The 144,179-nt window shown below is 36.3% G+C and overlaps 6 protein-coding genes and 1 pseudogene across 9 annotated transcripts in view; 2 read left to right on the top strand and 5 right to left on the bottom strand.

Moving 5' to 3' along the window:
* LOC129271409 (monocarboxylate transporter 3-like) overlaps positions 1-4,539 on the bottom strand; it is a 9,181-nt gene extending 4,642 nt beyond the window's left edge. The window contains exons 1-4 of the mRNA XM_064106564.1: positions 4,527-4,539; positions 1,784-2,023; positions 1,278-1,418; positions 1-289 (exon numbers count right to left, since the gene is read on the bottom strand). The exon at positions 1-289 is cut by the window's left edge and continues 704 nt beyond it. Of these exons, the coding sequence (XP_063962634.1) occupies positions 1-289; positions 1,278-1,418; positions 1,784-2,023; positions 4,527-4,539 (683 nt within the window). The remainder of the gene's footprint in view (positions 290-1,277; positions 1,419-1,783; positions 2,024-4,526) is intronic.
* A 33,499-nt stretch (positions 4,540-38,038) lies between these two features.
* On the bottom strand, positions 38,039-42,751 carry LOC135155936 (uncharacterized). The gene has a single exon (XM_064106476.1). It carries the CDS (start codon positions 41,672-41,674, stop codon positions 39,266-39,268), a length of 2,409 nt encoding a protein of 802 aa, XP_063962546.1. The 5' UTR covers positions 41,675-42,751; the 3' UTR covers positions 38,039-39,265.
* A 740-nt stretch (positions 42,752-43,491) lies between these two features.
* LOC129270739 (small glutamine-rich tetratricopeptide repeat-containing protein alpha-like) lies at positions 43,492-72,074 on the bottom strand. 2 transcript variants are annotated; one of them, XM_064106478.1, is made up of 12 exons: positions 72,014-72,074; positions 61,957-62,080; positions 60,204-60,363; positions 58,121-58,242; positions 57,812-57,920; positions 56,011-56,215; positions 54,809-54,947; positions 53,861-53,953; positions 53,015-53,052; positions 52,152-52,268; positions 50,784-51,002; positions 43,492-48,819 (listed from the first exon to the last, which is right to left on the bottom strand). In XM_064106478.1, the coding sequence occupies exons 3-11, from the start codon at positions 60,301-60,303 to the stop codon at positions 50,837-50,839; spliced, it is 1,089 nt and encodes a 362-aa protein (XP_063962548.1). In that variant the 5' UTR covers positions 60,304-60,363; positions 61,957-62,080; positions 72,014-72,074; the 3' UTR covers positions 43,492-48,819; positions 50,784-50,836. The 2 variants fall into 2 exon arrangements, with proteins under 2 accessions (XP_063962548.1, XP_063962549.1); XM_064106479.1 differs by having other exon boundaries at positions 46,822-48,819; positions 61,957-62,021; positions 72,014-72,041.
* Positions 72,075-74,560: 2,486 nt separating this feature from the next.
* LOC129270737 (ATP-dependent Clp protease proteolytic subunit, mitochondrial-like) lies at positions 74,561-83,790 on the top strand. Its single transcript, XM_064106474.1, has 7 exons — positions 74,561-74,680; positions 75,051-75,155; positions 76,272-76,343; positions 77,534-77,630; positions 80,083-80,270; positions 81,510-81,615; positions 82,675-83,790. The coding sequence occupies exons 1-7, from the start codon at positions 74,663-74,665 to the stop codon at positions 82,806-82,808; spliced, it is 720 nt and encodes a 239-aa protein (XP_063962544.1). The 5' UTR covers positions 74,561-74,662; the 3' UTR covers positions 82,809-83,790.
* Positions 83,791-85,486: 1,696 nt separating this feature from the next.
* Positions 85,487-102,367, bottom strand: LOC129271330 (leucine-rich repeat-containing protein 40-like). Its single transcript, XM_064106473.1, has 13 exons — positions 101,829-102,367; positions 99,030-99,211; positions 97,973-98,046; positions 97,260-97,389; positions 96,798-96,921; positions 95,827-95,969; positions 95,176-95,348; positions 94,321-94,411; positions 93,287-93,429; positions 92,887-92,994; positions 90,295-90,405; positions 89,086-89,349; positions 85,487-87,699 (listed from the first exon to the last, which is right to left on the bottom strand). Exons 1-13 carry the CDS (start codon positions 101,986-101,988, stop codon positions 87,594-87,596), a joined length of 1,809 nt encoding a protein of 602 aa, XP_063962543.1. The 5' UTR covers positions 101,989-102,367; the 3' UTR covers positions 85,487-87,593.
* A 12,794-nt stretch (positions 102,368-115,161) lies between these two features.
* On the top strand, positions 115,162-115,813 carry LOC135155954 (uncharacterized; annotated as a pseudogene).
* Positions 115,814-120,015: 4,202 nt separating this feature from the next.
* LOC129271407 (trafficking protein particle complex subunit 13-like) lies at positions 120,016-143,872 on the bottom strand. Of its 3 annotated transcripts, XM_064106470.1 has the most exons (13): positions 143,749-143,872; positions 139,009-139,114; positions 137,963-138,032; positions 135,431-135,576; positions 134,659-134,731; positions 133,890-133,934; positions 133,056-133,091; positions 131,546-131,617; positions 126,767-126,903; positions 124,970-125,171; positions 123,249-123,349; positions 121,602-121,749; positions 120,016-121,256 (listed from the first exon to the last, which is right to left on the bottom strand). In XM_064106470.1, exons 1-13 carry the CDS (start codon positions 143,870-143,872, stop codon positions 121,143-121,145), a joined length of 1,374 nt encoding a protein of 457 aa, XP_063962540.1. In that variant the 3' UTR covers positions 120,016-121,142. The 3 variants fall into 3 exon arrangements, with proteins under 3 accessions (XP_063962540.1, XP_063962541.1, XP_063962542.1); XM_064106471.1 differs by lacking the exon at positions 131,546-131,617; XM_064106472.1 differs by lacking the exons at positions 131,546-131,617; positions 133,056-133,091 and having other exon boundaries at positions 143,749-143,827.
* Between the last annotated feature and the right edge of the window lie 307 nt (positions 143,873-144,179).

Below are 144,179 nucleotides of genomic sequence, written 5' to 3'. Positions count from 1 at the left end.
GTTAGAATCACGTCTTCACCTTCACTAACATCCTTGCCATCACCTCCCTTGCTCCGTAATGGTTCCAAAAGGGCACCAATGGCCACTAGATGGCAGTTCAACCCAGCTAAGATCAAGAGAGAACCCCTCCAGCCGTACCCTTGGAGGAGGTTCGCAAATAGCCAGGGCACCGCGATGATCCCAGCGCTTCCTCCTGAGAGAATCGTTCCTGTAGCTATCGGCAGACGATCGGGAAAATAATCCTTGGGGCATGTGCTTGATGGAAGAATGACGAAGATTGTCCCTATACCTGTTGAAACAATTGAATGTAATGCATGGGTACTTGCAGGGGCCGCGGAACCGGGGGGGGGGGGGCTTCAGCCCCCCACTTTTTTCCAAAACCGTGTACAAAAACGTAAAAATGACCATATGATTGTGATTTTTAGCACGGTCAGCCCCCCCACTTTGAAAATCGTTCCGCGGCCCCTGACTAGTAATGAATAATTACAAGGCCAATCGATTGTCATTGAACACATGTTGCACCGGAAATAACCCTTTACAAGCCTGAAACAATTATGATCGAACATCTTGACTCAAATTTAATGACCAATTACAAGCCCAAACAATTCTGATCGAACATCTTGATTCAAATGTAATGACCCATTACAAGCCTAAAACAATTATGATCGAACACTTGCTTCATATAATGACCCATTAAAGCCCAAACAATTCTGATCGAACATTTGCCTCATATGTAATGACCTATTACAAGCCCAAATAATTCTGATCGAACATTCGCCTCAAATGTACTGACCTATTACAAGCCTAAAACAATTATGATCGAACACTTGCTTCATATAATGACCCATTAAAAGCCCAAACATTTCTGATCGAACATTTGCCTCATATGTAATGACCTATTACAAGCCCAAATAATTCTGATCGAACATTTGCCTCATATGTGCTGACCTATTACAGGCCTAAACAATCATGATCGAACACTGAGGCCTACTGTCGAAAATCAGAAATGTTTTGTATGCATATTTTCTGCGGTCATGGCACTCGTCATGACTAGGAAACATGATTTGAAGAATGTATGTCTGTTTAGTGTTATTTGGTTAAAATATGTTATGTGTTTTATCAGGTAACAAAATATGTTGCCGACGTCGAGTTTGTTGCCAACCAGATAAGCCCAACTCTATATGAAATAAGGGGGTGGGCTCTATTACGTAAAAAGAAGTCGTTTGCTATTAATAAAGTAGAATTCCACAGATCCTAGATCTGGTAATTATACTTACCATGCGTTACATAAGCAGCCGAAAACTGGAAACTTGTTTGAGCAAGGGATGAAATTAGAAGCCCCATGCTCGAAATCGTTCCACCAAACATAACCAGCTGTCGAACCGAGAATCGCCGAAGCAAAAGGATATTGAAAAATCCTGCATGGATACACACAACAAATTTAAATTATCATGATTTATTAATTTATTTCAAAATTAACAAAGGGATCAATATGCTGCAACCCTGAGTAGCTATAATTTTTTTTAAATTGAGCTTTGCCCGCTTGTGATGTTCAATGAAAAAAAAAACAGTTTCAACAAGCACTGTGAAAATTAACTATTTAAGCCTAATGATGTTTAAGGCGTCTCAAATCTAATTGGTAACTAACTTCTGTCACATATGTCTAATTCTATCAAAGGATCACTAAATATCAATAAAAAAACGGTGAGTGTTTATCAATTTGCCCCCCCCCCAATGAGAAAGTTGAGGTTGTTTGAAAAAGAAAAAGATATATTTTGGTTACCACAGAAATATGCAAGACTGAAGGATAGTCCTAGATAGGATCCTATGTAGGCAGCACTGACATCAAATTCTCTTGTGAGATCACTGATAATTAGTGAGATCGCCCTCACTAGACCGTTTTCTAAGAAGGAGACAAAAAATACAGCAAACAGGATGACCCATCGCTTTGAACCTTTGGTGATGTCTTTACTGCGCTTGCGCTTCTGGTGTCCATGTCCAGGAATGTCAGGATTCTCAGGAGCTGGTTGATCGAGAGAGAAAAAGACAAATACGACAACTTGTTGCTTTCGTACTAATCATATACATACACTTCAAAAACGCCGGTGTTATTTCAACACCAGCCTGGCACACAAGAGTGGCGTTGAAACAACACTAGTTAAGAATCAAACAGAAACCGCTTTAACACTAATTGGTGTTGCTTAAATGCCATATTGGTGTTAGCCTAACACCAGACTGGTGTTGTTTCACCACCTCTCTGGTGTGGACCGATATAGATACCAGGCTGGTGTTTAAATTAACATCGGCGTTTTTGCAGTGTATGATAAAACCTTGATGAAAACGTACAATGCATGAAAACGTTCATTAATTATATGAAGACATAAGAGGGGAAGAAGAAAAAAATTATTTGAATTGGAATAAACAACCTCTTATTCTCCATATACTCAGGATTTCGCATCGAAGAACAATAACTGCTTAAAGAGACAAACTTGTATTAAAAATTCAATTCAGGTGTATTGCAAAAAATATGATTGGCAGTCACAGACTGAATTATACATGTTTACACAATGCCAATAGATAAACAATTATTAAGATTAACAATAAATATACACTTAAATTCATATACGTGCAGTTAAAAATGGAGTTAAAATTGATAAAAATAAAATTATAAATAATACAATATTGCACTTCATTACACAAATTGCAATCTTTACCATGGTACTTGTTTTTGTAAAATTGCTTAATTTCTAACTTTAAAGCGAAATCTGTGGTAAGTTTTACTCTTCGACTTTCAAGTGGTGTCAAATTTAAGGTATTTAGAGCCATGTTATACGATAGATTCTTGGTTCCCAATATTATCTTGCATGCTCTTTTCTGGACAGTTTCAATAACTCTTATCTGTTTCAAAGTAGGAGAAGCAGCGAATAGAGGTATACAATACTCTAGGACTGGTCTTACATACCGTATATACACTGTTAACAAATCGCATTCTGGTAAATTGTTAGCTTTCAATCTTCTTACCATTGCTTCTTTTTATTGCTCTTTCTCATCATTCGGTTACATGATTGTAATTCCTAGGATTTTCACTGTGGTTACACATTGTAATGGGGTGTTATTTATATAGATCACTTGCGGTTGAAGAGGTTGTTTTGAAAATGAAATTGACGTTGTAGAACACTTTGATGCATTGAGTTCCATATCATTTCGAGAAGTCCATGATTTGAATAATTCAATTTCAGTCTGTATTTGTGAAGTTTGATTATTCATTCTATACACTATACCATAGTTAAGTCATCTACATATTTAAAGTATGACAAAGTACTATCACCACAGGCACCATTTATCATTATCAAAAATAAAATGGGACCAAGTTTGGTACCCTGGGGTACACCCGTAACACTGCATTTTGATTTCGATAACTGGCTCCTATACTTCAGTTTGTTGCGATTACTTAAGAAATCTACTACTAATGATATAACACAAGGTTAGACATGCATTTCACATAATTTAGCAATAAGAATATTGTGATTTATATTGTGATTTATCCGATCGAAAGCTATCGAAAAATCCGTCTGTATGACTGTTGATATTGACCTAGGTTTATCAGAATTCCTAAATATAAAAAAAACTTGAAACAACCCAAAGAAGATGCCCTGTATGGGATATCCTTTTCTTTTTAAAGTCATATTGTATGGAACGCTACTTGGACGGTGTTGTGTGAACAACTACTTTGACTACTTTTACTCTGGGTTGATTTAAAAAAATTTACTTCCAATATCACATGGATCTGAATTATATTCCGGATTTTAACAGCTCATGAACTTTGCCTTGGTATTCTCCTGGCCCCTAGACTTCGGGGACTCACAACGTACTCGCACGTACAGCTACTTATAGAACTATGGGTGCGAACAAACAGGAATCGTCGTTCTAAAAAAAGCTGGGCTATCTAACGGCGGATATTGTCGCTATCAAAACCAAAGTAAGTGACATAGGAGGAGCTGTTGAGGTCAATTTGGGAAAAGTTATGGAGATCGAGAAGGATATTATGCCGAAAGTTACGGCCAACCTGGAGTCTCGAATTGCTGACCTACACAAACAGCTCACTTCATTGGAGATTTATAACCGCCGTTCCAATCTACTCTTCTACGGGCTACATGAGAATCCTGACGAGGATATCTTCCAAGTTAATCAGAATTGCATCGTTGCCCTATGCATTGACGCAAACGAAGCAACCAAGATGGCATTTGTTAGCGTTCATCGCCTAGCTACACCGACGCGCAACTCCAGACGCAAGATCTACTCAACCTACAGCGCCCAACCCGATAATCGTCAAATTTGTGTACATGACCGACCGAAATAAAGTTCTATCTGCTTTTGATAATAGAGATCGACGACGAGTCAACGCGCATCTCGTATACCTGGTAGGCATTGCTGGTGACTTCAACGCAGACACTGTCAATCCAAAGTCGAGGAAGCGCACGTACAGTGGCACTCCTCAAGAAGTTCATCTTAGATGAGAACCTTACCTGAAAAGTACATCCTTTATAAAACATTTTAGTCTTTATACCCTCGCAAATTCGACCCTAAACACGTAGCTCCTTCGCGAAAATAGATACCCTTTTTCATTATTTTAGTGTTTTTGACATCCTTATTACGTTACGTCCGTATAACGTGCCCTATCTTGAAAAATACATCTTTTTTACATGTTTTGGGGTCGCACATGGTATCCACTTATTCATGGTAATGCCCCCCCCCCCGGCACTCCCCTTTCGCCCATTTGTGTTGTTCCTATCAACCACATTTTGATTTCAACCTAAACATTTTTCTAATCGTACATGTATGTTAACGTAGTTTTCAAGACGGGTTAACAACTTGGATACACGACCCTTGTCGCCGTACCAGTTTTATAATGAGGTCTCTTATCTTCAGAATATCCAAAAGTTGTTAGCAATCTCCAGGCTCTTACATTCCACAATACTCTTGTTCAAATGTTTTTTTGATGTTACGATCCAATGCTTTTATTGAATCAAATTAGGCTAAATTTAATTTACATGCTCAGTATGCTTTTGAGGATTTCCTTTATATGCCCACTATGATTTCAGCTTTTTGTTAGTCAAAGCCGATGCGCATAGACCAATGATTTCAATTACTGTAATTATCTGTACCCAATGTACATGAATAACAAATCCCAGGTGACCCCCTTTTTTGTAACAAAAAAATGAGCCCAAAGCATAGAGTGTCTGATCGTCACACATGTACGCGCACGCCATCAGACACACCCACACATTATGAACGTACACTCGCACCTGCACGCACCTTTCACCCGAATTTCACAATACCGTATCATAAACCTGGATGACATTTTGAATAACGCAGCGTGTTACATCCACATGCAGATATTACACTGCCCACGAATTTAACACAGTGTTTAATATAACCCAACATAGTAAACTTGTGGACTTTAGCTTAATGCACATTAACACCAGAAGCTTTCAAAAGAATTTTGACACGTTCAGTGAGTTTTACTCTGTACTCAATACATTTTCCCTTTTATGTCATCGCCATGCCAGAAACATTGTTACACTCAACTTCGCCTAGCATTTTCAATATTGATAATGATACATTGACACATAGTGATCGCAAACGTGGAATGGGAGGGGTGTAGCTTTTTAAATTCACAACAAGGATCTACATTTCAAAATAAGACATTCATCTTCAAGGTATAGAATCTCTTTTCATAGAAATTATCCATAATAATAAAAATGATATAGTAGATTTGTAGATGTCATTTTTAAAATACATATCAAAGTGGCATGCAGTATGTTTTAACGAAATCCTATACAGCAAATAAAAAAAAGATATCCAGGAGGCCCCATGCAGGGGCCCGCCCCGCCTATAGGCGGAGCAGAAAGAAAAAGAAAAAGAGGGGGAAGAAAAAAGGAGGAAGACGGGTGAATAAAAAAAAAGATGAGGGGAAGACTTTGAGTTTTTTTAATGTCACTATTTAAAATTTTCACTCGCGCTTCGCGCTCACATAGAATGTTCGATGAGATACATATCTTGCTCAATAAACTGATATGGAGCTTAACATATCAAGTCTTGAAGTCAATATACAAAAAATATTTCAGCTCGGACATCGAGCGTTCATTATTTTGTTTGAATTACAAATTGATTTTACAAATGTGTTCTGTAAATATTATGTCTGAGTCAGGTATGAGTAGGCCTATGAACAGTTTCGGCTCGCATTATTTGATTTGTCAAGTACCTATTCTTATCATGTATTCCATAAAGTTATCAAAATATCCCTTTTCATGTTTGATTGTTAAAACGTAACTGCTAGCGCGGCGCGCGCGCATTTTGATTGGCGATATATATATATCTAACCCCCCTCCAAAAAAAAACTACTACTTAAAATCCCTTTTCATAACAGTTGATCAAAAATTGCGCTCGTATTGTTAAAAAGATATTAATCGCTTCTATTCATTCGAACAAATGTGCTTAAAATTTCCAGTTTTCAGGCCTTAATCAACAAATTTCGCGCTCTCATTCGGCTCATTAGATTAGTAAAGAAGATGATAACATTTTAATAAATTGCTAATATTTAAAAATTCTGAATGGAATCTAGTCGAGTTTCATCATTCGCTTAGGAAGAGGAATAGGAAGATAGTCACTATTTTCATATGGTGATAAAATGTCCTTAAAATGTCTCGGTCCTAGGTCAAAATGATCATAATAAAAAAGTATCAGCTTGCACTTCGCGCTCGCATCATTTATTAGGTTCGATCCACCTCAACTTCAAAATTTTCTTACACAGGCTTTTTAAAATATTGTTTAAATTTACCCTTTTTTTCAGATTGGAATATCAAATATTTTCAGTTCGCGGTTCGCGCTCGAATTTTTTATTTTCATGATAAAAAGAATGTATTTAGGATGATCTAGATTCTAGGATTATTAAATGCAAAACACGCGCACGCATGTTTGAGATACGCAGCTTATTCTTTATTCAAAACATGCTTAAATCATTCAGTTTCATATCAGAATGTATATTTTTGCTCTCGCTTCGCGCTCGCATCATTAATGTAGGAAGACCCAATTACCCATCCTTTTCATGATTTACAAAACATTAATATAGAGTGTCCCGTTTGTAGGTCTAACTCTCTTTTTTCTTCCGTTCGCGCTTCGCCCTCGCATATACAAATTCTGTTCATGATTATAATAAGTGCTTAGAATGTCCATTATTTTAGGTCGGATCTGTCAAACTTTTCAGCTCGCGCTTCACGCTCGCATTATTTGATTGTTGAAATATGTATCGTCTTTATGGCTAACAGCAAACAGTCCTTAACAGATCCCGTTTCGATCAGGCTACAGAACGTATATTAAAAATTTCTGCTCGCGCTTCGCGCTCGTAGTAATTATTTAGTTACATACACATCATGTTAAGGATCACAAACATTGTCAAGAATGTTCAATTTTCAGGAAAAATTTTAGCTCGCTCTTCGCGCTCGCACTATTTAAATATGGCTTTAGAGTTTATTACATATTAATATTGTTTTATAAGAATAAAGCTAACAATTGACACTTAGGACTCCCTTTCCAAAAAATAAATAAAACAATAAAAGTTGTATACAGGTATTTGGAATCTAATTGTCAAACCTGCATCGATAGCGGGAAGATGTAGGTCCTACGATAAAATCATTGTTACGATACTGCAACAAATAACAATGAAAATTTAGTTTTAAATTTGATTTCCCTTTCTTTTATTACAGGAAATTGATCAATCATACACTAATTAAACAAAAGTAATAATGATCTTAATGGAATAAAAATGAAGGTCCTGCGTCGGTTGTGGTAGTATAAAGCAAAATTCAAGGTGAATAAAACAACCGTAGAGAGAAAAGTTGATCAAATTTTCGCCCATAGGGCTTCATCAGGAAATAATGATCTTACATCTTTTGAAGTGTCAGATATGCAATCCAAAGTTATGATAGTCCTGTATTAAATTCAGATAAAATCCAAGTTGGTTGGCGAAGATTCCTTAAATTAAAGTTCACGGTGATGCCAATGATGAAATTGATGTTGAAGCACGATGAATAATGAATAACAAAAGTCATTGTAACGAGTTGAAATGTCTATGAAGACGATGTCGATGATGATCAACAGTCAATATCAGCAATCCATGGGTTGAAAAGCGTTCATTAAAACAGGTTGATGATCTCGATGAGAACTGAAAATTCCTCTCTCACAAAGTAACAGCAAATAGTTCATTGATGGCGTGCAAATAATTCCACAGAAGATAAATGTTGTATTCCAGTTGGAAATAAACTATGCTATGACATAAAGTCTGGCGTAAAACTCTGAGTTCTGATCTGATATGATGATGTCCTTGAAGAAACTGCCAGCTTACATATATTAATTTCCACTATTCTGGAAGCTTCTAGTATTGTCTTAAAAAAGAACATTATCCTTCTTTCTACAATAGTCCACTTCTATAGACTCTTGAAATACCTCAGTAAAATTAACAATGTAAACAACATAACGAATCCTATTGTCCTTTTCACTGCCACTATAGGAGTCTATTGTCTGTCTTTTTGTACATTCCAGAATAAAAAAGATTACTCTGTCTCATTTAATAGGTGCAGGCATGCCTAACAAAGCTTTACTGAGACATTTTGAAATATTCTTAATCATTAATATGCAATGAATATCCTTAAAGAGAAAATAGATAAATGAATGTAATTGCTCTTACAATTCATCGGATTGGAATTATCCATGTTACAGGGACCATCCAAAATTTTACGGATCGATTTCTAAATTGAAGTAAAATTTTGAACCTAAAATTCTAGGATTTTTCGTGTGATATGCACAATAGATATTGATCCATTTCCTTCAATTTAGAAGACTGTAAGTAAAGGAGTGTGTAAACAATTGAGGTTTAGAAAGCAACGTTTTTTTTTTTCAACCTTGATCTTGACTAATAACTGCCCATAAAGAAAAAAAACCGCACAGAGCCTTTGAAGATATCTTTGACTGAAAAATATTTTATTCCAATAATTATATTAATTACCTTAATCTTCATCACAGGAGCCTTACTGTAACACATTGTAGTACATGGAATAACATTGGGATTGCTGTTCTTATATCTATATTTCTATTTTTTGTAGCATATTATGATGATCATATTATCTCTGTAGTATGTAGAAGTGCTTTTTACAATTTATTTAATATAAGAGATATTCGTGAATATCTCTCACGCGAAAGCACTGAAAGAATGATTAATGTATCTGTCTGAAATAGATTGGATTACTCTACTATCGTCTGTTTCTTGGCCTCCCCGATAGTCAGTTTAACTCCAGAGGGTGCAGAATGCATGTGCGGTTAGTTTGCAATACTAGTTTCTCTCATTGTTGTCCATTATTGCTTGAGCTGCAAAGGTTGCCTGTGAAGCGGAGAATCTTCTTGAAGACATTGCCGGTTTGCTGGTTGTGTACAAAGCTCACCAGGCTACATTCAGGATCTCTTACAATTTATTGAAGCCATCAGCTCATGCGTCTTTACAGCCTCGATCCGTAGTTCAAAAGATACACACCCTTGAAAAATCCTTCTGGCAGATCAAAATCTACCCTCGGTGATAGAACATTTGCATATGCAGCTTTCAAGTTATGGAGCATATTCCCATGCTCATAAGGGAATCACCCACAGTTAGTCTGTTTAAAATGCCTCTTTAGATTTATCTTTTCAGTATACTCTTTAATTTGTATCATTCATTTTTGTTATGCGCGGCAGAATATTTTATTATACTAATTGCGCAATATAAGTGCTCTTTTATTTTTATTATTATTATCATTATTATTATAATTATATGGAGTGCAATTATCAGGGCTTCACAGATTTGGTCGACAAATGGAACCTAATATAGGCGTACAGCTCTTATTTTAGAAAGTCAAATCAATGTTATTCAGTGCCTTTTATAATATGTTGATGGTATGAATACATCAGACAGTTCTCTTACCCATATTTGATCCAACAAAATTTAACTTGGTGATATATTGATGCTACTGGAGTTCAGCCGAATACACCAAATTTGGAAAGGAGATCGACACAAACGAGGGATTTGTACGTCAATGTGACCAGGGAATGTGACACTATGTTCTTGAAAGCGATATGCCTATGACATTTAAAACGGTACAGACCAGTGGCTTTGAGAGATTTCATAAGTCTGATTTCTTTAGAATGGCAAATGCATAATAAACACCTATTGTTCAGGTTAGTTACCGATCGAGTAAACACTACAAGTTTTGTGATAGGCAATTGACTTTAGAAGGGTATTGAATCTGGCTTTATCTGGCGTGAGAATTATTTTCCCTTTTTCAAATTGCTTACAATCAAAATCTGGTATATTCAGAATTTGAATTACGGGACGTGTGCTTTACATGCATTCTACACCACTCTGAACTTGTTTACACCATGTGGCTCTAATGAGGTCGACAAACAAAAACAGGCGAAACAAAGGCTTCTATAGGATTTCAGGGTGTTTGTTCTTATTGATCAGATATCAGTAAATCCATTCAATATCTGTTTCATTACATTTCAATGAATCCGTATACATAATCCAATCCCATTAATCCGAGAGCTTTTATGATTTCAACAAATTCGATATTGATTAATTTTGATTAATCCGCGAAAATCGTGGAGTCAATGATAAAGAAAAAGAATCATAAATACCATAACATCAGAGCAACATCAATCTTTTGGAATACCTGAATAGCCTTGTCTCAAGTAGATTCTATATCTACTATACATATAGGTTTACTCATTATATGTTTGCTCGTTTCAAACTAAAGATCACAAACAGAATCAGGATTAGCTTTCATTACAATCATACTCATAAGCACTCATTCATTGAACAAGGTTATGATATAACCTTGTTCTCTGTTACATCTCCATGTTTGGCAAAATAAGGTTGGCAATGTTTGACTTATTTTCTCTTTTTCTTTGGGACAAATGCTTGATTTTTTACACTATCAGTTTTCATTACAGCTATTCATCATATAACTTGGCTCTTAAGTAAATTTGATTCTCTATATTGTTTTTTTTTTATTAAAAATAGAAATTGAAAAATGAAAATTTTCTTGCCATATCACTTTCCAACAATAGAGGGCGTACATAAAAATATGTCAAAAATTCAAGTTTTTGTGCGTTCTGGTGAATACAAAGATTATTCCCAAGTTACTAATTAAAATGCATTGCAACTGTACAAAAATAGTATTTTGGGGCACAAAAGTGATATCTTAATGTTTTTTTTAAGTGTGTGCTGCGTGCTGCATTGGCATACCATAGTCCTTCCTGTGAATTCCCCACAGGCAGGATGGTTGCAGTGAGCAAGCTCTTATAAATAAGAGACAAGAAATCATTCTTATAAGAATAAATGTAGTTTATAAAAAGGCTTTCAATAACAACTATCAGTCACCTGTTATAGCATGTACACTATGCATGTCATACATTATACATACTACATACACATCATTTGTCATTATCCAAGAAAAAGATCTCTAAAATTTCACTTTATGCTTAGACCATAATTAAAAATACATATAGATAAAACACAAACCAACCTCTTTGCTTGCTTTATTGTATACAGTGCGTATCAAAAAAAAGTTTACACTTTGAAAAAGCCCTGGGAATTAAAAAATATACAAGATGTGGGTAATTTTTTCACATATTATGTTGGGTGTGGGCCTCATCTATCCAATAAAAGTAAAAGTTTTGACAGAATGTTCCACTTGAGTGAGCACCGTCCATTTTTGTAAAACTCGCAGAAATCTGTTTGCGCAGAAATGCTCGTTTTCATGCTGTGTCATATTCGCATAACTATTTCAAAGTTCTGCGCAAATCATTTTTCATGAACTTTTCAAAGGTAAGTGGTGCTCACTCAAGCAGAAATATTTTTCGACAGTTATATCGTCATTTGCTTTATTGGATCTTTACCAATGTTAAATTGTGGAAAAATCTTCAGGATATTACAAATGTATAATTTTACAGGATTTTTTCTAAGTGCAAACTTTTTTTTTATACGCACTGTATAATAGAAAATGCCTTCTGAGCCAGGATGTTTCTGATTTTGAAGGGCAAAATCCTGGTCTCTCACACACAACCCATGCAATGTAATGCACTGTCATGGTGCTATGTAGGTGAACTCATTGACTAAGGGAGTGCTAGATAAAGAGTGATAATCATGTAGAACAATAGTGGAAGTATATACAAAAAGTGCTAAGTCACTTTCGCGCTAATGTTGGGGCCCGTTGCATAAAACTTTTTACTTGAGAAAACTCAGGTTGTTTTATCGAAGTTTCTGCCCTGTGTTAAAGTCAATGGCAGACTAACCTTAGTTTTCAGTTTTTACCAGAGTTTTCTCAGGTAAAAAGTTTTATAATAATATAGTTGGATTTATAAAGCGCTTTTTGCCAGAGGATACAAAGCGCTGCTATTATTACCCCGGCTTTAGCTCGAGCTACCATCACCGGCGCTCAGTGCATGCAAGGAAATACTCCTGCCGGGTACCCATTCACCTCACCTGGGTCGAGTGCAGCACAGTGTGGATAAATTTCTTGCTGAAGGAAAATACGCCATGGCTACGATTCGAACACACGACCCTCTGTTTCAAAGGCGAGAGTCAGAACCACTAGACCACGACGCACCGGACCCACAGGCCCCTGATGTGTTAATTTATAAATTTAGATGCACCTTCATCACACATACGACTCGGTTCGAGTGTTGAATCCCCACACAGGGTCTAACGCTGCGAAGAGGACAACCGTGATCGCGTTTACACTGCAACAAAAAAAGAGAGTTCGACACGACCCGCGGATCACGAACAAAAGTAGAATAGACGTCACAAATATGCCTGTTTGACTAGGCAGGCGCGTATCCAGGAATTCGTAGGGAGGGCGGGAAGGGGGGGGGGGCTAAATTTGATTTGGCGCCCCTGTGTACTTTTCGTAAAATGGCGCTCCTCCCTCCACGCCAGGCAAATACAAGTACCTTAAAAGCATGTTGAACTATCTTATTACATAATCACATGTAAAAAGAGGGCAATTGAAGACCACTTTTTTAATGTGTTCATGAAGAAAAAAATCCATGAATATATGTAAGATTACTTTTTTTTAAATATCAAATGCGAGCGCGATTTTCTGTTTTCTGTTTTTAGCATTTGGGGGTTCAATTCAGTCTAACTTCTCACCAGAGCAGGCCCTACTAGAATATTGTGTGAACGGGAGTTGTAATTTCTTTGAGTTATTTTAGAATAGCCTTCAATAATAACCTCTTGGGAATACTGCAATCTCGAAGGCAATCGACCCAATCTTCTAATTAGTGGCGTAGCTGGGCTTTATTCAGCAGGGGCGTATAGGGGGGAGGGGGCTTGCACTTTTGTAGAGGGCAACAAGATAAAAAATATAGAGGTTACAGTCCGAAATTTAAGAAAATCTGAGATTTTATTATTCTAACAAACACATTGAGGTATAAGACCTAAATAAATAATGCGAACGCGAGGAGCAATCTGATTTTTGTTATTAAGAAGTTGTTTTGATGAACACGATGCATATCTGATTTTTAAAAAATGAATACGAGCGCAAAGCGCGAGCTGAAAATTTTTATAATGATGAAATGAAAAGGACATTTTCAGTTTTTGGGTTAGAATATCTAAAAATTTTCAACTCGCCCTTCTCATTCGCATAAAAACTGTCAGAACTGGATGCGTATAAACTTCCCCCTTATTATCTTTTATCCTATTTGCAGACGATACTATCATTTTCATTCTTACCCAGAACTAGAATTGTAATACCTAATAAATGATGAATTATTTTAAGTATTTACTTGGTTCAAATGCAACAAATTGTCATTAAATATAAACAAAACACATTTTATGTACATTAAACATTACAATACACATGCAGTTAACGATGTACTAACGATAAAATAATATTGACAACGTAACCTTACAACAAAAACAACATTCAAAGTATTTAGGAGTAACTATTGATGAAAATTTATCCTGGAATAATCATTTACGTCAAATAACCACTTCCGTATCCAGAGGGGTTGGGATAATTTCCAAATTAAAATACTTATTACCCCCCAAAAAACAATATTTCTTCTTTATAATGTTTTGGTACTCCCTCACATATCATATTGCAATATACAGTGCGTATCAAAAAAAAGTTGACACTTTGAAAAAGCCCTGGGAATTAAAAAATATACAACATGTGGGTAAATTTTTCACGTATAATCTTAGGTTTGGGTCTCATCTATCCAATGAAAGAAAAAGTTTTGACAGAATGTTACACTTGAGTGAGCACTGTCCATTTTTGTAAAGCTCGCAGAAATCTATTTGCGCAGAAATGCTCGTTTACACGCTGTGTCAAGGGAAAAGGGCGATATCAAATTTACCCTGCGAAACATTTCTCATACATTTCCCTTGCACTTTTAGTCAATTGAAATAAAACAGATACATTCAAGCCTTTTGTAACAATTTTGCCACCCAAATTGAAATTTCAACGCTTAGTAAGCACAACCTTTACCCTTTTTGTGCCAGCTGGATCTGAGGACATAACTAAATCTGAACAAAAGTTTATATCAGACATCTCCAGCATTTTTTCACGAAGTTTTTATCATTTAAAGTGGGTTTACATTTCATTTTTGATTTATTACTTGTTTCTTCACACTTTTCCAAGCTTGACAATGATTAACAAAATGAAAATCAAGCCTAAGCCATTTCATGTACATCACAGCTCAGTGTAAAGCAAATATCGTCACGATGGCCTCGGTGTGTGGGGGAGTGGGGTGGGGCGCAATGCACTCTTCGAAGTGTTTTGGGCAAGGAAACAAGTTAAAAAGGTAAAAGATATTTTCAAATCAATTTTACTAGCTAAATTCAACGTGTTCTTTATGATTAGGGTCTACTTTTATTCGCATAACTATTTCAAAGTTCTGCGCAAATCAATTTTCACTAACTTTTCAAAAGTAAGAGGTGCTCACTCAAGCGGAATTTTTTTTCGACAGTTATATCGTCATTTGCTTAAATGGATCTGTACCAATGTTAAAATGTGGAAAATCTTCAAGATATATTACAAATGTATAATTTTACAGGATTTTTTTCTAAGTGTTAAGACTCTGGCAGCGCCGATTTATAACCAGATGGCGCTGATTATTCTTGTCCGCGGCCCCGATTTAGATTTAGGTGGCGCTGATTATCCTTGATCGGCGCCGGTTAAGAACTCAGGCAGCGTCGATTTTTCTGTACCGGCGCCGATTTATAACCAGATGTATAATTTTACAGGATTTTTTTCTAAGTGTAAACTTTTTTTTGGATACGCACTGTAGTTTGTGGGTAATTGCGGTAATACAAAACTTAATTCTATTTTCTTGTTACAGAAAATAGATGTTCGTATTTGCACAGGATCCCAATATCTTACTAGATCGAGTCCTTTATTTTTAAAATAAAGAAGATTTAAAATGTCAGATATAAATACATTTCAAGCTGCAATCTTTATGTTCAAATACAAAACGGGATACTTCCCCATTCCTTTCAAAATATGTTCACACTCGACGACACCATCCACTCTTATCCAACACGAAACTCTGCAAAATTTCATTTAACAAATCCAAAACTAATCATAGCACATAAATCAATTCGGTGCAGATTTATGGAGTAATTCATCACCTGGCATGAAGTTATGCTCCACACTTAATTCATTCAAAGCTGTTCTGAAGAGAAATACACTGTTCAAGTATAATACCTAAAATCTCTGTGTGTTTCCTACCAACCGATAATACAACCCCCACCCCCGCACGTGCACTCTCAAACACTTGCACTTTCACTTTTATCAACATTATGATTACAATTTTCTCATTTGAATTTTTCTTTGCCTATCTACCTTTTTGGTGACGTTCCTGTTATTTTGTGCAATAAAAAATAAATTTGATTTGGCGCCCCTGTGTACTTTTCGTAAAATGGCGCTCCTCCCTCCACGCCAGGCAAATACAAGTACCTTAAAAGCATGTTGAACTATCTTATTACATAATCACATGTAAAAAGAGGGCAATTGAAGACCACTTTTTTAATGTGTTCATGAAGAAAAAAATCCATGAATATATGTAAGATTACTTTTTTTAAAATATCAAATGCGAGCGCGATTTTCTGTTTTCTGTTTTTAGCATTTGGGGGTTCAATTCAGTCTAACTTCTCACCAGAGCAGGCCCTACTAGAATATTGTGTGAACGGGAGTTGTAATTTCTTTGAGTTATTTTAGAATAGCCTTCAATAATAACCTCTTGGGAATACTGCAATCTCGAAGGCAATCGACCCAATCTTCTAATTAGTGGCGTAGCTGGGATTTATTCAGCAGGGGCGTATAGGGGGGAGGGGGCTTGCACTTTTGTAGAGGGCAACAAGATAAAAAATATAGAGGTTACAGTCCGAAATTTAAGAAAATCTGAGATTTTATTATTCTAACAAACACATTGAGGTATAAGACCTAAATAAATAATGCGAACGCGAGGAGCAATCTGATTTTTGTTATTAAGAAGTTGTTTTGATGAACACGATGCATATCTGATTTTTAAAAAATGAATACGAGCGCAAAGCGCGAGCTGAAAATTTTTATAATGATGAAATGAAAAGGACATTTTCAGTTTTTGGGTTAGAATATCTAAAAATTTTCAACTCGCCCTTCTCATTCGCATAAAAACTGTCAGAACTGGATGCGTATAAACTTCCCCCTTATTATCTTTTATCCTATTTGCAGACGATACTATCATTTTCATTCTTACCCAGAACTAGAATTGTAATACCTAATAAATGATGAATTATTTTAAGTATTTACTTGGTTCAAATGCAACAAATTGTCATTAAATATAAACAAAACACATTTTATGTACATTAAACATTACAATACACATGCAGTTAACGATGTACTAACGATAAAATAATATTGACAACGTAACCTTACAACAAAAACAACATTCAAAGTATTTAGGAGTAACTATTGATGAAAATTTATCCTGGAATAATCATTTACGTCAAATAACCACTTCCGTATCCAGAGGGGTTGGGATAATTTCCAAATTAAAATACTTATTACCCCCCAAAAAACAATATTTCTTCTTTATAATGTTTTGGTACTCCCTCACATATCCTATTGCAATATACAGTGCGTATCAAAAAAAAGTTGACACTTTGAAAAAGCCCTGGGAATTAAAAAATATACAACATGTGGGTAAATTTTTCACGTATAATCTTAGGTTTGGGTCTCATCTATCCAATGAAAGAAAAAGTTTTGACAGAATGTTACACTTGAGTGAGCACTGTCCATTTTTGTAAAGCTCGCAGAAATCTATTTGCGCAGAAATGCTCGTTTACACGCTGTGTCAAGGGAAAAGGGCGATATCAAATTTACCCTGCGAAACATTTCTCATACATTTCCCTTGCACTTTTAGTCAATTGAAATAAAACAGATACATTCAAGCCTTTTGTAACAATTTTGCCACCCAAATTGAAATTTCAACGCTTAGTAAGCACAACCTTTACCCTTTTTGTGCCAGCTGGATCTGAGGACATAACTAAATCTGAACAAAAGTTTATATCAGACATCTCCAGCATTTTTTCACGAAGTTTTTATCATTTAAAGTGGGTTTACATTTCATTTTTGATTTATTACTTGTTTCTTCACACTTTTCCAAGCTTGACAATGATTAACAAAATGAAAATCAAGCCTAAGCCATTTCATGTACATCACAGCTCAGTGTAAAGCAAATATCGTCACGATGGCCTCGGTGTGTGGGGGAGTGGGGTGGGGCGCAATGCACTCTTCGAAGTGTTTTGGGCAAGGAAACAAGTTAAAAAGGTAAAAGATATTTTCAAATCAATTTTACTAGCTAAATTCAACGTGTTCTTTATGATTAGGGTCTACTTTTATTCGCATAACTATTTCAAAGTTCTGCGCAAATCAATTTTCACTAACTTTTCAAAAGTAAGAGGTGCTCACTCAAGCGGAATTTTTTTTCGACAGTTATATCGTCATTTGCTTAAATGGATCTGTACCAATGTTAAAATGTGGAAAATCTTCAAGATATATTACAAATGTATAATTTTACAGGATTTTTTTCTAAGTGTTAAGACTCTGGCAGCGCCGATTTATAACCAGATGGCGCTGATTATTCTTGTCCGCGGCCCCGATTTAGATTTAGGTGGCGCTGATTATCCTTGATCGGCGCCGGTTAAGAACTCAGGCAGCGTCGATTTTTCTGTACCGGCGCCGATTTATAACCAGATGTATAATTTTACAGGATTTTTTTCTAAGTGTAAACTTTTTTTTGGATACGCACTGTAGTTTGTGGGTAATTGCGGTAATACAAAACTTAATTCTATTTTCTTGTTACAGAAAATAGATGTTCGTATTTGCACAGGATCCCAATATCTTACTAGATCGAGTCCTTTATTTTTAAAATAAAGAAGATTTAAAATGTCAGATATAAATACATTTCAAGCTGCAATCTTTATGTTCAAATACAAAACGGGATACTTCCCCATTCCTTTCAAAATATGTTCACACTCGACGACACCATCCACTCTTATCCAACACGAAACTCTGCAAAATTTCATTTAACAAATCCAAAACTAATCATAGCACATAAATCAATTCGGTGCAGATTTATGGAGTAATTCATCACCTGGCATGAAGTTATGCTCCACACTTAATTCATTCAAAGCTGTTCTGAAGAGAAATACACTGTTCAAGTATAATACCTAAAATCTCTGTGTGTTTCCTACCAACCGATAATACAACCCCCACCCCCGCACGTGCACTCTCAAACACTTGCACTTTCACTTTTATCAACATTATGATTACAATTTTCTCATTTGAATTTTTCTTTGCCTATCTACCTTTTTGGTGACGTTCCTGTTATTTTGTGCAATAAAAAATAAATTTGATTTGGCGCCCCTGTGTACTTTTCGTAAAATGGCGCTCCTCCCTCCACGCCAGGCAAATACAAGTACCTTAAAAGCATGTTGAACTATCTTATTACATAATCACATGTAAAAAGAGGGCAATTGAAGACCACTTTTTTAATGTGTTCATGAAGAAAAAAATCCATGAATATATGTAAGATTACTTTTTTTTAAATATCAAATGCGAGCGCGATTTTCTGTTTTCTGTTTTTAGCATTTGGGGGTTCAATTCAGTCTAACTTCTCACCAGAGCAGGCCCTACTAGAATATTGTGTGAACGGGAGTTGTTTTAGAATAGCCTTCAATAATAACCTCTTGGGAATACTGCAATCTCGAAGGCAATCGACCCAATCTTCTAATTAGTGGCGTAGCTGGGATTTATTCAGCAGGGGCGTATAGGGGGGAGGGGGCTTGCACTTTTGTAGAGGGCAACAAGATAAAAAATATAGAGGTTACAGTCCGAAATTTAAGAAAATCTGAGATTTTATTATTCTAACAAACACATTGAGGTATAAGACCTAAATAAATAATGCGAACGCGAGGAGCAATCTGATTTTTGTTATTAAGAAGTTGTTTTGATGAACACGATGCATATCTGATTTTTAAAAAATGAATACGAGCGCAAAGCGCGAGCTGAAAATTTTTATAATGATGAAATGAAAAGGACATTTTCAGTTTTTGGGTTAGAATATCTAAAAATTTTCAACTCGCCCTTCTCATTCGCATAAAAACTGTCAGAACTGGATGCGTATAAACTTCCCCCTTATTATCTTTTATCCTATTTGCAGACGATACTATCATTTTCATTCTTACCCAGAACTAGAATTGTAATACCTAATAAATGATGAATTATTTTAAGTATTTACTTGGTTCAAATGCAACAAATTGTCATTAAATATAAACAAAACACATTTTATGTACATTAAACATTACAATACACATGCAGTTAACGATGTACTAACGATAAAATAATATTGACAACGTAACCTTACAACAAAAACAACATTCAAAGTATTTAGGAGTAACTATTGATGAAAATTTATCCTGGAATAATCATTTACGTCAAATAACCACTTCCGTATCCAGAGGGGTTGGGATAATTTCCAAATTAAAATACTTATTACCCCCCAAAAAACAATATTTCTTCTTTATAATGTTTTGGTACTCCCTCACATATCCTATTGCAATATACAGTGCGTATCAAAAAAAAGTTGACACTTTGAAAAAGCCCTGGGAATTAAAAAATATACAACATGTGGGTAAATTTTTCACGTATAATCTTAGGTTTGGGTCTCATCTATCCAATGAAAGAAAAAGTTTTGACAGAATGTTACACTTGAGTGAGCACTGTCCATTTTTGTAAAGCTCGCAGAAATCTATTTGCGCAGAAATGCTCGTTTACACGCTGTGTCAAGGGAAAAGGGCGATATCAAATTTACCCTGCGAAACATTTCTCATACATTTCCCTTGCACTTTTAGTCAATTGAAATAAAACAGATACATTCAAGCCTTTTGTAACAATTTTGCCACCCAAATTGAAATTTCAACGCTTAGTAAGCACAACCTTTACCCTTTTTGTGCCAGCTGGATCTGAGGACATAACTAAATCTGAACAAAAGTTTATATCAGACATCTCCAGCATTTTTTCACGAAGTTTTTATCATTTAAAGTGGGTTTACATTTCATTTTTGATTTATTACTTGTTTCTTCACACTTTTCCAAGCTTGACAATGATTAACAAAATGAAAATCAAGCCTAAGCCATTTCATGTACATCACAGCTCAGTGTAAAGCAAATATCGTCACGATGGCCTCGGTGTGTGGGGGAGTGGGGTGGGGCGCAATGCACTCTTCGAAGTGTTTTGGGCAAGGAAACAAGTTAAAAAGGTAAAAGATATTTTCAAATCAATTTTACTAGCTAAATTCAACGTGTTCTTTATGATTAGGGTCTACTTTTATTCGCATAACTATTTCAAAGTTCTGCGCAAATCAATTTTCACTAACTTTTCAAAAGTAAGAGGTGCTCACTCAAGCGGAATTTTTTTTCGACAGTTATATCGTCATTTGCTTAAATGGATCTGTACCAATGTTAAAATGTGGAAAATCTTCAAGATATATTACAAATGTATAATTTTACAGGATTTTTTTCTAAGTGTTAAGACTCTGGCAGCGCCGATTTATAACCAGATGGCGCTGATTATTCTTGTCCGCGGCCCCGATTTAGATTTAGGTGGCGCTGATTATCCTTGATCGGCGCCGGTTAAGAACTCAGGCAGCGTCGATTTTTCTGTACCGGCGCCGATTTATAACCAGATGTATAATTTTACAGGATTTTTTTCTAAGTGTAAACTTTTTTTTGGATACGCACTGTAGTTTGTGGGTAATTGCGGTAATACAAAACTTAATTCTATTTTCTTGTTACAGAAAATAGATGTTCGTATTTGCACAGGATCCCAATATCTTACTAGATCGAGTCCTTTATTTTTAAAATAAAGAAGATTTAAAATGTCAGATATAAATACATTTCAAGCTGCAATCTTTATGTTCAAATACAAAACGGGATACTTCCCCATTCCTTTCAAAATATGTTCACACTCGACGACACCATCCACTCTTATCCAACACGAAACTCTGCAAAATTTCATTTAACAAATCCAAAACTAATCATAGCACATAAATCAATTCGGTGCAGATTTATGGAGTAATTCATCACCTGGCATGAAGTTATGCTCCACACTTAATTCATTCAAAGCTGTTCTGAAGAGAAATACACTGTTCAAGTATAATACCTAAAATCTCTGTGTGTTTCCTACCAACCGATAATACAACCCCCACCCCCGCACGTGCACTCTCAAACACTTGCACTTTCACTTTTATCAACATTATGATTACAATTTTCTCATTTGAATTTTTCTTTGCCTATCTACCTTTTTGGTGACGTTCCTGTTATTTTGTGCAATAAAAAATAAATTTGATTTGGCGCCCCTGTGTACTTTTCGTAAAATGGCGCTCCTCCCTCCACGCCAGGCAAATACAAGTACCTTAAAAGCATGTTGAACTATCTTATTACATAATCACATGTAAAAAGAGGGCAATTGAAGACCACTTTTTTAATGTGTTCATGAAGAAAAAAATCCATGAATATATGTAAGATTACTTTTTTTAAAATATCAAATGCGAGCGCGATTTTCTGTTTTCTGTTTTTAGCATTTGGGGGTTCAATTCAGTCTAACTTCTCACCAGAGCAGGCCCTACTAGAATATTGTGTGAACGGGAGTTGTAATTTCTTTGAGTTATTTTAGAATAGCCTTCAATAATAACCTCTTGGGAATACTGCAATCTCGAAGGCAATCGACCCAATCTTCTAATTAGTGGCGTAGCTGGGATTTATTCAGCAGGGGCGTATAGGGGGGAGGGGGCTTGCACTTTTGTAGAGGGCAACAAGATAAAAAATATAGAGGTTACAGTCCGAAATTTAAGAAAATCTGAGATTTTATTATTCTAACAAACACATTGAGGTATAAGACCTAAATAAATAATGCGAACGCGAGGAGCAATCTGATTTTTGTTATTAAGAAGTTGTTTTGATGAACACGATGCATATCTGATTTTTAAAAAATGAATACGAGCGCAAAGCGCGAGCTGAAAATTTTTATAATGATGAAATGAAAAGGACATTTTCAGTTTTTGGGTTAGAATATCTAAAAATTTTCAACTCGCCCTTCTCATTCGCATAAAAACTGTCAGAACTGGATGCGTATAAACTTCCCCCTTATTATCTTTTATCCTATTTGCAGACGATACTATCATTTTCATTCTTACCCAGAACTAGAATTGTAATACCTAATAAATGATGAATTATTTTAAGTATTTACTTGGTTCAAATGCAACAAATTGTCATTAAATATAAACAAAACACATTTTATGTACATTAAACATTACAATACACATGCAGTTAACGATGTACTAACGATAAAATAATATTGACAACGTAACCTTACAACAAAAACAACATTCAAAGTATTTAGGAGTAACTATTGATGAAAATTTATCCTGGAATAATCATTTACGTCAAATAACCACTTCCGTATCCAGAGGGGTTGGGATAATTTCCAAATTAAAATACTTATTACCCCCCAAAAAACAATATTTCTTCTTTATAATGTTTTGGTACTCCCTCACATATCATATTGCAATATACAGTGCGTATCAAAAAAAAGTTGACACTTTGAAAAAGCCCTGGGAATTAAAAAATATACAACATGTGGGTAAATTTTTCACGTATAATCTTAGGTTTGGGTCTCATCTATCCAATGAAAGAAAAAGTTTTGACAGAATGTTACACTTGAGTGAGCACTGTCCATTTTTGTAAAGCTCGCAGAAATCTATTTGCGCAGAAATGCTCGTTTACACGCTGTGTCAAGGGAAAAGGGCGATATCAAATTTACCCTGCGAAACATTTCTCATACATTTCCCTTGCACTTTTAGTCAATTGAAATAAAACAGATACATTCAAGCCTTTTGTAACAATTTTGCCACCCAAATTGAAATTTCAACGCTTAGTAAGCACAACCTTTACCCTTTTTGTGCCAGCTGGATCTGAGGACATAACTAAATCTGAACAAAAGTTTATATCAGACATCTCCAGCATTTTTTCACGAAGTTTTTATCATTTAAAGTGGGTTTACATTTCATTTTTGATTTATTACTTGTTTCTTCACACTTTTCCAAGCTTGACAATGATTAACAAAATGAAAATCAAGCCTAAGCCATTTCATGTACATCACAGCTCAGTGTAAAGCAAATATCGTCACGATGGCCTCGGTGTGTGGGGGAGTGGGGTGGGGCGCAATGCACTCTTCGAAGTGTTTTGGGCAAGGAAACAAGTTAAAAAGGTAAAAGATATTTTCAAATCAATTTTACTAGCTAAATTCAACGTGTTCTTTATGATTAGGGTCTACTTTTATTCGCATAACTATTTCAAAGTTCTGCGCAAATCAATTTTCACTAACTTTTCAAAAGTAAGAGGTGCTCACTCAAGCGGAATTTTTTTTCGACAGTTATATCGTCATTTGCTTAAATGGATCTGTACCAATGTTAAAATGTGGAAAATCTTCAAGATATATTACAAATGTATAATTTTACAGGATTTTTTTCTAAGTGTTAAGACTCTGGCAGCGCCGATTTATAACCAGATGGCGCTGATTATTCTTGTCCGCGGCCCCGATTTAGATTTAGGTGGCGCTGATTATCCTTGATCGGCGCCGGTTAAGAACTCAGGCAGCGTCGATTTTTCTGTACCGGCGCCGATTTATAACCAGATGTATAATTTTACAGGATTTTTTTCTAAGTGTAAACTTTTTTTTGGATACGCACTGTAGTTTGTGGGTAATTGCGGTAATACAAAACTTAATTCTATTTTCTTGTTACAGAAAATAGATGTTCGTATTTGCACAGGATCCCAATATCTTACTAGATCGAGTCCTTTATTTTTAAAATAAAGAAGATTTAAAATGTCAGATATAAATACATTTCAAGCTGCAATCTTTATGTTCAAATACAAAACGGGATACTTCCCCATTCCTTTCAAAATATGTTCACACTCGACGACACCATCCACTCTTATCCAACACGAAACTCTGCAAAATTTCATTTAACAAATCCAAAACTAATCATAGCACATAAATCAATTCGGTGCAGATTTATGGAGTAATTCATCACCTGGCATAAAGTTATGCTCCACACTTAATTCATTCAAAGCTGTTCTGAAGAGAAATACACTGTTCAAGTATAATACCTAAAATCTCTGTGTGTTTCCTACCAACCGATAATACAACCCCCACCCCCGCACGTGCACTCTCAAACACTTGCACTTTCACTTTTATCAACATTATGATTACAATTTTCTCATTTGAATTTTTCTTTGCCTATCTACCTTTTTGGTGACGTTCCTGTTATTTTGTGCAATAAAAAATAAATTTGATTTGGCGCCCCTGTGTACTTTTCGTAAAATGGCGCTCCTCCCTCCACGCCAGGCAAATACAAGTACCTTAAAAGCATGTTGAACTATCTTATTACATAATCACATGTAAAAAGAGGGCAATTGAAGACCACTTTTTTAATGTGTTCATGAAGAAAAAAATCCATGAATATATGTAAGATTACTTTTTTTAAAATATCAAATGCGAGCGCGATTTTCTGTTTTCTGTTTTTAGCATTTGGGGGTTCAATTCAGTCTAACTTCTCACCAGAGCAGGCCCTACTAGAATATTGTGTGAACGGGAGTTGTAATTTCTTTGAGTTATTTTAGAATAGCCTTCAATAATAACCTCTTGGGAATACTGCAATCTCGAAGGCAATCGACCCAATCTTCTAATTAGTGGCGTAGCTGGGATTTATTCAGCAGGGGCGTATAGGGGGGAGGGGGCTTGCACTTTTGTAGAGGGCAACAAGATAAAAAATATAGAGGTTACAGTCCGAAATTTAAGAAAATCTGAGATTTTATTATTCTAACAAACACATTGAGGTATAAGACCTAAATAAATAATGCGAACGCGAGGAGCAATCTGATTTTTGTTATTAAGAAGTTGTTTTGATGAACACGATGCATATCTGATTTTTAAAAAATGAATACGAGCGCAAAGCGCGAGCTGAAAATTTTTATAATGATGAAATGAAAAGGACATTTTCAGTTTTTGGGTTAGAATATCTAAAAATTTTCAACTCGCCCTTCTCATTCGCATAAAAACTGTCAGAACTGGATGCGTATAAACTTCCCCCTTATTATCTTTTATCCTATTTGCAGACGATACTATCATTTTCATTCTTACCCAGAACTAGAATTGTAATACCTAATAAATGATGAATTATTTTAAGTATTTACTTGGTTCAAATGCAACAAATTGTCATTAAATATAAACAAAACACATTTTATGTACATTAAACATTACAATACACATGCAGTTAACGATGTACTAACGATAAAATAATATTGACAACGTAACCTTACAACAAAAACAACATTCAAAGTATTTAGGAGTAACTATTGATGAAAATTTATCCTGGAATAATCATTTACGTCAAATAACCACTTCCGTATCCAGAGGGGTTGGGATAATTTCCAAATTAAAATACTTATTACCCCCCAAAAAACAATATTTCTTCTTTATAATGTTTTGGTACTCCCTCACATATCATATTGCAATATACAGTGCGTATCAAAAAAAAGTTGACACTTTGAAAAAGCCCTGGGAATTAAAAAATATACAACATGTGGGTAAATTTTTCACGTATAATCTTAGGTTTGGGTCTCATCTATCCAATGAAAGAAAAAGTTTTGACAGAATGTTACACTTGAGTGAGCACTGTCCATTTTTGTAAAGCTCGCAGAAATCTATTTGCGCAGAAATGCTCGTTTACACGCTGTGTCAAGGGAAAAGGGCGATATCAAATTTACCCTGCGAAACATTTCTCATACATTTCCCTTGCACTTTTAGTCAATTGAAATAAAACAGATACATTCAAGCCTTTTGTAACAATTTTGCCACCCAAATTGAAATTTCAACGCTTAGTAAGCACAACCTTTACCCTTTTTGTGCCAGCTGGATCTGAGGACATAACTAAATCTGAACAAAAGTTTATATCAGACATCTCCAGCATTTTTTCACGAAGTTTTTATCATTTAAAGTGGGTTTACATTTCATTTTTGATTTATTACTTGTTTCTTCACACTTTTCCAAGCTTGACAATGATTAACAAAATGAAAATCAAGCCTAAGCCATTTCATGTACATCACAGCTCAGTGTAAAGCAAATATCGTCACGATGGCCTCGGTGTGTGGGGGAGTGGGGTGGGGCGCAATGCACTCTTCGAAGTGTTTTGGGCAAGGAAACAAGTTAAAAAGGTAAAAGATATTTTCAAATCAATTTTACTAGCTAAATTCAACGTGTTCTTTATGATTAGGGTCTACTTTTATTCGCATAACTATTTCAAAGTTCTGCGCAAATCAATTTTCACTAACTTTTCAAAAGTAAGAGGTGCTCACTCAAGCGGAATTTTTTTTCGACAGTTATATCGTCATTTGCTTAAATGGATCTGTACCAATGTTAAAATGTGGAAAATCTTCAAGATATATTACAAATGTATAATTTTACAGGATTTTTTTCTAAGTGTTAAGACTCTGGCAGCGCCGATTTATAACCAGATGGCGCTGATTATTCTTGTCCGCGGCCCCGATTTAGATTTAGGTGGCGCTGATTATCCTTGATCGGCGCCGGTTAAGAACTCAGGCAGCGTCGATTTTTCTGTACCGGCGCCGATTTATAACCAGATGTATAATTTTACAGGATTTTTTTCTAAGTGTAAACTTTTTTTTGGATACGCACTGTAGTTTGTGGGTAATTGCGGTAATACAAAACTTAATTCTATTTTCTTGTTACAGAAAATAGATGTTCGTATTTGCACAGGATCCCAATATCTTACTAGATCGAGTCCTTTATTTTTAAAATAAAGAAGATTTAAAATGTCAGATATAAATACATTTCAAGCTGCAATCTTTATGTTCAAATACAAAACGGGATACTTCCCCATTCCTTTCAAAATATGTTCACACTCGACGACACCATCCACTCTTATCCAACACGAAACTCTGCAAAATTTCATTTAACAAATCCAAAACTAATCATAGCACATAAATCAATTCGGTGCAGATTTATGGAGTAATTCATCACCTGGCATGAAGTTATGCTCCACACTTAATTCATTCAAAGCTGTTCTGAAGAGAAATACACTGTTCAAGTATAATACCTAAAATCTCTGTGTGTTTCCTACCAACCGATAATACAACCCCCACCCCCGCACGTGCACTCTCAAACACTTGCACTTTCACTTTTATCAACATTATGATTACAATTTTCTCATTTGAATTTTTCTTTGCCTATCTACCTTTTTGGTGACGTTCCTGTTATTTTGTGCAATAAAAAATAAATTTGATTTGGCGCCCCTGTGTACTTTTCGTAAAATGGCGCTCCTCCCTCCACGCCAGGCAAATACAAGTACCTTAAAAGCATGTTGAACTATCTTATTACATAATCACATGTAAAAAGAGGGCAATTGAAGACCACTTTTTTAATGTGTTCATGAAGAAAAAAATCCATGAATATATGTAAGATTACTTTTTTTTAAATATCAAATGCGAGCGCGATTTTCTGTTTTCTGTTTTTAGCATTTGGGGGTTCAATTCAGTCTAACTTCTCACCAGAGCAGGCCCTACTAGAATATTGTGTGAACGGGAGTTGTAATTTCTTTGAGTTATTTTAGAATAGCCTTCAATAATAACCTCTTGGGAATACTGCAATCTCGAAGGCAATCGACCCAATCTTCTAATTAGTGGCGTAGCTGGGATTTATTCAGCAGGGGCGTATAGGGGGGAGGGGGCTTGCACTTTTGTAGAGGGCAACAAGATAAAAAATATAGAGGTTACAGTCCGAAATTTAAGAAAATCTGAGATTTTATTATTCTAACAAACACATTGAGGTATAAGACCTAAATAAATAATGCGAACGCGAGGAGCAATCTGATTTTTGTTATTAAGAAGTTGTTTTGATGAACACGATGCATATCTGATTTTTAAAAAATGAATACGAGCGCAAAGCGCGAGCTGAAAATTTTTATAATGATGAAATGAAAAGGACATTTTCAGTTTTTGGGTTAGAATATCTAAAAATTTTCAACTCGCCCTTCTCATTCGCATAAAAACTGTCAGAACTGGATGCGTATAAACTTCCCCCTTATTATCTTTTATCCTATTTGCAGACGATACTATAATTTTCATTCTTACCCAGAACTAGAATTGTAATACCTAATAAATGATGAATTATTTTAAGTATTTACTTGGTTCAAATGCAACAAATTGTCATTAAATATAAACAAAACACATTTTATGTACATTAAACATTACAATACACATGCAGTTAACGATGTACTAACGATAAAATAATATTGACAACGTAACCTTACAACAAAAACAACATTCAAAGTATTTAGGAGTAACTATTGATGAAAATTTATCCTGGAATAATCATTTACGTCAAATAACCACTTCCGTATCCAGAGGGGTTGGGATAATTTCCAAATTAAAATACTTATTACCCCCCAAAAAACAATATTTCTTCTTTATAATGTTTTGGTACTCCCTCACATATCATATTGCAATATACAGTGCGTATCAAAAAAAAGTTGACACTTTGAAAAAGCCCTGGGAATTAAAAAATATACAACATGTGGGTAAATTTTTCACGTATAATCTTAGGTTTGGGTCTCATCTATCCAATGAAAGAAAAAGTTTTGACAGAATGTTACACTTGAGTGAGCACTGTCCATTTTTGTAAAGCTCGCAGAAATCTATTTGCGCAGAAATGCTCGTTTACACGCTGTGTCAAGGGAAAAGGGCGATATCAAATTTACCCTGCGAAACATTTCTCATACATTTCCCTTGCACTTTTAGTCAATTGAAATAAAACAGATACATTCAAGCCTTTTGTAACAATTTTGCCACCCAAATTGAAATTTCAACGCTTAGTAAGCACAACCTTTACCCTTTTTGTGCCAGCTGGATCTGAGGACATAACTAAATCTGAACAAAAGTTTATATCAGACATCTCCAGCATTTTTTCACGAAGTTTTTATCATTTAAAGTGGGTTTACATTTCATTTTTGATTTATTACTTGTTTCTTCACACTTTTCCAAGCTTGACAATGATTAACAAAATGAAAATCAAGCCTAAGCCATTTCATGTACATCACAGCTCAGTGTAAAGCAAATATCGTCACGATGGCCTCGGTGTGTGGGGGAGTGGGGTGGGGCGCAATGCACTCTTCGAAGTGTTTTGGGCAAGGAAACAAGTTAAAAAGGTAAAAGATATTTTCAAATCAATTTTACTAGCTAAATTCAACGTGTTCTTTATGATTAGGGTCTACTTTTATTCGCATAACTATTTCAAAGTTCTGCGCAAATCAATTTTCACTAACTTTTCAAAAGTAAGAGGTGCTCACTCAAGCGGAATTTTTTTTCGACAGTTATATCGTCATTTGCTTAAATGGATCTGTACCAATGTTAAAATGTGGAAAATCTTCAAGATATATTACAAATGTATAATTTTACAGGATTTTTTTCTAAGTGTTAAGACTCTGGCAGCGCCGATTTATAACCAGATGGCGCTGATTATTCTTGTCCGCGGCCCCGATTTAGATTTAGGTGGCGCTGATTATCCTTGATCGGCGCCGGTTAAGAACTCAGGCAGCGTCGATTTTTCTGTACCGGCGCCGATTTATAACCAGATGTATAATTTTACAGGATTTTTTTCTAAGTGTAAACTTTTTTTTGGATACGCACTGTAGTTTGTGGGTAATTGCGGTAATACAAAACTTAATTCTATTTTCTTGTTACAGAAAATAGATGTTCGTATTTGCACAGGATCCCAATATCTTACTAGATCGAGTCCTTTATTTTTAAAATAAAGAAGATTTAAAATGTCAGATATAAATACATTTCAAGCTGCAATCTTTATGTTCAAATACAAAACGGGATACTTCCCCATTCCTTTCAAAATATGTTCACACTCGACGACACCATCCACTCTTATCCAACACGAAACTCTGCAAAATTTCATTTAACAAATCCAAAACTAATCATAGCACATAAATCAATTCGGTGCAGATTTATGGAGTAATTCATCACCTGGCATGAAGTTATGCTCCACACTTAATTCATTCAAAGCTGTTCTGAAGAGAAATACACTGTTCAAGTATAATACCTAAAATCTCTGTGTGTTTCCTACCAACCGATAATACAACCCCCACCCCCGCACGTGCACTCTCAAACACTTGCACTTTCACTTTTATCAACATTATGATTACAATTTTCTCATTTGAATTTTTCTTTGCCTATCTACCTTTTTGGTGACGTTCCTGTTATTTTGTGCAATAAAAAATAAATTTGATTTGGCGCCCCTGTGTACTTTTCGTAAAATGGCGCTCCTCCCTCCACGCCAGGCAAATACAAGTACCTTAAAAGCATGTTGAACTATCTTATTACATAATCACATGTAAAAAGAGGGCAATTGAAGACCACTTTTTTAATGTGTTCATGAAGAAAAAAATCCATGAATATATGTAAGATTACTTTTTTTAAAATATCAAATGCGAGCGCGATTTTCTGTTTTCTGTTTTTAGCATTTGGGGGTTCAATTCAGTCTAACTTCTCACCAGAGCAGGCCCTACTAGAATATTGTGTGAACGGGAGTTGTAATTTCTTTGAGTTATTTTAGAATAGCCTTCAATAATAACCTCTTGGGAATACTGCAATCTCGAAGGCAATCGACCCAATCTTCTAATTAGTGGCGTAGCTGGGATTTATTCAGCAGGGGCGTATAGGGGGGAGGGGGCTTGCACTTTTGTAGAGGGCAACAAGATAAAAAATATAGAGGTTACAGTCCGAAATTTAAGAAAATCTGAGATTTTATTATTCTAACAAACACATTGAGGTATAAGACCTAAATAAATAATGCGAACGCGAGGAGCAATCTGATTTTTGTTATTAAGAAGTTGTTTTGATGAACACGATGCATATCTGATTTTTAAAAAATGAATACGAGCGCAAAGCGCGAGCTGAAAATTTTTATAATGATGAAATGAAAAGGACATTTTCAGTTTTTGGGTTAGAATATCTAAAAATTTTCAACTCGCCCTTCTCATTCGCATAAAAACTGTCAGAACTGGATGCGTATAAACTTCCCCCTTATTATCTTTTATCCTATTTGCAGACGATACTATCATTTTCATTCTTACCCAGAACTAGAATTGTAATACCTAATAAATGATGAATTATTTTAAGTATTTACTTGGTTCAAATGCAACAAATTGTCATTAAATATAAACAAAACACATTTTATGTACATTAAACATTACAATACACATGCAGTTAACGATGTACTAACGATAAAATAATATTGACAACGTAACCTTACAACAAAAACAACATTCAAAGTATTTAGGAGTAACTATTGATGAAAATTTATCCTGGAATAATCATTTACGTCAAATAACCACTTCCGTATCCAGAGGGGTTGGGATAATTTCCAAATTAAAATACTTATTACCCCCCAAAAAACAATATTTCTTCTTTATAATGTTTTGGTACTCCCTCACATATCATATTGCAATATACAGTGCGTATCAAAAAAAAGTTGACACTTTGAAAAAGCCCTGGGAATTAAAAAATATACAACATGTGGGTAAATTTTTCACGTATAATCTTAGGTTTGGGTCTCATCTATCCAATGAAAGAAAAAGTTTTGACAGAATGTTACACTTGAGTGAGCACTGTCCATTTTTGTAAAGCTCGCAGAAATCTATTTGCGCAGAAATGCTCGTTTACACGCTGTGTCAAGGGAAAAGGGCGATATCAAATTTACCCTGCGAAACATTTCTCATACATTTCCCTTGCACTTTTAGTCAATTGAAATAAAACAGATACATTCAAGCCTTTTGTAACAATTTTGCCACCCAAATTGAAATTTCAACGCTTAGTAAGCACAACCTTTACCCTTTTTGTGCCAGCTGGATCTGAGGACATAACTAAATCTGAACAAAAGTTTATATCAGACATCTCCAGCATTTTTTCACGAAGTTTTTATCATTTAAAGTGGGTTTACATTTCATTTTTGATTTATTACTTGTTTCTTCACACTTTTCCAAGCTTGACAATGATTAACAAAATGAAAATCAAGCCTAAGCCATTTCATGTACATCACAGCTCAGTGTAAAGCAAATATCGTCACGATGGCCTCGGTGTGTGGGGGAGTGGGGTGGGGCGCAATGCACTCTTCGAAGTGTTTTGGGCAAGGAAACAAGTTAAAAAGGTAAAAGATATTTTCAAATCAATTTTACTAGCTAAAGTCAACGTGTTCTTTATGATTAGGGTCTACTTTTATTCGCATAACTATTTCAAAGTTCTGCGCAAATCAATTTTCACTAACTTTTCAAAAGTAAGAGGTGCTCACTCAAGCGGAATTTTTTTTCGACAGTTATATCGTCATTTGCTTAAATGGATCTGTACCAATGTTAAAATGTGGAAAATCTTCAAGATATATTACAAATGTATAATTTTACAGGATTTTTTTCTAAGTGTTAAGACTCTGGCAGCGCCGATTTATAACCAGATGGCGCTGATTATTCTTGTCCGCGGCCCCGATTTAGATTTAGGTGGCGCTGATTATCCTTGATCGGCGCCGGTTAAGAACTCAGGCAGCGTCGATTTTTCTGTACCGGCGCCGATTTATAACCAGATGTATAATTTTACAGGATTTCTTTCTAAGTGTAAACTTTTTTTTGGATACGCACTGTAGTTTGTGGGTAATTGCGGTAATACAAAACTTAATTCTATTTTCTTGTTACAGAAAATAGATGTTCGTATTTGCACAGGATCCCAATATCTTACTAGATCGAGTCCTTTATTTTTAAAATAAAGAAGATTTAAAATGTCAGATATAAATACATTTCAAGCTGCAATCTTTATGTTCAAATACAAAACGGGATACTTCCCCATTCCTTTCAAAATATGTTCACACTCGACGACACCATCCACTCTTATCCAACACGAAACTCTGCAAAATTTCATTTAACAAATCCAAAACTAATCATAGCACATAAATCAATTCGGTGCAGATTTATGGAGTAATTCATCACCTGGCATGAAGTTATGCTCCACACTTAATTCATTCAAAGCTGTTCTGAAGAGAAATACACTGTTCAAGTATAATACCTAAAATCTCTGTGTGTTTCCTACCAACCGATAATACAACCCCCACCCCCGCACGTGCACTCTCAAACACTTGCACTTTCACTTTTATCAACATTATGATTACAATTTTCTCATTTGAATTTTTCTTTGCCTATCTACCTTTTTGGTGACGTTCCTGTTATTTTGTGCAATAAAAGATAAGTCTCTTTTATTGCACTGTTCGTCTGGTTTTCTTTCCCCTTAAAAACCTTTCGAGGCCTCGATCAATTTCAAGCTCTAAGCTTAAGATGGAAGTCTTCCACATTTCGAAATGTATTATATCGATACAATTGTTTATGCTCTATGTTTCAATAATTAAAAAAGAAAGAAATTTATCAGGTATGATATTCCAATTAGAATGTTAAAAATGCATGTATGCATATTCATTATGTCATTTGCTTATTGTACGTTATGCTGAGAAAAAAATGATAACACTTGTTTACTTTTGATATCGGACTGTGGAAAAGTGACTGGTGGAAATGAACGCATACATTCGTAATTCCGAAGCTTCGTTTTTCCGAAGGTTCGGATATTCCGAAGGTTCGTTATTCCGAAGGTTCGTATTTCCGAAGGTTCGTAATTCCGAAGGTTCGTTAGTCCGAAGGTTCGTTATTCCGAAGGTTCGTATTTCCGAAGGTTCGTAATTCCGAAGGTTCGTTAGTCCGAAAACGAAATGAGGTTCGTAATTCCGAAGGTTCGTTAATCCGAAAACGAAATGAGGTTCGTATTTCCGAAGGTTCGTTAGTCCGAAAACGAAATGATTAACGAACCTGATTTCGTTTTCGGACTAACGAACCTTCGGAATAACGCCACAAATGTTCGGATTAACGAACCCTTTTACGTTTTCGGATTAACGATCATCGAGGTATAGGCAATTTACGTGTTTCGGAATTACGAATCTTCGGAATAAAGAACCTTCGGAATTACGAAGTGTAACCGGAAATGAATAAATCAAATCAAATCAGAATGGTCACTTGACATTTGATCCGGGGACAATTGCTCCGGGCTTTATTTCGTCTAAGATACAGGGTTAGGGTTGCAATAGGGTTTTATTTTAGGGTTTAGGATTAAGTTTAGAAAATCCACTGGGATGAAGTTGGTCATTCCATTAATGCGAGTAATTTACAGCGGAGCAATTGCCGCCGGAGCGAATGTCATGGAACCCATACAATATATTTACATACTCCCATCACCGCTTTGGCTTATTGGACTACACGCAGTTTGTCAACTATACTTATGTAGTCTAATACAGCATGGACCAATCTCATTTCATCTACTATTAATTTGTTCCAATTTCCGTTTGGTCTACACCTCACTGGCGTAAATCCTGGGGGGATGGGGGGGATATATATTCCCCTCACTTTTCGAGGAGGGGGGGGGGGGGGGATGGCCTGTACAACCATCCCCCCCACTTTTTACGAAAGAAATGAAAAAAAAATCACAAGAGATAATTGTTTTATTGGTGAAAATTCTTCCTGAAATACAATATTATTGAATCATAAAATGCAAATAAAGAGCCAGTTCACCATTTCCAAACGAAATACTTATGTCCTTATTATAACATTGAAGAGAAACTCCCGTTTCTTCCAATTCATCAATGTTGGGGTCTTTGGGAAGGGATTAAGATGGAATGTCAATTCTTTTTTAATGTAATCTCTAATAAAACCATTAAACCATGGTAATAGCTCTATGATTAAACCATCATGGGGTAAAAAAGATAATAATATTGGAGGGGTATTTGCCATATGGACATACAGTGGCGTAACTACGGGGGGGGGGGGGGGCATCGGCTGACCAAAAAAAAAGGGGGAAAAGGGGAAAAGGAGAAAAGAGGGAGAAAGGAAGAGAAGCGTATAGTGGGAAAGAAGAAAATATTATTCATTATAATGTTATATTATAATTATGTTATGTTACATTACATAAGAAACATTTTTATCATAACTTCATGAAACATAATTTGCCCAGGGCCTACGTCTTCATTGTTCCTGGTGCTTGCATTGTCTGTTAATGAGATATATAATCCTGTTGTACTGAAACATCCCGTTTTCAAGTCAATATAAACCAAATATATTTCCTAGCACTTGAGTTATCATTTTTTTATGTAGTGACATATGCTTCTTTTTCATGACTCAAAAAGTGATTGCCCCATGTTAAGGTCGTCGTATATATGAAACATTTCTTGTCCGTGATTACGTTCGCATTAGTGGATTGGTGAGATATGTCTGCTCTTCATGAATTCCTAAAATCAGTCCTTAAAATGTCCCTTCTGATCTGAATATCAAAAATTTTCAGCTCGCGCTTCGCGCTCGCATCATTTGGATATTGAAATACGTATGGTCCTAGTTAATTCCTACAAAGAAACCTTAGAATGCCCCACTTCCGGTCTAAATTATCTAAATTTTCAGCTCGCGCTTTGCGCTCGCATTATTTGATTAGTGAGATGCGTATGATAATCATGATTGCAATGACTACAAAAAGTGTTTCATGTGTTCAGATGTAATTCTTATAAACCAGCAAGCGCTTGGCACTCGCATTAGATGACTATGGTGAGATATGCATACTCTTAATGGATTCCTAAAATATATTCCTCAAAATCTCGCTTTTTGGGGTCAAAATATACGAAAACTTCAGCTCGCGCTTCGCGCTCGTATTGTTTAGCGAGACAGGTACCTATCATGATTACACAAACTTGATTATAATGTCTCTTTTTAGATGTGAATATAAAAAAAATTCAGCTCGCGCTTCGCGCTCGCATTATTTGATCAGTGAGATGCATATCCGTTTAATGACATTGTCCAGAAAATGTCTCTATTAGGTCAGTATAACTGGCAACTGAGCGCGCTCACTCAGTGATTCAAACATTTTGCTGGTGCCCCCCTCCCCAATGCCGTGACCCACGGTACGCCACTGTGGACATATCAATGACAATTCCTTGCATATCTAAAAACATGATTGCAAAAAAAAAGCCAAAATATTTCAGTCATCCCCCCCCACCCATCAACACGGATTTACGCCAGTGCTACACCTCATTAGATTTAATACCGTCTTATTATATTCTAGATTTAGATTTAGATTGAGATTTTATTTCCGTTCAACAAAATAAAGTATAATCGAAGTTAGAGTACATATTCAAAATAATACAGACAGTTCAATGACATTTCGTAACAAATATTGAAAATAAATTAACTGACTTGCCAAGAAAAGCAAAGCTTGTATAAAAGGCAAGTCCCTAAACTTAGTTTAAATACTGATTAACAAAACTATATACAATAATGGAGACGGACGGAGACGAGTTTAAAATAAGTACATAAATATGAAAATAAAGCGAATAAGCGTCGACAAACGTTAGAGAAAGTAATTCAAATAATGACAATGATAACAGCAATAAAAATAATAATGATATATTAAATGATATATTCGACACAGTAAGAAACGCTTTTTAACTTTTTATAAAACATTGTTTACTACATGAACCTTACAGGAGTTGTTACCGTGCTTGATTTATGAGAATCAAATATTAAAAATTCAACTTTGTTTTTTTTAAGATTTTAAACAGTTATTTAAACCATTAAAAACTTCTGTAAGGTTCATGAAAAATGAACAGCGTTTTTAATGAGTAATGATAAGCATATTAAGTAGTGTTAGACAAAGTGGTATGTTAGACGGAATGGGTATATCCTAACTAGAAATTATGAATGGGCTAAATGATAATTAGACCAAATTGTTAGTGGACGAACGGGTTGAAGACGAAGTGAGTGTAGACCAGTTATCAATTCACCACCGCTTTTTATGCTCTATTTGGATACGAAGCGCTATACCATCCACACATTTGGAGACCAGAATTGCATTTTTTATCTTCTCTCTTTTTTTTTTTTAACAATAATTTATGCATGTCTTTCTAGTGTTGTTCCAAAGTCACTCCTCACTTTGACGGACACGGTATTAAGGCTGCGATTTTGATACAGAGAAATTCATCCTAAGATTGTGATTTTCAACTCAACTTTTTAAATGCCCGGCTCAGACCATAGTCAAACTCAGTGCTAAAATTATGGACACTGAAGACGTCAAAATTTCGTTTACTTTGTACATTTCTGATTTCTCAGTGCTGTATTCTTTCTTTGTGTTTTAGCAGTGGAGAATGAATTGGGCATTATTATTATTATTATTATTATTATTTTTTTTTTTTTTGGGGGGGGGGCTATCCATAGTTCAATCACAACTATAGACCAGATTACAATGAAACACCAGTTCTGAATCCGGACGAAGGTTCAAGATGCTATATATATATATATATATGTTCTTTTCCGAGTCAATAGATCATTTCAATCCATCAAATCATTTTTATTCATTTTATGATTTACAATCATTAATATCAAGATAATAAGAAAAATATTTGGGGAAAGTATTTAATAATAAGTATCAACGTTAATAAATTATTTTTGACAAGTTTGCAATTTGAGATATCAACTTTTTAATTTCAACACATCCTCGTCCAAGCGATCTCATCAACCGACAAAGACTCACACGTCACACCTCCCCCACTCTCTCCATTTTCTTCTTTCTCTCTTCCCTCTATTCCCCTCTCTCTCTTTCTTCTCCTTCTCCCTTTACTGCATGGAAGAAGGTGAAAAAAGGATTTTATAATGTCTAACCAATAATGTACCATGCATTGATCTATATCTATAATTATATCATAGAGGTATTGGAATTATCAGGGCATACTACATACTACCGGTGCTTTACAATGCCAAACGTCAACATCATTATACACCAAAGTAGCTTTATGTGCTGCCAATAGTGGACCAATAATCCGATATCATTTATTTTTTCTTAAATTTTCGCCTTTCCTCCATCCTTAAAAAAAAAAAAAATATATATATATAGGCCTAAAGGGCAAACGGCAGTTTTCACCCGCCCCTTCCCTTGTAGTCGTAGATCCGCCCCTCTTGGATCGCTCTTTGAGCCGTCTTCGAGGGAATGTAGCAGGCTGATGAAATTATATCGCCATGGCAACTCAAAAGTTACTGCTAAATCACGAGTGAAAGTCCATTACTCTTTTCAAATGGGCTTGGGGTTACTATAAACCCTCCCCCGGAAAAAGCTCCACAACCAATAAAAAAAAGATGAAGAAAAGGAAGAAAGAAGGGTGAATCATCATTTCATTCCATGAATATTAATGGCAAGATTGGATTTTCGTTTAAAAAAAGTAAATAATTTCTAATTCGATGTCTAAAAAATTATTCAAAATATTTGTCACTGAACCCTGATCTCCGTCTGCCATGTTGACTGCTTCTGAGGTTATTGTAAGAAATAGCCTAATAAGCCAATCATTCGATGAGAAACATGTTAATGCACTTAATATGCAATTCTTTACATCGGTTAAACTGTTTGTACATTGAAAACTAATACATTTTGTAATAACTAGTGCTGACAATCTTTCTTGAAGATATAAATAGCGCTGGTAGTGCAGAGAGCGAGTGTGACAGGTGACATCACACTGAGGCCTACCAGATTCCCCGATGCCACATGAAGCACAAAGGAGTCTCTGGGTGAACCGTCGCATAGGTTGAAGCTCCGAAGGCACACGGATAAACCATCGAGTTCTTGCTGTGAACTTGCGACATAAAGAATATCACTTTCTTTGTCTACTGCCACTCGGCGTTCTTGATGGTCATCCGTCTCCAGTTTCCAGATGATTGAACCGTCGTGTAATGACAAGACAACAACTTTGGTCTCAGATCGGACAACACAGCATTGACATCCGATGTGGATATCAAATGGGGACAGTCCTGTGTTGAAGGTACGGAGTGGACGTCCTCCATAGAAAGGGTAGGCACTGATGTTGCCTGACCTTGTAAGGATGTAGATGTTGTTTTCATCGGTATCAAGACACCATGGGGTACCGATAGTCAAAAACCTGACATCAGTGATAATTCCGTCAGGGTTGTACACTACTATACGACTATCCCTGTACAGCATCACGGTGCCGATGTTCTGCAGAAAAGAAATACACGCTGACCTGGCACTGTACCTTGGTAGAAAGTCTGTATGCCCTTGATCACCTAGAAACATTTCCGTTGCTGGATCGTCCCAGTATCCAACAACTACAGATTCTGGTGATCGAGTTGCCAAACAGGTTGGAGCCGAGTAGGGGCACTTGATAAGCTTGATCATTGTCCAATGTCTCTTAAGCCAAAACGGCGGGGGTTTAGTAATTTTGGTAACTGGAATGTCATTCATAAAACTAACCAGGGTGTTGCATGCATCAGCGCAATGATCATTGTCGTTCGACACGTGCAGAGGGTTACTTTCTCTGTGATTATCTTTTTCATCACCATCGTCCAGTAAAGCTAAAGAAACTAACTTGTTGATCTGCAATGGCTGTTCGGCTTCAGCTGCACTTGTTTGTAAGTGGCCGAAAACAATTCGATTATTCACCCTGGTAAACTTGACAGCATTTGCATTGCGCTGCAGCCTGTCCAGAGTCCCCTCGGTTCGGTTTGTTTCACAGTTCACATTTAGTTTGGTCTTTATTTCCTCACAAAGACAAATGTGTGCTTGCAATGCATCGGCTTCCAGGCATCCATGTCTTCCCTGTTCTAATATTTTGCAGGACCTGGATAGATTTACTATTCTACATCTCACATTGTCCCTCATATCATTTATTTCGTCATCACATTCATGCTCCACTCGACGTACACCCTCCACTAGCATTGTCTTTCGTTCTTCCAGACATCGCACAACAGCTTCATAAGCCTCTGTTATTTCTTCCAATACCTTACTGAGTACCTGCTTAATGACTCGCCTCTTTCCTTCAATGTTCTTGATGTATCTCTGCATGTCTGCTCTCTTTTTGTTTACTTGCACCGTAAGAGCATCAATGTTTTGTCTTCTTTCTAACCTGATATCATCTCCTTTGAGGATATTGCGAATATCATGCTCAGCAACGACACACTTCTGACAGACAAACACATCACACTTTCCGCAATAGAAATTTATCGTCTCCATCTTGTGTACATTACATCTCTCAGCTCCAATCGGAGAACTGCCACTTCGTGCATCCTGAACTGACACAAGTGTATGTCCCATGAAAAGTTTGCTCATTCTCTTGTGGCCCGACAGGCACAAATCACACATATATTCTTCGCAGTCTCTGCAATAGGAGACGGCCATGGCACAGGACTCTCCGGACGCATCCCCTGCATCATCTGCATCAGGACACATGGTGCAAACTGGTATGGAGTATTCAAACAGTCTTTCCAATCCATAATCACTGGCATTGTCTTTGTCGAGGTCATGATGATCTTCGATGGCGGTAGTTAGTTGGGTAATGCACAAACTGTCATGTACAGCTGGTAAACCCTCCACCTGTCCTTCTTCTAAGTCGGTGTCCCGACGGCACAAAGGACAGGTTACATTGCCTTCGGGGCAGTTGGACTTCTGGTGATCTTCCAGACAGGTTCGACAGAAGCAATGGTCGCACGCTAGACGTCTGCCATCCTTAAGTTTGTCAAGGCATATTCTACATTGCGGCTGTTGTGATGCTTCTACCGTCTCTCTGGATTCAAACAGGGATATCCCCTCTAGGTCTTCGCGATTCATACAGTAGGATCCATCTGTAGCACACGACTGTCCAGAATCATCCCCCGACATGTCAGAAAATGTGGTACACACTGGTATGGAGAATTCAAACAATCTTTTTAGTCCATAATCACTGATATCATCATCATCATGCAGGTCGTGGTTATCCGCAATTGCAGTACTTAGTCGGGGAACGCAATCACTTTCACCTTGTGGTGTTTGTGGTGATGCTCCATTTGTTTCTGCCATCTTTATGGATTCAAATAGAATTTTCTCGTCTAGTGGTCAAGGTCTCTTTTTCGAATTAACCAGTAACCTATTTTCCATTCTGTAAGACTGCAGCGTATGAAATCTTGGTGGATGCGTGACTATTTAGAAGAGGCATTTCATTCAGATGAGATGGGTGAATGGAAGGCAGTTGCCATTTTATGGCACGTTTCCAACATTGAATTTTCGAAACAACTCGTGACATCAGTCAATATCACCAATATGACAGGAAGGTGAATAGGCGATGTGCTTTCCATTTTTAGAGTTCCAGTTTTGGATTCCAAGTAAAAAAAACATTGGGATAGCAGCCAACAGTATCATTAATGTTATGGGATGGAATCTTCAAATATTAGATACACTGGCATTGACAGATACTTTATAAAATCACGGTCGACAGAAGCTTACAACCACTCGCGTGTGCTAACTCAAATTGCTCCTTTAGCTTCGATTTGGGTTTTATCCGGTCAGGATCCTGTTGCTGCCTTTTTACTTCTTGACCGTCGATATATTTTAAGATGGTCCTCAATCAATCAGCGGATATTGGCTTTCATCTAAATCTCTCAATAAAAAAATCTAGGAATCTTGGGGGAAAAAAAAAACCAAAATAGAAATTATGAGATCCAAACTAATTGCATGAGAAATGCCATTCTCTTTCAAAACTGAATGCTTTGGGAATTCCACGATCTGGACTTTGGACTTCCTGTCATTTATGTCCTCGTTTCCTGGATAGTGCAATGATCTTCTCTTACATCCATACAGCGAGTGTCCATTATATACCATCTTTAGAAACCTCATTTTTCCGTAATTAGCATTAAAGGGATGCTCCGAGCTGAAGATATTTATATCTCAATAAAAATAGTAAAATTTACAAAGAAAAATGCAGAAAATTTCATGAAAATCGGATGATAAATTACGAAGTTATTGAATTTAAAGGTTTGCATTATTCCGGTGAAACAGTTTTAGGCATGTCTTCATGAATATTCATTAGGTGGGCTGATGATGTCATATCCCCACTTGTTCCTTTGTATTTTATTATATGAAATTAGGTATTAAACATTTTTTACCAGAACTAAAAAAATTGGATCGACAACTGATTTAGTGCATTAGTTATTTATTGCTGCAACTTATTTCATCATAATGGAGACACATCGTTTTCACAATTATGATTTCATGTAATAACATAAGAAACAGGAAAGTGGGGATGTGACTTCATGTCTTCATCGGCCCACCTAATGAATATTCATGAAGACATGCCTAGAACTGTTTCACCAGAATAAACAAATCTTTAAATTCAATAACTTCGTTATTTGTTATCAGATTTTTATGAAATTTTCAGCATTTTGCTTTGTGAATATTACTCTATTTGTTTAGATATGAATAACTTCAGCCTGGAGTATCCCTTTAAAAATTTGACGTCTAGACTCTCCATTGCTTATATGCTTCATGCACAGGTGCTATTGAGTTCCAGAAGAAAACAAGTCAAATAATGAATGACAGTTTACACATTTCAAAGGTCAAGCCCACTTTACACTCAATATATCATCCGACACATAATTTGACACATCATTTTATACACATTTCTATTTCAAACATATTTTTAGTCACCACAATTAAAAATGAAAAAAAAAAAAAACCTTACTTCTCTCATTCATTGCTGATTTTTTATCAAACCTTTACCAATATTTTTTCTCATTTTTACTCATTTTGCTTTTATCCAAACTTTTATCTCAACATATCCATTTCTGAAGCACATAGAATATTTCAATCAAATGATAGACGGTCAAAACAATTACTTTTTTCTTGAGGAAATACATACTTTATTTCATAGCAGACTGTTTAGGAGCTTTCAGGTGCCCCTTCCCCTCCATAAACTACTTTTTTATGAGAGAGAACTGCAACATTAAAGCAGTCGCATATTCCTTGAAGTGGCAACCATGACTATATATACAAGGTATGACATATTTTCAATTTATAAGTCTACCACCAGGGGTTCTTCATTGTCGGTGCATGCACCACTTGTGGCGCATCAGACGCCACACAGTGGCGCATGCAAGCTGTGATGAAAATAATTTTTTTCATAATCTATGTGGTGAATTTGTATTTATGTTGTATACAATTGAAAGGCCTCATATTAGGCGCGGTGGGGGGGGGGGGGGGGGGCAGAGACCCGCCGGAGATCCTTAAGCCTGCCCATTGGTACCCCACATCGTGACGCTTTACTCGCTATGTGTTTTGGGGAGTACCACAGTACAAGCGTCCCATAACAAATGTGGGACTCCAAGAAAAAACTTATTGAGAACTACCGAGCTACATGCTGGCTAGTCAAGAATTAAAATCAAATTAAACTTCAGTGGTTTAACATAGAGAACAACGTTTAAATGTACATTTAATTGTAATTTTTGTACATGGTCTGTCATAGACTTACAAATATGCTTGATTAAAAGAAGGATTTTTTCTATAAGGGGGTGTTCCAAGAAAATATTTGCAATTAATTTCAAATTTCAGATGCAAATTTACAAGTGATAGATCAATTTAAACTAAAGCAAATCAATTCATATGCGATATTGCAATGAAATATGCGTGACATTCAATTTATTTAGGGTCCTAAAGTTGTCTTGCGATCAATTGGAGGTTTCTTGCAACACTTCAAACTTTTATTGCTAGCAATGGACCAAAATCTATTATAAATTTGCAATCGATTGCAACACTTATAATTGGGGGAATCAGAGAATTGAGATAATAAGTTGCAATCGATTGCAACACTTATAATTGGGAGATACAGAGAATTGAGATAAGTTGCAATCGATTTCAATACTTATAATTGGGGGATTCAGAGAATTGAGATAATAAGTTGCAATCGATTGCAACACTTATAATTGGGGGAATCAGAGAATTGAGATAATAAGTTGCAATCGATTGCAACATTTATAATTGGGAGATACAGAGAATTGAGATAAGTTACAATCGATTACAACACTTATAATTGGGAGATACAGAGAATTGAGATAAGTTGCAATCGATTTCAATACTTATAATTGGGGGATTCAGAGAATTGAGATAATAAGTTGCAATCGATTGCAACACTTATAATTGGGGGAATCAGAGAATTGAGATAATAAGTTGCAATCGATTGCAACATTTATAATTGGGGGAATCAGAGAATTGAGATAATAAGTTGCAATCGATTGCAACACTTATAATTGGGGGATTCAGAGAATTGAGATAATAAGTTGCAATCGATTGCAACACTTATAATTGGGGGAATCAGAGAATTGAGATAATAAGTTGCAATCGATTGCAACATTTATAATTGGGGGATTCGGAGAATTGAGATAAGTTACAATCGATTACAACACTTATAATTGGGGGATTCAGAGAATTGAGATAATAAGTTGCGATCGATTGCAACATTTATAACTGGGGGATTCAGAGAATTGAGATAATAAGTTGCAATCGATTGCAACACTTATAATTGGGGGAATCAGAGAATTGAGATAATAAGTTGCAATCGATTGCAACATTTATAATTGGGGGATTCGGAGAATTGAGATAAGTTACAATCGATTACAACACTTATAATTGGGAGATACAGAGAATTGAGATAAGTTGCAATCGATTTCAATACTTATAATTGGGGGATTCAGAGAATTGAGATAATAAGTTGCAATCGATTGCAACACTTATAATTGGGGGATTCAGAGAATTGAGATAATAAGTTGCAATCGATTGCAACACTTATAATTGGGGGATTCAGAGAATTGAGATAATAAGTTGCAATCGATTGCAACACTTATAACTGGGGGATTCAGAGAATTGAGATAATAAGTTGCAATCGATTGCAACACTTATAATTGGGGGATGCAGAGAATTGAGATAATAAGTTGTAATCGATTGCAACACTTATAATTGGGGGATTCAGAGAATTGAGATAATAAGTTGCAATCGATTGCAACACTTATAATTGGGGGATTCAGAGAATTGAGATAATAAGTTGCAATCGATTGCAACACTTATAATTGGGGGATTCAGAGAATTGAGATAATAAGTAGCAATCGATTGCAACACTTATAATTGGGGGATTCAGAGACTTGAGATAATAAGTTGCAATCAATTGCAACACTTATAATTGGGAGATTCAGAGAATTGAGATAAATAAGTGATTGCACAAATTATAATTGGTTTTGAGAAGAGCATACGAGGGGGGTGTTTCACAAGTATTTGATATTAATATGCAAAAAAGAAAAAAAACTTATCTGGCCTTTGTTGTACGTAGTATAAACTTAAAGGGGAAGTTCACCCTGACAAAAAGTTTATTGTAAGAAATAGCAGAAAAAATAATAAAAAATGTTGCCGAAGGTTTGAAAAGAATCCATCCGAGTTAAAAGTTATTAGAATTCTAATTATTTGATTTGTGATGTCATATGCGAGCAGCATTCCTACATAGCGAATGGTAAAAAATCAATGAAATGTCATTTTCTCAGAAAATTGAGAATGGTTTTTACTGTACCTTTTGTAAATCAATAGACAAATCATTTCACACCCGATCATGAATAGAAAACATAAATAAGTAATCAGGAACCATTACAAAAATGAAATTCATGCATTTTATATTATATAACATATGGGCACCTGCTCATTAAAGGTCACAAATCCAAAACTTGAAATTCTAATAACTTTCTTGATCTTAAACAGATTTTCCTCAAACCGTCACCAATATTTAAAATAATTTTTTCTGCAATTTTTACCACAAAAATTTCTTCAGGGTGAACTTCCCCTTTAACCCTATCTAGGCCGGGGTCTTTTGGGAGTTCATATGTTCATATAAATTGAGATCTCGGCCGTTGGCCACGCGATCGCGCCAAAGATTGGCACGCAGGTTGTCTGGGACATAATCTACAAAATTGTATAGTAATTTATTTCATGCAAATTGCTACTAAGTGATTATGCGTAATTAGTATGCGAAATCATACTTTTCCCTCTAACTCCCTTAATAAAGCTCCAAATGTTCTAATGTTTGCTTTGGAAACTCTTTGTGGTGTTCTTAGCAAGTGTAAATGAAAAAATTGCAATATCAGATCAATTGTATTATATCGTTTTTTGCAATTTCTTATGTATTTCTTTGTTTTTTTGACCTTTTGTTTTTCCAATGAAATTTGTTGGGGACTCTTCTGAGATCATAAACTGCATAAAATAAATACATTTGGACCAGCAAAACTAAAAATAATCATACATTTATGATTTTTGGTTGAAAACACAATTTGCATTGACTTTGTACACGAAATCACGTTTTTGAGCAATTTTTTGGTCTGACATGCACTTACATAATGTTGCGTAATTTTGGAACCGCGTACCCGGGTGACGCAAAACTGGTCTCAAAAGTTGCGCAAGACTTGAAAGTAAAAAGTCAGCGAGCAGCGCGGTCAAAAAATTCGCGCGGCAAAAATATTGCGCGAATCGTTGAGGCCTCGGCCTGGATAGGGTTAAGTGTGATAATTTACAGTGTGCACACATTAGCACTTGTGCATGACTTAAAGTTACACTCAACTCATTGTGAAACCACCACTGGTTACAAATGAAAATGCTAATAACACTAATTTGAATTAGCCATATGCTGTAATAGGGCCACATTGTGCAATAACAATACAATTCGGTAAAATATACATAAATATGCTGGAAACCAACTGACAAACAGAGACTGACTCACATATTGAGACTAGGTCGCTGTCTAACAAAGAGTTGCAATTGATACGATCAATCTCAAGTATATTGAAATCCATCAATGTCATAGTTTTTTCTTTAGAAAATTTGCACAATGTCCTTTGAAAACGAAGAGAACCATTCCGAGTCTTCAAGAGAATGATGAATGTATGAATAGACACCATATCTAGAAAATATTTTGAACAAATGTGCATTTTAGATGTTGACGCTGCTGGCCATCCATAGTTGTGGTCGATCGGATCAATCGCAACTCTTTGTAAGACGGGCCCTAGGACCCCATGATACAAAGATTAGTGCTTAATCGCTAACTTGAAAGAACCATTCTAATTGGTTCCCAGTCAGTCTTCTGAGTAAAACGCGCATGTAACGATAAACTTGATAGGCCATTCCGCTAACCTTCCGTGTTATGGGGCCCCAAGTCAAACATGTATAAAAAGAATTAAATAAGCAATCTGTACATAAAAATGTTCAATATCATGACTGTCAATGGCAATAATCTTCCACCGTTCCCTGTGTTTCGATAATATTTCATGATTCGATCAGCTCAACAAGAGAAGTGAAAAGGCAAACAGAAACATTCAGAGGACTAATCGATGAGCTGTACGGATGGTTAATTGCAAACTGGTGTACACCCGTTTTGTGTATTTTCTATTTGGTCTCATCCCACTTAGGCTATTCCTACTTTGTCTATAACAAGTTCATCTACTAACCATTTGGTCTCATTGCCATTTAGCCCATTCATCATTATGTCTCATTTCTAGTTAAGCTAAACCCATCAAAGCTGGCATCCACTTGGTCTAATTGATCCAATCAATCTCAACTGTATGAAAGTCCATCCATACCATAATGTTTTCTCCAGGAAATTTGCTCAATCTCCTTAGTAAACAAAGGGAATCACACTGAATCTTCAAGAGAACGATGGATTTATGAATGGACATCATATCTAGAAAATATTTTGAACAAATATGCATTTCAGATGTTGACGTTGCTGGCCGTCCATAGTTGTGGTTGATCGGATCAATCGCAACTCTTTGTAAGACGGCCCCTGAACGGTATATGAACCAATATTTCATCTGACAGAGTAAAAAATAAGTTGACGGAGTGGAGATTAGACCACCTGGGCATTAGACTAAATGATAATTAGACTAAGTCAGTATAAGACCAATGGCAGTTTAGACCAAATAGCAGTTAGACCAAATAGCAATTAGACCATATTGAGAGTAGACCAAATGGGTTTAGCCCACGTGGTATCAGACTATCTGTGAAGTAGACCAACTGCTTGGAGACCAAGAGATTATAAGCCATCTGAACTGTACTACAAGATGAGCTGTATGATTTGGTGAAATGTCAGGCAACAGTAATCAAGAATGGAGGAGTATTCCTTGGTCACTTAGGGTTTTGGCAGCCATCTACAAAGAAAGAAACAACCAACACACAAGCCACTTCCATGAGATTCACATTAAGACTCACACTGACAAAAAAAAACCAGGCCCATAGCATAAAACTTACTGGATAATGGTCACCTGGCTATTATAGGCATTCTGCATGAAAGACTGGGCCCCGTCTTACAAAGAGTTACAATTTATCCGATCAGTCACCACTATGGAAAGCCAGCAACATCAACATATAAAATGCATGCTTGTTCAAAATGTGTTCTAGATATGTTATATATTCATACATTCATTGTTTTCTTGAACATACTGTATGCTTCTCTTTGTTTACAAAGGACATTGTGCAAATTTAGTGTAGAAACATTATGACGTTGTTGGATTTCAATATAATTGGGGTTGGTCAGGGCCTCGTCTTACAAAGAGTTACGATTGATCGAATCAATCATAACTCTATGGAAATCCATCAGTGTCATAATTTTTTCTACAGGAAATGTGCACAATGTCCTTTGTAAACAAAGAGAAGCACAGTGTATTTTCAAGACAACGATGAATGCATGAATATACATCATAGCTAGAAAATATTTTGAACAATCATGCATAATAGATGTTGACATTGCTGGCCGTCCATAGTTGCGATCGCTTGGATCAATTGCAAATCTTTGTAAGACGGGGCCCTAATCAATTGTAACTCTTTGTAAGAAGGGGCCCTGGACCTTGATCGACTGTTGAGCAACATGCCATACACATCACAGCCAAATTTCATTTTGCCATGAAGAACCACTATAATTGTATAATGGCAAAGTTACTGTGATGATGAGTTACATGCAAAGTCTGCACCCATGTAACTGGTCTAGTCTTACGTTCAAACATATATTGAAATTAACATCAAGAGGACAAGTTTTTTACTACTATGCATGGAAGTATATGTGTTGGCATTTTCAGTATTTTTTTCTATCTATCTATATATCTAACTTTCTATATATCTATCTAACTATCTAACTTTTTATCTATCTATATATCTAACTGTCTATATATCTAACTGTCTATCTATCTATCTAACTTTCTATCTTTCTATCTATCTATCTATCTATCTATCTATCTATCTATCTATCTATCTATCTATCTATCTTTCTATCTATCTATCTATCTAACTTTCTATCTATCTATCTAACTTTCTATCTATCTATCTATATATCTATCTATCTTTCTATCTAACTTTCTATCTATCTATCTATCTATCTATCTATATATCTATATATCTATCTATCTATCTAACTTTCTATCTACATATCTCTATCTTTCTATCTAACTTTCTAACTTTCTATCTATCTAACTTTCTATCTATCTATCTATCTATCTATCTATCTATCTATCTATCTATCTATATATCTAACTGTCTATATATCTAACTGTCTATCTATCTAACTTTCTATCTATCTATCTTTCTATCTATCTATCTACCTAAATTTCTATCTATCTAACTTTCTATCTATCTATCTATCTATCTATCTATATACCTATCTATCTTTCTATCTATCTATCTAAATTTCTATCTATCTTTCTATCTATCTATCTAACTTTCTATCTATCTATCTTTCTATCTATCTATCTATCTATCTAACTTTCTATCTATCTAACTTTCTATCTATCTATCTATCTATCTATCTATCTATCTATCTTTCTATCTATCTATCTATCTATCTATCTATCTATCTATCTATCTATCTATCTATCTATCTTTCTATCTATCTATCTATCTATCTATCTATCTATCTATCTATCTATCTATCTATCTATCTTTCTATCTATCTATCTATCTATCTATCTATCTATCTATCTATCTATCTATCTATCTATCTATCTATCTATCTATATATCTATCTATCTTTCTATCTAACTTTCTATCTATCTATCTATCTCTATCTGTCTATTCATCAATTGATCCATTCATCCATTATTACATCCATCCATCTAATACTCACTATTACAGGTGGAATTCTTCATAACAATACTTCTGATCTACAACCGAGTCCCACTATGATGACGACGGTGGTGGAGGAGGTTGGTTTGGGTTGTTACTATCTGTTCCTTCTTGATTATTATTCGTACTGTTCGGATCCGCCCCTCTGTTCCTCATCTGTCGCACCTGTTCTACCAGCTCGGGGTTGGACTGCTGGAGTTGAGATGCCAACTGCTGCCCTCTGTTGGTGAGTTATTAAAAGGGAGATACATGCAATTGGTCCATTGTCTGAGAATTGTGCTATGCACCTAGCATCCTACATTTCGGCCCTCGGTTGGTTAGACGAGGATAATACTTGGTCTATTGTCTGCACATTGTGGTATTTCATTGTATTTTTTTCCTCTAGGTTGTTTGGGGCATAGATCTTTCAACAAGATAGAACACACTGCCAAGAAAGTAAAGAAAAGGTTTTGGGACAGCACAATCATTGTTTTGGAGTGGACAAGCCAAAGCCCTTACCTGAACTCTATTTAAAGTTTGAGGAGGAAACTTTTAAGGTAAAGGTTAATGCAAGAAAACCAACCAACTTTAAGGATCCAGAGAAAATTGCAAAGGAAGGGGTGGTGCAAAATCTCAAATTGAAATATGCAGGAACCTAATACAAAGCTACAGTAGGTGTCTGGAATCCGGCATTGTAAAATAAAGGCTATTCCATCGATTATGAACTTGGATTTATCACAGGGGTATGAGAACTTCTGAACATGCCCTTTTTTGCATGTTGTGGAATAAAACGGAAATGACAGGAATTTCATCTGAAAAGCATATGCCAAAGTTGTGAAAGTCTTTGGTAACCTTTATATCAGACCTACCAACCACTGGGAATGAAAAACTGTACTCTGTGATAAAAAAAAATGTATTCCCCCCCCCAAAAAAAATGTATTTCATAATAAAATGCGTGGCGCGCGCTCATCGCGGCACTCGAGCTGCATGCCAGCTAAAATGTGCTGTGCTCTTGCAGATGAAAAAAAATAACATATCTCACCCTGGTTTTAACAAAATGATTAAAACAAGTTACCTGAAATAACATTGATCCAATAACCATATTTGTGAAAGTTTTATGAAATAGAGACATATAGGGATGATTTTTCTCAATAAATAACGATTAAAGAATTTTTTTTTTTTTTTACAAAATCATATTTTTTAAAGAAAAAACGTACTGTCATATTTTGGTTGCAAAAACGTACTAAATACGCCAAAATGTACTGGTTGGCAGCTCTGCTATATGAATGTATTTAGAAATAAATGAATCAGAAATATGAACCCCTCCCCCAAAGAAATAATAATGATGGGGTATAAATACTTTTGAGCACAACTGTATATAGATACTTACACAGATAAAAGGTTGGCCATCCCACCACCACCACCACCACCACCACTCCCACTGCCACTGCCATCTTGGTCAGTCTGTCCACTGGGTTGCATTGCTTGACCCATGAAAGACTGCATCCTATACAAAACAGGTATTACATAACAAAAAATATACTTCCTTCAAATTCACAATTTCAACAATTTTATTGTTTTTATATATTTCATCGGAAATCCCATGGGGGCAATTTTGGGGTTGGGATTCATGTATAAATGGTCACGCCGATGATCGCAAAAATGGTCTCAAAAGATGTGCAAGACTTGAAGATAAATGGCATCAATCAGCCACACATTGGTATCCTTATTTTTAAACAAAACCAAGGATCAGAGAAAATATCGCAAAAGAGCTCCATGCTTGTAATTTCGGTCTGAGCGGTTTAGATTTCCCCTGTACTAAAATGCTATAGGGGATACAACAACCCTGACCATGATTTCAATGTGCGCGGTCAGTCAAAACGTCGTATCGCTTTCACGTGCAAAGTCGATGCAGTGCAGATGGCCGATACGACAGTTTAGCTGACCGCGCGCATTGAAATCGCGGTCAGTCAAAACGTCGTATCGCTCTGTTACAGTACACGTTTCCAATGGGAAATCCCCTCATATCTCAGAAACTAAAATAAATTGCTGCCTAGAAATTTAGTTTTGAATAGAATAGGACTTGTACTTTCATTTTCTGCAAAAATCTCAAAATCATTTTTATTTAAAACCGAAATTGACTGATACGACGGTTCGGATGAATGCCGACCAAATCTATTGCTAAAAAACAAACAAGTATTCCCTTCATGAATTATAAAACAACAAATAATAATATTTCACTATGTCACTTACATCTGTTGCATTTGTGGGTTCTGCAGAAATGAGGTTGCCTGTAGAACAAGATAAAAAAAAATAGATAGACCCGGGTTGAGACACTTAAACAATTTTTTTTAATATCATGAATAGTAGAAGAAATGGAACTTTACAAAATTGTACATTCTGAGAGATAATTTACAGACAAACCATATACGAACATGTCTGAATAATCATTCTAAAATCAAGTCAAATGGATTGCTATGTTATGATGCTCTCGTTTGTAATCTACTTTGAATTCATGATAAAGCATCGGTTGCCATTGAGCACAGCCTTCGTTTAGAGTTTCTCTACATGTGTCATTGTCAAAATGAAATATACAGAGCATGGGTATGAAGATACAGGTCCAAAGACTGTGGAGGCATGTTCAGTCAAAGATTACAGCTTATGAATATTCATGAACACAAATCCTATGGCTTAAGCTAATTTGCTACTCATTGAGTAACTCATCATCAAGGCATAGTGGTATAATTCTTGATCTTCATAGGCAAGGATGCGGGTCCTAATCCTGGTAGGGGTATGAAGTCAATTTGTGTCGTCCGTCCTTTTGATCTTACTGAGGTGAGGCTACAAGTCCAAGACTTGTAGCCTAATGCATCATCTACAAGTGGCCTGTTCCATAAAGAGTTACAAATATGGTAACTTTGCCATTACGGTAACTACCATGGAAACCTTGATTGTGATTAACTGTTGAGCCCTGTTACCATGGTAGTTCCAATAATGGCAAAGTGACATGAGTTGTAAGTCCTTTGTGAAACGGGTCACAGAGTCGGGCCTGCTGCATTCCAAAAAAAGACGCAACCTTGAAACGTTGGTCATACTCACGGCATTCATAATAGCTGGATTGTTGAGAAGCTGTGACATATCCATGCCTCCTAACGTCGGGTTGATACCTCCTACATTTGGCATTCCACCACCCTGCACCAATGAAATGCAAACATTTTGTATGTTTCATCACTTTACTATGAATTTTGTGATGAATTGAATCAACGCATTTGATATGTAAATAGTTATTCTTGTTTTATGTTTGTTTATGTATACTGTACTGTATTTATTTTATGTTGCCCTGAATCACGTTCGTCTAGAACTGATAATCTGGGCCCATTATTGTAATTTATTCCCTTTTTTATGAATAAAAGGTGATTTATAAAAAAAAAATGCACCACTTCTGTTCATTATCATGAGATACTTTCACAACACTTCAACCTCTATAGCTGGCTTCCAGGAAGCAACATTGCCTATCATTCAATAAATGTTGTCTCCCCTTCCCCTCAAGATGCTGTAAGAGGGACACACATGCACCACCCGCACACTGCACCTAGCACACTAGTGCACCAAGAATACCACCACAGGATCACCACATCACCTGAAGCACTGCCAGCACCTGACACAGCACAACCCTCTCCAGGACAGCGTGTACGCTTTTTGGGAGAGTACTTCTTCAAGGTTCAAGATGCTTGTGATTTAATCACTTTTATTCAACACATAACAAGGTAGCAGGGGATACGATGATCCGATCAACATCACAATTATGGAATCCATCAATGTCATAATTTTTGCTTTAGGAAATTTGCAAAATGTCCATTTAAAACAAAGAGAAGCATACTGAATTGTCAAGAAATCAGTAAATGTACGAATGTACATCATTATCTAAATATTTCGAACAAATATGTATTTTAGATGTTGACCTTGATGGCTTCCCAAAGTTTTCGTTGATTGGATCAATTGTAACTCTTTGTAAGACGGGTCCCATATTTGACAGTATTGACTCACCCCTAAACTTGCCCCTCTGAGTTTCTGTTCAGCAATCTCTAGGTTGGCTTGGTAAGAACTGTTCCCTGGCTCCAAGTCCACTGCTCTTGTGTACGCATCACGGGCCTTCTGGTAATCATTCATGCTTGAATACGCTAGACTGGAGGGGTAAAAGGATATCACAGAAGGAATTTATAACTAGCAATCCCCTCACATGAGATTAGCATGCAATGGGGTAATACATTGACTGGAGTGGGATTTGGAGAGATCAGTGTAGTAGCAGGATATATTAAATGAATATTTTGTATTTCATATAGTAAAACACAAAAGACATGGTGACTGGGTGACATAATCGCTTCCCTCATTTGCATTCCGTCACCGACCCGTATGCATATAACTGTTTGTGATATCCAGCTAAACTCTATGTGATAACTTTAATCTTAATCTGACAATTTTTTTTCTTCAGTGTTTCATTTGATTTTGCTCTATTTATTCAAATAAGTTTGTCGGAGTGAACTTGTTTTTTAAGAATGCAAGTATCTCACGACAAATGTCTTTTTATTGGTCCCAACACAACGCAAATTTAATCAAACTTAAGTGAATTACCAAGTATCTTAATCTTGACACTTATCAGTCTCACAGCTGTCAACCTTTTAAAGAATTATTTTGTATTCCTTTGTAATTTGTATTTTTTTTCTCCAATCGACCATATTGTATTCATTATCATTATTTCAATTATTTCACTGACCATGCTCATGCAGGGCAAATGCACAACTATAGAAAATTAAGTAATTAAGTTTATTCAAACCAATCAATCAACCAAGTGACTTATAATAATCAATATGGGAGGGTAGGTTTGGGACCCCATAGAAGCAGAGCTTGGGCAGAATTTTTGCTCTACAATTTACAATGTGGTCAGTCTACTTCTATTTCCATATTTGTGCATGTTCATATGAAAGTAGCACATTTGTGTACGGTACATGTTCATATGAAAATTGCTCTTTCGGCACTCATTTTGCTTCTCCTCTTCCTCTTTACAGCTCTATAGTAACATCTACTAACCCCATCCTTCCATAGGCTTTGCTGTAGGTGGGGTCTATAGTAACATCTACTTACCCAACATTCTATAGGCTTTGCTGTAGGTGGGGTTTATAGTAACATCTATTTACCCCATTCTTCCATAGGCTTTGCTATAGGTGGGGTCTACAGTAACATCTACTTACCCCATCCTTCCATAGGCTTTGCTGTACGTGGGGTCTATAGTAACGGCTCTCTGGCAATCCTCGAGGGCCTTTTCGTGATTCTCTATCTTGCTGTATGCTGCTGCACGATTACTGTAATACACTGACTTCTGTGAGTTGAGATTGATGGCTTTCGTATACAACTCTATTGCTTCATGGAATTGTTCTTTTTTCATCAGCTCATTGCCTAATCAGGAAACAAAGAATACATATAAGAGATAAAGAAATGAATAAAGAGAAATACAGGTAACTTTGCATTGGTTGAATCTCTTGAGATCACAGAAATCTGTCCAACTTCTGAAAATTTCATCTTGGAGGAAGTTGAAACCACGAATTGCATAATCTGGGGCGTTTCACAGAGTATGACTTAATTTTAGTATGACTTAATTTAAGTACGACTTAATTTAAGTATGACTTTATTTAAGTATGACTTTATTTAAGTATGACTTAAATTAATTATGACTTACAGTTGCACTTAAATGGTAATGCGTACATGATTTGCAATGCGCAATAGAGTAGCAAGAGTCCTCTACGCAGGATCCGACCAATGCAATCGTGCCTTTTATAATGCATGCAACTAGGCATTTAGTGGAAGCGTGTGGTGTAGCGGTTCTGACTCTCGCCTTGTAATCAGAGGGTTGTGTGTTTGAATCCCACCCGGCGCTAGCGTCCTTTGGCAAGGCCTCAATCCACAATTTGCCACTCTCCAACCAGGTGTTAAATGGATACACGATATGATGCAAAGCTTATGTAGTATGCCTAGCAATCGAGTCTTGAACTCTTGTTGGAATGCTCCCCAGGGAGTGGAGAAGGTGCATACATTGTATTATACGGACATGCCAGGACCCGATGACTGGGGTAATAATATATCCGTAAAGCACTAAGAGACATCGTTCCGATGTAGTAAGCGCTATATAAAAGCAGATCATTATTATTATTTCAGTGCAACTCTTAGTCATACTTAATCTTTGTGAAACATCCCCTTGGTATGAAAAAAAAAATTATTTCACTTTGGCAACTTAGGGAAGGTCGACTTATGAAGGTTAACCTGTATCAAGTTTTGTTGGACTCTGTGCTGCTTCTAATGAGCACAATATTTGAAACCTGAAGAGAAATATGTACACCGTCATGCATCACTGGGTGCCAAAACTTTGAAACTCAAAATTTAAAAAACCAAGAGGGCAGCTCAGATAAAGCCGTATTTAAATATGGCAATGGTGGAAACCTCATATTGTCTGAAAACAGTCTCTTAATTCCTGTAGAGAACTCTTTCTAGGCAACAGAAGGTAACTACTTATGTTATAACTATAAAATTGAGCTCGAAATTGAAAGTGCCCCCATGACAGAATTTGATTACTTTTATCAGCATTTTTTTTAAACAGGAAAGTGCTTCTAGGGATAATATCAGAATATGTGTGCCTCTTCTGACAATTTTTGTCAAGTCCCGTCTTACAAAGAGTTGTGATTGATCTGATCAACCATAACTATGGACAGCCAGCAACGTCAGCTTCTAAAATGCAAATTCGTTCAAAACATTATCTAGATATGTTGTATATTCATACATTCATAATTTCTCTGAGAATTCAGTGTGCTTCTCTTTGTTTATAAAGGACAATGTGCAAATTTCCTGTAGAAAAAAATTATGGTATGGATGGATTTCCATATAGTTGAGATTGATCTGATCAATTGTAACTCTTTGTAAGACGGGGCCTTGATCTCAACGATACTTTCCCCACATCCTGAAATGTCAGTTTACAGTGTGTGCCCTTTCAATATTACTTGCCTTCATTTTTCAGTTTTTCTGCTAGCGCCTTGTCTGCTTCTGATATCTCTGGACCTGATGCAGCTGAACATGCCCCTGCATTTGATGGTGCTCCTTGTGTTACATCAGGCTGAAAAAAAACGTTTAACAAAACAAAACATGTTTCATAATGTGACATCCGCTAAACAAGAACTGTTTCTTATCATTATTGCTATTGTACTTATTATTTAGACCAGTTCAGCAGCTTTACTTACACTTTGAACATCAACACCATGAATTTTCCTTAAAGGCTCTGCAGATTTTGAATGAAATGTATTTAAAAAATAATACCTGTTGGCCTCCTACGGCCGATGTGAACATCTCTAGTAATGATCTGTCTGTCTTTAGTTGTGAAACAAGCGTTGGATCATCTAAGTTAATTCCATACGCAGTCTGAAGGCACTGCAGGCCGACTAGAAATGAGAAAAAAATGAAATAGAAGTAATAAAGGCTATGATGTATCTTGGTACAAAAAGCACTTAGGAATTTACTTCCACATCTGCATTCATACCACAGGGTCGGAATTACACGGGGGCGACGGGCGATTTTGCCCCCATGACAGCCCAAATCGCCCCTAAAAATTCTCAAAACCCAATGCTTTGGGGCGACTATTTATTTCAGTATCGCCCCAATAAAATACCATCGACAATGTAAAAAATACTTCACATAATTACGTTTTTCAGCGCCGGAGCAAGCGCATCTTTTATATCGCCCTTGCCAGCTTTAAGTTGAACGGTCGATTTTTGGCTTTTTGGTACGAAATCCTATATTTGTGGTTGAAGACTTTTTTTTTTTGCTTGTCACATTTTTGGGCGGACGAATTTGCCCCCCCCCCCCTGTGAAAAATCCTAGGTATGCCACTGCTCTGGTGGGATCACTGTTGTTTATTGTAAGGCCTGTAGCCTACAGTAATTACAGTTAAAAATGTTCTGAGCTTTTAGGCATCACATTGAGTCTCGGAATGTCAAAAGGTAATTGCTGATATGCGATAAAAAAAAGTAGCCCCATAAATTAGAAAATAGCCCCAAGATATTCAGTGGTAGCCCCAATGTAAAAAAAAAGTAGCCCCTAAAAAAAAATAATTAATTCCTACCCTGTCATAACCATTAATCGTAATCATGATCATCAATTTATTACGATTGTAGTCATAACCTTGATGATCATTGGCATCACCACTTTCAGTACCACCACACTAGCATTATCAATTCCATCATGGTTTCCATCATCATCATCATCTTTATCATTCAATTTCATTTTATTGTCCATATGGAAATTTGTTTTGCTCACATTATAAACATTTGTAATAAAACATTACATAGTACATCGAATGCATAGATACAATTATACAAAATTGCATTAGAAAGTGACAAATACAAGGGAAATTCTTCAGGTGTTAATGTCACCATCATTATCATCATCTTTATCATCACCATCATCATCATCCTCCTACTCACATTCACCAATATCATTATCATGATGGTCATGGTCATTGTCAACATCACCATCATCATCATCACCATCACCATCATCATCATCATCATCATCAAATCAACATCATCTTTGTCATTATTACCATTATCCTCAACAGCATTTCCATAAAACATTGCTTGCTTTTATCTTCACTTGTCTTATAAACCACATGGGCTAAATCCATCATCATCATCATCATCATCGTTAACGTCACCATCATCATCATCATCACTAAATCAACATCATATTTGTCCTAATAACCATTATCCTCAACAGCATTTCCATAAAACATCGCTTGCTTTTATCTTCACTCATCTTATAAACCATGTGGGCTAATCCATCATCATCATCATCGTTGACGTCACCATCATCATCATGAAATCAACATCATATTTGTCCTAATAACCATTACCCTCAACAGCATTTCCATAACACATCGCTTGCTTTTATCTGCACTCATCTTATAAACCACATGGGCTAAATCCATTTGTTCTGCTCTCAATTTGAATTAATGGTTGTTTGGTTAACACTATGCATAGTCTACTACTCACTTAGTCTAATCCTCATTTAGTCCAATGCCCAGTGGGTCCAGTTTTCACTTTATCTACTTATTTCTTATTACTTTGTCAAGATGAACATTTTTGTTCATAAACAGTTCATCTAACCATGTAAACTACATGTAAGTGACCAACTGGATATTGCTAATTTGGGTACATACATATAATTTAATGGTAAATAGACCAAGTGACAATTAGATGAACTGCTTAAAATACACAAAATGAGATTAAAACATCCGGGATGAAAGAGGCAATAGATAAAATGGTTGTAGACCAATCAGCAACTGACTTTTCACTTTGACCTTTTGCCCCCGCCCCCATCCTCAGAGCTATTCTAGATCACTCACCTTCAAGGCTTTCGAGGGCCTCTCCTGTCACTGCACTAGATCGGACTTGCTGGTCCAAGAACTCAACTATTGCAAAAACAAGCCGGTTTTGTATCGACATCCTGACTTCTTTGGTACCACTCCAATGAGACAAGACAGATTCCTCAAGTCTTGCAAATTTCTAATAAAAAAGAAGGCCAATGAGTGAGTAAAACTATATTTAATATGTATCCTGTAAGTATGTTGTGTTGTGTAACTTGATATGAACATTATATTCTAACAAGTGGAATGCCTCTGGCCGTCTCACCTGCATCACGCGATTCAATATAGCAGCAGTGCTGATTTTGAAAACTACTATAACTCGCACAAGATGTTCAGTGATACTTGGTTACTCTTATTTCCACGTTTTATGAACTAGACCAATACACTTATAGAGATATGATGGCAATTCAACAAATACCCCCAACGTGGCCAAAGTTCTTTGACCTTACATGACCTTTGACCTTGATCATGTGACCTGAAACTCACACAGGATGTTCAGTGATACTTGATTACTATTATGTCCAAGTTTTATGAACTAGACCAACACACTTTCAAATTTATGGCTGTAATTCAACAAATACCCCAATTTGGCCAAAGTTCATTGACCCTAAATGACCTTTGACCTTGATCATGTGACCTGAAACTTGCACAGGATGTTCAGTAATACTTGATTACTATTATGTCCAAGTTTCATGAATCAGATCCATAAACTTTCAAAGTTATGATGGTAATTCAACAGATACCCCCAATTCGGCCAAAGTTCATTGACCCTAAATGACCTTTGACCTTGGTCATGTGATGTGAAACTCATGCAGGATGTTCAGTGATACTTGATTAACCTTATGTATAAGTTTCATGAACTAGGTCCATATATTTTCTAAGTTATGATGACATTTCAAAAACTTAACCTTAGGTTAAGATTTTGATGTTGATTCCCCCAACATGGTCTAAGTTCATTGACCCTAAATGACCTTTGACCTTGGTCATGTGACATGAAACTCAGGTAGGATGTTCAGTAATAATTGATTAACCTTATGGCCAAGTTTCATGAACTAGGTCCATATACTTTCTAAGTTATGCTGTCATTTCAAAAACTTAACCTCAGGTTAAGATTTGGTGTTGACGCCGCCGCCGCCGCCGTCGGAAAAGCGGCGCCTATAGTCTCACTCTGCTATGCAGGTGAGACAAAAACTGGCTACTCAATGAAAAAAAGTCACTGCCTAACGGAAACATATAGGATAACAAGGAAATTACTTATTTAAATCAGACGCTACTGACACTTCGGAGGGGGGGGGGGTATATTTGTAATTACCACAAGAAAAAAAAACACAGTTCAGAAAATTTATTAATGATGGTTTCTTAGTAATAACCCCCCCCCCCCACTGCACAATGTATGATACAGGTAGGTACAAGTCATAACTAAACCACATCTTTCTTCATTGTGTGTTTGTGTTTGAGTTTTAACACGACATGATTACTCACACCTGGGACCGACAATTATCATAACTACCTGAAAGACACGACCAGAGTTCGAACCTTCTAAATCTGCATCAATTTGTAACTTCCCCCATGTAGCTTGGATTACAGGTGCACACCACAATGCCAAGTTGTGGCGACACTGTTTCTTCAATCTGGGCTAAGCCTCTACATGCTTTGGCAACATGACAGAGATTTGCATAACTTTCTTGCAGTAAGTGGTCATGCCTCTTTGTATGAGTCGCTCTATACTTACCTCTCATAAGTGTGAGTGAAACCAAAGGGAATCCTGGAATCCGCCTTGCGAATTTCTTTGAAAATCTGAGAATGGCAGAAATTAATGACTTATTCTTCTGTTGACACAGTCCTAGGAGATGGCACTGAGGTATTGCAAAGAAAAATAAATAAATTAAAGATGAAAATGGAAGCACCAATGGGTATGACTGGTTGACCTTAGAGACGAACTATTGTACATGTAGGCTGTAGCCAATGTTAGAATATTTGGAAAGTCAGACCTATGTAATTGCCATTTGAATTTGTTGCAATATTGCTGCCCGCCTTCTTCCTTAGTGTACACTGCATTCCTCTGTCCCTCCTCTCTTCCCCCTCACCCCCCCCCCTCTCTCTCTCTCTAATATTGTAAAACAAAATATTTTCTCACACGATCCATCAGTTACGCTTTTGTAAATTATACAAAAAATGTTTGTATTCATTTTTTAAACAAACATTCTATACATTATTACGACCCAATATTTCTTTGTTGTAATTTGTATTGAAACTAAGTTAGGGCTCACCTTTTGTATAAGCCTTGCTTTTTTCGGCGAGACCCTCCGTTTTACTTTTAAATACAAAGGTCCGTATTCTGAAGTCGGGTTTAACTTTGTCATTAACTGGAAAATTTCTAAAGTAAAATCTAAATCAAATTCTTATTTTCTAGCTTCTTTGATATCACCTGGAGCAAAGAGTCCTTGTGCAATTTTAATTTCGAAAAGTGCCTTCAAATTCAATCTGACAATGCCATAGCAAGCATCCATTTGACCGTGCAAGCACAAGCGCGCAAGCCTAGCCCGGGTTGAACAGCAGGAGCCCAGGGGCCCGTTTCTCAACACCGTCATAAGTCTAACTTCTTGACTAAATCGGAGATAGTGAGCTACTTGTCCGCTAACCGTTTCACGAAGCCCTCTTTACCAAGATCGGGTACAACAACCTCACTAAATATTTATGACACCTCCGAACCTGTCATAACTTCTTTCTAAATGACGTAGTGGCATCACATGGGTAGACTATGACATGCAAAAGTGCCTAGAAATTTTAAATTATAATCTTACGTAATCAATCATAGATGTTGAAACTACATGTACATCACAAAACAAGTGGGTTGTATTCAATGATAATTATTGTAACACAAAGAAACTATAAAAACTTGGTAAATCGCCACAAAACCATTCATTTGGAAATAGTAAAATGATTAAATCGATAAAGATTCTTCCACGTCAGGCTAGGCTAGGCCATCCATAACTGAACTCGTATTTGTTGTTTTCAGACCCCTATTAACAGTTGGATAAATTATATTTCTAATTTATCCATATAATTTGTCAAATATCGTATGTTTCGGTATCAATGATTAAAGATATTTTGTTAAACCATATTTTGATGACGTTTGGAATCGTAAAAGACCGTATCATTATCATCATTTTACAAAGAAAACCGTTATGGTTTACTTTCGTAAACTATAAAAATTGGATATCCCGGGGGTACCCATCTCAACGTCCACAAGTGATTTTTTTAGTCATGAAATGAATTATTCATAATTTAATTTTCTCTGCAATTGAATGCTCCAGTCTTCATGGTCTAAGTATGTATGATGCATAATTTACCTGTGCTATTATTTTCAAAAGATCTATTTCCCAATTCATCACAATATTTTTCATTTTGAAAATTATGCTATTTTGTGACTAAGGCTACGTCTCGTCTGCTCTTTTTACCGATAGTATCGATATCAAGGTATGCTAGTTAGGAAGCCTTTCGAGAAACAGGTTTAGTAAGATCGGAACTAACTCCGTGGTAGACAGCTGGCAGCCGTCTGTTTCGAGGAGTTTTTTAACATTTTTTTTTTTTAATTCTCCTCGTACACAGACGGCTCGCTAGCGTGCAGCCACCATTAGGGGACTTGCAATGCGAAATCCCCCCGTCGGGGCTCTTCAATTTTTGTCTTTAATGAATAAAAATTTTGAAAATTAACGCGACCAAAATGCAAATTAATATTCCCTCTTGGCATTAATTGCCCCAAAACGGAGAAAAATCAAGTTAAAAGGAACAAAAACAGTGACTTACCTCGGCTGTCGCGCAAATTCACTTCCCCGTTTTATCCGATCTTAAGTACATAAACATATGGCCATTGAGTCCCCTGTACAGATCGCGCTAGTAGAACTTCGGTCTCTGTATTTGGTGAGTGAAGCCAACGGAGTTCAGCTGAACAACCAACATAACAGAGACCGGCAAAATCGTGATATAGGCCCCGCTCGAGAAAAACTTGTAATCGATCATACCTCAATATCTAGGTTGCTAACTTCAGCTCACTATATATACTCGTGATATAGGCCCCGCTACTGTGTTGAATGGTTTAGAATGTCCGTTCGCGGGGCCTGTTTCACGAGTATAATACTATAATCGTTATATAGGCCCCGCACTACGGCACTTCAGACACTCCAACACAGTAGCGGGGCCTATATCACGAGTATATTATTAAGCTTGCATCCTAAGATAGTCGCGAAACTGGCCCCGTCCAATGCGCTTTTCCCAGCATTCGCACGTGTGTGGGGCTCGCTCGGATGACGGCTATTAGTATACTCGTTATCGAGGCCCCTTGCACTGTTATATCATGGAAAATAACGTGGTCGTGGGGCTTGTTTCCCCGGCCGGTGAGAATTATCATGGGCGGCGCTGGAGGGGGGGGGGGGGGGAGGGCCTCCAATTTATTACCCAAATAAACAAGGAGAGAGAATAATAAAAATGTGTATGTATTTCCTTTCCTTCTTCAGAAATTTATTTGTCAATTTACTTGTATATTAATATAGTTATTAACTTATTTATCAATCTATTTCTATTGATTAATTAGTGTATTTTATTCATCATTTAATCTATTTGTTTCCAGTTTTTTTTTCTTTTGTGATATAGAGAGTCAGAGGTATCATTCATTTCAATCTATTTAAATTGATTAATAAATCATTTAATTTATTTGTTTTCAGTTTTTTTTTCTTTTGTGATATAGAGAGTAAGATGTAGGCCTATCATTCGTTTTTAATTATTTCTATGTGTGGAAGTTCACTCAATTCAATCTATTTTATTTGATTAATTAATGTATTTATATTTATACATTAATCATTTAATTTATTTGTTTTCAGTTTTTTTTTGTCTTTTGTGATGTAGAGAGTAAGAGGTATTTTTCGTTTTTAATAATTTTATGTGTGGAAGTTCATTTATTTATTTATCAATGTATTTTAATTTATCAATTAATGTATTTATATTTATTCATTAATCATTTAATTTATTTGTTCAGAGAGTCAGAGGTATCATTCGTTTTTAATTCTTGTTATGTGTGGAAGTTCATTTATTTATTTATTTATCAATCTATTTTAATTGATTAATTAACATATTTATATTTATTCATTAATCATTTAATTTATTTGTATTGATATTTTTCCTTTTGTGATATAGAGAGCCAGAGGTATCATTTGTTTTTAATTCTTTTTATGTGTGGAAGTTCATTTATTTCAGTCTATTTTAATTGATTAATTAATGTATTTATATAGATTAATTAATGTTTTATATTTATTCATTAATCATTTAATTTATTTGTTTTCAGTTTTTTTGTCTTTTGTGATATAGAGAGCCAGAGGTATCATTCGTTTTTAATTCTTTTTATGTGTGGAAGTTCATTTATTTCAGTCTATTTTAATTGATTAATTAATGTATTTATATAGATTAATTAATGTTTTTATATTTATTCATTAATCATTTAATTTATTTGTTTTCAGTTTTTTTGTCTTTTGTGATGTAGAGAGTCAGAGGTATCATTCGTTTTTGATTATTTTTATGTGTGGAAGTTCATTTATTTATTTATCAATCTATATTAATTGATTAATATATTTATATTTATTCATTAATCATTTAATTTATTTGTATTATTTTTTTTCTTTTGTGATATAGAGAGTCAGAGGTATCATTCGTTTTTAATTCTTTTTATGTGTGGAAGTTCATTTATTTATTTATTATCTATATATTTATTTATTATATATATATATATTTTTGTTATCTGAGAGGCGTGCGTAGGCCTAGGTTTTATGTTAATACAGGCTCGTACATTTCATTTATTTTTATTCATTCTGTAAGTTCTTGTGGATATACAAAATGATGACGGCAATCATTGTAAAGCTCAGAATATCTACTCTTTCACCTGGTATCCTCAGAATATTCCTCGATCATTCAGGCATGAATGACTTTAACAAATTGAAGAAAGTATAGATATACAATCTAAATTTGAAAATAATCGTTTACCTTTTTTTAATTAGTCGTAGTTGAAGGGTGTTATAACCTTATTTTTCGTTACATAAAAGGAATTTTTATTTTATTTAAAGGTCAAGTTCACCCCAGAAAAATGTTGATTTGAATAAATAGAGAAAAATCAAACTCGCATAACGCTGGAAATTACATCAAAATCGGATGTAAAATAAGAAAGTTGTGATATTTGAAAGTTTCGCTTATTTTTCACAAAACAGTGATATGCATAACTCATTTGCTTGCAAATGATACAGTTGATGATGTCCCTCGCTATTTCTTTTGTTTTTTTTATTGTTTGAATTATACAATATTTCAATTTTCACAGATTTTACAATAAGGGCCAACGTGACTGAACCATATATTCCACATGTTCAGGGAGGAATTAATCATTGTTTCACTTGACAATGAGGAGAAAATTGGAAAATATATTTCATATAATAAAATACTAAAGAAATAGTGAGTGGGTGGCGTCATCAGTTTCCTCATTTTCATACCGACCTGGATGTGCATATATAACTATTATTTTGAATTAAACTAAACTTCAAAATGTTATAACTTTCTTATTTTACATCCGATTTTTATGAAATTTCAGCGTTATGATCGTTCGATTTTCCTCTTTTTATTCAAATCATTTTTTTGGGGATGGACTTGTCCTTTAAATTAATTTTTTTATTCATGTATTTGTTTGTATTAAACTTTTTGTTTTATTTGATGTTAGACCAACAATTATCGTTAATTTCTCTTTTTTGTGTATGTATTTGATCTCTCTCTCTATACCGTATATTATTATATGTATAACAAACTACATTTTGTTACCTTATAATATACCACTGAAGCCAATACGTGAAACGTTTATATATATAGAGAGAGAGAGAGAGAGAGAAGGCCTAATACATTACTATTTCAAGTTCTCCTTCGTATTGCTTCACTTATTCATTTCCTGGTTTATTCATTTATTCGTTAATGTTTGTGCTGTTTTGGGAAAAAATGTTGTCTATTAATTGACACGATAGGCCTACCCCGAGAGGGGGCAGTAAACCCTGACGTAAAGTTGATGATAATTAAAGCAGAAACTAGAAAAAATATTCTTAAAGGTTTGCTTAAAATATATTTTTTTAATTGCCACGCATTTTGGTTAAGAAGTTCGCTATTCTCTAATCAAATATTTTCATTCTCACACTTTAATTAATGTTTATTATATTAAATTGTATTCTACTCATTAATGTAATGAATGACTTTCTAAGATCAATTGTAATGTCACTTTCACCTGCCCAGTAACCTGCACAATCAAGGTACTAATGGATAATTTGTTTTTCTGTTCCAATCATGAAGAAGCGAAAACGAAAATCAGCCCCTTAGTTTGGGGTTTTTGAAAACACAAAAACGAAATCACAACGAGAATATCGTGTTGTGATTTGGTGTTTGTATATAAAAAAACAGAAAAATTAAATTAAAAAAAAAAAAAAACTTGTGTGCTTTATCTGATTTCTCATTCTAAATTTGTGTTTGTATATATATATATAAAAAAACAATATCAGAACATGCCACGATTCGTGACCTCATTGTCAACTAAGTATATGTATGATGCAACTGCATGAAAAACAGCGCCTTTAGAATTGTTGGATGTCGCCTAGCAACAGGATACTATGTTAGTGGTAATTAAACTACATGTAAATCGATGTAAAATATTGATATTTACATATTAATCCAACATGACCAAGCAATATCATTTTGGTTATATATCCTAAATATAATGCTAATCAAACAAAGCTAATTTCTTACCCTACAGAAACTATTAGACGAAACTGACAAGGTAACAAATGTCACTTAAACACAACAGTCATATCATTTCGTCTTCAAGAAATATAATTTTACAAACAAAGAAGTTTATGAAGCATGATCTGATTATTAAATCAAGAATTATGTAAATCTCAAATATAGAGAAATAAAAAAAAATATCCACGCAAATCATGTTCGATAAACGATCAAGCAGGGCACTGGGAACGATTTTTAGTAGGGGAGCTGTGGGTTTTGTTTGAAAAAATGGCAAAAAAGAAGAAAAAACATTACAGTCCAAGATGGTGGGGATTTTGGTAAAAAATTATTGCTCCCAAATAAAAAAGAATTACAATCGATTATAGACCTATAATTTTATGCTCCCATCAATTCAAAGAACACAACGGTTCAAGGAAAACGTCAATTATACTAAAATCATTTAAAATGCATTATTATCCTTTGTAATGGATCAAATTCAACCAGGAAAGTTAAGTGTTGAACAAGATGCCCCCCCCCCCCTCCTCTCTCACTCCTATACATGTCAGCAGTGTTTAAAAACATAACCTTTTCGTGTCGATATAAACTATATCAACAAAATTCATCTCGAACTTCGATTGCATTCGCATCCTATTTTCAAGTGTGAAAATAAAATCAGCTCGCGCTCCTCTTTCACATCCTGTTCATGCGTCACTGTAAAGTCCTTTTCCAATTTTCAGTTCAGTAATTAAAATATTAAATAAACGTTTGTTGTTTAGGGTTAATAAGAGCTTAGTGTGCTCCATTCATAGCTTTTAACACATGGATTATAATTATTTTTTTTTACAGTTAGCGTTCTCGTTTAGTTCGGCCGTATAGTCATGGTAGGCCTATCTTGTTGGTAAATATTAAAGTAAAATGTACATAAACTTCCCTATCACAACGCCCCCCCCCCCAAAAAAAAAAAAAAAAAAACACTTACCTTTTCCTCTTTGAGTGGCCGACCAGGGATTTCATGAATGGCAATGTGTCCAACTGGCCTGTACGGCTGTACCCCCGCCCCTTTAAAAATACTGAACCCGTACTTGTGTGTATATTTTTTCTGACGCATTCAACCAGACAGACCTATGCGCCACCAACTGTCTTCTCAAATTTGCGCCCCCCCCCCCCGCTACGAAATCTCGGATCTGGGGGACACATTAAACTCCTGAAATAAACTATCACAGATAAGGAAATAGTAGAATAATTCGTGCATGAAAATGAATTATAAGAACACATTGAGACACTTTTCCGAGATTATAAACTCTTTTATTAAAATCGGGGGCGAGGGTGTATGAATGAGTAAATAAATGAATACCATATAGGCGAAGAAAAAAATGCAATATTTGGATGGTGAATTAATGAAATGACGATCGATCAATAAATGTTTTTTTTTTTATAATTTGTTGATGCGATATGCCGTTATTTCAGGCCTACTACCATGTATACCAGCAAACAATCGAAATCCATCATTTTTAAAACCATGCCATCAAATACAGTTACAAACAATCTTCAAGTGGATTGATTAAAATGAATGCAGGATGGGAAAATGATTTAAGTTGATAGGTTAATTAGCTGAAGAAATACTGGGATATCAATGAACAGTATTAGTAAGCTTTTAAAAAAATAAAAGATTAATAAATTGATATTTAGGTAAAAGAGAAAACGTACTTAACGTACTTAGATAATATAGGTAATGATAGGCTTATCCCCAATTGTATGGGCCGGGAGGGGGATAAGTCTCAGTAAAATATAGATTAAGTTAATTATAGCGTAGATATCCCTCAAGCAATTATAAAATTGACCAAAAGAAAATTAATACATTTTCCCCGAATGAATATGCCTATTCGTTTTCTTTTCTGAACTTAAATGGATGAAAAGTGGGGAAGCGGGGTGGGGGGGGGGTTATGAAAGGAATTTAAAAAAATACAAATTGATAATACGCAGGAAGCCAGATGAATGATTCAATATTGAAAAACAGAAGAAAGCCGATTTGAAAAAAAATTATATTGACTTCTTACATCCAGGTGATTATAAATAGATTATGATACATGAATGAATAAATGGATTCATTCGCAGCATTACGTCAAGTGAAATATTGGGGGAAATTATACAAGAACTATACAATTTTATTATTAATGACACCTCCCTGCCCGCAAAAAAATAATTCAAATGAAATGCTGAATAAAACGAGGTTATCAAATAACTAGCAAATACAAATTACGATGGATAATGGAACAAAATAACTATATATAGGCCTAACGTTACATCGAAAACACTAAAAAAAAATAGCAAATGAATGAATCATTCACGGATTTATCAAAAGTTATTCAGAGAGCAGATCTTTAAAAGCAAAATATTAGCAACACGAGGGCGGCGTCAGGTTGTGAGGGGCCTGGTTGATTTTTCTCTGAAAACTGGAAGGATAACATCATGCCTAAAACAAGTCGCCCATATGGATCCTACTCCATTGTCATGCAGAGTTTTTATACTCACTTCTATATTATTCCCCTTGTTTTTTTTTTGAATAAATTGGACCCCCCCGGGCTCCTACAGCGCCGCGCATGATATCACTCACAGGGGAATCAAGACCCACGACCACGCTATTTTCCATGATATAACAAGTGTAAGGGGACTCGATAACGAGTATACTAATAGCCGTCATCCGAGCCCCACACACAATTAATATAGATTGATAAATAAATAAATGAACTTCCACACATAAAAATAATTAAAAACGAATGATACCTCTGACTCTCTACATCACAAAAGACAAAAAAAATGAAAACAAATAAATTAAATGATTAATGAATAAATATAAATACATTAATTAATCAATATGAATACATTAATTAATCAATTAAAATAGATTGAAATGAGTGAACTTCCACACATAAAAATAATTAAAAACGAATGATACCTCTTACTCTCTATATCACAAAAGAAAAAAAAATGAAAACAAATTAATTAAATGAATAAAATACATTAATTAATCAATATATATAGATTGATAAATAAATAAATAAGTTAATAACTGTATTAATATATAAGTAAATCGACAAATAAATTTCTGAAGAAGTAAATACATACACATTTTATTATTCTCTCTCCTTGTTTATTTGGGTAATAAATTGGAGGCCCTCCCCCCCCCCCCCCTCCAGCGCCGCCCATGATAATTCTCACCGGCCGGGGAAACAAGCCCCACGACCACGTTATTTTCCATGATATAACAGTGCAAGGGGCCTCGATAACGAGTATACTAATAGCCGTCATCCGAGCCCCACGCACGTGCGAATGCTGGGAAAAGTGCATTGGACGGGGCCAGTTTCGCGATTATCTTAGGATGCAAGCTTAATAATATACTCGTGATATAGGCCCCGCTACTGTGTTGGAGTGCCTGAAGTGCCGTAGTGCGGGGCCTATATAACGATTATAGTATTATACTCGTGAAACAGGCCCCGCGAACGGACATTCTGAGCCATTCATCACAGCAGCGGGGCCTATATCACGAGTATATATATATAGTGAGCTGAAGTTAGCAACCTAGATATTGAGGTATGATCGATTACAATTTTTTTCTCGAGCGGGGCCTATATCACGAGTATGCCCAGAGACCGAAGCTTTTGGTCTACTCCGTGGTTGGTGGATAAAGATATGACTAACTTGTCCATGTGTTGAGAAACGGGCCCCGGGGCCATAGCGGTCCGCTGCCCCTCAATCACGGGCCTCCAGCCGGCAGGCAGTTCGGACCATACCGATACTACACATCTGAATAAAGCTGGGCTTGCGACTTCGCGCTTCGCCTCAGCCTACACACGAAATCCATCTCACAATTGAACGTTTCTACAGGCAGTAAACTTGCAAATGATCTATCCATGGACCATATCCATCATGCACATATACATAATGATTTTAAATGAAAATGATACATAGAAAGCTTTCATTTTTGTATTTTTACTTACATGTTCGGCTCAACACGGCGCAGAATGGATATTTGGGAATGACACGATTTTTTGTGAAAGCGCCCTCTTCCGTTGATAAAAAGACATGGGGGAGGCGATAATTATAGGGGCAAGGGGTGTTTGAATTTATTACTAACTTGTTAGTAGTTAAAAATATCCACCTCTATGGTTCAAAGAGTATCCGGATAACCTGTAAGATACAATAGTCTTTCTTAGGATAATAACAATAAGAAGAAGAAAACACGGGAAAAAAATTAAAAATGGGAGATCTTAATTTCATTTTGATACATTATATTTTGTAGAAATGCTTTAAAGAGATGGTCCGGATTGAAAATATTTATATCTAAATAAATAGAGTAAAATTCAAAAAGCTAAATGCTAAAAATTTCATCAAAATCGGGTAACAAATAATGAAATTATTGAATTTCAAAGTTTACCAATATTTTTATATCGTCATGAATATTCATTAGGTGAGCTCATGATGTCACATCCCCACTTTCCTTTTACTTATGTTATTACATGAAATCACAATTTTTTCATTTTTTCATACATGTGTAAATGATGTGTCTCCGTTATGATGGAACAAGTTGCGGCAATAAATAACTAATGCACTAATCAGTTGTCAATCCAATTGTTTCAGTTCTCGGTAGAAAAAAATTGAATAAACCTAATAAAGAACAAGTGGGGATATGACATCATCAGCCCACCTAATGAATATTTATAAAGACATGCATATATAATACGTATCTTTAATGTTATCCGATTTTGATCAAATTTTCAGCACTTTTTTGCTTTGTGAATTTTACTCTATTTATTGAGATATGAATATTTCCAACCTGGATCATTCCTTTAATGCTCTGTAAAATATAGGGCATGTGTCATGTAGAGGGGTTAACCCCCCCCCGTATGATTTTTATACAGGGGCAGCACTTAGGCCTATTTTTATATGGGGGTCGTGGGGAAACCTAATAACTAATTTCTTTTCTCAAATAAAAATAAAAGCAGCAGTAGGCCTATATACACGACACGGTCAGACCTCTCTTTTGTTTCGCTTCTTCCTCCTTCTTTCCTCTAGGCATTATGTATTTTTATTTTTAAACTATATTTTTTGCTCAGATGCAATTTTATTATTTATCTAATCAGCTACATTTAGATTTTCTGCCGTATTATCCTTTTTAACTACAAAAATGAAAGCACGTACTTGGTTGAACTTTATTGACAGATTGACTTTTGGCCCCTAACACGTATGGGACGTATAGAGGTTTAACAATAACATATTTACAATTATTATACAGGATAACATAACATGTACATGTGCCATTACTTCATGGACAGTGATTTACAAATGTATCAGCTGGCAGAAGGGGAAGTTTGCAGAAATTCCATACTGACATGAACAGATGAAAACTTTTTTCCTTAACGGGAACATAATAATTGATACAAAATAAAACAGAATGTGAATGTTTGAAATCCTAATTACAAGAAGCTGTTTCCTATATGTAGCTATGATCTTTTTTAAATTAACTTTCAATATGAGCGGGGGGGGGGGGGGGGGGGAGCGGGGGAGTTAGGGTGGCTTAATTAAGGACTTAAATTCCACCATATAGTATAAGCAAAATTAGCGAGCCTGATTAAGAGTTTTCTATCAGTTAGTTACAGTAAACAGATTTTCCATTTTAAAAGTATTTGGTTTGTTGAAATAATATCTTGGCAATATAAGTTGGACCTAAGGCGGTCTTTGAAGAAGCTGCATTTAAAACAGCATGAAATTCATGACCATGCAATTCTGTTACTTTTACCATGGTCCATGCTTTTACACAGTGTGCAATATCTTTCATCATGGCATGTGTTATCAAATATTTCTGCTACTAGATGAGTATTACTATCACAGTAAAAACGCTGTTTAAGATTTTATACAACGCTGTTTACTATATGAACCTTACAGTATTTGTTTAACCGTTTAAACAAATCATGTTTAATTTATTGAAAATTAGATATTGAAAATTAAACTTTGTTGCTTAAGATTTAAACACTTGTTTAAAGTGTTTAAACAATTACTGTAAGGTTCATATACCGTAGTAAACAGCGTTGTATATTTTTTTTACTGTGTAAGAGAGATAGTACTGTATTTATCATTTCTATATAGTCGAAATCTTGTCAAATTTTCTTGGCAGGATTAGGAAATATATTTCGAGGATTAGTATTTTTTTGAAGATTCTATAATTGACACAAGCACTGGATTTTTCTATACCAACTTTGAATGAATTGGTCCTCTATGATGTCTAATATTTTCTTAACATTAACTTCAGCCAAAAATGTCATGACTGAGATGACCGCATACCATTAAACCCCCGGTTAAAACCACAATCTAAAGAAACACAGTTCAACCAGTCTGATTGGGAGCCTTGAATGCTTTCCATCCGGAAAATGAAACAATACAAGGTAAAAGGAATATTATTCTCACTTTTTTGTATGAGTTTAGCCCAGAAATTCACCATTCTACATTTATGTTATTTGGATAAAGACTGCTACAAAAATATCAACCCTGGCGTTCGGAAGTAGACTAATTTTGTGGTCGCAGGTTGTATAAATTTCCAAATTCTCATCTCATTTTATATTCAGCGAATTGGCCGAAGAACAAGCTGAAAAATGTTGAAAGTACTGAAGGCAAGTGTCATATTTGATTAAATTTGAGTTTGAGTTTGTAAATTAATCTCATATCTTTCTGAAATTTCACAAAAACATCGTAGAATTCTATATTTACATTTTTTGTTCACTTCAGTCCCACCTGCTGAAATTTGTGCATGGATTATTATTATAATTTGTGCACGAAGTTGTGCATGCACAGTACGACATTAAGAGCTGAGCAAGGTACTCCCATGGTCTATCTCGCTTGTTTTGACATATAATTTAAATTTTATGATTGTTTGGGGGCTGCAGCATTGTCAACAGCAAATTCTTTTAAACTGTTCGGGATTTTTTACTTTTGTCTAATATTCATCTCTTGTAGTTGTACTCTTTCTTCTTTTTTCCTCAGCAAATACCTTCTGTGAGCGGAAAGCTAAGTGGACTTTGTCTCCGGAATCTTCACAATGGTGTTAAACTTCACACGCCTCTAGTGCCAATAGTTATTGAACAAACGGTATGTTTCCTTGTTTGTTCCTGATATAAGCTGTAGCTTGTCTAACATTTTGATAACTTGCCGTCTTGCCTAATAATATATAAAGTTGAATCTTTTTGGACCACTGTAAATCTGTTTGATTTACAAAATTGACTTCAAAGTTTGATATAACACATGTTTTGCCTAATTTGGTCTGAATAGTGTCCATTCTTACAAGTGTTCAGTTTAGATTAGTTTCTTTTTTTAAACTCAATCAATCATTTAACTTTGAAACACCTGGAAAGATTAGCAGTATAGTATATAATGTATATTATGTATTAGTATAGTAATATAATAATTGACAAAGCCGAATCAATTGGCATATATATCAAAAACCAAAACTAAAATGTGTTAACAGATAAAAGGTAGCTTATGAGTGAGTACTTCCATGTCACTTTAAATTAATTTGTGATAAAAATAATCACAAATTTATGACATTCTGGAAATATATTCAGTGCTTTGCCAACACAGTCCTATTTTTATGACTGTACATATCGTGTAACCAAGGTTAAATTTTTGTTATGTCATCATAACTTAGAGAGTATATGAACCTATTTTCATGAAACTTGGACATAAGCGGAATCAAGTACATGTATCACTGATCATTTTCATTTTGCATGAGTTTCAGGTCACATGATCAATGTCAAAGCTCATTAAGGGTCAATGGAATTTGACCATGTTGTATTAGTATCAACACTAGACCAAGGATAATATTTTGAATTTTCAAAATAATTTTGCACGTATACATCCCTATTCCATAAAACTTCTATAATGGTTAGCAAATTGACAGATGTACTTTTAAGTCACTGGGCAAAGTCAGGTCATTTGAGGTCAACAAGCTTAGGATTTTATTATTAAATGAAAGTTCTTTTTCTCTCTTTTTGAAAAAAAGTATTCATTGTACGTGTAATTTTCAAAGTCAGCCCTGCTGCTATATTAAATTGTGCTATGCAGGTGAAGCCACCAGAGATGTTCTGCCTGTTTTCTCATCTATTTTCCTGTTTAGAATTAAACACAATTTAGTGCCCAAGTTTCTAATAATAACTTTTCTAATAATGAATTTATTTTGTGCTTGTTCATCTCAATTCAAATTATTAGGGGAGAGGAGAGAGAGCATATGACATTTATTCTAGACTACTCAAGGAGCGGATAATCTGTCTTATGGGGCCGGTAAGTGACGAGTTGAAGAACTATTTCTTTGAAAACTATTTTTGTATGGAAGTCTACGTCATGGTTTAACTACATCCTTATCCACCAAATTTAAAATCCACAATGAATCAGCTTAAATGAAATTTTAGTTTGAAAAAGCAGATTATTATCTTTAAAGTGATGATACAAAAACTTGTTAAAATCAATTAAGTAAACTTCTTAAACCCATTTAGCTATCTGATTGAAAGAAGTGGAGTTTCATGGAGGGATTAAAACTGAGCTTTTTACTGCTTATTGTTATAAGCTACTTCAAATCACACAAAGTTGTATGATTCAATCAGCCCCCCCCTCATCTTCTTAGGCATCGAAGTAGCCCAGTCTATTTAGGGTTAAAACTTGCGTGGAAAGCTTACTTCTACTAAAGAAAAGAGATTAATAACATACTTTATAACTGGCAAATTGCCATTGATTTCAACTGAGATTATAGAATGGGGTCTTGGGGCCCCGTTTCATAAAACATGTTATTCTAACCAATTTGCAGCAACAGTTAAAAGCTACTGAACTCCTTCAATTTGATTGGCTCACGGTAAACTCGTAAAATTGTGCATTTGTTGAAGTAACAAGTCTTTCTGAAATAGGACCCTGATTTCATAATTGGATTTCATATGATGGATGCTTGATGGGAGTATCAGTAAACAAGATTTGGGAAGATATAAACGTCTTTAGAATAAATGTGCACGATTAATCTGTCAAAAACCAAAATGGTGTCATGCTACCCCTCTTCTAAATGAACTTCATTGGCTACCTGTTTCTGATAAAACACATTATCGAATTCTTGTTCAAACTTACAAATCTCTGTCAACCACAATTCCTTCTTACGTTTTTTCGCTATTTCAGCAACAGAGATCAACATACTCTCTTCAGTATCTGCTCCTTCCCATGTCAGTCCTAAATCCAGAAAACTGGCTGGCTTCAATTCTTTTCAATCTCTTGCCCCCCGTCTTTGGAACAAACTCCCACCATCTCTCTGAAACATCTCTTCTCTCGACCTCTTCAAACAAAAATCTTAAAACACACCCTTATAACTATAAGCCTTAACTTGTCTTATGCTATTAACAGCGCTTTGTATCCTCTGGAAAAAGCGCTATATAAATCCAATTATTATTATAATTGTAATATCTGTACATTGTCATTTGTTCTATTTGTATCAGGTAACGGATACATTATCTAGTGTTGTGATCGCACAGCTATTATTCCTACAATCAGAGAGCAACAAGAAGCCAGTTCATATGTACATCAACAGTCCAGGTAAGTAAGGTTATAATGATAATATAATAATAATAATAATAATAGCGGCATATTTACCCAGGGTAGCCACTTCAGTTCCGAAAACTGTTCTCCCAGCGGGCCCTGCTATTATACACTGTTATACACTAATACATGTAATACGAACTGAATTTCAATTGTCGCTGACAGTTTAGTTTGCTTTATTTTAGTTTTTTGAAAATTGTTTTGGGGGAAGGTAAAGGGCAATAAGTAACATTGACTAGTCTTGAGGGGAACATCAAATATATGGCCCGCAATAGACTCATATTTGCCAGAGTCTTTAAACAAGGGCAATATGGGTCTTTTAAGGGCAAGATATTTGATGTTTCCCATAAGAAGAGCCAGTTTATACTTTTATTATTATTCAAATCTAGACATCTGGGGCAAAATCGTAATTGTGATTTTTTGTGTGGATATATTACCCTTCAAGAATGTGATTCTATTTTTTGTTGTTGAGCAGGCTTCACCATTTTGACGTATTTGAAATGTCGCTTCCTTGGCCTGGGGGCACAGTATCCCCCGTCATCTCATCTTGATTGACATTTTGATGTTTATTGTTGCTACACTTATCAATATGATGCGTATCTCTTTCTAGGCATCCTCAGATACCTGGATGTGAAACCAGGGGAAATACAAAGGTATATTTTGCATCGTCTCTGCATGCAAAGTCAGTACGCGCAGAGAGACGGAGGAAAATACAAATAATACGCCTATCCCTTTCCCGATAGTTACATTATCTAGGGCAATATGGTTTTGTAAATTACCAGCTCAGATGTCAGATTTGGGTAATAATTTCCCTTGTTGCATTAAAAAAAAAGATCATCTTGAATCATAAATATGTCTCAATTTTACCCTTTTTTTCAGAATGATACTCAGTAAACAGTTCTCATTAAAAGGCTGATACTAAAGGTCAAGTCCACACCAGCAAAGAGTTTATTTGAATTAGATAAATATCAAACAGTAATAATAGTAAAAATTTCATAAAAATCAGATGTAAAATGTAGAAATTTAAATTTCAATATTCAATCATCTTTCACAAGACAGTTGCATGGACAGTACAGTAATATGCTATTGAGATGATGATTTCACTCACTCACTATTTATTTTGTATTTTATTTCATGAATTTAATATAATTTCATTTTTCCAGATCTGACATTTGCATACTGACCAGGATGTGCATATAACTGTTTTGTGAAATTAAGTGAAACTATGTCATAACTTTCTTATTTTTACATCCGATAGGTTTGTTTGATTTGATCTTTATATTCAAATCAACTTTTCGTTTGGATGGACTTGCCATTTAAGTCAAAATCCTTATTCACTGTCTTTATGCCATTTCATGTATAAACAGCAAGATCTTGAAGGTAATTAAACATCAGTAAAGAGACAAGTAGGACATTCCAGTCCTGGTCATAAATTGACACATAATGTATTTCCAACCCTATCATAAAACGAATGCAAAGAGCAAGTCAATTGATTTGGAGTACTCAATTCAGACTGCTGCTTTCATTGTACCCAGCCCATTTTCTTCATTTTGGCACAATCCATTTTTTTACAACCGGAGCAAAATGAAAAAGGTCTGTGTGTGGTCATGCCTGAAATTTTCCTCCGACTCCATGCTTGATAAGGTGTTTCATATAAACAAGAAAAAAATAAGTTGATATCCTATTTGGATTGGTCACAGCACAAATTTGACCAATCTCGTGATCGTTATTTACTTTGGGTCGTCGCAGTTCTAGTTTCCAACAATCCCAATTCCTAGACTCTTAGCCGGTCTCTTGATGTTACATGTTTCAAAGTGAAAACATGCAGGTTACTACTGGTTGGTTAGTCTACTAACTATTGCTCTCCAAAATAGACCTCCCGGACATGCCGGCGTCTATTACGTAACACCCCAAGGCATGCAGCCAAGTGAAAGGCTTTAGCCTTCATTTCCCCATGATTTATCAATGGAAGGTCGGCTTTAATATAATCTAGTAATGAAATGGAAAACTGACATGCACTTTTTTTGGATATACCAAAACTAAAGATAAGCTTTAACTTCTTATTCAGGTGGCTCAAATCACAGCTAGTCTTGGCATGCAGCACTATGCCTCTGAAAGCTATTTGGCTTGTAGCATGAGTTCTTTATTTCTGACGTCATGGATCATAAGATCATAAATGGCTGGCTTTGGCATCTACAACTGGGCGTTGTGGCATGCGCCTGTAATCCAAGCTATGTGGGGTAGTTACAAATTGATGCAGAGGTTCGAGCCCTGGTCACGTCTTTCGGATGGTGACGTTAAAGGTCGGTTCCAGACGTAAATAATCATATCTGATTGATACACGTCTGACAAAACTCAAATACACACACACACACACACATCTACAGATAATAAACCTTGCCTCCAATCACTAGTGAATAAATCCTTTAAAAAATATATTTTCTATCAGGTGGTTCAGTCACGGCTGGTCTAGGTATATACGACACCATGCAGTACGTCTTGCCTCCTATAGCAACGTGGTGTGTGGGACAGGCCTGTAGTATGGGTTCACTGCTTCTGACAGCAGGTGCACCAGGGATGAGACACAGTCTACCAAACTCTAGGATCATGATTCACCAGCCATCTGGTCAGGCTGTGGTAAGTCTCACTCTAAGGGGTCTACAACCTGCCTCACATAGATGATTGCTCCTCTCATCATGATGATGATAATGAAAATAATGATGACAAAATGAAAGATGAAAATCCATATTTATTATTCGAAATAAGGGAGGTTATCTTGACAAACTCTATTTTGGGGTTTTTATAATTTCCCTATTTCCTCTGTTTAAAATGTTAACTTATTGTATACATGCATATTTTATGTGGAAGACTTTTGTAATACATGTACTTGAATATGGTTTACATTTGCTCAATTATGTATTTTTATGAATTTTGATATTGTGATTTTTAATTGGAAATAAATGAAATTGAACTGAACTGAAAAAATAGACATGTAATGAAATAATCAGAAATTTTGCTTTGCCCAATTGATCGTGGGTCCGGCAGCCGCTGTGCAGCGCCAGATCGACGAGGCTCTATCCCTTTAATCGTTGAACGCCAAACAGGGCAGCAGCAACTTTTAACGTCTTTTAGTCTGATGCGGCCGGGGTTTGAACTCCAGACCTCCTGGTTGTGAGACGGGCGCTCTACCAACTGAGCCAACACACCGGTCTTGTGTTAATAATGTTAATGATAATAATAATGAGAACATTAATGAGAATATTATGGGCATTTATATTGCGCCATCTATTTATAAATGATCTATTCCGAGGTGCACTATTATTATCACCCCAGCTGTAGCTTGACCTGCCTTCCAGTGCTCAATGCATTCAAGGAATTAATCCTGCCACTACCCATTTACCTCCCATGGGTCGAGTGCAGCACAGTGTTGGTAAATGTCTTGCTGAAGGAAAACACGCCATGGCTTGGATTCAAACCCACGTCCCTCTGATTGAAAGATGAGAGTCATAACCACTAGACCAAGGCTCCCCCACTCAGGACATTACTATGATTCAGAATCATTTACCCAAGGATTTTTTCCAAACATTTCGGCTTATAATGCTTTTATTTCTCTACCTCTATATATAGTAGTACCATTCAGATCATTATCAATTATTGTGTTTCTATTTAATAATGGTAGATTGATTTGGGATTTATTTATTTCCAGTATCAGAGCTCTGAAGCTTGCAAAACTTTGTTGTTTGAAGTGTGTGATTTAATGCTACATGTATATGTTAAGATTTTTTAAATAGCAGTCATAGTTGGAATTAATCAATATAAATGTATATCAAAGTGAGGGTAATACACATAAAAAAATGTTTTTTTTTCTATTTTCAGGGTCAAGCTACAGATATCCAGATTCAGGCAGAAGAGATCATTAAGCTCAAGAAACAGATTAACCAACTCTATGTGAAGCATACAGGACAGAGTTTAGATGTCGTAGGCAAGTAGTACAATTCTTTACCGGTATACATATATATAAAAAGTCATAAATAACATCACTTTTACATGTATATGATTTTACACTTTACAGGCTGGTAATTAATGTTATTACTAATTGCCATGGTCTAGTGGGTCTGCCTCTCACCTTGTAAACAGAGGGTCGTGTGTTCGAATCCCAGCGCGGTCTGACATCCTTTGGCCCAGGTGCTAAGTGGGTATCCGAAAGTCATTATAGCTTGTCCAGTAGTTTGCGCCTCACCGGCGACTGACTGGAATACTCCTCAGGGAGTGGAGGATGTGCATACATTGTGTGCAGGAGTGACTGATTGAATTCTATGACCGGGCTAATAATATATCTGTAAAGCGCTTAGACACGTTGTTCCACTGTATTAAGGACTATATAAAAGCGGAATATTATTTTTGTTATTACTGTAGATATGAAGAGGTGATGATTCAAACAAACTATTTTACAAAATTTCATTTCATGTACAAGTTAGTTTGTAATTTTAATTTTTGTGAAAACAAGGACAGGGTAGTGTGAGGTCCCCTCAATAAAATGTTTATTTGTCTTTATTTCAGAGGAAACACTGCATGTCATAAAAATATGCTCATGCATGGTACACTTAAGATGGATATCTAAAGTGCTATTTGGTAAAAACTGCTCTTGGGCTATTACCCACTAAGTGTAATTCCCATTTAGTCTAATGTACGGGTCTAATTTTCTCTTGTCCACCTATTATTTTTTTACTTTGTCACATAAAAAGGATTTGATTAATCAACAATTCATTAACCACATAGACTAAATGGTGTTAGAACAAGTGGATACAAGACACAATGGTTACACCTAATTGAAAATTAGAAGAAATAAAGGAAGGGGCTAAATGTTTATTAGACCAAATGGTTAGTAGACTAACCAGATGTAGAACTATGATTAGACCATGTGGGATAGGGGTCTAGGACCAAACAGAAAGAAGTTGAAGCAATTTGTAGATCAATCAGCGGTTGACCAGCTTCAGACCCACAATCTTTTAATTCGTCTTTTCATCTTCCTATTTTCCAGAGCAAGCCATGGAGAGGGATCATTTCATGAGTCCGCAGGAGGCCTTACAATTTGGTCTCATCGACAAGGTCCTGGACCACCCGCCACACCTTGGAGAGAACAACCAGCAGAGTAACCCTCCTGCAGAGTCCTAGCATATGGGACCAACATGGAAAGGAACTGGACTTGAATGAGTTCTGAAGGAACATTATGCGCATTTCAAGTAATCGACAGGGTCCTGATTGAATATGGAGTGAGAACCTACAGATATGCTATTAATTCGCCATCTTGGATTCAACAGTGATTGTCCGGCATAGGAAGATTATCCTCCATATGGCTGTGGACCTTTCTTTGTGATTATAAGAAGCAGTGAGAATGGTATTCATCACTTGAAAACAACAGATATGATGGCTACTTAGTACTTTATATAAATTATTTGATTTCTAGGATTGATTACATTGATATTGTGAATGATCAATCATAAAACTCGGCCCTACGATTAACAGGTGGATAGAGTTTCAACGTGCTCTTTTGAGGCAAAAAAAGTACTCCAAAAAGTCAAGTTCGCACAAAGTTCCATACGTTTTTCTCTTGCGTGTGCGTGTTGTTTCTTACGCGTTAGTATGGCCCCATATACTGCACTTGGAGTACTTTTCCTTTGCCTCAAGGTTGTGCGTGCTTACGGGTAATGTTTACCCAGCCGAGGTTCGTAAAGGTTTTATCAACGAGTTGTCACTCTGTGACAACTACACTAAATTCCTTGGGGAATTGTCAATGGCTGGCAGTCTGTCATTTGAAACCTTTATGAAAGAGGACCACCAAGTCTTTCATTCTATAGATCTCTCACAATCCTTCTATAGAGGAAAATCGAATTCAACATCAGTGACCCCTGTTTGTTCCTGCAAAGTATTAACCTTTTGAACAGTTTTATTTTCAGTAATACACATTTTCCATTGGTCCTATACTCTTAAATATGGTATACTAGTATCTGATAGACTTTTTTTTCCTTAATTTTCTTGGAGGGGGGGGGGTAGGGATTTAGTCCATCAATATGGATTTGTAGTATCTACCTTTTGATACTATTTTCCAATGTATTATATATTCTTTATTCAAATTAATAAAAGTAAAAAAGTAAAACTTAATTATCTGTCTGTTTTCATTTTTTCAAGTAATTGTTTTTTGAGTGGGAGGAAGGAATAAATCGATTTCACAAAAGGTCAAGATTTAGGACTGAGCCAAACCACCTGGTCCTCCGGAACCTGACCGATGCTGATGGTCACTCATGCAATTTCCTGTGGGCTTGATCAATTGATCAGTTTGAGAACTAAATCTCCAAAAATTTTCACATGATATTATCAACCAATGGGGACAATGGAAAGGTTTATTTTCAATTGGTCTAATGCCAATTCGTCCAAATACCAACTCGTCTACTACCCTTGGGCACCATCAGTGCGCCACTATCCACATGGTCTAATTGCCATTTCGTCCAATAACCAGTTTGTCCAATGGCCATTTAGTCCATACACCATTTGGTCTAACTGGACTAAGTGTTAGTTGGGCAAAATGAATGAAAATGAATATTAGACCAACTGGTTAAGGCTTGATGTCACTGCTTTTACGGATGCAGAGAGGATGTAAAATGGACAAAAATCTTGCCATCCATTGGAGTACGTTATGTATCCGCTGTGTACTCTTTTCATACACGTTTCATACGCTCTATATCCATCGAGCATCCGTCCACAGTGATTTCATTGTTCGCCCAATTTGTCCATTGTCTGGAGCGGATGAAAACGGAAGGAAATTTTGCTTTTTCGCTGTATCCATTATGGATACATTTTGTGTCCGTCGGCCAGTGGGACCAGGCCTTTACACACACGACGAAATGGTCATAGACGAACCTTTGGTGATTAGATGAACTGATGATTGGACGAAATGGCATTAGACTTGTGGTGAGTGGACGAATTGGCACTTTACCAATGGAAGTAGATAACCATGCTGGACTACTCAATTTTCTTTCTTGAAATGATCTGCCTGTAACATCACTATGTATGACTATTGCATCCTTGATCAGAACTACTATTTTTTGCTTCTACCCGAGACAGTGCTATAAGTCCAATGGCCTAGTGGAATGATTACGATCTACAAACATAAATGCAACCATATGATGAGCCGATATATTCCAACAAGAAAATTTAGAAATCCCTCATGGAAATTCTATTTCCACAGTTCTACTTGGTTGATTATAGGGGCTATTCCACGGTTACTCACGTTACATTTGGAGACACCTTGACTCATACTTGGAGCTGTAACTCCATTATTATTGATAGGAACTAAACATCTCTTTATCACAACAAAGTACGCAGTCTGACTATCCTTTGTATAAAAACAAAACTTGGGAAATTTTATCATGCTCCTGGCGAATCTTTGAAATGTGTCGGTTACTCATGTTACATGATTTGGACATGCATAAAATGAAAAGTCGACATAAGTGAAAAGTGTCATCATACAAGGCTTTTATGAAAGTTGATTATTTCCATTTCAGAGAAGTATATTAGGGAGACAAACTTTGTATATAATTAAAAAATAAAGAACACATGGTTTTTACTAGGGGTGCAGATAAAGTGGTTACTCACGTTACGGTTCAGATGGGCTATACAGTACAAAGACACATTGAGCTCATGTCCACCAACCTATTGAATTGCCCATAGGTTTGAAATTCAATATGTGAATTTGGCCTTGACACTGAAATTTATTTCTTAAACTGGAAATATTTCAGTCCTTGGTGACACTGAATTTCTTACGTATTTACTAAAACAAAAATGAAGAACTGAACATTTTTTTTTACATATAAGGAGCAATTTATTTGTTTCACACACAAGCATATAAAAAAGTACTTGCAAAAAAGAATTGTACTGCATGCACGCCAAGCATAGATAATATAAACTGATTTGGATGTGCATGTAAATAAATGGAACAGCCTAGAAGCAGTACACGAGCATTTTGAGAAGTACTGCAAATCAAGAATTATATGCAAAATATGCATGTATATACATGATAAATTAAAACATTTATATAAAATTTAGTGCCTAATTACATTTTACATATTTATAGGAATAGTTATTTGATTTTACATTCTTATCTACAATATATTGTTTATGGATGGCACAATCATACAATCTTAATGATGATTTATAATAATGTTAATAAGAAAGGCATTTTAACAGTTTACACCACATATGTTTGTATGCAGAATCCCATATTCTGACACAAATAACTGATGAAAATATCAATATGCATGAATACAGAAGTTCAAAAGAACATTTTGGAGTCTCATTAGGATTTTTCATAGAGGGAATTCGGAAAGCTGGGTCAATTTTTCAATCATGCTCGAAAGCCGACAGAAATGAAACAAACGGTACAAATTTTAACATATCAAAATGAAAAGGGATAAGAAAGAAATGGAATTCATTTTAACCAAGGAATATGAAGAGTATTCTTAAATCCATTTGCTGTGACGTGGAATGTAGCAATAAGCTTTGCATTATATGTGAGAAATCAATTTTAAATGAAACTAAAAGAATAGGGTTTTATATAAAGTGATTTAAGTAGGATTACATGTATAAATCATACAAACTACATCATAAAATAATGTACTAATGTTACACAATGAATACACAACATGCAGACTTGATGTAAATGATAGGAGTCTCATGATATCGTAACATTTATCTATTATATCAACAAGTACAATAGCCATGAATCATTTATTCTTTTAGCATACATCTTTTTATTTCATTGCATAGTGAATACATGCGCATATCACATTATGACATAATGTGATATGCACTATACAAGAACTGCGTTATTATTATTATTATAAATAAATCTAATTCAGTGTTGTGATTCTAGGACAAAACCATTTGAATCAGAGAAAAGTAAAGCATTAATTTGCTGAACTTTGACCCATCTCTATCCCCTTCCCCTAAAAAAATCTGTTTTAATCAGCAGGCAATTGCAATTAAACTTGTAGGTGGCAGTGTAACTATGACCTTAATCTCGGGGTTCCCAGCTTTTCAAGAAGACAAAATTCCCTGATGAACTTTAAAAACTCCCTGATAGCCAAATTTTGACGCAAACAGCGGCTGAGATCAGTCCTCAATACATCTCAAATAGCCCAGTCCTTTTAGGGTTAAAGGTCAAGTCCACCCCAGGAAAATGCTGACTTAAATAAATAGAGAAAAATCTAACTAGCATAGTGCTGAAAGTTTCATCAAAATCGGATGTAAAATAAGAAAGTTATGACATTTTAAAGTTTCGCTTATTTTTCACAAAACAGTGATATGCACAACTACATGTAGGTGAGTCAGTCGATGATGTCCATCACTCACTATTTCTTTTGTTTTTTATTGTTTGAATTATACAATATTTCATTTTTTTATAGATTTGACAATAAGGACCAACTTGACTGAACCATATAGTATTAAACAATGCTAATTCCACATGTTTAGGGAGGAATTAATCGTATCACTTGACAATGAGGAGAAAATTAGAATATTTAATATAATAAAATACAAAAGAAATAGTGCGTGGATGACGTCATAGTCTCATTTGCATACCAGCCAGGATGTGCACATAACTGTTTTGTGAAATTAAGCGAAACTTTAAAATGTCATAACTTTCTTATTTCACATCCGATTTTGATGAAATTTTCAGTGTTATGCTTGTTGGATTTTTCTCTATTGATTCAAATAAACTTTTTGTTGGGGTATAATACACATATCGCTTGGTCATTAGAATATTAACCAACACATCTTAGCTTTGTAACAGTCCAAATGATAGAACTGTTCCCAATGCACCTTGTGTGTATAATTCTTACTGATGCCCTTAATGATATGCACTATTTGTTTTATTATATCAGTGTATCCCTGAGCGAGAGCTTGTTACGTTGGGATCCTGTCTCGAAGGTAAGCTAGTAGAGCGACGGTTCCTTTGTTGAGGATGGCTGGCCGTGGGTTCCTAAACCGGTTACCAGCAAGCAAAAGAGACCTGATATACACAAAGGAAGAATAACAAAATGTAAATTCAAAAAAAAAAAACACACGAAATTACATATTGAGGAAGAACTGGTAAGGAAGAAATAAAATACATTTTGCTTGACCTTATATATTTTTTTCTTTTTTCTTTGAAGAAACAAATATCTTTTACCTTTGATATTTTGTATAGCCTCCTTTTAAACTGTCTTCCGTCTCTTCTTTATATTATAGTTTTGTATTATACGTACTGAAACTAAGTTACGGGGGCTTGCCTCTCATACAAGCTTTGCTTTCCTTGGCAAGCCCCTCCGTTCTGTTTTATATAGTCATTATAGTCAAAGTTACTTTAGTTCGCATTAGTTCTCATTGTTTATACCTTACTCCGATTGATGTTGTACTTCAAATGACTATGTATAGTTTGATTTTGTTGTGCCTTGTGAACGGAAAATGAATAAATCTAAATCTAAATCTAAATATCTGTTGAGCTCAATAATAAGACATCGTTTGATGCAGATTGTGAGAAGTTTCTATTTTCTTGGCAAGTCCCAGGGTTTAGAAGAGGACCATAAAACCGGACTCAAAGATTGAAAGGAGAGTTCAAAACACCTGTCATATGTGACCTTCATTGATCTTACGGTGGGTGATTTTTTTCAATTGCAGGAGGGATGAATCCTCTTATCATTCTTCAATAACTTTTCAGAACTGAGTAAGAGAAGCATTAGTACTTGGCCTTATGTGCTACATTGAGACTGAAGATCGTTCACACTTTGGAAAGATGTACGTGTATATGCGATGTTTTAGAGATGAGTTACAGACCAGCAATGATTTGTTTTTATTGATGTGCTTATCCAAGACTGGTGACTGTTCCCAGTTCAGGAGAAACTCTCTAATATCTACCACAGTGATATGACTAAAAGAGTTAATTTACCAGTCTAATTTGCTTACCTAAGACTAGTAACTAATCCCAATTCAGGAGGAACCTCTCCAGGATCTACCATAGTGAAATGACTGAGTGGAGAGTTCATTTACCAGTCAAACTTGCTTACCTAAGACTGGCGACTGTCCCCAGCTCACGAGGAACCTCTAGATATCTCCCCTAGTGAAATGACTGACAGAAGAGTTGATTACCAGTCAAACATGCTTACCTAAGACTGGTGACTGTCTCCAGCTCTGGAGGAACCTCTAGATATCTCCCCTAGTACAATGACTGAGAGAAGAGTTCATTTACCAGTCAAACTTGCTTACCTAAGACTGGTGACAGTTCCCAGTTCAGGAAATACCTCTCCAATATCTACCATAGTGAAATGACTGAGAGAAGCATCCCTTTACCAGTCAAATTATATCTACCATATTGATATGACCGAGGAAGAATTTATCTACCACTCATTTGTGTGCTTACCTGAGACTGGTTACTGTTCCCAGTTCAGGAGGAACCTCCCCAATGTCATTGTTCTGTAGATCGAGTGAAGATATCTTGGTAAGGCGTTTTAGACCAGTCAGGTCTATTTCTCCGATCTGGTTACCATTGGCCAACAGATTCTCAAGATTGGACCAGGTGAAGACAACGTCGGGAATCTTTGTGAAGCGGTTGTAGGAGATGACGAGCTCCCGCATCCCGGTCATTGTCTCAAGCTCGGAGGGGATGGTGCTTAGACCGTTGCTCCTGTAAAATACACATATATGGGAAATGAAATGAATTGAATTTCATCAGTATAAATCAATCAGTTGCAAGTATTGAACTGTGAATAATAAGTAGTTGTAAAAAAGGTATTCAAATATATCAAATATTTTGCAAATCAATCGGGATTCCCAGTGCACTGACTGAATACGGCATGACAGGTAAGATCTAAAGACTTCTTGTTTAAAGAAGCCTGACATTGCAAGGCATTTAGTACTGAAATAGTTAAGTACTATAATTCTAATAGCTTTTTACATATTGAATGATAATAATATCGCACTGAAATGCTCTGTGAACACCCAAACATGAAGACCAAAACAATGAAGGAAATAAAGTTAGCCAAATCTCATCCTAAGCCTGAAAATTCGAGACAAAGACATCAGTATTTATACATTTTGAACTTTGGTAAATAATTTACAAAGATCATAATTCAACTTTAAAGGGATGGTCCGGGCGGAAAATATTTATATCTTAATACATAGAATAGAATTCACTGAGCAAAATGCCGAAAATTTCATCAAAATCGGATAACAAATAATAGTTATTGAAGTTTAAAGTTAAGCAATATTTTGTGAAAACAGTCGTCATGAATATTCATTAGGTGGGCTGATGATGTCACATCTCCACTTTCCGTTTTCTTATGTTATTACATAAAATCATATTTTTTTCATTATTTCATACTTGTGTGAATAATATGTCTCCCTTACAATGAAATAAGTTGCAGCAATAAATATCTAATGCACTAAATCAGTTGCCAATCCAATTTTTCTAGTTCATGGAGGAAAATTCAGTGAATTCTACTCTATTTATTAAGTTATATATACTTTCAGCCCGGACCATCCCTTTAAATGATTGTCAAGTAATGGATAAGTTTACAAACAGCTTAATGAAATAGCCCTAGTCTAACGTGTGAAGGCTTGAAGACCTCACCCTAGATCAAGTCTTGTGATGTTAACCATCATCTGCATCTCAACGGGAAGAGCTGGTATCTTGTTAACACTCAGATTCACATCCACCACAGTTTTATGAAGTAAGATCAAACTGAAACGAGAAATGATTAAATTCAGTTCAATTTAAATTTATTCCAATCAATAAAAATAAACAAATACATACATTCATAGGAAATATTAAATTAAGAGAAGGAAAATAACAATTTAGACAAATTTGGTTTAAGGTGTATTCATCATCACCACCACCACCACCGCCACCACCATCATCATCACCATCACCATCATCATCATCCTCTTCCTCCTCATAATAACATGAATCTGAATGCTTCTAAATGTCATATAATGAGAATCGACTTTGGTAGAGCTATGTTGCCCCCTCTACAATGTAGTTTAAATGGCCAGACCTTGACTGAAGTTGATGCTGTAAAGATCCTTGGCATAAACTTACAGTCCAACCTTAAGTGGAACAATCACGTGAGTGCCATGCTCTCCAAAGCTAGCAAACGATTGTTCATGTTACGATCTTTGAAACCCTTTAAGCTTCCTGAGAAAGATTTGCTTATAATATATACAGGTTATGTGAGGCCGCTGGTAGAATACGCTGTTCCTGCTTGGCACCCTGGCCTCAATAAACAACAGGCCCTCCAAATTGAAAGAATACAAAAACGAGCCCTAAGGATAATATTAGGTGAACGTTACGTGTCGTATCCAAATGCATTGCAGCTAACACAACTGCAGTCTCTTGAAATTCGTAGGCATGATTTATGCTGCAGATTTGCAGGGTCCTTGTTAAAGTCAACTCAGTTCAGGGACTGGCTCCCAACACCCCGTCAGCATAGGTACTCTTCAGCCTTAAGAAATACAGCACTGTACCCAGTGGTGAGATGTAGAACAGAAAGGTACAAGAGGAGTCCTATTCCATACCTTATTGAGTCACTTAATACCTTGTAATGATGTCGGGGAACTCCTTGCACTCTCTTTCCTCTCTCTCCTCTTACTATTCCATTTTCTTCTGTTACCCCTCTCCTTCTTTCTGTTTCCTCTCTCTTTATCTTCCACTAGCTTTTCCTCTTTGCTAGGATTCCCATGTTATTGTTATAAGAAGCTGTTGCTACTTAATTGAAATGTGTGAGATATGTACATGTATCGATAGTGTTGTCTGCAAGTTTTACTCTTCCTCTCCTTCATTTCTTACTATGTCTCCTTCCCTACCTTTCCGCTTATACCCTCTCCCTTCTCTCTTTCTCTCATCTTCATTTTCCTCCTCTTCTCTCTGTCATCCCCCTATTATGTCCACCTTCATTGTCTTGATACTATATTCCTCCATCTATTTTATTTTCTTCCTTTCTCTTTCTTCTTTCCTTCTTTTTCTATATTGCAGTACACAAAACACTTGAGTAATTTCATCATGAAGTCAAGTAATAAATGGTACATGTATAATTGATATTTGAACGCTTTATATACATACACATCCAGTGCAATCTTGTAGTGCAATCAAGCCAATCATGTAGTGCAATTACAGTGAAGTATAACAGGATAGACACGATAGAAGTGTTGCAATTTTGTCTTTTACATTTTTAACGTTTTCTGTTTTTTGATAGCATGTTGTACTTGTAATATGTAATATTTCATATTGTTGGCATTGCATCTATCTTTTCTGTCTCCTATCTCCATTATCTTTTTTCTTGTTTCCTCCAATTTTCTGTTTCTCCATTCTCCCTATCTCTTTTCTCTTTTAAGCCAAGTCTGCCCCGACTATAGGTTGATTTGAATGAATAGAGGTGGATCGGCTAGAATGTAAAATGTTGAGTGCTATGCCTATATATCTCGGTTATCTATTCGTTCGGGTCGACTTTTTGCTGGGGCGGACTTGTTCTTTTGTTAATACTTCGATGCATGTCCAACAATCTATGATATGTTTTAGTACTCCATTCGACCTTGTTAAACGCCTTTTTGTTTAATTACACCGATTTATCGCTCTCTTTATAATTCAATAATACACAATGCTACTCAATGATTTTGCCAATTATGCATTTCTTTTTCCATGTTGTTCATACTGTTTCCGTTTCACACATGTTAAATACTTATTGATTTTTTACCAACCTAATTCCATATCGCCACTCATTTATGTTTCCTGCTACTTTTGCAAGGTCGAATGGAGGTTACTATGTTTTCTGTATTGACTGGCTGTTTTATTTAGTTATTTATTTTCATCTATATATGATATATACCTTGTTTGTATATTTGCGTTTTTTGTCAATTTATATGTCATATTTTTTACCTTGTACAAGCATTTGTAATTCAGCCTTTGACTGCAATGAATGTTTTTTTAGTATCAATAAAGACCATTATTATTATAATCATCATCATTTGCATCACCACCATCCTTTACTTCAATCAGCATTTTCCCCATTCCAAATGGGCACTGACACTTGCATCACAATGACACTCACTTCTTTAACTTCTTTCTGTCTTGATCCTCCTCATTCAGACCATCAACATATCTCTTCTTGTAATCTATGGTCTTCCCTTTCCTCATATGCCATCCACTAAAAAAAATGTATTAACTTACTTTTCTGGTACTTGTGTAAGCATGTTCTTGCTGAAGTTGACGGCAGTGACTCCGCTTTCCTTGGCAGGTTCCCATAAAGAGACTGGTATTGTTCCCGACTTCTTATTACTGAAAATGTCAAAACACACGTGATGAGAATAGAAAGCTATAACCAACCACATGCAGACATGAAAAGATGTTGACACTATAAAAAAAGGAATGTGTACTAAAAAAGTATTTGCTTTCAATTTGTTTTTCATATCTCAATAACTGTACGATATATTGACATTCTAACATTAGAGAAAATAATAACAGTATTTTGATTGCATTTCTACATCAGGTCTTCCAAAATAAAACAATTCCTAAAAACCAGTTCCACCCCCAGATCATGAATCTTTTGACAAGATTTCCCGCAGCACACCTGTAGTCCAAGGTCTTGCCAGCCACTGCCTCTGTCCGGCCTATAACACTTGATGGATCGGAAGCTGACGAGCTGTCGGGTGTATCCTCCGGAGTCTCCTCTATGCGACTCCTCAAGTACTTCATCAGCTCCATTGTGCCCCTCTGTAGAAACAATAGTTCAGTCAGGTCAATGTAAGTTGATCTTTCACAAGTCAAACGATTGCGAAGGACGCAGCCTATCCAGACACGGCTTGAAAAATCTGAATAAATTGTGCGCAACTTTAATGGGAAACAAGCCGACAGCTGAGATGACAGACCACCAAATTTGTCCTCATGATAAATAAAAATATAGTTAGTATTATTATTCATCATTAATAAAAATTGGGGATTTTGTCTCACAATGTCTAACTGAATTGTCAGCTTTGCATAAACTTAATAGATAAGTAACTTTCTTTTCATGAAATAAATTCATCCTGTGATTATAAATGGTAAACTTCCGATTCGTCTATTGCCATCTCGTCCACTCATCACATGGTCTACCTTCATTTAGTCTAATGTCATTCCATCCATCAACATTTCGTCTATAAGCCACTGGTCCAATATCCATTTGGTCCGATAATCACTTTGTCTAATCACCAGTTCATCTAGGACCATTTCATCTCATAACCAGTTGGTCTAATACTCATTTTCTTTTCATTCACTTCGCCCAAATAATGCTTAATCCAATTAGATCAAATGGTATACCGGTATGGACTAAATGGCTTTTGGATCGACTGGTTTGAGACAAAATGGTGAGTGGAGGAAATGGAAAATTAGACCATGTGGAAAGTGGACGAAATGATGGTAGACCAAATGATAGTAGACGAATTGGTAATTGGACGAATTGGCATTAGACCAACTGGAAATAAACCATTATAAATAAGCCGTATTTGAGGTAATGTAGTGAATATTGAACAAGATGAGACTGAATTAGGATTATCAATGGCATTAAATGAATGAAAAGAAGGATTGATTTGGCAATAAGTCAAAAAATAAAGATGGTTTGTGACTTACATTGACAATATCTCTCCTGATACTACGAAGTGGATTTCCGTCTAGAACCATAGCTCTTAGTGATGTTAGATTACCAAGCTTATAAGGTAGACTGAAATAACAAACAATAAAAGGAAATAAACTTCTTCAAAATGATTTGTATCGGGCAATTCATTGTTTTACCAAGAGTGAGTTCTGTCATTCCATTACAAAAATAGATATATGTGAATCCTTGCTCATGGCAGAAAATACTCATTTACTTTTGGTATGCATTATTGCGATGGGTAGATTTTGAAGATGATTACAGCCATTTGATGAATATCATCATTTCGGCCGGCCAATACAAAGCTTAGCGGCTTATCATGTTGTTAATTATATAGTTGATTGCTCATGGCAATCAATGTTATTAGTCAATAAAATCAGCTCTGTAGTGAATCAATGCCTTTGTGCTGTGAGGCTATCAAAAAAGGCATTATATTTGTGTCTAGTCGACAAATCAAAGCTCCATCCTCAAAATCAGAATATTTTTTTTAATATTGGAAATTTCTACAACTAAAGACATTTAAAGAATAATTTCAACAGAATAATAATCAACACTGCTCCCCATTAAAATCCTTGAAATATACATAAAATAGGATTAACAGTGATTACATTTACCTAACGATACAAACTTGAACCCCCCTCCCTCTCTGAAAAAATGAATAATTAATCAAACAAAACAAAATAAAAATAACCTGAACCTTTAAACAACAAAGAAACAAAATTGCTGGTAAAGATATCTACATGAAAAAAAAAATCAAGGTTAATTCACCCCCAAACCCCCCCCCCCAACACACACAACAAAATCTTTAAAAAGGAGGTACAAATTATAAGTACCTTGAAACATTATTGTTGGCAATATTGAGTCTGGTGAGAGTAGTAACCTTTATCATGTCTTCGGGAATGGTGGTTATCTTGTTATCTCTCAGATCTAATACATTGAGAGATGATAGGGACTGAAGCAGCCCAACACTCAGCTCTGAAATATTGTTATTACCAGCATGGAGTTCCTAGAATAAGCAAGAAACATAAAGTCACTAACAAATTTTATTGAAAACACAATAAAAAACCAAAGCTAATAAAAAAGTCAGATATAAGAAATTGACTTTGGTACCAGATTTTTTCCCCAAGTATAATTGTTAGGAATGCTATAAAGAATACTTAGACCCAAAGTTAGCATTTTAAGAGCTTTATTTAGTGAATCGCAGCAAAAGGTACAATTTCATGCATTAATTTGCATAATAATATAAAATAAAATACATAGATTTAGTGAAATTTAGCTATGCAATCACATAGTTTATGTCATTTTCTACCATCAAGAAAATTTTTGTTGCCAGGCGTCATCCCATCTGTGTCTTTGGCCAAGATCATGGGGGTGGGGGGGGGGGGGGAGGGGAGCATAATGGCAGTCAAATACATGAAAATATGATAGATTTGGAATTGATCATAAGTTTCTTGCAACACTTCATGAATCTTAGAATGACATACCTTCAGATCTTTGCATTTGGTGAAAGGAGGTAGAGATGTAATTTTGTTGGACTTTATATGGAGCTGCTCTAACGATGACATGTAACCCATCTCCTCGGGTAGTGCAGTCAGTCTGTTGCTGCTCAGTTCTAGCATCCGAACTCCTGCAGAAAAAAAATAGAATGGCGAGGTTTTGCTCGGGGGTGTGAAAACGATGAAGATCAAAGTCCGATGCACTCAAATAATTCTTGCTTAAGGCCGTTTCAAAACCTCTAGGCCTCTATACAAATGTGTGGTGAATGTTTGCAATGCACAAGCACAGTGGCAGGTTGATGCTTGAAGGGAACTATTGGAGCAAAACATTCCACCTAGACAGTACATTGATGTAGATCTAGTCAAGGCCTTTGAACATTTCGACAAAAAACAGTCAGCCTGCTCAATTACCGGTGTTCTTACTTATACTGCACTATATCTATTTGGCCCAATGACTTGTACCTTGCAACAATCCAGCATGACAAAGTAGATATATCTACTACTTATAATAAAGTAGTCAATTAAGATTCGAAACTGTTTGTATACGTAGTTAATCAAGTAAAATTACTGCATTATTATTTTTTCTTTTCTTTTATTATTTATACTGCAATGAATCAATTGAAATGATGATTGCTGATTGATCCATGGTACATTTGTTTCGCCAAATTAACTGTTGCCAGTTTCAGTTGTATACTTTCTTTTTATATTCTTATACTGACCTGGATGGAGGTAAAGGGGTGTGGGAAGGAAGACCTGTGGGTCATGGTAATTTAGTTAAGCTTTTCCAAACCCAGGCAGCCCCTTCATCTCTATTCCAGGTCCTTTGTACTATGTCACCTATGTCCTATTGTTTACGTAATTTGTATTGTACTGTAATTTATGTATTTTGAAATGCCGAATAAAGAATAATAACATCAAATATCCAGACAAAGGTTTTATCTTCCACAATGTGGCCTTACCTTTTAGGTTACCAATGGTCGATGGGACCAGCAGTAGTTGATTCTCGGATGTGTTCAGACTCTTCAATTTACGCAGGCTCCCGATTGATTCAGGCAGATCTCTAAGCTGGTTATTAGATACATCCTACAACGTAAAAAATAAAACAAATTTAAAACTTCTGTCAAAGTATATGTATTCAACACTTATATTGAGGATTAATATTTTTAAAGGTTACTAAATGTAAACCAGAAGGGAAAATAAAATACAGCCCCACTCCATTTTTCATTATATTTTTTTCTTTTCTGTGAGTATAAGGATCGCTCCCTCCCCCAGCACACACTCTCTCAGCATGACCTGACCACTGTAGTGATGTGTTTTACACTCCAACATAACTGGGAATTTAAGTATGATTTTTAGTCACACTTAAATCTTTGTGAAACATCCCCTTATTAATTTGAGCTTGACTTTGAAGTATGACTTACCAAGTTTTCCAGGTGGTTAAGGTCACCTAGACCATCTTGGAGAACACTGATCTTATTATGCTGAACATGAAGGAAAAGAAGATCATGGAGCTGGGATATCTGTGATGGAAGCTCTGTTAAACAGTTGTGGCTAGAGAAGCAATGAAGAAAATAAAAGTTTAGTATTCAATGGGGAATCTTAAGAAAATTTTTACTCTTTTCTCCATCATATTTGCATGTTTCAATAACACCAAACCAGGGGGGGGGGGGGGTGTTTCACAAAGATTTAAGTACGACTTAGAGTCGCACTTAAATACTGATGCGTACATATAAAACGTGCAATCTTATTGATCAATATGCAGTAGTGTGCATCCTCTTGGCATGATCTGACCAATGCAGTCATGCCTTTTATAACGCATGCAATCAGGCCTTTAAGTGCGACTGAAGTCTTAATCTAATCTTTGTGAAACACCCCCCTGAATATATTTCTTTACTCATCACATTCATGTACACTACATAAAGATGTGTCTCTTACTTCTGACAAAGTGCCTTACAGAAAGTATGAAGCTTACGGAGGCTAAATTGCCCTCAACCCCTAGTATTTTGTCACTGGCAAATGTCAAAATTCAAATTGTGTAGAATTTTTTTTTCTCATAACCACAGGGTGTAAGTAGAAGATGATCAACTTTTTATAACCTGTAAAATATGCTTTCAAGTTAATATTTTGCTCTTACCTTATATTCAATCTCTGCAAGTTCCGGAGTTCTCCAATCGCGGTTGGCAAAGAAGTTAGCTTATTGTCGTGAACCTACAATAACAACAATAATGCTACCTTTCACATTACAGTTTTAGATACTTCATCAGTAGGGTGATAAACTGTCAAATCAAGGTTTTTTAATTGGTCCCATGGGACCTCTTTGACGCTACCACACTGCACTATCTTCTGAACTTGAACTTCACTATGATAGTGAGGCGTGGCCTTCACGGTAAGGTAACAATGTAACTTCAATAATGATGATGATGATATTGGTAATAACAGCAATAACAATATTATAACTATGATGATGGTGAGAAGTGAGAACAATGATTAATAAAAGTGCTAAAAATAATGAAGATCATTGTAACAACCACCAAAACAATTAAAGGTCAAGTCCACCCCAACAAAAAGTTGATTTGAATAAAAAGAGAAAAATCCAACAAGCATAACACTGAAAATTTAATCAAAATCGGATGTAAAATAAGAAAGTTATGACATTTTAAAGTTTCGCCTTAATTTCACAAAACACTGATGACATCACTCACTCACTATTTCTTTTGTATTTTATTATATGAAATATTCAAATTTTCTCCCTGTTGTCGTGTGAATCAACGATTAATTCCTTCCTGAACATGATCAATTAGCATTGTTTAATACTACATGTATATGGTTCAATCAAGTTGGTCCTTATTGTCAAATCTGTAAAAAATGAAATATTGTATAATTCAAACAATAAAAAACAAAAGAAATAGTGAGTGATAGACATCATAGACTGTCTCATTTGCATGTTGGTCAATTGTGCATATAACTGTTTTGTAAAAAATAAGCGAATCTTTGAAATGTCATAACTTTCTTATTTTACATCCGATTTTGATGAAATTTTCAGCATGATTGTTTGATTTTTCTCTATTTATTCAAATCAACATTTTTCTTGGGTGGACTTGACCTTTAACAATAAAATCATAGTGCCGTCTAGCTGTCTCTGATCTATTTTATCTGTAACTCATTATTCATACATAGTGCACTTAACTTACATCTAGCACAGTAAGAGCAGGCAGCTGTTGGATATCATTTGCGAGTTCTTCGAGTTTGTTTGAAGCGAGAATGAGCTTCACCAATTCAGTCTGATCCCACCATCTCTCATCCTGGTTGTCCAATGCTACGTTCTTTGCTTCAGGGGGGACGTCTATGTTGATATTCCATACTGACTGAGGAACTGTGAGGTAAAGGATAAATTCCGGTTGTGGTAACGATTTCAAAATGCGTTGAAGCAGAATCCAATGTACTACCCAAGTCTTTAAGTGCAAAATGATTTTGGTAGAAAACGTGCAGTTTTGCACCAGCCAAATTCGAGAGAATTTCCCACACCAGTAACTGTTCGCAAATGTCATAGCAAGTCTCTCGATTATATTTCAAGGTCAGTATGCCAACCGATTTTTGGAATATCGCAATCAGGAACGGCTGTATTTCGAGATCATTGTCAAATTCTCATTCAGACATCGCTTCGCTTTGCCATAGTTTTGACATGGACTAAAGTTAGCGACTAAAAGACCTACCTGCGGCAGCTCACCCATTTGTTCACATGATTTTGGTCACTAACTTCAGTCCATATCAAAATTAGGGCAAATCCAAGTGAAGCTAAGCTTCCTAAGGCGATGTTAGATTGAGAAATCCAACGATGACATAGAACAAAATGCAGCCATTTCCGATCGCGATATTTGGAAACGCAGTGAGCATATTGTTATTCACCTTGAAATGTGATTGAGATTTGACAGACCTGCCTGCTATGACATTTGCGAACAATTACTGATTGAGAAATTCTCTCGAAATCGGCTGGTGTGAAACTGCTTTTTACATTAGGTCTACTTTACCGTACGTCATCGATTGGTTGGTGCTGATATGAAAGGCTAAGCCAAACTGTGCGGCCCAAAGGCAAAGGTAAGGATTAGACCAAAAGCTTTGGTCTAGGTTGTTCCGCTGAACTCCGTTGGCTCCACTCACCAAATACAGAGACAGAAGATCTAACTCAATCTGTACAGGGACTCAATGGCCATAAGTTTATTGTATTAATTCGGATAAACCAGGGAAGTGAGAGTTGGGCGACAGCCGAAGTAAGTCACTGTTTTTTCCTTTTAAGTTTATTTTTTTCTGTTTTGGTGCATTTCAGGCCAAAACGGAATAATAATCCTCATTCTGGTCCAGTTCTTTTTATATATTTTTATGAAATAAAGACAAAAATCAGCGGGATTTGTTCACCCCCTAATGGCATGAATGGTGGCTGCACGATCGCTACCTCGGGCGAAGTTCGTGCAGGCTCCACTCCACTTCACTACTGCTACACTACGCTCCACCTACCCGAACTTCGGGACGGTGAACTCGATCGGATATTCCGAGTGACAAAGGTGGGATGGAAATGTTATTTATTGTAAAAATTATAGAAAAAAATATAACGAGAAAGTAAAATAGCTTAATTTCTTACTCTTCGCCCGTATTTCACTCCGTGTTCATCCTCCGGTTATCCTCAAAATTTGTGATTTTGGGCCAGTATCTTTTTCCTCACACCTATTATTCACGGCCGATTTCAAAACATCGCATGCGATCAATCGGTCCCAGTGCGCAGGTCATCGCAAAACATCGCATGCGATGTTTTGAAATCGGCCGTGAATAATACGTGTGAGGAAAAAGATACTGGCCCAAAATCACCAATTTTTAGGATAACCGGACTATGGACAGAGTGAAATACGGGTGAAGAGTAAGAAATTAAGCTATTTTACTTTCTCGTTATATTTTTTTTCTATAATTTTTACAATAAATACCATTTCCATCCCACCTTTGTCACTCGGAATATCCGATCGAGTTCACTGTCCCGAAGTTCGGGTAGGTGGAGCGTAGTGTAGCGGTAGTGAAGTGGAGTGGAGCCTGCTGCACGGACTTCGCCCAAGGTTGAAGGTACACGATCGCTAACCCAGAGAGCTCCAGCCCGCGTAGCGGGCTGGAGCCCAGACGCTCAGTGTACAAACGGGCATTCAGGTGAGAGTACCGTGAAGTTTGGTCAATATCATTTACATAATACATAATTTAAACAGAAATTAAGCACTTACCACGATTGTATGGATGATAGTCTAACGAGTGGCAGTTTCCTGACATCGAGGCACAGACTGGAACCTCAAAAAACGATCAGTTCTGTCGCGGTAGCTCTCCTCTTTCAGAATTCAACACAAAATGGCCGATCGAGACCGAGGCTAGTATAGCACTAGCGCATATAGACTTTGTCAAATTCGCGCATGCGCCCTACACCCTCTCGAACGGCCATTTTGCTATGAATTTTGAAAGAAGGAGAGCCACCGCGACAGAACTGATCGTTTTTTGAGGTTCCAGTCTGTGCCTCGATGTCAGGAAACTGCCACTCGTTAGACTATCATCCATACAATCGTGGTAAGTGCTTAATTTCTGTTTAAATTATGTATTATGTAAATGATATTGACCAAACTTCACGGTACTCTCACCTGAATGCCCGTTTGTACACTGAGCGTCTGGGCTCCAGCCCGCTACGCGGGCTGGAGCTCTCTGGGTTACACGATCGCCTGCCATCTGTGTACGAGGAGAAAAAAAAGAAAGGTTAAGAAATGAGCAGGACAAGTGGAATGTCGCTGGCAGCAAGGGCAGTCTTGCCTGCAATACACAATTAAATATCAGCAGTGCAGAATTTTAAAACACCTTCCATTACATGAGTCATGACTCGGCCGAGGCCGAGTACAGTTTAGAAATTAGAGATTTAATGATACAGACATGAATGATAATATATGGGACTACAATGTAAACAACGTCTTTACCAGTTGTGAGTGAACGGTTAGATAAATTCAATTGTCCACTGGAGCGTGCTTGTTTGAGGATGACATTCGAAACACCTTTTCCATCATCTTCCTTATTATTATTGGTTCTCTGAAATCCAGCTCTGGGATTGAAGGGCTGCCTCCCACCACGACGAGACATTTTCGAAAAGTGCCACCTGCGACGTGTTCAAAATGACATCGACAAGCGATTGCATAACAAATTCGCGCGGCTGGCTTGGCTGGATCTCTTGCTTACACCTGTCGCTAGCTGTCGAGCGAGCGCCAGATTTCGAAATTGGGGGTAAACGGGGTGTGGTCCAAGGGGCGTGGTGATACCTTTGTGTACAATGTTAATGTACTAGTCCTCAGAAAATGATTGTGGTTCTTTAGGGATACTTTCTCCTCTTTCCGCCTTCTTCTTGCATTTTCATTTTCTTTATTATTTCAACACTTAAATTTTCAACAAGTTAACAGGCAAATATTCCGTCTTCTATATTATCTATATATCTAATCTATCTATCTATATATATATATATCTCTCTCTCTCTCCATCCATCCATCTCTATCTATCTACCTGTCCATCCATCTATCAATTTATTCACGTTTTTATCCATCTATTTCATTAATTTATCTATCCATGAATGCATTTTATTCATTCATTCATTCACTCACTCATTCAATCCATCCGATCATCTATTCTTATAATTCTTTTCTTCATTTATCCACTAATACATCCATACATCTGTCCATAACACTTATCCATTCATCCATCCATCAATCCATTTATCCATCCATCCATATTCCATCCATCACTCCATTCATCTAGTATCCATACATTCATTCATTCATTCACTCATTCATTCATTATTCCATCCATCCAATCATTTATTCATTTATATATTTATTATTAATTTCTTCATTTATCCACTAATACATCCATACATCCTTCCATAACATTCATCCATCCATCCATCAATCCATCCATCCATCCATATCCATCCATCCATCCATATTCCATCCATCACTCCATTTATCCATCCATCTATCCAACAATTAATTCATTTATCCATCCATTCATTATTCCATCCATCCAATCATTTATTCATTTATATATCTATTATCAATTTCTTCATTTATCCACTAATACATCCATACATCCTTCCATAACATCCATTCATTCATCCATCCTTCCCATCCATCCATCCATATCCATCACTCCATTCATCCCTCTATCCAACCATTCATTCATTCATCCATCCATTCGTTCATTCATTATTCCATCCATCCAATCATTTATATATTTATTAATTTCTTCATTTATCCACTAATACATCCATACATCATTCCACAACATTCATTCATTCATTCATTCATTTATCCATCCATCCATCCATCTATCCATTCATCCTGCCATCTACCCAACCATTCATAATTCATTCACACATTAATTCACTCATTCAATGCTTTAGATAATGTCTGTTACATACATGTACAAAAACATTCTATCTCTGCCCATTTCATAAGGACTTAAATTCAATATTTAACATAGTTAACTAACTGTAGTACTGTACTATTGAAATATATATTTGATTGACTGCCTACCTGGTTAAACAGGTAACTTTTCTTTCTTAAAGTCACTCTTTCTGTCAAAAATCGATACTTTCAAAAGAAACATCACAAGTACTTCAAATAGATCAATAGCTCTTGATTTCTCTGTGTAACCATCACTCTACAATCCTCTACTTTATCATTAGTCTATTTTTTCAGTAACTCTTAAAAGTAAATGTATGTACTACACATAAAAATAAGACATCACAGTATATTATTATTCATATGTGTATTATAGTTTTAATAATATCAATTCATATATACATGTACATCTGCTGACACAATTACTGTTATAATGTACTTTAATAAATGTTTACATAAAACAATGGTAAAACAATAGTTTAATTTCATGATGTTTCTTGCTGTAAAAAATGTCACTGCCAACTAAGAAAAAAAAATAAAATCAATAGAAAGCTTATCAAAACCTTACGTTAAAAATGGATGTGATTTATATTTGAAAAGATTTTGAAACATCTCACTTTCACAAAGATGCAGTGAGGGTAAACATGTGCATCCTTTGTCACTAAATGATTCCTTGTAAAAAAATTCAATTTGTCAGATATATTTGACAGATTTAGCATCCTCTCTCAGTAACGTTTTTAGTTTTCTTAAAGGTCAAGTCCACCTCAGAAAAATGTTGATTTGAATCAATAGAGAAAACTCAGACAAGCATAATGCTGAAATGCCATTAAAAGCGAATTTAAAATAAGAAAATTACGTTATTTTGAAGTTTCCCTTATTTTTCACAAAATAGTTATATGCTCAATTTAGTCACGTGCAAATGAGAGAATCAATGATGTCCCTCACTATTTATTTATTTTGTATTGTTTGAATTATTCAATATTTCATTTTTTACAGATTTGACAATAAGGACCAACTTGACTGAACCATAAAATGTTAAACAATGGTGATTCCACATTGTCAGGGAGTGATAAAACTTTGTTTCACAGGACAATGGGGTAAAATAGAATATTTCATATAATAAAATATAAAAGAAATAGTGAATGAGTGAAGTCATCAGTCTCCTCACTTGCATACCAACCAGTATGTGCATAACTGTTTTGTGAAATTAAGCGAAACTTTAAAATGTCATAACTTTCTTATTTACATTCGATTTTGATGAAATTTTTCAGTGTTATGCTTGTTGGATTTTTCTCTTATTATTAATATCAGCCTTTTGTTGGGGTTGACTTGTCCTTTAATGAAGGCCCTTCTGATAATGATTTCAAGAGAAATGTATATGGCAAGCCATTTGTGTCATAAAGGCGATAAACTCAGTTTATCGCCGAAAAACCTACTTTATCAATCGAAAAACCTAGTTTTTCAATTGAAAAACTAAGTTTTTCGCCGATAAATTAAGTTTATCACTTGAAAAACTAAGTTTATCAAGAAAAACTAAGTTTATCGCCGAAAAACTTAGTTTTTCGATTGAAAAACTTAGTTTTTCAATGAAAAACTAGGTTTTTCATTGAAAAACTAGGTTTTTCAAGTGAAAAGCAGAGTTTCTTGAAAAACTAAGTTTTTCGACTGATAAACTGAGTTTTTCAAGTGAAAAACTTAGTTTATCGGCGAAAAAGTAGGTTTTTCAAGTGATAAACTTAGTTTATCGGCGAAAAACTAGGTTTTTCAAGTGATAAACTTAGTTTTTCAATTTTGATAAACCAAGTTTATCGAATCTGATAAACTGAGTTTTTCTAAGAACGCCATTTGTCCCATAAAAGTGATAAACTAGGTTTTTCAAGTGATAAACTGAGTTTATCGAAGAACGCCATTTGTCCCATAAAGGCGATGAACTAGGTTTTTCTATTTCGATAAACTCAGTTTATCGAAATCGAAAAGCTAAGTTTATCGAATCGAAAAACCTAGTTTATCGCCGATAAACTAGGTTTTTCGATTTCGATAAACTAGGTTTTTCGATTTCGATAAACTAAGTTTTTTTAATTGAAAAACTTAGTTTATCACTTGAAAAACTTAGTTTATCAAATAACTCTGTTTATCAAATGAAAAACTCAGTTTATCGCTTGAAAAACTAAGTTTATCAAGAAAAACTAAGTTTATCACTTGAAAAACCTAGTTTTTCATTGGAAAAACTAAGTTTATCGGTGAAAAACTTAGTTTTTCTTGATAAACTTAGTTTTTCAAGTGATAAACTTAATTTATCGGCGAAAAACTAAGTTTATCGGCGATAAACTGAGTTTATCGCCTTTTTGACACAAATGGCTTGCCATAAATGTATGCCTCTTGATGGACAAGATGAAAATTAAATATGGTTAGGTTTTCAGTGGTGGTGAACAGTTGGTTGGGTCCAGTGACCTGGGCAATGTAAATAATGAACTGAAAACATTTGAAGAAACTTTGAAAGGAGAAAGCTCAAAGTTAGCAACACATGTTTTTTGTGCTGATGGCAAGAGGCATATATTATTATTATTATTATTATTTATTCGGCAATTAAAAATACATGATAGTACAATACAAATCACACAGACAATAGGATATAGGTGACATAGTACAAAGGACCTGGAATAGAGATGAAGGGGCTGCCTGGGTTAGGAAAAGGTAAACTGAATTACCATGGCCCACAGGCCTTCCTTCCCACACCCCTTCACCTCAATCCAGGTCAGTTAAGAATATAAAAAAAAGAAATATGTAAACTGAAACTGGCAACAATTAATTTGAGGGAAACAAGTGTACCATGGATCAATCAGCAATCATCATTTCAATATATTACGGACTAGCATCATCAATGAAATTTCAATTGTACAAATTATGTGTATATTAATGTTCAGAATAATGGAAAATATTTACAATACATACAATTTATGTTCAGAATATCATATTTATAAATGTGCATTATTAAAATTCAGAGTGACGCCAACAGCTAGCAAGAACCGAATGTCATAGTCCAGTTATTGATCAATAATTGAATAATACATGTAACTGCAATTGTTGCATTATATATAAATTTGTCTGGTTAGCTTGTTTCGGTACAGGAATTTAGTCAATAAAGAACAGTTAGAATTTCATGACGAAGAAGCGTGAGGAGCTTCATGATATTACCAGATATAATTTCATCTTTGATGTGAGAAGGAAAATTCTCCCAAATAATAGGAAATCTGTGCACTGCCGTTTGATGGAGGACTGAAGGCCCCATTTGCTTTATTTCCCCTGCTCCAACATGAGCTCTGAAGAACTATACTCAAGTGTATGGGAAGGGGTCAGGTTGCTAGAGGCTTGGGGTCTGAGAGTAAGAAGTATTACATCAGGGGCCTGTTTCATAAAGGACTTGCAACTGTTGTAACTTTGCCATTATGGCAACTACCATGGTAACCTCAATTATGATTGGCTGCTGAGCCCTGTTACCATGGTAGTTGCCATTACGGCAAAGTTTCAACAGTTGCAAGTCCTTTATGAAACGGGCCCCTGATAAGGCTACCAGTAACTACAAATTCTACACACTCTGTAGTGATGATTCTGATGGATATTGGACAAGAACCCTTTTGCCAAGAACCGTAAGGTTTACTTAATAGACGACGTAGGACCCTGAGGAAGAATGAGGCAAATAGTGGACGTCATACAAGGAAGGGAACCTCAAGGTTATTATTATCAAGTACTTGTTAATAACCTATTGATGATTGATGTTTATGGGGTTTCATGACTTCATAATTACAAACTTCACAGTATTCAGATTCGCGTAGAGTATTCAACCCATTATATGTCAGTTCTGTTTCCTACATGTATTTATTAATAGCAATTTAAGTGAACCCATTTCCCCCAAAATATGAGCATGTTTTGAAGTAGGAAACATGAGTCATCAAGCAGCAGCTCTCCAAATGCACTCCTAAAGTTGGAAAGATTACACTATAATGAAGAGATGATCCTGTAATATAATTATCATGAGCTGATGTGATTTTTACCATAAATCATTTTTGATAAATTATTCAGGAGATATTGATTCTTTTTCTGTTTGATTTGCTGATCAAGTGATTTGGACTTCATTGAACATGACACGCAGCAAAGCATCAAAAGTGAAAGCAACGCAAGTAGGGAAATTCCTCCCCTTGTTTGGAGGAGCAACTTAGCAAAAACATCAAGCACCGTCCCCTCGACGCCCATTTGTGGTTGATAAGGACATTGACCACAAGGTAACAGAGATTCAGGGAATGGCATCTGCAGCACCAATGCGGAGAAGGGTGCATGTTTATTGACTTTGACATCAATAAACATCTTTGTGACTTGGCAGGTGATAAGGAGAAAATAGGGACTTTGGTGGAAAGAGTAGTAAAGGCGACAGTGGAGGCAGCAGTACCAGCAATAATTGAGGCTGTCAAAGAGGTGTGCCTGTGTACAGTAAAGGAGGAATTAAATCCCATTTTACTGCAATCCCAGTTTAAGCTTGATCAACTTGATCAAAACATGAGAGAGAACCTTCAGCTGACTGGGATTGCTGAAACTGAGGAGAGGAGGGTCTAGTTGGAGAGGTAGTAAAGATAGCAAAGGAGGCTGGAGTTGATCTCTCTCCAAATGATATTGATACGTGCTATCGACTGGGCACTCGAAAACAGGCAGGTGGAAGGCAACAAGTGGTGGAGCCCAGGCCGAGGCAAGTCTTCGCTCGATTGCGCTCAAGGTGGAAGAGGGATGAGCTGTACGACAGTAGGTTTCAACTGAAGGGGAAAGATTTGTGTAAGGGAGTCTTCATCAATGAAGATCTGACTACCCTGCAGTACAAACTACTTATGGCAGCAAAGAAAGCCCCGGATGGAAAAGTTTTGATGAGAAAGTGAGAGAATGGGCACAGATTGTCCACAAAGACAATACAGAAGAAATGAGACTGCAAGCGTAAGGAGTTTCTGAAGCCTGCAGTGCAGAGTGCCTTCAGAGAAAACTCAAGGTTTCCGACTTTTGATGGACAATGTTGACCTGGTAATCCAAGCCAGGCATCCAACTCAAGCAAATTACATGTATGGTACTGACCTGCACATGGTGCACATAATGGCTGTTGAACATAGGGAAGATGGACATTACCTGCCAAATACTCATCCGATCAACACCTTGGATGCCGTTGACACAACTGACTTTCTTCCCAACATAACAGACAACAAGATGCTGGGGAGGCTGGGAATGGATGATCCTGTCAGCAAGAATAATAGCTGCCCACATACCATCACTTTCAAATGCCATGTCAACTCTTCCGTCACGAATTCATCATGAACACATGGAAGAAATGCGTTCCAAGTCTAATGTGGTAAATATCACATCATCCACCCAGATGTTGAGATGGTTGTATTGAGAATATACAGATAAGAGATGTTAGACGAAACTCAATTCTTAAAGGTGGTTGTATTGAGAACAGAAGCAGATCAAAGAAGTTTAATATGCAAATAAGAATATAAGAAATACAATACCTTTGAAAGGTGGGATTATATCTTCAACTGTTAAAGGAGAAATATATTGATTATGAATGGGGTCTTATTATATATCAATGGAAAGGTAATGATGTGGGGATTATCAGTGGGTCATTCAAAAATAACGAAAATAATACATGAGGTGAAAATCGCCGATTAAAAAACGCTAAAATGCCTCTCCGAAATATGCCTCGCATCGGTCTCTGAATTGACTCGAATTTGATGACGTCACTTTCTGTACGAGAGGCGTGATTGGCTCTCCCACATGAAGCTCCACTTGCATGCAAAACCTGTTGCGAGGGTACGTTTTCTCCACACTGTCACTGAATACTTCGATCACGAAATGAAAGAAAACCCAGAATTTTATCTAGATTTGGATTTTTAAATTGATGATTTTGAAGATGAAGAGAATGATGATGAAATGAAGAACAAAGTGACATAGTTGGAGGTAAATTGGGGGGAATTACGCCGATGATGATGAGTCGGACAATTCAACTTGCAACACGATCACAATCACATGCCGATTCGCTACCAACTCATGTAGCTGCTACAAGTGCTAGCTACATGCACCGCGCGGGCCAAATTGAATTCATGAAAATTACGATAAAACCTTTTTTGAAGGAAAACGTTGAGGTAAATTAAAATAAGATGTAAAAGATCATCCCCGACATGCGAGCTAACCCTTGTATGCATGCTTGTTTGTCGTTGCAAACAAACCATCTCAAACACATGTACTGGTATTCTTTGCTGATTGAGAGCTGTGCAACACGTGCATAGATCTACTCTCTCAGCCAAGGCGAGCAAGCAATACGGCATGTTTGTGATGGTTTGTTTACATCTAATTTTAATTTACCTCAGTTCTCCTTCAAAAAAGGTTTTATCGTAATTTAAAAAATAATACAAGATGTTACTATATTTTTATATAGAGAAATAATTCCCCGAGTTTCGTAATTTTGTCAAATTAATGAGATAAAAATTACATCTAACAGAACGAGTGACAATCTATCCCAGCCACATTAAGTTTATCGTCGGTGCATATCGTCTGCTGTTATACGTTGAGTTGATTTGCCTTCAGGTTTGGATTATATTCACTTGTTTGTAAGTACAGTTATATCATTATTTTCCTTCTTCATAGTCACATAGGTAAGAGACTCTGTTTGGACAGTGTGGTAATTCATTTTCATGAATTCAATTTGGCCCGCGCGGTGTAGCTAGCACTTGTAGCAGCTACATGAGTTGGTAGCGAATCGGCATGTGATTGTGATCGTGTTGCAAGTTGAATTGTCCGACTTATCTTCATCGGCGTAATTCCCCCCAATTTACCTCCAACTTCATCACTTTGTTGTTCACTTCATCATCATTCTCTTCATCTTCAAAATCATCAATCGGAAAATCCAAATCTAGATAAAATTCTGGGTTTTCTTTCATTTCGTGATCGAAGTATTCAGTGACAAATGTGGAGAAAACGTACCCTCGCAACATGCAAGTGGAGCTTCACGTGGGAGAGCCAATCACGCCTCTTGTACAGAAAGTGACGTCATAAAAAATCCCCAATTTCGCGGACGTAATTCTGCGTGCTTGAAGCATTCAGAGAGAGAACTTTAAACTATCAATTAACTGAGTTTCATCGGTCTCCATGATAAATGATGTACATCATCGTGTTCTCCTTATTTTCTCCTTTAATTTGATATATGATTCTCCATTTTTACGATTTTCAATATATTTCTCCTTTAAGTTTGGCATACAATCTGTGACATTTTCAAAGCTCCCTAATATTTTGCAGTATACCTCATTTCACGTAACTTTTTCTAAATTTACCGAGAAGTTTGCACGAGGGCTTAGCAATGGGCTGTTTACATATGTGTGACAGTATGGGCTCATATTCGGGAGAGGGGTGCGCGGAGAGTGGAGGGGAAAAAATCTCGAAGGGCCAGCATCTGGACTAACTTCTTCTTCTTCTTATTCTTCCTCCGCTTTTTTCGGAGATCAGCACCAAGATGCAGTAAGGCGTAATCCATTCGTCCATCCAGTACATTGCATTTGAAGGTTAATTTACATAATCAATTCATTGAGGACAGGAAAGAGATACGTTTCATATGAATTTTATATAAAAATAGCAGAGTATCTGTTACAAGCTGACAGCAAACTGAAGGAGGAAGATTAAGAGAGCTTGGTAAAAGTACCACTCTACTATAATGGTTGTTCTTGAAGGGGTCATATAGACATAATATTTCATCTTGCATATGCCTTCTTTTTAGTTTTGTAAGAAGGTCTTCCCTGTGAGATAGTAAATAGTCACAGGATCCAACAAAATGATCTGCATCTTCATCTTCCTTGTTACAAAGCTGGCACGTGGCTGTATTAGACTTTTTAATAGTTAGAAGTCTTGCCTGCACAGGGTAAGTTTGGCACAGCAGTTGGGATCTGATCATTACAGCTTGTCGCAGGAAGTTGGAACTGCTATTACGTGGATATAGATGATTTGGAGGGGGGATGCTGATGCTCCTCCAGAAAGAGAGTGTGGATTTTAATTGAACTGCCTCTGATGTTTTGCAGACTACCATACTATTAACAGCAGACTTCACAAGCTTTTTCCATTGACTGTATGGTACAGGGTGCAGGATGAGAGAGTGGAGGTCTGGAAGCTTGTATCTACTAAGAGTATCTTGCCAGGCTTTGATAGAGGAGGTTTGACTGGAGAGAGCATGCAGGAACGTCCGGTATTCAAATCGTTCATGGGGTAGATTAAGCAGCTGCCCTATTAGAAGGAGCTTCTCTTGATCCACTTGAGTGCTCAGTGGAATGAGGCCGGTCAGTAGATATACCGATTCATCAGCAGCAGTTTTGGGGATGCCCAGGATTTGCTTGAATAACTGTTGCTGTGCTTGATCAAGCCTTCTCTTCATTCCTTTGGTGAGGGTCATGATCGCTGCTCCATACAGCATTCTGGGAATGCAGTAGACCTTCCAGAGAATGGCACTGTGGTTTGGAAGCAGACCCCCAGTATAAGCTCCAGATCCAGTTAGTGCATAGAATGTCTTTAGCCCTTTTGCGATGATGTCTTCAGTTGGGTCTCGCCTGATGCTGGACTTTATGATACCGAGGTGAGGATGCAAAGAGGCTGTCTGCACCACAATATCTCCGAGATGCCAGGCAGGATGCTGAGGAGCAGTTTTCCCTTCATTGAATATGACAATACAGCTCTTGGAAGGATTAATTCTATACCGCCATTCCTCTGCATATTTACTAGTCTGATCTAGCATGCACTGGAGTTCACTCGGAGATGAGCTAAGAAGGGCCACATCATCTGCCAGAACAAGGAGTCCAGAGTATCGCCCCAGAAGGCTACATCCAATGTTCTTGTCACGAAGAAGTTTGATGAGACCATCGATGAAAGTAATGTAAAGGAGAGGTGAAAGGACACCCCCTTGTCTAACTCCTTGAAGAATAGGAAAGGGCGCACTGACTTTACCATCCCATAGCACTTGACTGCGCAGGTCATTGTACAAGGAGATAATCATGTTGCGGTGGAGGGGATGGATGCTTGTGTCCTCTAACTTCTGGAAGAGTCCTTTATGCCACACTCTATCGAATGCCTTCTCTGCATCAAGGAGGGCAACATAAGTAGGCTTCCTGCTAAGAGTGTTGAGTTCGAGGACCAGCTCAAGGCAGCATGAGGTAAGGAGACAGGAATGTCCTTTCTGAAACCCAAACTGGAGCTCATCAGGAATATCGCATTGTAACAGAGAACTCTCAATACGGGGTTTAAGGACAAGTTCTAGCAGTTTACAGAGTGTTGAAGTGAGGGTGATACCCCTATAGTTCTTTGGATCACGGGGATTCTTCCCTTTTCCCTTGTGAAGGGGCAGAACAAGGCCATCCTTTAGACTCTGCGGGGTGTATGAAGCAGCCAGGAATGAGTTGTATATCAAGACAATCAGCCGCCTGGCTGTTTCTCCGAGGTAGAGAAGGTGTTCAGGGCTGATATCATCTGGGCCACTTGCTTTTCCCCTCTTAAGGCTAAAGATGGCATTGTCAAGTTCCTTAGAAGTGATCAGTGCTGTTTCCAGAATAGAGCTGGTGTTGGTCTTGAGTTCAGCAGATGGCTTTGATGGTTCTTCACAGTCATAACTGGGCGCCAGTGGTATTGCCAGGTCTGTGAAGTATTGCTTCCATCCATCTGATATGAGAGATCCCTGATATGTTCTATCTTTGTATTCCAGAGTGTCCGTTTGGGGTTTAGAGCCATTCCCAGATCTCTGTTTCTTTATCAGATAATGAAACAGTTTGGAGTTTGACAGAGAAGCATCTTCTATATTTGTCAAGTGCTTCCTGTGTTCTTGTGCCCTTGACTGTCGAAGATTCCTCCTGAACTCTTTCTTATGATGAAGATACCTATTGTGCAGGCGTACTCCCTTAGGTTTTCCAGCTTTTTTCCATGACTTCCAGACATGCTTTGCTTCTTGGTAGGAGCTAGAAACATTTGCGTTCCATTCCGGTTTCCCCCGACTCTTGCGATTCGGTTTACTGTATGGAAATTCTTTTGATTGAGCAAGCATTTTCTGTGAGAGAAGTAGGAGAGCCCACTCTGCCTCTGAAGGAGGGAGTTCACTCACATTTATTTTTGTGAATATATCCACCGCTACAAGTTCAATGGGCACTGTGTAACACTCACGAATAGTACTTCTGGAAACCTCATCCCATTTGATTTTTATCCTTGCTGTTGGTTTTGCTTTATTGGCTGTATGAAGTGAGGATCTTACCTGAACCTGGTGTGCTAAGGGCATCACTGGACTCCAAATCATTGTGACCAGGTAATGATCAGATGTATTCAAAGGTATGTCCTCACTTATGGACAAGTCACTATACTGTGATAGATCAACTGATTGTACCAGAAAACCATCAATACTTGACCTTTTCTTTCCATCATCAGTCTGGAAGGTGAACTGACCTGGAGTACAATGTTGCTCTGTCATGCTTGACAGGTGAGAAGATAACATGAAGCTCCTCATGTATTCAAGTGTTTTCTTGGAGTTCTTATGCACTAGGTCCACATTAAAGTCTCCTGCAATAACTATTGGAAGTCCATTTTCCTGGTGGTTATCCATTAGGTGTGTTATCTCTGCAAGGCAGGTTTGATACTCTACTTGGTCAGAAGAGGCAGTGCCACAAGGGAGGTAACAATTTATAAGCAGCAGTCTTGCTCTGGGGTTATCACTTAATATGATCTTGGTAGCCAATATCCGTGATGACTGACATGGCACTTCAGTGTACTCCTTAATGTTCTTTTTACGAAGGTAAGTTGTTACACCTCCTTTTCCTCTGCCGCCACTGATGATATTCAAGTTTGTCAAACTTTCTGAAGACTTACTGACAGTATGATGTTCAGAGCTTGCCTTCTGAAGGATGTCAAGGTTGTGGTCCTGGAGCCAGTGCTCCTGTATGCATAATAAGTCAATTTTTGGTAAGATGTAAGATAGTATGTCCTCAGAGCTTTTGAAACCTCTAACATTGAAGGTTCCCATTACTATTGAGGGTGTGACTGTAGAGGTAGTAGTAGATTGAGACTTGACTGAGTAAGATTCATGACTTGTTGGTGTTGACTGATTAGTATTTGCAGAGATGGAGGATGGCTTGTCACATTTGGAAGGGACAGGAGTTGTGCTGTACTCAAAAGAAAGTGATGAGCTGCTTCCAGCAGTGCTAAGTGAGTGCCTGTCGAGGCCCGACCCGCATGAAAAACCTGCTTGGAAGTAGGAGTAATTCTTGGAGCAGCTGAAGAAGAGGCATTCGTTATTGGATCCCTTGGCTGCACTGGCTTTGATGGGTATTGGGACGTTTGAAACTGGTGTTGCACTGCAGCAGGATGCTCAATGCGCACTGTTTGCTGAGGTTGGTTGCTAAGTATTTTCTCAGGCCCAACTTGGGTGTTTGCTGACGAGGGTACTGGTCTCGGGGGGTACCCATACGTGCAGGTGCCTCTGACAGACTTATCTTCCACCAGCTGGATGGTTGGAGCATTCTTGGCAGTTCCAAGGGAGGGGAACTCTTTCAGTGATTGCAAGTTAATCTCGGGATCCATTTGTCTATTTCTGGTTTTGTGGTTTACATGGGGTGCGCCTTGGAATTGAGGAACACTGTGTAGTGATAATGACCTCAACCTCACAAGAATCTTTTGGGGGCTCCATCAGGTGAGGACGAATACCTTTACTTCAACAGGAAGGGTCGTAAATCACTCAACGTTCAGTTGATTTGTGATCACACCTACAAACTACTGAATGTCGTCGCCAGGTGGCCAGGAAGCATCCACGACAGTCGCATCTTGAGGGTAAGATATTCAAGAAATTGAATTGAATTTACTGGAAGATATGTGCACATGTATATTGAACATGATATTAGATCTTGTTGCTGCAGTTGACAAGACCCCTGTTGGTACCACTTTACAGGAGGAAACATTCAAGAGGTTCCACATACTTTGACCGGAAGAGAAGCACAGGGACTTTTGGAGAGAGTTCTTGTATAGGCTCCTTTTAGATCCGGTGGGGCGAATTGTTGGAAATCTTCTGTAACCAGTTCCCGTTGGAAAAGGTTCTTAAAGAGACGGTTTCCTTTGTTGGAAGCCAATAGTCAAATGAGGAGGAAGCCAATCCTTGTGTTGAATTGGGTGAACTGCAGGTGCTGTGATATGTGTCTGGGTTTGTCCCTTACGAACTCCTAAAGAGGTATCGACACGCAAAATCCCCTCTAGTAAAGGAGTACATTAAAATTTTGCAGTCGTAGAGGGCAAGCCAGGACAAGCAGACCATGGCCCCATCCTTTTTGCCATACACAGTAGTGTGGATAGAAATGCATAACAGAGGAGGTTCCTTTTGTGTCACTGACAAAGTGTTCAGGTTCTTCTGGGCATACGGACTGCGAGCAAAACCATTCCTCAACAGACAGACGGGAGAATTCGGGGAAAAGAAAGATTAAGACTACTTGTTCAAACTGTGTAGTGATAATGACCTCAACCTCACGTGAATCTTTTGGGGGCTCCATCAGGTGAGGACGAATACCTCTACGTCAACAGGAAGGGTCGCAAATCACTCAACGTTCAGTTGATTTCCAACCACACATACAAAATACCGAATGTCTTCGCCAGGTGGCCAGGTAGCACCCACGTCAGTCGCATCTTGAGGGTAAGATAACCAAGAAATTGAGATGCAATGCCCCCCCCTACCCTCCATCATATGATAGCCATGCAATATGATAGCTATAGAATGACTATCCTCAACCATAGTTCATCAACACATAATTTATTAACAGCACTATGCTTGTCACTTTTTTGAGCCCCATACTACTTCAGTCAGACCATAGGGAGTTGTGACGATGGGGCAATTGTAGGGGGGGGGGGTATAACAATTTAAAAATATTTACTGTACAGACAGGCAATGACATGATGTTGGGCAATTCATAAAAATAAATAATAATATGCATTTTCCTCAAAAAAATTTAGGAAACGCCTAGAAAAAGAAGCAAGGACTTCCAAAGGGTCGAAGTCGAAGCGCTCCTGCAGTTTGTGGCCACTAGGAAACATGAACTGTTTGGAACTGGAGGAAAGGGGAGCAGCAAAGAAGAAAAGTTGAAAGAAAGGTATTTTTGAGCCCCATACTACTTCAGTCAGACCATAGGGAGTTGTGACGATGGGGCAATTGTAGGGGGGGGGGGTATAACAATTTAAAAATATTTCTCTTATGGGCCACTTATATCAATCAACAGATGTGGTGCCATAGCATTTTTTTAGAGAAGGAAGCCAAACCTAAATGTGAAATCATGTTCACTGGAGTCTGTGACTGGTGGTGAGTTCAAAGACTACAGGCACTGTCTTCCAGCTATTCAGTGCAACCCACCTCGCATTGAGTGTTTTTTTTTGGGCAAGTGTTCAGAGTGTCCCAGAAATTAGAAAACCTGACACTTAAACTTTGCCACCACATAGCGCCTACTGCAAAATCCAAGGCTACAATATTCAGGTATTTAAAAAAAGTAAAGTTATCCAATTGAAACTTTTTTTTCCATACCAGTGCTAGGCATCTACATCCTTGGTAAAAAATCAACACTAGCAACAACGTGACACATCCCTCCTTATCCTGCAAACTTTTGTCATGCGCCCTCTTATCATAACGATCAGTTACAAATAAATCCAAAACGCCCAAAAGCTTAAATCGTGACACGGCAACAGCCATGTTATTTTTGCAACCCATGTAGACCCTTGGTGCAACCAATCCTAAATTTATAATTTGTCTACTTCCACATTATTTCCATGCATAGAACCTGGAAAAGAGCAACGCATTCTCTAAGAGCAGCTGGTGGCCAAGAAAGAGAATGGCATACATTAAGAAAGAAATGGCGAGACATGGCTTCAAAAGCCAAAGCATATAAAGCCCCAAGGACAGGTAAGTGTGATGCTTAATAGAGGAGATTGGGGTTAATTTGAACAGTTTTAGGAAATACTATAATATAAAAGTAGTAGAGAAATATAAATATTTAACAAAAAGAAATATGGATATAAAACACTGACAAATTGTATTCAACAAACAATACCTAGATGTCTACAAGGTTTCTCTTCTCATTTTACCATGTTTTAGCACCTGCCAGAGATTGGGACAGGTGATGCATTACTGGTCAAATCGACTATTCTATAATTCTTGCCAGGGCCAATTAAATCCAAAGTATTTGAGTCACTCTTTATTTATGTACAATATTTGGAGGTCGGCCATCAACGAGAATTCGAAAAACTTTCAAATTTGGCGCGAAATTTATCACATGACATTACACTAGGAACAGTTCCTACGTCTCGTCTCGATGAGACGTAGGCTACGCTCTGTATGCAACTTAGTTAAATGGGTACTAAGTACGGTATGCGTCTTAGTGGTCTTTGTGAGACTCCCGCTAAGATGCATCTTACACTAAGTCCTATAACCGGACTTATGGATGCTTAAGACGCATCTTATCGCTTAGTGAAACAGGCCCCAGGTCATATTATGTCTTCTGGAGGCATAGCTACGGATCCAAAGAAAACACAAGCTCTCAAAGTCTTGCTCACTCCTAGGAACGTTAAAGGAAATTTGATCTTTCTTGGCACTATCTAGTTACTGCAGGAAATTCATCCCTAACCTCTCTTAAGAGAGTACACCCCAGGCTTGAACTGTCAGGTGGCACCAAGACGTCTAAAGTTAAAGCAAAGTCCAAATCTCATTCCCCGCTTCCTCTATGGAAATGGACCAGAAGGCTTGAAGAGACATTCTTAGAAGTTAAGAGTAGATTGGTTAGTTCACCTGTCCTGCAATATGCAGACTTCTCAATGCCCCTCATATTGCATACAGATGCAAGTACCACCGGTTTGGGGGCAGCTCTATACCAATTAGAGGAGGAAGGTAGGGAGAGGGGGCCAGCTTATGGAAGTCGACCACTGAACAAGAGTGAGAGGAATTTCCCAGCCCATAAATTAGAATTCTTAGCTTTGAAATGAGCTGTGACTGAGAAATTCCATGACTTTCTCTTTGGTAATGCGACCCATGTGCTGACCAATAATAACTCCTCGACTTATGTTCTCACCGCTGCTAAACTAGATGCGACCAGTTATAGGCGAGTATCAGTCTCTGGTCAGGTAAGATGAATATAGACGCAGATACTCTCTAGGCGCCCCCCATGATGCTCCCTCATCTGATCCTCCCGTAGGAAGAAATTTTGAAGCAACAACCATCTACGTCTAATTTGTTGATCACAACAAAGAAAAAACTTGATCTCTCAGATCGGAAAGTATCAGTAGCAGAACAACTTGTAGAACTAGAGCAGTTATTAAAGGAGATCACTAAGTCCATCTCAAGTGAATCTCAAGTATACCATATATCTAACATTCTCCCAACGACATGTGTGTTAGAACATAAATTTGATGTGGATGATGGCAATCTGCTGGATACTCACGTAAATACAGTAGCGGTAAAGAGGCAAGAGTCAGAGAAGCTTGCCCAATACTATAATGAAAAACCCTTACAGGATTTCCTGTCAATTTCTTTGATCTGTCAGATCGGGAAGTATCAATGGCAGAAGAACCCCATGGAAGAACAGTGGTATTCTGTTAATACCGCTGAAATGGGCCATCCTCCATATTTTATTTGACCATTTAAAAAAAAAATTTCATCATGTATTTATTTCATTGTTTTATATGGAAATAAATACACAACAGAACAACTAGCAGAACTACTGCATCCATTGAAGGAGATCTCTGGGTCAGAGCTGCCAAGTTGTATTTTGCATTTTCACTATTCTTATCCCCCAAAATCAGTATTTTGACAAAAAAAATCAGTATTTTTACCGTGTGAGATAAATATTTTGTATTTTCCCCCAAAAAAGTGTATTTCATAACAAAATGCTTGGCGCACTCGCCCATTACGGCGCTCAAACTGCATGCAAGCTAAAATGCGCACTGCTCTTGCAGATGAAAAAAAAAAAACAATTGAAACTTGGGTATATCTCACCCTGGTTTTTACAAAATGATTGAAAAAAAAAACAAGTAACCTGAAATTACATTGATCTTATAATCATATTTGTGTATGTTTTATGAAATAGAGACATTTTTTTTTTTTTTTTACAAAAAACGTATTTTTAAAAGAAAAAACGTACTGCCGTATTTTGGTTGCAAAAACGTACTAAATACGGCTAAAACGTACTGGTTGGCAGGTCTTCTGGGTCCATCTAAAGTTAATCTCAAGTAACCATATCTAACATTCTCCCAACAACATGCATGTTAGAACACATATCTCCTGTGGATGACAGCAATCTGCTGGAGTATACATGGAGTAGCTGTAAAGGGGCAAGTGTCAAGAGGCTAGTACAATACTACAATAAACAACAAGTCCAAGATTTCCGTCCATGACCTCTTTTTTTTATAAAAGATTGGTGCTTAAACCCACCCCCGTTTTTTTTTCCAGAGGAAAAGCAAGCAAGGTTTCTTGACGTGGTAGCGGTAGCAGAAGGGAAAGCATCATGGCTGAATGCAAGATCATAAACCAGCACCCGATACCGACATTGATGACGAAACAGAAGCTCATACAGGATGTTGGAACAAGATGGGGATCAACACGTGACATGATATAGCCAATGTTAAAGTTACAACAACCTATTTCTAATTCATTAATTCAAACAAAGAGGAAGGAATTTGATCTGTCAGATTGGGAAGTATTAATAGCAGAACAACATTGCTGGTCTCTGCACTTTTTTTTGCATTACTATATTTTGTTCTTACAATATTGTATTTATATCCAATTTCTGTTAATATTCCCATATTGTAAAATTTTCACAAGGTTACTGTATGTATTTTACTATGTCATATGATGATTATGTTCATGTATCATAAATTTATTTTGCAAATGCAAGAAACTCTTGCAAATAAAAAAAGAGCCTTCTTTAACATAAATAAAAACATCACTGAGAGAGGGCAGTAGATATCTAAGAATTGAATATACTGTACATGAATTCTCACAAAGGTTTGAATAAGGTTCAATGCCTACTTACACTCCTGTAACATTGACATTTTGCTCGAGTATGATTCACATTATTGATCTTTACCAAAGTTTTAACAGGGCTTTACATTTAAATTATGGGTTAAGTGGTTCAGTGGTTAGAGAATTGGACTCATAATCACAAAGTTGTGAGTTCAAATCCCCACTCTGCCATGGTCTCCACTTTGATAAAAAGACCCGAGAGCAATATCTGTCGTTTATTAAGTCAGCAACTATGACTGATTAACCTGACGTAATATGATTCCTAGGTAATTGTTTATATACCAACTTGGCATTTACCAGCAAAAGCTGTCCTGTCGAGTTCCTACGGGAGTTACCATAAACAGAAACAGAAAATTCCATGAATTGAACTACTTGAGGGAGATCCGAAGAGAAACCATCATAGACGGCCTGTTGGAGAGAAACTACATTAAAGGTAGAATGAAAGTAGTCTTTATTAGGACAGATATTTCCATAGACCTTCACTCTTTTTTTAGCTTCCTACCTTTAGAAGTCAACTAACTTTTTATGATTGCTTCCAATTAGTATTTTCATATGTCCAAATCAAAACAATGAACAGCCATTTTGGGGGTAGTTTATCAGTCTTCTCAGCAGGTTCAATTGGGTAACTTGATATGAGCTTTTCACAAATTCCAGGATTATACTGAATATAAAGTGGCAATGGCAACTTAAACAAGATAAAAATTATGGTTTATATCAATCATATTAAAATAAATAAAAAAGCTAGAAGTACTATTAAATCAGATATTCTTCACGGCGCCATCTTGCTCTGTATAGACGAAGACCTGGGCGATGTCGTCATGCTCGTAAGTCCGCTTCAGATAAAGATCGATTAGCCTCATGCCAGATATGCTCTGAGAAGAGAAGAACAAGTTCAGATGTCAATTGACCACATTACATGTTTGTAATGAATATCTACATGTTTATGTATCATCTCATTGATCTCAGGTACCGTTTTGAAAACAAGGAAAAAGTTTCAATGACATTTAAACCAGAAGAAGAGTGTATCTTAATCAGCCATTTTCAATTTCTTTTGTTGAAGCTCCACATTTCTTGTTGGGAATCTGTATTGCTCCACTACCCAAATATTGCAGAGGGAGTAAAAGGGCCCTTTTTTTGGACTAATCATGCATGAACATGCTGATTCTGGCCTGAAAAGTGGAAGCATAAACGCACCCCTAGTCAAATATTTAACGTACCTGTAATCCTGGGATGGTTGGAATGAGTTGAAGTTTGATGTCCATACTGGTGTTAGGTCCAAGTTTACCGAGTTGCTTACCGGAGATACCGAGCCAAACCAGACCGGTGGTGTTATTCAAGACAAGCTTTAGATCCATTGTTCGTTCACTGCAAAGTATTTAAGAAATCAATTTCATATTAAAATTGCTGTCATTCAAGACAAGCGATAGATCCACGGTCCGCTCACTGCAAGATAGTCATAGAATCAATTACATCAGACTGACTAAACAAAATAGGTGCAAAAGTAGAGCATCAATGGAGACAATGGAGAAGTATTAAGTTCTGTGGATAAAGGATATATGGACAGTTGTCTGCACTAAATAAATGCATTTACAAGCAATTTAAAGGTAAATTAAAGAAGTTGCAAGTAAATTTCATGAGAAAGTATGTAAAACCAAGATTAAGAGTCACCCTATCAACCAAGATCTAGATCTGGTACGGTAACATAAAAAGGGACTTTGTGTAATCCTAAAATCTAAGCCTAAACAAGAGGAGTGTCTCTGGCAGTCTCGCCTGCATTACACAATTCAATATAGCAGCACTGATGGATGTTCAGTAATACTTGATTAACCGTATGTCCAATTTTCATGAACTAGGTCCATATACTTTTCAAGTTACATGTACAGTATGAGGTCATTTCAAAAACTTAACCTTATGTTAAGATATAAGTTGACGCCGCCACCGCCATTGCCGTCGGAAAAGCAGTGCCTATAGTCTCCCTCTGCTATGCAGCCGAGACAAAAGAGAACTTTGTGTAATCCTAAAATCTAAGCTTAAAAAGGATCACAATGAAGATCACAAAGAGGATCACTATAGAAAGTAAAGCAATACTTTTCAAGATCCAATAATCAGCAATTTTGAAGTTTTTCGGTGAACCTTTATGAAATTGCCCCTCCCAATTTCAATTTTTCTTTAAATAAGAGCCCCTACCCCCTCCAGGGCCCGTCTTACAAAGAGTTGTGATTGATCCAATCAATCGTTACTCTATGGAAATCCATACGTGTCATAATTATTTCTACATAAAATTTTCAAAATGTCCTTTGCAAACAGAGGCGAACACACCAAATTTTCAAGAAATAATTATGAAACTGATAGATTTCCATAGAGTAAAAATTGATTGGATCTATCAGTTTCATAATTATTTCTACATAAAATTTTCAAAATGTCCTTTGCAAACAGAGGCGAACACACCAAATTGTCAAGAAAACATGTAATTTACATAATATCTAGAAAACATTTCGAACAAACATGCATTTTAGATGTTGACGTTGCTGGCCATCCATAGTTGTGATTGATTGGATCAATCGCAACTCTGGGGCCCGTCTTAAAAAGAGTTGCAATTGATCTGATCTATCGCAACTATGGAAAGCCAGCAAAGTCAACATATATCATGCTTGTTTGTTCAAAAAAATTTCTAGATATGAATGTATTGCCATAAATTCATTGATTTCTTGACAATTTGGTGTGTTCTCCTTTGTTTACAAAGGACACTTTGCAAATTACCTGTAGAAAAAATTATGACACTGATGGATTTCCATAGAGTTACAATTGATTGGATCAATCGTAACTCTTTGTAAGACGGGGCCAAGTGCCCGTTTGACTCTTACCAACAGCTTGTAACTCTACAGGTGAGTTGGAATGGTTTCTCTAGTGGAACGCTGTCAGGTATTTGTGCAATGCTCAGCTTCAAGTCTCCATAGCCGGGTGCCTGTAGAAAATATATGAAATAAACATTTAATGAGATAGATCTGGGCCCCGTCTTACAAAGTGTTACGATTGATCAATCGCAACTATGGAAAGCTAGCAACGACAACATCTAAAATTACATGTTTATTCAAAATATTTTCTAGAAATGATGTATATTCATACATGCACTGTTTTCTTGACAATTCAGTATGCTTCTCTTCGTTTCAAAGGACATTGTGCAAAGTTGCTAAAGAAAAATTACAGTGTATGACATTGATGGATTTCCATCTACTTGATTGATCGGATCAATCGTAATTCTATGGAAATCCATCAGTGTCATATTTTTTTCTACAGGAAATCTGCACAATGTCCTACGTAAACACAGAGAAGCACAGTGAATTTTCAAGAAAACAATTATATACATCATAGTTAAAAAATATTTTGAACAAACATGTGTAATAGATGTTGACGTTGCTGGCCCTCAATAGTTGTGATTGATCGGATCGATCACTATTCTTTGTCATAACGGGCCCGGAACTGTGTACTTAAAGGAGAATGAAACCCTTGAAACCAGCTGAATCAATATCAAAGAGAAAAATTAAAGAAACATATTGTTGAAAGTTTGAGGAAGATTGAATGAATAATAAGAAAGTTATGAGCATTGGAATATTGAGATCACTGATGCCATGTAGATCCTCCCAACGGCAATGCGACCAAGATCTGTGATGTCACACACGTACAACTCCCTCATTACTTTGGTACTTATTTCACTTATATTCTCACTTTTATAGAGTCTATCACAAGGTGAGGTGTTCTCTTTATGAGATGACAAGTACAGAGGTTTCACAACATTATATCATTGATGAATCATTTGTCATATGATTAGAATGAGCAAAAAGAGATGTTTTGGGGTATATTTTCAGTGTCCAAATGGGAGAGTTGTACGTGTGTGACATCACAGATCTTGGTCGCATTGCCAATGGGAGGATCTCCATAGCATTAGTGATCTCGACATTCAAATGCTCATAACTCTTTTATTGCTAGTCCTATTTTACTCAAACTTTTGTTGATCTTATTCTTTGATTTTTCTGCTTTCACAAAAGCTAACTTGCTCCAAGAGTTTCATTCTCCTTTAAGATATAGGAGTTGACATCATATCCATTGCAACCAGTGGGGATAAACGATATATCGACTGGGAAAGGGGCAAAATGCAAAAAAAAATCCATTCTTACTTCACTTCATGATCTGCTAAAAGCATACGGTAATAATTTTAAAGAATTACAGATATTGCATATATAAACTAAAAAACAAACAAACCCGGCGACAAATTAATTTCAGAAAGGTTTCACATACAGGGGGTCAAACATATTTGTGAGATTGCCCAACAAACAATTTAATCTCATGAAGAAGGTTGATACTGATAATAATATCAGAACAGATTCATATCTACCGGGTACCCGGTAGGATGCGAAAGCTTATGTAGTATGCTTAGCAATTGAGTCTTGGAACTCTTGTTGGAATGCTCCCGAGGGAGTAGAGAAAGTGCATTCATTGTGTGCGGGCATGCCAGGATCTTATGACCGGGGTAATAATATACATGTATCTGTAAAGCACTTTTTTAGAGACGTTGAAAATCACATACCATTCTCTGGAGTTGGCTGGTCTGGAGACGTCCCTTTTCGCCTAACGTGGTCTTCCACACGATGTCCAGCTTACCGATGCTGGAGACTCCCTTGATGAGGGACGGACGGTCAGCTCCGGCCTGTGTCTTGGCCTTGAGACAGTATAGGTACTGCCTAGTGTCCATTGGATTCAGGTAAGTGAAGCCGCCAAAAATTAGCTTCCTGCAGAATGGAATCAAGACAATGTGATAGCTAATTCAACCTTGCATCCACGTGAAAGTGGATCTTCTGATTTAGGTTTAATGGCCCGTATTCTGAAGTCAGGTGTAACTAAGACCACAGTCTAAATCTGTGCTAAAATTATGGGGAGCCAAAAATGTAAAAATTATGTTTATATGGTATATTTCTTATGTTTACTATTTTATTTCATTTTGCTTTCGTAATGAAGAAAAATACTTCAGTTATCACTCCAAACAATTATGAACAATTTGGGTGTCATATGAGTTAATAAATTGAATGTTTACTGTTTTGTGTTAGTTCAGGATTCGTGTCCCAATTGGCTCTCCATAGTTAAACCACAACTTTAAACCAGGGTTAATTTAAACCCGAGTTCAGAATACGGGCCAATGAGTACAGAACTTGAACCAAGTATCTTGACAAGGAGACTTTCATTAATCATTGCTAGTAGAAATATGACATATTTATGAATATGTATTGAAATTTGTACATAAAATCATGTTTATGAGCATTTTTTGTCAGATATTCAAGAGCACACAGAATTGGCTGTCTAGCAACCATTTTGTGTGCTCCTACAGTACAGAATGGAAAAGTGTGGAAAGGTTAGGATTCTCTATTAAAGGGGAAGTTCACCCTGACGATAAGTAGGTTTTCATAAAATAGGACAAAATTCAAGAAAAATATTGGTAATGGTTTGATGTAAATCCATCAAATAATGGAGACATGAATTTTTCAAATTTTAATTTTGTGACGTCACAGATGGGCAAAAAAAAAAAAATTGATTTTATTTGTGGTTGGATATATGCCTTCAGACACATCACATCATATCGCTTTCTAGAAGAAAAATATTTTCATTCATGTTCTATTAAAAACCTGAAATTTATGGAAATTATATTACATGATAAAACGGAGGGGCATACATGTATGATGTTACAAATCAAAAACCTAAAAACTTCTCTTATTCTTTGATGGATTTTAATAAAACCTTTGTTAATAATTTTCTGTGTAATTTTTCTGCTATCATCAAACTTATATCAGGGTGACCTTTCCTTTTCAATTAAACCAGGGAGCATACGTACCGAGGTGCACAAGAGGTAATGACCAAGGCTTAATGCCTGAGAAGGACTGAAACAGGAAGTTGTCTTGTCTGGAATTTCTTATGCTTTTCACACTACAGAAATTTCGCTTAGCCCCGGGAAATAGGTGGGGCTAAGGGGGGGAGGGTCTTCGCCCCCCCAATATCCTGTGGTTAAGCTTAGCTCACTTCGGTTTCACACTACGTTTTACTAAAACAAGCCAGCACTGGTACTATCTGGCCCTGCAAAAAAAGCAGGGATAGACAGCTTAATGTGGTGCTAAGAACTACAGTGTGAAACCAAATCGGGCTGAGGAAAAGTGGGGCTAAGCATTAGCCAATCACAGAAGTCAAAATTGCACTTAATCATGCTCTGTGTGGCAAAATCACCAATATTCAAGAGCAGTGCGATAGTCCGGTCTTAAGGCGTTAACCCCGGCTTAGAAAAAAAAACCAAAAGATAGTGTAGGGTAAAGAAATGCAGTGTGAAAAGCAAATTACTCACTTGGATGTATCCTCTGTCTGGGTTGAGTTGAGTTCCTCCACAATATAATCCGCCGCTGGTTCTAGGGACACTTTCTCCATGCACATAGGGGATTGGGTGATGTTCTGGATCTGAGCCTCCAGGTAAACCTCATCGGACTGTTAATTAAAAAAAGGAGTTTGAAGAAACAAGACCTTAACATTAGCATTCTCAGTATCTAATCTGGGTCCTGATGCATAAAAGTTACTATTATAGTAACTTTGACAAAATCCTTCATTTTGATAAGCTGTTGAGCCACATTACTATGGCAGTTACAAATGGTAAATGTTATGCCACAGGCCCCTTGTTTTTTAACAGTAAGATTTAAAGGACAAGTCCACCCCAACAAATAGTTCATTTGATAAAAAGGAGAAAAATCCAACAGGCATAAAACTGAAAATTTGATCAAAATCAGATGTAAAATAATAAACTTGTGACATTTCAAAGTTTCGCTTAATTTCAAACAGTTATAAGCATTGTACATCCTGGTTGGTATGCAAATTAGGAGACTGATGACATAACCCACTCACTATTTCTTTTGTATTTTATTACATGAAATATGAAAAATTTCAATTTTCTCTTCATTGCCATGTGAAAAAAAATTTTATTCCTCCCTGAACATGAGGAATTACCATTATTTTAAAAGTTTATGGTGAAGTCAAGATGGTCCGTATTGTCAAATCTGTAAAATTAAAATATTTTATAATTAAAACAATAAAAACAAACAAAATAAATAGTGAGGGGTATCATTGCCTCTCATTTGCATATCACCGAGTTGTGCATATAACTGAACATTATGTGAAATTTTTTTTTTTTTTAATGTCATAACTTTCTTATTTTACATCCGATTTTAATGAAATTTTCAGTGTTATGCTGATTTTTTTCTATTGATTCAAATCAACAATTTTCTGGGGTAGACTTGACCTTTAAATTCTCATCAAGCAGGGCCCAATTTTGTGCACAATCACATGAAGCGAAACTTTTTATCATTGATGATAGAATTTTATTTAATTTTAATCAAGCGGCGTCATCTTGGGAGCTTAAACTGTATGAGCTTGTAGTTTCATGAAACAGGATCTTTATCATTATTTGCTTGTACATTACATGTATATGTATGTCCAAACAAAGTCTTAGGTGTTTTTAATCATCGTCTAGATACAGCTATTGCACAGCTGGAGAAGGGATTAAGAAGTCAAAGAAATGCATGAACTAATTTCTCAGATGGTACTGTAGCAGTGCATGGCAGGGCCTTCATGAACATACATGTACTGTACACAATATTTGGAGGTACAGTGTACGTGTACATGTACATGCATAAACCATGCAAGGTGCATCATTTTTTTGAAATACATAAACATGACAGTTGACAAGACAGACATTCATAATATGCACTACTAGTATAAGATTCATGCATGTACACTTTATACAAAATCCTTGATTTAAAGATGAAGTCGATTTCTGCTCACTTTTGAAAGTGATACAGAACGATTTGCTCAAAATGCAGCTAAGAAAAGAAGTTCATGATAAATCATTGAAGTCAGCAAAATTATAGTAACTTTACACAATTCTGCTGACTGTCCAGTCACATGTAGCATGCACAGAAATTAAAGTGACTGCACCCTAATAAGCTAATTGCTGCAGGAATGCCGTCTTCATAAATGAATTGAGGAATTGAAAACAAGAAATCGGTGGGAAACAAATAACTAACTTGTAGATGTAGATTGATGATTTTAGGACAAACAATTCATCCATGATATTATGTTCTGAAACCTGGATCACATGTCATCTCATAACAAGAGTGTCGCTAAGGCGAGAACATAATACGCTCGCCTGTATTAAACACGGAAATGGAGTTATTGTTCAAGCAAGAAAAGTGGAAGGTGGTGACTTCACCTTTGACCTTCTGACCTCAAAATCAATAGAATTCCTGGGATCTACAGTATGCTAGTATCATACACACCAAATTATATGAGCCTAGGTTTAAGTTAAACTTAAGTTATCACGTTTACAAAGACTTCAGAAGGGTAAGATGAAAACATGTCACTGTGATCTTGACCTTCGACCTTTTGACTTCAAAATCATTAGGCTTTCTGGGATCCATACTAGTATCATACACACCAAATTATATGAGCCTAGGTTAAGTTAAACTGAAGTTATCACGTTTACAAGGAAAAGTTAATGGATGGACAGGCAGACGGACGGACACCGAGCATGATACCATAATGCGTCATGTCAGGACGGGAGTATAAAAAAGAACACCAGGAGCCCGTAACAAAAGATAAGCGATTAATCACTAATTGAAATGGCCTATCAAGATCATACTTGCATGTGCATTTTGCTTAGTAGACTGAATAGGAACCAATCAGAATTGTTCTTTCAAATCAGCGATTAATCGCTAACTTTTTGTTATGGACCCTATATCTTGTGATCTAGACTAGATAAATGAATAAATAAATAAATAAAAACGCAAATTTAGGCGAAATACATGTATGGAAAAAACCAGGGAAGCTGCGTCACATCACAGATCTTGTTCCTATTGCCAATGGGAGGATCTACATAACATTTAGTGATCTCATTATTCAAATGTTCATAGGTTTCTTATTATTCATTCAATCTTCCCAAATCTTTCAATGATCTGTTTCTTTTCCCCCCCTTTTATACAAAAATATCTGGTCTCAAGGGTATCATTTTCATGTCTTCTTTATGAAAAATTTGATGATTAAAACACTAGAAAATAAATACACAACACATGGATACAAGCATTATCAAATATCATGTGTCCCTAGACAAACTATACATGTGCAAAATTGTAAACATGTTTATTTCATGCAAAGAAATGCAATGGAATCATAAACAATGTGTATGTGAATAATTACTAAATAATTATGTGCAATGTATACTATCATGATGCAGTAATCCAATTTTTTTACATGAATAATAAATCGAACAGCGAAATGACTATATAGTGCAAAAACAAATCATATAAACATTTAAAAAAATGTTTTCTTTTCCTAAAAAGAATAAAGTGGTGAGCAGAGAATGGTTACAGTGTATATTTGATGATTTCTATTGGAAGAGACAAAAACTGATGCGATATGAAGCAAAATATGTATTTTCTTCATGCTTTGAGTTTGAGTCTATGGATACAAATTCAAATCTGAATAAACAAAATGAACGAAAAATAAAGAGATACATGTATAAACACACTTGTATATATAAGACTTGTTTCCTAATTAACTTGAAAATATTTTTTATCTTGAAGTGTCCTGCTTGCGCGCGTCCTGCTCTTTTATAGTCTTATTAAAATGTTACTGGGCAAGCAGCCCCGCACCATGATTGTCTTTGGTGTGTGCGCTCTATAAATCAACATCATTATCATTATTATTCTTGGTTGACTAAATAATTCATAATTGTTTCTGCAATGTAGTGGACAAAACAAGAACTTCCAGACATTTATTCGTAACTTGAATATGGCAATGCAGTAGTTTGGCTTTTGTGTAATTAATAATTTTTTCTTTTTGCTTGAAAATTGTACGTCATGATTACTAAATGGAAAAATATGAATTAAAGTATGAAATCAATTATTTCTTTTCATTATCCATAATATTGATTACTGATTTCACAAAGAAGACAATATATGAACACCATTACAATCATTTTATCAATCTAATCATAAAAATGAATAAAAAATAAACAAAAAAATTATAAAAATATCTTAAGACACAAAACAGGGGGAATAACTACATTTATGACAAGCACTTGCAGAAAATATAGCAAATCATAAGTGTGATAAAAAAGCGATATTCATATCTGAAAAGTTTCAAGACTTACAACATAATCCTGATTTTGAGGCAAATTTGGTTGGATATGATAGAGTTGGTTCATGCAAACGAGAGAAAAGGGGGAAAACAATGTGAATCAAATAAAGTTGAAAATATAGATCTACATACATGTATGACATTCTGAAGTAATCATTTGGATAACTAAATCTTTAAGCATAACAAAATTGCAGACTTCACTTACTAATTAATCTTTTATCACTAGAACTAAATCTGACTTCACTTTTTATCAAATATAACTAGACCTGAAACATATTAATTTATTGATACTATGGAGCAGAGATCGATACATGTCGGGCAAAGACCATGAAATTGTAATATAATGTATAATGTTTCCGCTTGAATCACTTATTCATGTCATGATATCATCTAACATTGTTGAAAAATATTTTAGATTTTAATCTATTATTTACAAGATAAATGTGTCATTGCAATAAAGTGAATTATTTTTAGAATGAATAAACTCAAAATTATTTACAAAACTATTATGTATGATTAACAGATCTGAGAACCACAAGAATGGCACTAGATAATTTCCATGATTTGAGAGTATCATAAAATAAATAAATTGATAATGCTAATCTATAAAGCCCGATAATCTACATGTAGATATATTCTATTGCGCTGCATGAGCTCCTACATGTAGCTGTGTATATACATGTACATGAAACCCTACATCTTTGCTTACTGAAAATAAATGACTAGTCTATCTTATCAATAGCATGACTTTGTATATCTCATCTCTAAATGAAGGAAACAACTCAACAATCAACAAATGAAAACCTTTTTCAGGAACAGAGAATTAAAGATAGAACAAATAAATAATATACAAAGTACATCGCATACTGACAGCAGGATAAAAAACAAAAGATACCAAATCAAAACTTTCATGCGCAAGTTAGTAAATACAATAGAATTCTACCGAATCGCTCTTTGTTTTGTTCTCACAACTGCAGGCGGTAACTTTGCACATCGAACTGCAAGTCATACAAATCTACATGTACGAACAAGACAAATTAGAATGTAAATTTACTGGGAAAATTCTGGACAGGGACATTTATCAACAGAGCTTGAGCAATAAATTTGACTTATAGTCAGAGCGATACCATAGCCACCAATGAGCCTGTATGCAGAAATGTGAGAGGCTGAGACATTACAGACCTGCCAACCTCTGGGAATGAAAAACTGTATTCTGTGATAAAAAAAACTGTATTTTTCCCCAAAAAAGTGTATTTCATAATAAATTGCTTGGCGCACTCACTCATCGCGGCGCTCAAGCTGCATGCAAGCTAAAATGCGCACTGCTCTTGCAGATGAAAAAAAAAACATTAAAACATGTGTATACAGTATCTTCAGCCTGGTTTTAACAAAATGATTGAAAAAAAAAACAAGTTACCTGAAATTACATTGATCTAATAACCATATTTGTGCACGTTTTATGAAATAGAGACATATAGAGATTATTTTTCTCAATAAATTACGATTTAGTTTAAAAAAAGAAAAGAAAAAACGTACTGCCGTATTTTGGTTGCAAAAACGTACTAAATACGGCTAAAACGTACTGGTTGGCAGGTCTGACATTATCATTGCTCACAAATAATTGTATTGATGGAGGGGTAAGGCACACTCACGATCTCCATGTACAACTTCAAATGACTAAACATTTATTCACTTAGGTATTTTTCTTCTATTTATTCATTTTTTTGTGTGTAAGTTGTCAAAGTTACTGAAATGCCTCAAGACTTCAACTTGCTTAAAAACTCTTTAACAGTGGGGGGGGGGGGGGGGTGCTTTTTGCTTGCTCATAATCCAAAACTGGGATTCTCTAAAATGTGATTGCACACTTTGATGCAACTTAAAATGATGTCAGTTATGAAATAAACACTAGAATTAATTGCTATATTAATGTGTTGAAATAAAATGAAAAATAAGCTGTACTACTGAATATTGCAATGCTCACAGCATGGATATAAATGTAGACCTACAAGCGAACAATTCACAAAAGCTGAAGAAACATAAATATGTAGTAGAGGTCTATTAAACCAAAATACGTCTGTTCTGTAAAAATCAATATTAAGATGGTACATCTAAGTATGATGTAACTATCGATTCATTAAGCATGCAAAGTAGCAAACACTAACAAATAATTTCAGTAGAATACTGGGGCTTGATTATATCTGAACAGTCAAGGTTCACTGAATTGTCCTAGACTTCACATTGCATTTGATTAGATCCTCAGGCCTTGAACCCTTACATTTATTTTGCCTTTTCATTGCAAAATCATATCTGAAGAGTGCATGATTAAATTGGTTATCACTGGAATAGCTAAATGCTGGGATTACGTTTTAGTGGGACAGCGGGAGGATGGGAGAGTAACACTGAATCTGATCGGAAAGTCTGAACACACTACCACAGTAACAAGTTGTGATTACCTGATATCCTCCGCTAGCTCTCATTCTGAGAGAGTACTGTTCACACAACCACAAGAAACGTTATGTGAGAATGCAATTAAACATTATCAGGAAATGTGCTTAAGTATGTACAGGATATGAATACAATTTAAAGGACAAGTTTATCCTGACTGCAAGTTGGTTTTTAATAAAAACAGAAACGATATAAGAGTAACATCGATAAAACAAGTCAAACGATAACAGCAACACAAATTTCAAAAAGATTAATTTTGTGATGTCAACTTTCCCAGGTGTTGTACATGTGATATGAATTCTAGAAATCGCCATCTGGCATGGTTTCATAATGATCAAATGTATCTTTTGCATCGAAGCATGCACAAAATAATGAGTCCGATAATTATATAATATTGACTGGCCTTGAGGGGAAACATAAAATATATTGCCAGCAAAAGAATCATATTGGCCCGAGTCTTTAGACAATGACAATATAGGTCTTTTAAGGGCAATATATTTGATGTTCCCGAAAGAAGAGCCAGTCAATATTTTCATTATCATCCAAATCAGATATCTAGAGGAAACATCATATTGGTGATATTTCTTTTAAAGTCTGTAAATTTAAAACATCAGTTTTGGGAATTTACTCGTTGATCAAAGAGAGGGATTATTAAAACTCTACATTTAGAATGAATATTTCAAAACATTTATTACTGGAATGATGTCTCTACAGTACAGAGTGAGATTGAGTCAAGTTTCCTTCATAGGTTCATTGAAATGAAAGCAAACGAATGCCAATGAAAGATTAAAAGGAATGTTCAAAATAATTATTGTAAATGTTTTTTTCTCTCCTTATCTTACCTCTGCATTGTAAAACTTTGTCTTCACATCAAGAGGCTTGAGAACCTGGAAATTGATTGAAATTTTTAAAGAAAATAAATTTCGTAAAATGGCCTTAAAAATGGACATACATGTACCAGGGGTGTGAGTGGTCACAAATAAAAAGATCTGGAAAAAGCTGAAACTTGTAGAAAAAGTCTGAAATAGAAAGAGCTCCCATACTTTTTGTACAGAGGAAAGCCCAAAATAAGCTGAAATTAAGCTGAAAATCAAAACGAAAAAAATCTGAAATCAGATAAAAATCTGAACTCTCACATCCCTGATGTACTGAAGCTTTTTTGACATGCACTCATCGGAGAAAAATCGCACGAATGACCAGGACGCCTAGAGCGCAACTGTGATTGGCTGTCAAGGTAAACAATTTAGGCTAAGTTAACAGCCGTAAATTGAAGCAAAGCAACTATAATACCGCAATGGTTCTAATATGAACTCCTTCTGGCAGTACAGAATGGAGTCAGCAGAATATATGCTGCATCAAGCATGGGCAGATGAGTAAAACTTTCATTAATTTTGTAAATTTCTGTATGTAAATGGGGAACAATTGAACAAAGAAGCTGTATTTTGCAGTGACAGCCAAAATTGTGGGGGGGGGGGGCAAAAAGGACCACAATGCTTTTTAACAAATTAAACATCCACTATCAATCCACCTTTAATAGCACAAAGAAACTAATGATTCAAATTTTGATCTATCTGATGGTATATTGTATAATAGCTCTAGTGGACAAGGTACCTGAAATTTGTAGAATTTCCTGAAGCTAAGTGTCTCGCCGGTGGGTGAGGTATAGCTGACAGCACAAACCAATCTAGGAAATCAAAGGAAAAATAAAACAATGAAAGTGAATACATGATTATAAAGAATACATGTGTGTTTTGAAAAGACACTGTAATGCAATCCTTAGAAATTTTTGAGTGAATTGAGAAATCAGGGAGCAGAAAAAAGAATCAAAGCTAATATCTGCCTACAAAATTGAATTCTGCAACAAGCATACATACAGAGTTGAGACAATCTATGTGAGGATTGTTTTAATTAGAGGTGCTTGGAGTAAAAACTTACAAGTAGGCTATATCTTCTAAGAACTCTCCAACAGCCAAAGAAGAATTTACATGTGCATGTAGTCTATAGCCTATATAGTTGATCTCACTGCTGCCACCTTGTCAGAAAACACTTTTTTGTGTATAACAGCATTCTGACAACAATAATTTAGGTAAGAACCACTCACACGTATGAACCGCGTTGGCAGTGGATTTCTAACTAGTGGGTCGCGCGTGCTGCGATCCCACTTCTGGTGTCCACTACACACGACTTCTATGGCTTGATCTTTCTGTGCGCGGCGGCATGTAATGAACCCTTGAGTGGGTAAGAACTACCGTAGCTGTGCCATTTCCTATATACAGAATAACTTATCTGATCACTTTTATTAATAAACTTCATATTGCTAAAAATTGTCATTTGAGGATTAAGTTTAATTAAATAAGGATACATATGTAATAAAAATACTTACATGTGAGTGCCCAATTCTTTGACTTCATGATGAATGACTTGGTCAATGCACGCTCCTGGGGCGAGGCTAGGGGTGGGTGGGGTGGACCCACCAGACAGGGTCAGCCTCTGGGAGCTAGTCTGTAGATCAGTCTTCACATGGATGTCCTGATTATTATGATAAATAGGGAGAAACATTTAACCTTAGACTTAAAGAGGTCTATGCATGCTCCTGGGGCGAGGCTAGGGGTGGGTGGGGGTAGACCCACCAGACAGGGTCAGCATCTGGGAGCTGGTCTGTAAATCAGTCTTCACATGGATGTCCTGATTATTATGATAAATAGGGAGGAGAAACATTTAACCTTAGACTTAAAGAGGTCTATGCATGCTCCTGGGGCGAGGCTAGGGGTGGGTGGGGTGGACCCACCAGACAGGGTCAGCATCTGGGAGCTGGTCTGTAAATCAGTCTTCACATGGATGTCCTGATTATTATGATAAATAGGGAGGAGAAACATTTAACCTTAGACTTAAAGAGGTCTATGCATGCTCCTGGGGCGAGGCTAGGGGTGGGTGGGGGTGGACCCTCCAGACAGGGTCAGCCTCTGGGAGCTGGTTTGTAGATCAGTCTTCACATGGATGTCCTGATTATTATGAAAAATAGGGAGGGAGAAATATTTAACCTTAGACTTAAAGAGGTCTATGCATGCTCCTGGGGCGAGGCTAGGGGTGGGTGGGGGTGGACCCACCAGACAGGGTCAGCCTCTGGGAGCTGGTTTGTAGATCAGTCTTCACATGGATGTCCTAATTGGGGTAGGGATGGCGAAGAATTAACCAATGAAGAGAAGTAGGAGACACTTTGCTGTTTCCAGGGGGGGGGGGGGGGAAATCACATGGGGGGGGGGGGGGCTTGGGATGTTCTCGCCCCTGAAGTGCTCAAAAAGCCCTGGAAAATCCTCATTCATTGCAATGTTAAAGCTTATCCAATAAATTGAGGCAGTACATTTAAGTTGTAAAAAAGTAACCCCCCCCAAAAAAAAAATTGCATAGCTGTTTCTCCTTATCTTGAAATATTCAAGCAACAATAGACCAGTTGGGAGTTTCCTCAAGGGCAATTCGGTTCAAATGGCCTTACCTTCCTTTTACTAGGATCTATCTGGCAAACTTCACAGCAAGATAAAGTAAGCATGCCTGGCATAGCAGGATGCTGAAATTTCATAGACCAGGTGACTAGAATAGCACATCAATTATTAACACTCATGTAGGTTTTTGTTGCATTTCTACTCTGAATGCATTAGCATGTTGCTGTTACAATGTACTTGGCCAACTATCAAATACCAATCGCTAATGGAAGCATCGTTGCTTTTTAGTAGACCTTAGGAAAAGCACAATTCAAAAGAACAATATGTGAGTGATCAAAACATCACATTTGGTGCTTCATCTCATTGAATATCAAACCACCATGCCAATTGAGTTCAACTGACCTTCTGATCATATGCAGAATGGAATTACTAACTGGTCTATTATACCTCGGTCACATTTGCTCTACAGCGGCCGTACGGCGAGTCGAAAACAGCCGTTTTATTCATTTTTATTCAAACCACCTATATTTAGCTGGTACAGATGTTAAAACGACTGTTTTCGACTCGCCGTTCTGGCACCGTAGAACAAATGTGACCGAGGTATTACTCTACCACATACAAGTACCTTTGTAGTCTTCAAGTAATTGTGTGACCAGGCACCACAAAGGCACAAAAAACTTGGGCTGTGTTTATTTCAGTTGGAGGGCATCAACAACAAACAGGAGGCGCTTTTGTTCTTAATTAGCACCATTAACTAGTGGGGTAACAATTACTCCTTTTGTAAGGACTTACAGAAACCTAATTTCTAATCCTCTTTTTGTCACCTTCGCACAATATAATGGTAGCAAGGGTAGTTTCTTTCAATAGACTGTCCAACAGACTCCAACTTAATCCCTTACTAATCCAAAGTAATATTCTATGGTAGTGAACTTTCTACTCTAACAAAGATGATTTAGGATTATCTATTGGAACAAATTATGCATCCATGTTAATGCTGAGTACCTGTTTTTTTCATAGATCATGGAATCATGGTATCTTTTGTTTTTGGTGAAATTTTTGGTGCCTGGTCACTTTTGATAAAACAATTAAAGAGGTTTGGTATCGGCCCTAAATTACAATCATAAAATTTGAATATTAGATATCATGCACTTGTTACTGGGCAACATTATACATACATGTATAGCCGAAATGTATTCAATGTATATGCCTATTATGAAGTCAAGAGTAAAGTGGATATTTTCAATCAAGCTTTTGGGTATCGCAATTAAGGCTACATGTATTGTAGGCTTAGTGTGGCTACATGAAAAATTTGGGCAGTTCTGCAATTGAAACTCTAATATGGAAATCATTTAACATATTTTAATTTAAACGTTAGGATAATAATTTGTGAATCAAATTTTTAGTCAATTTCTTAATGTGATGCTACTAAACATAATTGTGACATTGAGAGGAAAACAACTCTTTTATTACGGTACCTGTGTTGCTTGTATACTGTCATTATGTACACTCACGAAGCAGGAGAATGTTTCACCTAAATATATGCTCCTGTGAATAAATTGAGAAAAGAAGTCTGTTATTCCATCTCGTGGTTTCTCAAAAACTTGTCATATGTAGAGGCACAAACATGACAAACATTGTGATATCAACTTCAAGTCAACACAAAACTGACCAGTCATGCACGTAGGGATTTTTCTTTAAAAAAAACATAAAAAATAATAATTACAACTGATTACAACCAAGACCGCTTCAACCGTTCTCACTACACATTAAACTAGTTTCCACTAAACTAGTTTCCAGTAAACTAGTTTTAGGACGGTAGTGAGGACGGTGTCTAAGACACACATCTGTTTCAATTCTTGCCAATGACTTGTGTACTGGAGTTAACTTTGTCATTCCTCATCAAATTTTGATGAAATTTTCAGAGTTGTCTGATTGTACTCTACATGTAGTATCTGTTCAAACAAGGAGCTTCAAACATAATTTTAGAGGGGAAGTTCACTCTCACAAAAAGTTTATTGTAAAAATAGCAGAAAAAATGATACAAAATATTGGTGAAGGTTTGAGGAAAATACATCTAAGATTTAAAAAGAACTTTATTTGTTTAAATTTGTGATGTCATAGAAAAGCAGATGCCTCATATGTCATGTACATGTAATATATGAATATGCATCATTTAAAATTTTTTAATGGTTCATGATAACTAAACTATCTTTTCTCTTGGGGGTGGGTGTGAAATAATTTGATATATTGAAGGTACAATAAAAACCATTTACAATTTTTTGAGAAAAGTACACATTGATTTCTCAAATTCATGATACATGGAAAGCTGCTCACATATGAAGTTACAAATCACAAAAATAAAATTCTACAAATTTTGTAATCGCTGAATGATTTTCCTCAAACCTTCACCAATATTTTTCATTATTTTTCTGCTAATTTTACATTAATCTTCCCCTTTAAGACTAGAGTAAAACTAAATTTGAGAATATTTGCAGAATGTAAATGTACAATGTGGTCTTACCCAAAGTTCTGAGGAAGAGTAAGAATCTCGCCCATGGTGAATCCAGGAAGGCCGGACACAGCTCCCAGACTGGGAAGAAAGTCTGCCGACTTACTTTCAGAAGAAACTGCATGGTAGGAATAGGAATGGCATACTTTGAGGATAGTAGATAGTATACAAATAATGCTCGTAAGCACGTGCATGCAGGGCCAAATAATGAACGATGTGCGAGAAGAGCCAATGGATATACTGCACCGAGGTCCGCAGGACCGAGTGCAGTATATCCATTTGGCGAGTCGAGCACGGAGTTCATTATTTAGGTCCTCTATGCACAAGAATGCATGCATTGTTTGTTTTATACACCCCCCCCTCCCCCATGTTACTGAGTTGCCCCGAATGCTATATTTTTATCTAAATTCTAGATAATTCTAGATAATTCCAGACCTCGCACTATCCTGCACTCTGACGTCAGAGTGCAGGATAGTGCAGTTTGGATGCAATAGTGCAATTCGCTGAATATCATGTGATCCGATTTGGACCAATCAGATTACAGAACATTCTTGGGAGTTGTATTATATTAAATCTCCAATTTGCCATGATACTGGAAATTACAGAACTGGCAAAATTTCACAGTGAAATATAACTGTAGGCCTACAGCCAAACATACACTACTCAAAAAAAGTTAAGGACCACTTTTTAAAACGTACATAAAGATTTTATACAAGGTGTTTTATTTCTGGAAATACCTCAGTACAACTGTCCTAAATGTCCTTAAACACGCTGTAATCAATTTCACGCATGGGTGGTTTCAGTTGTTGCACAATGTCTCTCGCATCACTGCACATCCTGAAAAGTGGGCCCCGAGGGGTATCAGCTACCGACATGAAGTGGTAAAAACGAATGTCTGAGTGTCTTTCAGGCAGTTCAGTAACGAGTGTGACCACCTCCTGCAGCAATAACGGCTTCACAGCGCTGTCTCATGGAGCTGATGAGGCGATTGATGTCTCTGACGTCCAGTGCATCCCATGCAGCCTCCAGAGCCACACCCAGCTGCTGCAGTCCAAGTGGATGGGCTTCGAGCTGCTCGAGACTCCTCCCCATCATGTCCCAGACGTGCTCTATCGGGTTTAAGTCCGGGGACCTCGCTGGCCACTCCATACGCTCAATCCCCTGGCCCTCAAGGAACTCGGTCACCACCTTAGCTCGGTGGGCACGGGCATTGTCATCCATGAAAATGATGTTTTGTCCCACATTTTCTGCAAATGGCACCACTATAGGTTCAAGGACCTCATCCCTGTACCTCACTCCTGTCATTGCTCCCCCTGGGACCACGTAGAGACGAGTACGGTTGGCGTAGGTGATGCCTCCCCACACCATGACGCTGCCTCCCCCATAACGGTCATGTTCTGCAATACAGGGGTCTGCAAATCTCTCTCCTGGTCGCCTCCAGACTCTCGAACGTCCATCATTGTGGTCAAGGGAAAATCTGCTCTCATCTGTGAACAGAACTCTACGCCATTGCTGTCTGGTCCATCTGACATGCTCCCGGGCCCAGTTGAGACGAATTATTCTGTGAGCAGGGGTGAGTGGGACACACTGAGCTGGCCGTCTGGCATGCATATTGGCTCTGTGAAGTCGGTTACGGATTGTTTGAGTGGAAACAATCACTCCAGTTGCTGCAGCGAAGTCATTGTTGAGGCGGCGTGCACTGTGAAAGCGGTTGCGGAGGCTGAGATTCGTCAAGTAGCGATCATCTCTAGGGGTTGTCGAAACTGGTCGGCCACTGCGGGGTCTCTCGGAGTATAGCCCTGTCTCTCGGTGTCTTTGATTTGCTCTGCTAATGACACTGTGTGACACGCCCATCATTCTGGCTACTCTTCGCTGACTGAGGCCAGCTTCCAGCATCCCTAGGGCTCTGGCTACATCTGTTTCACTTAGGTGGTGTCTTGGCATTGCTGTTGTAGGCAAGTTGTTGATTGTACAGACTAAAGACGGAAAATGCTTTGGAAGACACTTGTCTTATGGCCCACTGCAATGATGCCAGAGACATCATGAAAGAACTGCATGTGTGAAATTGATGTCATTGTGTTTGATGGCATTCTGGACAGCTGTATCTTGGCATTGCTATTGTCAGCAAGTTGTTGATTGTAGAGACTAAAGACAGAAAATGCTTTGGAAGCCACTTTTGTACGGGCACATTGCAATGATGCAAGAGACATGAAAGAACTGCATGTGTGAAATTGATTTCATTGTGTTTGATGGCATCCTGGACAGCTGTATCTTGGCATTGCTGTTGTCAGCAATTTGTTGATTGTAGAGACTAAAGACAGAAAATGCATTTGAATCCACATTTGTACCACTTCACAATGGGCCCACTTTTCAGGATATGCAATAATGCGAGAGACATCATGCAACAACTGAAACCACCCATGTGTGAAATTGTTACAGGGTGTTTGAGGAGATTCAAGACAGCCATATTCGGGTATTTCTAGAAATACAACACCCGGTTTGAAAATTGTATACACACATTAAAAAGTGGTCCTTAACTTTTTTTGAGTAGTGTATTTGAATAATGAAAAACAGGTAGCTTTGTCTTACAAGTCAAGTCCTTTGGGGCGATAAAAATCTGTTTGGCTAAAAGAAAATGACTTAATAGAAGGGGGGACTTATGCCTTTTGCATAATCAGTAGTAATAATTTTGAATTGGGTGGGTATCAACCTGTAATATGGAAGGTTGACTACTTGACTTACATTATGCAAGCAAGCTTGGAATTGAAAATTATGAAAATTCAACAAAATACATTGGGTGTAAAATCTGCCGATCAAACGTGTTTGCATTGTAAAGCATATACTGCAGTATATACTGCAGTTGTGGAAGCGTCGTGGTGTAGCGGTTCTGACTCTCGCCTTGTAATGAGAGGGTCGTGTGTTCGAATCCCACCATGGCCTAGCGTCCTTTGGCAAGGCGTTAATCCACACTTTGCCACTCTCCACCCAGGTGTTAAATGGGTACCCGGTAGGATGTGAAAGCCTATATGTAGTATGCCTAGCAATTGAGTCTTGGAACTCTTGTTGGAATGCTCCCCAGGGAGTGGAGAAGGTGCATACATTGTATGCGGGCCTGCAAGGATCCGATGACCGGGGTAATAATATGTCTGTAAAGCGCTTAGAGACGTCGTTCCGATGTATTAAGCGCTATATAAATGCGGAATATTATTATTATTATGTATGTAGGCCTATTGAAAACTAATGTAATGCAAGATTTTTTATAACTAGGAGTGAGGAATTATAACAAGTATTTTATTGAAAAACTGGAGACTTTTATAGGATAAGTTTGATATGTACATATATATGGAACATAAAAAGGTACATGCACATGTGGTTGGAAAACCATAGATCTTACATGTACCGTGGTCTTTTACACTGGGTGGGACTATCATAAGTAAATCTTTACCATAAATGTACCAAAAATTCTCGATGAATCAGTTGCCAAACATTTCAACCATGCATAGAAAAATTCCAGTGAAAACCCTGTGTTCAATTACATCCAAGAAAATGTTCCCACAGAAGAAAAAAAATTCATCTTATATTTTATGAATTAATCTTTGGTGGGATAAGAAAGCCAAAGCCAAAATGTTGAATTAAGAAAAAAATTATGATATGCAAATTATGCTTATTTGAGGCACCTAATTTGCATAATTAGTAAACTGACCATTAGGTATGGGACAAATAAATGTATACCGGTAACTAAAATGAAAAAAAAATCTTGTAAAATTTATTCATAGACCGTGGGACATACATGTACATGTAGACCCTCCCACATTTTATTTATTCATTCATTTTTTTTTTTTTTTGGGGGGGGGAGATGATGTTATCTAAATTAATATGCAAATTAGGTCATGTCAAAGGATGAACATTTTGAGGACATATTTTAAAGTTGCTTCCCAGAATATTTGTATTGTTGCATCTCTCGAGGAAGTTCTAATTCATTGAGTATGAAATTATGTAATACCACAAAAAGTTAAAAAAATAATCTAAAATCAATGTAATAAAAAACTGGTATATATGGTATGCTCTTATGGATGGGACATTTGTAAACGGGGCAACTCCTGGAAAAAAAAGAAGTTGGCAGGCCTGTCTATGGGAGACAAAGTGTCCCATATGTAAAATTGCCTTTTCGACTTCATCCATGGCTTACAAAAAAGTAACCCTATATATGACTCAAAACTTTACAGAAGTATACTAGAGTAATAAACCTTTCCTCACACCAAACTGCAACATATTTGTCTGCAAAATTACTTTTATAGAGTTTTGAACTTATTTTGTCTTTAAAATTAGATTTTTGTGAGTCCTATATGTAATGTAGTACATTTCAGAAATGACATCACAGGTCAAAGGTCGTCAAATTCTTCAAGCTTTTCCTTCTATGGGATATCTACCATGTGGATAATAAAAAGATTTGTACCTACAATGTAATACCTTAACCAATATCTTATGGAGGTTTAATAAATAGTCTTTGAATATCCAATATGTAACATGTGAAAATTCTTGGACTTGGCCACAATTGGTGGATTTAACTTTTTTAAAGACCTTTTTGGTCCAAATACCTCCTGAAATAGGGAGAGAAAAAACAATGCAATTGCAATAAGCATGAGTGGAAAATTCTGTGCTCCAAAATGAAGTATACAATTCTGTTGAATATGTATATATTAATACATATATAAAGACATATTGTTAAAAGTTAATCAATCAATAACTCACCATTTCCAGGCAAATCTCTGCTTTCACATAGCACTGGTGTGTTTGAGACAAACGAAGGCTTAGTCAGCCTCATTACTGTAAAATCAAAAGATAACAAAACAATAAATTTTAGAATGACATTCATAGTAATAGTAAGGATTAGCCTTCTGACTTTGAAACAGAGGGTCGTGGGTTCGAATCCCAGCCATGGCGTAATTTCCTTCAGCAAGAAATTTATCCACATTGTGCTGCACTCAACCAGGGATGCCACTAGGTGTCCTCCAAAAATACTGAAACTTATCGCGGGCCGGGACAGTGTCCAAGAAAGAAAAAAATTTAGGGGGGGTCCACCTTAAATTTTGGGATGGACACAGGTAAAAAATTGACCAAGCCAAAAAAAAAAAAAAAAACTAGATTTTAATTCGTCATGCGGACGAATTAGGTGGTCTGTC

This window comes from Lytechinus pictus, chromosome 11 (genome assembly GCF_037042905.1).
Source record: "Lytechinus pictus isolate F3 Inbred chromosome 11, Lp3.0, whole genome shotgun sequence".
In the NCBI taxonomy this organism is placed as follows: domain Eukaryota; kingdom Metazoa; phylum Echinodermata; class Echinoidea; order Temnopleuroida; family Toxopneustidae; genus Lytechinus; species Lytechinus pictus.
The sequence above is the reverse complement of the archived record's forward strand: the minus strand, read 5'-3'. Positions and strand labels throughout refer to the sequence as shown.

Coding starts and splice junctions, on each gene's coding strand:
- LOC129271330 (XM_064106473.1), bottom strand. CDS start 101,988: ATGTCTCGTCGTGGTGGGAGGCAGCCCTTCAATCCCAGAGCTGGATTT. Junction 97,390..97,972: donor TTGCAGAGATTGAATATAAG/GTAAGAGCAAAA, acceptor TTGCTTCTCTAG/CCACAACTGTTTAACAGAGC. Junction 95,970..96,797: donor GACCATTGGTAACCTAAAAG/GTAAGGCCACAT, acceptor TTTTTTCTGCAG/GAGTTCGGATGCTAGAACTG.
- LOC129270739 (XM_064106478.1), bottom strand. CDS start 60,303: ATGTCGATACAAAACCGGCTTGTTTTTGCAATAGTTGAGTTCTTGGAC. Junction 58,243..60,203: donor GGCCCTCGAAAGCCTTGAAG/GTGAGTGATCTA, acceptor TCTCATTTCTAG/TCGGCCTGCAGTGCCTTCAG. Junction 51,003..52,151: donor ATGGCCAACCTTTTATCTGT/GTAAGTATCTAT, acceptor ACTCACCAACAG/AGGGCAGCAGTTGGCATCTC.
- LOC129271407 (XM_064106470.1), bottom strand. CDS start 143,872: ATGAATGTCATTCTAAAATTTATTGTTTTGTTATCTTTTGATTTTACA. Junction 139,115..143,748: donor CAGAGATTTGCCTGGAAATG/GTGAGTTATTGA, acceptor CCTACCATGCAG/TTTCTTCTGAAAGTAAGTCG. Junction 138,033..139,008: donor ACTCTTCCTCAGAACTTTGG/GTAAGACCACAT, acceptor ATTTATTCACAG/GAGCATATATTTAGGTGAAA.
- LOC135155936 (XM_064106476.1), bottom strand. CDS start 41,674: ATGGCAGAAACAAATGGAGCATCACCACAAACACCACAAGGTGAAAGT.
- LOC129270737 (XM_064106474.1), top strand. Junction 77,631..80,082: donor TATGTACATCAACAGTCCAG/GTAAGTAAGGTT, acceptor ATTTTCTATCAG/GTGGTTCAGTCACGGCTGGT. Junction 80,271..81,509: donor AGCCATCTGGTCAGGCTGTG/GTAAGTCTCACT, acceptor TTCTATTTTCAG/GGTCAAGCTACAGATATCCA.